This window comes from Taudactylus pleione, unplaced genomic scaffold (genome assembly GCF_031769625.1).
Source record: "Taudactylus pleione unplaced genomic scaffold, aTauple2 ptg000253l, whole genome shotgun sequence".
Lineage (NCBI taxonomy): Eukaryota > Metazoa > Chordata > Amphibia > Anura > Myobatrachidae > Taudactylus > Taudactylus pleione.
The window spans coordinates 5,433,025-5,577,203 of record NW_028284655.1 but is presented as its reverse complement, the minus strand read 5'-3'; the positions used below and the strand labels follow the sequence as shown (position 1 = coordinate 5,577,203).

At 44.6% G+C, this 144,179-nt stretch overlaps 3 protein-coding genes across 6 annotated transcripts in view; 1 reads left to right on the top strand and 2 right to left on the bottom strand.

Moving 5' to 3' along the window:
* ADAM9 (ADAM metallopeptidase domain 9) overlaps positions 1–2,574 on the bottom strand; it is a 145,982-nt gene extending 143,408 nt beyond the window's left edge. For all 4 annotated transcript variants that reach the window (XM_088480392.1, XM_088480393.1, XM_088480395.1 and 1 more), the window contains exon 1: positions 1,994–2,574. In XM_088480392.1, coding sequence (XP_088336518.1) covers positions 1,994–2,066 — 73 coding nt within the window. In that variant the 5' untranslated portion in view covers positions 2,067–2,574. The remainder of the gene's footprint in view (positions 1–1,993) is intronic.
* A 221-nt stretch (positions 2,575–2,795) lies between these two features.
* TM2D2 (TM2 domain containing 2) lies at positions 2,796–21,153 on the top strand. Its single transcript, XM_088480397.1, has 4 exons — positions 2,796–3,149; positions 5,042–5,129; positions 12,342–12,457; positions 20,575–21,153. The coding sequence occupies exons 1-4, from the start codon at positions 2,971–2,973 to the stop codon at positions 20,786–20,788; spliced, it is 597 nt and encodes a 198-aa protein (XP_088336523.1). The 5' UTR covers positions 2,796–2,970; the 3' UTR covers positions 20,789–21,153.
* Positions 21,154–31,225: 10,072 nt separating this feature from the next.
* HTRA4 (HtrA serine peptidase 4) lies at positions 31,226–119,897 on the bottom strand. Its single transcript, XM_088480391.1, has 9 exons — positions 118,837–119,897; positions 90,558–90,657; positions 88,384–88,588; positions 87,616–87,810; positions 86,984–87,016; positions 59,985–60,099; positions 51,888–51,945; positions 42,144–42,239; positions 31,226–34,111 (listed from the first exon to the last, which is right to left on the bottom strand). Exons 1-9 carry the CDS (start codon positions 119,279–119,281, stop codon positions 33,946–33,948), a joined length of 1,413 nt encoding a protein of 470 aa, XP_088336517.1. The 5' UTR covers positions 119,282–119,897; the 3' UTR covers positions 31,226–33,945.
* Positions 119,898–144,179: the final 24,282 nt, after the last annotated feature.

The following is a 144,179-nucleotide window of genomic DNA, read 5'->3' as shown; positions in this document are numbered from 1 at the left end:
TTTGCTTTAAGCGTGACCCGGGTTGCACCTTTCACAATTGAGCAGGTTCGTCAACCGGGGTTGCAAATCCCAGGAAAAACCATGCTAGCGAGCAGGGCCGCGGACCCGGGGCTGCCAACCCGGGTCGAACCATTCAGACATATTCCAGACCCGGGTTGATGCGCGTTCACACGTAAAAAATAAAGGTGCTGCTGGAGGATGCGTGGTGGAGTATCCATAGAGCGAACACAACAGTCTCACAGATGTTCAATTGGGTTCAAGTCCAGGGAATTAGGGGGCCAGCTAAGTACTTGGAAGTCTTGGTCATGCTTGTCCAACCATTGTTGGACATTTCTAGCCGTGTGACATGTCGCATTGTCTTGCTGGAAGATCCCATCCGCCTCAGGAAAGACAATCAGCATGTATGGGTGTATGTGCTCTGCAAGGATGGATCATACCCAAATCAGTTGAGGGTGTCTTCCACATGGATGAGTGGGACCAGAGAATGCCATGAAAACATTCCCCAGACCATAACGCTGCCACCACCAGCTTGTGTTCTTCCAGCAATGGTTGCAGGGTGTTTGTTCTCCGATATTTCTCGCCTGACACGCCAATGTCCATCCATTCGATGAAGCAGAAAATGTGACACATCGGAGAAGGCAACCCTGTGCCAATCAGCGGAGGTCTAATTCCGATACAGGCATGAAAACTTAAGCCTTTTCCTCTGATGCACCTTCGTTAGCATAGGTGCAGTGACCATCCGTTTGCTTCGGAGCCCCATACGCAGCAGGGTTTGCTGAAATGTTGTTTTAGACACACGTCTGGTGGCCCCCAGGTTCATTTTGACAGTGAGCTGCTCCACTGTAGCGTGTCGGTCATCCGTCACGTAACTTCGTAGTCGACGTTCACCTCTCACATCACTGGCACGTGGTGCTCCACAGTTTCCACATGTGTTATTCGCAATGGTGCCATCTGTCCAGTCACGATACACCTTCACCACAGCAGCACACCAACAGTTCACAAACTGCCCTGTTTCAGAAATACTGTCTGAAAGCCAATAACATCCCTTTTTTCAACTCAGATAAATCGCCCCTTTTACCCATGACAGCAACGAGTGATATATGTGCAGCCTATCGCACACCTTATATACCCACCAAACCAGCACACGGCACGTGACGTACTTCATGGGCTACGTGCTGCCGAACGTCAACTGTAGGTTTTTATAATAATGTGACTAGACCGTGTATAACCTGCGGCTCTAGTTGCTGTGGAACTACGTAGCCCAGCATGTCCCACCAGCCAGACATGCTGAGAGTTATAGTAAAACAACACATGCACTGCCTCACTAATTCTGCTCTGAAGGACAATGTTCTACTGAAAAAAAAAAAGTGTCTTTCCTCATACTGTACAAACTGATTATTCATGAAAGAATGAGTACACTAAAATAAAGGGATATATTTTAGTGCATACTATTATTTTTTCAGATATAGTGCAGATGATTTTGTTCTTACTTTTTTGTGACTACAAATTGGCTCCATCAGCCAAGATTAGAATCACCTGATGTAACATTAAACTACATAATCAGAGACATAACCCAGGTGCTGCATATGCTAATTGGTAACATTCATTTTGAAGACCTTTCAGTGAAAGTTCAATGTTTCTCACATGGGATCATAAAATGTGATTAACATCTATCTATCAGACAGTAAATTACATCTGTATCATGCATATGACTCATAAATTCAGAACAAATGAGGAATGTAGAAACAGATTATTATGTTGCCTGTGTGTAATAAATTAATTTAAAACTGTGCAGTAAATTATATATATATATATATATATATATATATTATACACACACATATACATACACACACACACACATATATGTTAACTAAATATGCATTAAACGTCTAAAATGCACATATAATATGTGGTGATAGATAGATAGATAGATAGATAGATAGATAGATAGATAGATAGATAGATAGATAGATAGAGATAGTTTTCTTACCTAGGGCCACTGTGCAGGTGATGATCAGCAGGGTCCCTATGTGGAGGGTGACAAATAGGCAGGTAGCAGCCATGGGATGTAAACTTCTCTGTAGGTGATGTTGGTGTTCACAAGAGCAGCACTATTCCCCAGCACACCCAGGCTGTTCAGTGTGCCCCCCCGTTCTCTGTTCCCTGCACCCCACCTCTATAACAGCCCCCTAACTGAGCCTCATGCTCAGGCAGAGCACGTCACCCCCTTCCCTGGCGGCAGCAGATTTCCCCCAGACACAGGGAGTGGAGGTAAGAGTCTGTGTATAGTGAATGCAGCACTTCCTCCTGGCAGGATGATGATCGCTAGCAGCGGGACGGGAGGAGGGTGATATGATGATCCCTGTGTGTGTGTGTCCCGCTCCTAGCGCTGCACTCTGCTCAGCAGCTGATCACTCCCTGACCTCTCAGCGCCTAGCGCGCAGGCGCGCACCGGCTGCAGCCGACATGATAGAAGCTACCGATTGGCTGGATCTCCGATCTGCAGTAGCGCCATCTCATGGCGAACTGCAATCAATGCAATGTAGTGATACATAAACTAGTTCCAGAGCTCAGACGCCTTCTTAGTACTGGTTCTCTGTACAGATTATTTCACCATTAGAGGGTCTCGTTTTATGCGTTGCTCTGTGAACAGGCTACTATAGGACAAAGACTTGCCTTGCAACGATACATATGGCTCCTATTGGTGACTGATGTCTGATATAAAAATTGCTTTGTTTACTACGGCGCTTCCATTTTCTTGAAGACCAAAATAAATCGCGGGCAATGCACCCAGCTATGCCATAATGGCTCCGGCGCTGCAGACGGCTATCTACTGCTGCTGAGGTTGACGACTGCGTCATCTCGCACAGGGACTTCCCAGCGCGGCTGTGTGATTGGCGGGTCAGGTGCTGGCGGAAGAAGCCGGCAGGTTGCAGGAGCGGGTTGGGACGTGCTGCTGGGAGGAAGATGGGGTGGCCGGTACCGCCAGTGGGCTATCTGTTACTGGGAGGTCAGGGGCTGCTCCTGACATTCTCCCTCATCGCCTCTCAAAACCATACCAGCCCCTCCACCTTCTCGGAGCCAAGCACCACCCCGGCCCCAGAGCTCAGAGATCCCTACGGGCCTCTCATACTATGCGAGTACCTGTGAGTATAAGCCCTGGCCCTCCGTGTACGGCGCCGTAATGCGGTGTGGTATCCCAGGCACAGTGCGGGAGAGCCTGCTTCACCAGGCGGAGTGTGAGTGCAGTGTGACAGCATCAGTGGGAGGGGGAGTGTGAGTGCAGTGTGACAGCACCAGAGGGTGAGGTCGGTGTGACAGCCCCAGTAAGAGGGGGAGTGTGAGTACAGTGTGATAGCACTAGAGTGTGAGTGCGGTGTGTCAGCACCAGTGGGAGGGGGAGTGTGAGTGCACCTGTGAGTATGAGCCCCGGCCCTCAGTGTATGGCGCCGTAATGCGGTGTGGTATACCAAGCACAGTGCTGGAGAGCCTGCTTCACCAGGCGGAGTGTGAGTGCGGTGTGACAGCACCTGAGGGAGGGGGAGTGCGAGTGGAGTGTGACAGCACCAGTGGGAAGGGGAGTGTGAGTGCAGTGTGACAGCATGGGAGGGGGAGTGAGGTCTGACAGCACCAGTGAGACGGAGAATGTGACAGTACCAGTGGGAGGGGGGAGTACAGTGTGGCAGCACCTGAGGGTGAGGGGGCGTGGGAGAGTGGTGTGACAGCACCAGTGGGAGGGGGAGTGTGAATGAGGTGTGACAGCACCAGAGTGGATGTGTGAGTGCAGTGTGACAGCACCAGAGTGGAAGTGCAAGTGCGGTGTGACAGCACCAGAGGGGGGATGTGAGTGCGATGTGACAAGCACCATGATGAGTGGAGGGTGAGTGCAGTGTGACAAGCACCATGATGAGTGGAGGGTGAGTGCAGTGTGACAAGCACCATGATGAGTGGAGGGTGAGTGCAGTGTGACAAGCACCATGATGAGTGGAGGGTGAGTGCAGTGTGACAAGCACCATGATGAGTGGAGGGTGAGTGCAGTGTGACAAGCACCAGAGGGAGAGTCTAATAAGGAATGCCTTGCAGAAGGTTGTGCTTTGCTCCTGAGCCTTCCTTAATCAGAAGTAGAATGCCTCAAGGGACAGTGGGCCTGATTCAGAGCCGGACGCTCTGACAAGAGCGCTCGCTCTGAATCAGGGCCGTCCTACCTATTATGTGACCACCCACAGCTTATGCGAGCGGCCAAAAAGATGGTCGCGATGGTCAAGACCATCGCGACCATTGGGCTTGTGACGAGACCCTGCGGTAGGGTCTTGCTGCCGCAAGCCCAGGAGTGCTTTTGGCTCTATCAGAGCCAAAAGCACTCCCACTGACATCACTAGTGATGTCAGTGGGGCCGGACCCAGACGGTAGGCGTTCCCATGGGAACGCCTCCGTCTGGGCAGTCACGCCCCCGGCACGCTCACCAAAGGGGGCGTGCTGTCAATCACCATCGTCAGCACGCCCCCGTTGGTGCGAGACCCATAGCGACGGCTTGGCCGTCGCTATTCGGGTCTTGCGCATGCGCACGACGGAGCTCCCTCCGTCGTGCGCACTAGGGCACCATCGACCCGCTTGCGAGCGCTCAGCTTTCATGAGCGGGTCTGAATCAGGCCCAGTGTAAGAGCACAATGGTATATTAGAAATCTGTATGGGGTCTATTCTATCCATATTCAGTTGATCGCAAACAACCTAATATTTGTGTATACATATAATATAAAGCAATTACTTTACAACAAAATAAGAAATGCAACTCACCATAGATATGTTGTACATGACCCAAACTCTGTTTCAAGTTCAGCAGGGCTCTCATTGACTTGGCGACACAAGCCCTCAGATTTCTATTTGTCATCCTGTTTTAATGCTATTTATCAATTACATCAGTGTAAAGTATATGCTGCTGATCGTCACACTCTTATCTATGTCCTCCAAATTCATTAAGAAGTTTCAACTAAGTGCTTTTTCTCTTTAACATCTTCATGTCACCATTTATGTCTCTCAGACCAGAAGAGTTTATGGAGTGTGATGATCCAGTTGACCACACAGGAAATGTGTCTGTCCAACAAGAACTTGGCTATGGATGCACCAGGGTAAATACTTAAAGAATATTTATATTTATGTATTCATTCTTACAATATGAGATGTCTTTCCATGGTTACAAACTGTGACTTTCGATCTTTATTATTAAATGCTAAAAGAGTTGCTACTTTACAATGTGCAAGTGACCTCTCTGAGAATTGACTATATTCATATATGTGTCAGAATTAATTTAGCCTTTATTCTTCGGGTTCAATAGGGTCCACAGGATCTACCTTGGGGTATGTAGTTGGATCGCATCCAATGCACCAAACAGCAAAGCTTTTGAGCTCCCAGCATGCACTTGTCGTCCTCCCTATATACCCCGCCCCCAGCCACAGGCATTCAGTTTTTTTGCTTGGTGTGTGGCACGACGCACCTGTTATAACAGCGGGACTGCTAGGCAGTCCTAGGCTTTTTTCTTTTTATGTTTTTTCGAAACTTCAGAGTTTAGCGGGAACCAGGCATCGTGAAAGATGCTTGCATCGCGACTCCTTCTACCTCCGCCGACTCCAAAACACCAGCACCGCTATATGCCCTGAGGTTCTCTGCAGGCATCAGCGTGGCTTAACGGGACTGCAGTCAGGTCACGGAGATGGCAGGTAAGCGATACCTCACGTGGAATCGTGCGCAAAATAGTCCCCCGCCTCCAGTGTTGAGACGCATCGGAGGCGGCTGTGGGTGAAGGCCTCATATAACGTGTCCTCACTAAGGCGGCTGGGGCCATATAGTCTGTCGCTGGGGACGGGTGGTAAGATGCACTAGGGCGCACTAGTCAACGTCTTGCTACTGTGAGGTCAGCGTACCCGGCCGTCAAAATCGCACCCTAGGGCGGGATAGGCACTCCTCCGGCTGCTCCTCCCCCCAGATGCGAACTTCTGGGTACGGATTCCCACGTCTGGTTTGCTATAAATGACCACCTCATGTGTGAGAAGCGCGCAGTTTAGCATTTGTCCATGCACTGCTGGAGCGATTGGTCTCAGAGGTTTGGGCTGTCTCTTTATATACCTCCCTCTTGGGTTTGGAATATAGCGCACTCTATATCCTACCATTACCCCCTCCGGGGCAGGTCAGACGATTGAGAGTCCATATTGCTTTAGCAAATATGTGTATTTATGCATTGTATGTGACTGTATGCTAGCTGCTGTGTGTACACTGCCTATGTTTTCAAAACTGTCGGGTACATCTATCACTGTGTTTCTCCTCATCCCTCTGAAGGTGTGTGGGGTGTTTCATTGATGCAAAGTCACATTGCATTTATATTGTATACCTTATACCATTTATACATTGTCATGTCTGAAGGTAAAGGTGAGCATGAGCCCTCCAGTGCTTATATCCTGTAAGTCCTGTTCTACAGGCCTGTCTGACCAGGATGTTAACCATGATGGATTGTGTAATAACAGCTATCCAATATATCTGGTACACCAGCACCAGAGTCATTTTGGATGTCCATTACGCCTGAGGTTTTGTCCTATTTAATAGGCAAAGCCACGGAGGTACGGGCCCTGTTGGGGTAACTTGGCTGCTCACTCTAGTCACAGTATACTGCCGTCTTCAGCCTCTCCGCAGGTGGATAGAACAGATGTAGTAAAAAAGCAGGGACATAAAAGAGGTTCTCATCATGTGTTGCCTCAGGAGTCTGACTCTACCTCTTCATCAGACTCTGATACTCAGCGTTCTGGGTCTGTCTCTGTGAAAGAGGACCATCAGTCCCTGGTGGATGTTACCTCTCTAGTAAGAGCGGTCAGATCTGTCCTCAGTATGGAGGAAGAGGCGGTGTCTCTGGCATCTAAGGAGGGAGCCAATCTTTAGACGTCAGGCGGTGACTAAGGATTATTTCCCTCAGTCTGGGCAGCTGTCGAATCTCATGTCTGAAGCGTGGGATACTTCTAGTAAGCATTTTCATGCCACAAGGAATATAACCTCTCCGTACCCATTTGCACCAGGAGTGTGTAATAAATGGGAAGTTCCACCAACGATAGATGCTCATGTGACAAGGTTAATCAGGAGCGCTACAGAAAGTGAAAACATTGATTTCAAGTGATTATCCAGTTTTCTATCTGGAGCTATTACTAGGCCAGCTACGGCTGTAGCTTGAGTGGACGAAATCTCTGGAGGATACTAGATCCAACCAGAGAGCAGCAGTCCCTTCTCGGCCAGATGTGGGAAGCAACTATGTATGTGGGAGAGATATCAGCATTCAAGAAAGAACGAGAGTCCTCGTCAAGTTGAGGCAGTTCACAAGAGTCAAGATACTGATGAGTTTCGTGAGCCAATGCTGAGGGATCACTAGAGGATCCTAAATTTTATAGTGCTTTGTAGTAGTCTGAGAAAATATTTTTCATTGTTTTCAGGTCATAAATTGAATGACCAGATGAGTCCTTAATAGAGCAGATGGCTTGAGATGCCCATTTGTTAGCCAAGAGGGTATGAGCTTTATTGATTTTATTGTAAAACAATTGGTTAGCCTAACGAAGTGAGTGTTCAACCTTTTCAGCTAATATAGACTGTAATTCGGCTCTCGCTTTGGAGTGGCGTGTAAGAACCTTATTGGAGTGGGTACGTTTGTGTTCTCTATCCAAATCTGCAATAAGATAGGTCAATGAATTAACACGTTGTTCCTGCTCTCTTTTCTGACGTGACGCATTGAATTATGACTCCCCGAATGACCGCCTTATGGGCCTCCCAAACCGACAACGCACTACATTGATCTTAGGAGTTGAGAGTAAAATAGTCCTGAAGTTTAGATTTAATCAATTCCTGAAATTGAGGAATCTTCAGTAAAGTTTCATTAAGCCTCCAAGATGGCCTACCTCTCGTCACGTCAAAAATTTCAAAAGACGCCATTAGTACTGAGTGGTCTGACCAAGGAACTATCAAGTATAGGCATGCTATTTGTGAGAAGGAAGCGCAACATAAAAATGGGTCTATTCTAGAATATACATCATGTGGATTAGAGTAGATAGTGTAGTCACAGACACTAGGATTAAGAAAACACCAAACATCAAATAGACCTGCTTCAGCCATGCATTTACGCAAAGAAGATGAGTTTGGGAATTCTCCCGGTCGGGAGGGGCCTGATTTGTCTATGCGAGCCAGTACTATATTAAAGTCACCGCCTACTAAAGTTTTACTTTTTCTTTAAGGGCAAAGTTTCTGAAAAAATTGAGATTGGCCCTTGTTAGAAGCATAAAGGTTGGCCAGCGTCCAAATTTGTCCAAATTTGCTTTGTATCATGATACACCTGCCTTCATTGTCACATTTAGAATCTAAAAATTGGAAGAGGAGGAAAACTCTAAGAAGAATGGCTTCATTGTTACACTTAATAACATTATTGGAGTACCATACTGAGGGGAAAAGTTTGGAGGAGAGAGATGGATGTGAATCCCCTTTCAGGTGGGTTTCCTGCAAAAAGATTACATCACCATGCAATTCTTTGAGGGACCTATGGAGATGCGAGCACTTCTGTGGGGAGTTGAGACCCTTAGTTTTGATAGACAAACAAGTAAGTGGCATAGTGAAAAGTTATATAATTGTTTGACAGACAAGAAAAAAAAAAAGAGGACCCTAGACTCTGCTGTAAAAATATTTAACTAATTAAAATATAACAGAAAAACCGGTCTCTAGAGTTGAGCTCTACAAAATAAGGAGCTCAAGTGCGGGACACAAATCAAATATAAATGGATGGTTATAAACCCTATTGAATTTTACACATCATTCCCTAAAATTCGGGGGTAAGATGGCTGAGATACCAACTCTACCCATCCAAAGAACAAAGCTATAAAATTTAACTAGTTTGTATGGACCTATAGCAACAATATAGAATATGTACCTACTGTAACTAAATGAAAATAATGTCTAACCTAATAAACAAGGACAAAAAAGTTAGGTAAAAACCTGAGATAAGCTTTCACGTACCCTGAGACATAATTGTAAAATAAAACATGGATACGGGCTTTATAAACCTAGATACATATAGTAGTGGAACTTGTTGAGTTTGAAGTCTACCATAGCAACTATGAATATAATGTAAAGAATTGTATAGTCATAAAATGAAAGGAAAATAAGCAATCATTAGTACAGTAAATTTAAATGAAAACGAACCCATGCAAGGAACAAATCAAGTTGGAGAAGAAGCACCAGATCTAGCAGGAACAGGACCAGAAGTAGGGGTCGAGGGAAGTTTGCAAAGCAGTTGAGTCCCTTCTTCTATAGATCGAATGGAGTGAAAACGGCCTTCAACATCCACCAGTAGACTGAATGGAAATCCCTATTTATAAACATTGTCCGGAAGCGCTGCAGTGATTGAATGGAGTTTGCATTTCTTAGCAATAGTTGCCGGGGCCAGATCTTGAAATATTTGTATCCGGGAGCCCACAAAGAAGATTGAGGTGGAATTCCTACTAGCTATCATGATACTGTTCTTGATTTTAAACGAGTGCAGTCTGAGAATAACATCTCAAGGGGCGTCATAGTCCTTGGGTTTAGGCCTCAGGGCGTGGTGAGCTCTTTGTATTTGAATTGCCGACTTAGACAACGATGGGACCAAGGAAATAAGCAGTCGCTTGAGTTGTGGTTCCAAATCTGAGGCAGTAATTGATTTTGGAATATTATGAAGACGTAGGTTGTTCCTCCTCTCGCAGTTTTCCAGATCCTCTGCTTTATCTCTGAGGAATTCTAGTTCGTTGTGTAAATAGGTCATATCACTCCCTATTTTATTCTGAAAGTCCCGGTGCTTATCCGCACGTGATTACAAAGCAGATGTGCGTGTATCCAGGGCCGCTATGTCATATTTAAGTTCCCCTATAGCTAACTGGAGAGCAGTAGTAAAGAAGGTTTTGAGTTCTAATATCTTTTGAAGAGATTGTATATCCTCTCTGGTGGAGGGAGCAGATTTAGGATCCATCGTAGCTTGAGATGAAGAAGACGGTGGTGGTGAATCCGAAACTGGTTTCTTACACCGTGAGAAATGTTGAGAAATATCCTGCGAGGCTCCTTTATGGGCTCTAGTGCCTGCTCTGCTCATAATATTATGCTGGAATAATGTGTCACGATATAGATAGGATGTCAGTAGGTCTTGTTCATAGCTCTGGGTAGGGGGGACAGCAGCAGAGAGCTTACATCACCAAAAGGTCACAGACGGTCATCAAAGTAGATACAGGTAGTATTTCAAGAGGTACTAGTTTCACAGACAGTAATCACAGTAGCAGCAGTGTCACAGATAGTTTTTCACAGGTAGTATTTCAGGGTATAAATACAGTAGTTATAACTTGGGAGTTTATCTGGACATCTGAAAACCAGAAGTTAGTGCTGTATGAAGAATTTTACAGGATACAGTTGAAGCATAATAGGGAACATGCACAGTCCAGAAAATAGATTTGAATTAACAGTAATCGGTCAGATATAAAATCCTTTTAGGCTGGAAATATACACTGTGTGTGTAAAGCTGAAGTCTCAGAAACATGAGCAAATTTAATTGAAGTGAGAGATGCAGGGAGACGGAGATCTACTTTGAAAAAAAGTAACCACTACCTGTAAATCATATGATGAGTCCCCTTGGCTTAATTAAGTTGTCAGGCATCAGTGTGATGTGGGTAGGTATACAGTAATACAGGCTTGAGATGGGGACATCAATACAACCCTCATCCTCCACAACATAGAACTGTAACAGGAGGGGAGCTGCTATCCAGGGTGTCAGCTCCGCCATTAGTCTGCGGAAACATAGGGGGAGGAAAGCAGATCACTACCTGTATGTTAAATGCTGAGGCACTGTGGGTGGAGCAGGACCTCAGTGTGGGATGGGTGACCCGCGCGTCAGTTGCGGTGGTGTGCGGAGTGGCCGGGTGAAATTACCAGAAGACCCGGGTTGTATGCACAAATCGAGGCCACGGTTAGATCCCGGTCGGGGGTTGAAAAGTAACGCTGCGTGCCGCTTCTGGAGCAGCCCCTGGTAGGTGGAAAGGAGTTATGTACCTAAATCCAGGGAATGGGGGCAGCGGGTAAGGCAAAAAGCAGTTGTAGCCGGAGTTTTAAGTAGGGGCTCAGTATCGGTGCTGCCGATCAGCAAGCCAGCCAGGCCACGCCCCCAGGGTAAATAACTTATATAATTGGTTAATGTTTTGATTTTGTTTTGTTTATCAATTCAATTAAGAACAATCTTTAAACTTGTGTTTTTTTTCTTGGTATTTTGACATTACAGAGCTATCAGTTGTAAGAATTACCAAACAGTCACTAAAGCTGGGTACACACTAGACATGGGGTGGGCAATAAGTGGCCCCCCAGATGTTGTAAAACTACACATCCCAGCATGACCTGCCAGTTTTGCTATTTAGCCATGCTAAAATTGTTGCAATGCATGCTGGGATTTGTAGTTCAACAGCTGGAGGGCCACTTATTGCCCACCCCTGCAGTAGACGGTGTGTGTACCCAGCGACAGCAGATGTGACTGACGTTATATCGGGCGGTCTGTACACACTGCACAATCTGGTGTATGATCGCCTGTTATGCGGTTCCGCATCCAGAACCATGGTGTCAGCCGTCAGATCTTCAGATTGGCTTGCACTTCAGGCAGATCTGAAGATACAATAAACGATGCACAGGAGCGCTCAACAGTGCGAATACAAATGATGATGTGGACGATTTGTCGTTTCGATCCGTCCTAAAATTATAAACCGTTCAATATATCGTCTAGTGTGTACCCAGCTTTATTTTCATGTTGTAAGAACATATATAATGTCAAATGTGGCAAATACTCTTTTATAACCGCTGTAGTTGTCATCAATCTAGACAGTGGGGCTCATTCAGAGTTGGGCACAAAGCAAAAAACTAGGCAAAATTCCTTTTTTTTTTTTTTTTTGCATGCAGGATAAATACCGGCTGCTCCTGCTGCATGTAGCCCACAAATGCTGTACAGCTTTATTTGTATACTGCAATTTAGATTTGAGTTTGGACACACATTTTAACCTATGTGCACATTTTATATTTGCACCATCGGCAGATTTTGCCCAGGTGTGAAGTTTTTGAGGTTTTTTGTGGCTCCCATCTCTGAATCAGCCCCAGTATCTCCTTCTGTCAATCATGTGTACTTACCAATTGAGCAGACTAATTATGGTTCATACCACCATTTATTTAGTGATTGTTCCAGTCCTCTTACACGTATCTCTCTTCCTCCTTTATTTGTTAGAATATTATTAATTGTGAATAACATGGTAATTCTTTGTGCGCAGTTTGGGGGCCAGGCATACAAGGATGTGGAGCACACAAAAGTGTGGTGTCGGGCTCTGGTCGGGATTGAGTGTGCTGGACCTCGCTCCTTTCAACGTGGGAATAAGCCATGCATCAAGTACGTGAATTTTCAGATGGTGCTTTTCTAAAGGGCACATTTCACCTGCGGTATAAGTAGTTATGTTGTAGCCTGAATCAGTGTCTATAGGAATGCAGCCTATTTTGTTTCTCTAGTGCTGCAGTTATGTACCTGGGGTCTGATAATAGGCTATATTGGGTCACCTTACAGAGATGTAGACAAGAGGTGCACTTTAAAGGGAATTAAATGACGTGTTAAACTAGGTATATGAGTGGATGGGTTGTGAGAATGATTCATAAGGCGTTGGATGGGAAGTCAGGGAGGTATAGGGTGAAAATGTTAGAACCTAAGTAAAGGATTTAAGATAGCTCAGTAGCAGTGAGAAAATGAATGTGTTAGGGCAGAAGGAACCCAGCCTTATGTAATGTTTCATTATCAATGTATACTTTTGTAGCTGCATTTGCTGAACAAAAAAATAAGATAGTTCATGGCAACAGGCGACAAGCACTAGCAGAGTGGGAGTTAGATAGAATGGAGGTTTGTGTGAACCCTGTATCCCATTCTAAAGACTGCCCCTGGGAGAGTCACCAAACTACATAGTCCCTGGGCCTCTCTCCATACCAGACACACATCTGAGGGGGCCGCTGGCAAAAGAAAAGGTAAGCTTTATACATTGTATGTAAAAGACCTAGTTGCCGTATTTACTTCCTCCCGGCACGCCGCTTTTAGGCAGACTGCTGGGCATGTTATTACTCACGTGGCTGCAGCTGTAGGGCTGGCGTGTCTCAAAGATCCTGACTGTTCCTTCTCTAGGACTGCCTCCTGGGATTACTGAGCAGAAACATGCTGCCGGCTTTGTGGGAGAGAGAGAGGCTTGTTGAACGCCTCCAGGACACGGCGCCGTGGCACCTGCAGGCGCGCCGTCTGTGACATCATCTGTATGTGCCGCGGTATCATTAGAGGTCTCCGGATAGAAACGCCAGAGGCTAGGATGACGTCAGGCATCCTGAATAAAGCAGGACGCCAACAGCGTGCCCGGCAACCCTCCCCCCGGTACTTCAGTATCAGCCGCTATCTTTGTTGGTTAGACTTGTCTTTCTCTCTCAGTATGGACAAGCCAGACAAGGGTTCCAAAAGACAAGGATCAGTCACTTTTTATACTTGTACAAAATGTGAGAAAAAATTGCCAAAAGGTACGGAACCAGGGTCGTTCTGTGCTGGTTGTTCACAGGGGGATTCATTACCGAGAGGTTTGGCTGAACAGTCGGTGATGCCTGATTGGGCCAGGTCTATGGTTGAAGCCATAGGTGAATTACATCACTCTCAGGCAAATTATATGATACCCTGTGCTCAAACTCCTACTTTGTCTGATCCCTCTGTAGAGCCCAGATGGGCCTAGGATATTGGACGATTTCTTCCTCAGATGGCAACGTCAGCAGGGGCCACAACCGCTAAGAGACGTTCAGGCCATTCCTCAGTGGATTTTCCTGGAGAAGAGGCTTCAGCTACCTCTTCCCAGGAAGAATGGAAATTGGATTATGACAGGGAAGACACCTCAAACTGGGAGGGTGACTCCCATTCTGATTCAGGAGTTTCTATGTTGATAGATGCGGTCAGGGAGACTTTGCATCTACAGGAAACAGCTATTCCAGTAACTAGTTCAGTTTCTTTCTTTAAACGTAAGAAGAAACATGTATCTGTTTTCCTTGAATTTTCACATTTTGAGGAAATATTAAAAGAAGCCTGGTTGAAACCTGATTCTAAATTTCATATTCCGAAAAAATTTAAGTATCTTTTATCCTTTTTCGGAAGAGGATACCAAGCTTTGGGAAATTCCACCCATGGTGGATGCTCCTATTGCTAGGTTGGTCAGGAATACTGTTAGTCTGTAACTCCTAAAGATCCTATGGATAGGAAGAATGAGGCTGTACTTAAATCTATATTCACTTTGTCAGGAGTTTCACTGTCCCAATTCTGGTCAGTGCCTGGGTGATAAAGGCTATCAATCCCTGGATGAACCAGATGATTACTGGATTTCAGTCAGAGGATTTGTCTGAAGCTAGTTCTTTAGCTGATCAGATTTTGGAAACTAACCTATATAGGTGATGCTTTAATAGATAATATTCAGGTACAGTCTCCTATTTCGGTTTTGGCCATTTCCACCTGGCATTCCTTATGGCTTAAAACATGGAAGGCAGACGTAGAATCCAAGCATGCTTTAGAGGCTTTGCCTTTTGAAAGGGGTTTTTGTTTGGTCCAGAATGAACTAAAATTATTTCTCAGGTCACAGGAGGAAAAAGTCCTTACCTTCTTGTAACAACACCAAAGCCAAAATCCCTTAGGTTTCGTTCCTTTTGGACTCAGGGCAGGGGAAGCTTTAAGGCATTCTATGGTGTACCTAGTGGTCCCCAGAGAGTGAACTTCAGGAGTCGTGCTGTCCTCGGCATCCAGCCTGCAAGTCAATACACATGACTGTCACGGGACTGGGACCCTTCCTCTGGTGGGAGGCCGCTTACTCAAATTCTGGGAAACTTGCATTCAATTTCAATCCAATTTGAATTTTTGGGCAAGTCAACCAGTAAACGGGTTACATTTTAGATTTCCAGGGTCCTGTTCAAAAAAGAATCTTTTCCGCTCCTCTCCCTGTGGATGGTTGCCGAAAGGCATCTCTCATACAGGCAATATCTGAGTCCGGAGTAATTGTTTCTGTACTACAGCAAGGCCTGGGCTCAGTGGCGTAACTATAAATTTTGCTCCCCCCTGCCAAAAAAGTTTTTTGGGGTCGTATAACATGTAAACTGCGTGTGTATCAAGTTAGTGCCCCTTATGCAATGCCCCCTGTAGTTGTGCCCATGTGCAGTGCCCCCTGTTTTTGTGCCCATATGCAGGGCCTCCTTTAGTTTTGCCCCTGAAGTTAAGCCCATATGCCGTGCCCCCTGTAGTTAAGCCCATATGCTGTGCCCCCTGTAGTTAAGCCCATATGCCGTGCCCCCTGTAGTTAAGCCCATATGCCGTGCCCCCTGTAGTTAAGCCCATATGCCGTGCCCCCTGTAGTTGTGACCCTTTAAAGTAGTGCTCCCCCCCAGTACTTACCTGACCCCAGTACTTACCTGTCCATCCTGGGCATCGCTGACTCCACGCGGCCGCTGTCCATGCTGCCGCACTGACTGGATCTAACTTGATTCAGGAGGTGCGGCCGCGCAGGCTCCTCACATGACGTCACCTGCGCATTGCATCACTGGGAGCGCTGGCCTCTGAAGCGATCAGAGGCTTCCCTAGCCTCTGATCATGTCTGAGGCCAGCGTTCATAGTTGCAGTGGCGTAGCAACGGCCCTGCCTGGGGTTCTACTCCATTTTCCTTTTGGTAGACAAACCAGACAGGTTGTTCTGTCCCATTCTCAACCTCAGGGGGTTAAATGCTTCTCTCCATTTGGAAAAATTCAAGATGGAGTCCATAAGAGGAAGAGGAATTTATGGCCTTCATAGATATCAAGGATGCCTACCTCCATATTCCTAGTCTTCTGCAATTTGCAGTGGGGCTTCGGCATTTTCAGTTCCAGGCTCTGCCATTTGGTTTGGCCACCACTCCCAGAGTCTTTACAAAGGTTATGGCACACGTGATCTCTCTACTCAGTGGTGGGGGTATCAATGTGTTGTCTTATCTGGACGATTTGTTGCTAAGGGCACCCTCAATAGCCCTATTGCAACAACATCTTCAGATTACCTTAGGAATGCTCCAGAGATTTGGCTGGATCATCAATTTTCCCAAATCAAATTTAATTCCATCTCAGAAGATAGTATTTTTGGATCTTCTCTTCGACACCCAGTGTAACAGAGTGTTTCTTCTGCAGGCAAAGATTCAGGATCATTAATCCAAGATATGGACCATTTTACAGATGTCTCGTCTCTCAGTCCTCAGGGCTCTGCAGCTACTGGGAAAATGGTTGCTTGATTTGAAGCCGTTTCTTTCGCCAGATTTCATGCCCAACCACTTCATCGATGGGTGAAACCAGACCCTCAATTAAACAGGCAGATATTCAGATTATCTATGCAGATCCGACAGTCACTTCTTTTGTGGCTACAGGATGCAAATCTGAACAGGGGTTGCCAATTGTTAATAATAAATTGGATTATTGTCACCACAGATGCCAGCCTAACAGGCTTGGGGGACAGTTAGACAGACACCTACAGGGTTTTTGGTCCGTCCAGGAAGCTTCTCTTTCCATAAATATACTGGAATTAAGGGCGATTTGGTATACATTGATTCAGGCTCAATTCCATCTAAGAAGCCTACCAGTGCGAATCCAAACAGACAATGCCACTGCAGTTGCTTATATAAATAAGCAGGGTGGCACACACAGCTAGTAAGCAATAAGGCAGGGGTCTTCAACCTTTGGCCCTCCAGCTGCTATGGAACTACAAATCCCAGCATGCCCTGCCACGGTTTTGATATAACAGCATGCTAAAACTGTGGCAGGGTATCCTGTGATCTGTAGTTCCACAGCAGCTGAAGGGCCAAAGGTTGAAGACCCATGCAATAAGGGAAGTTTCTCACATCCTTCATTAGGCAGAAATTTGTTCCAGCTATTTCGGCAATTTACATTCCAGGATGGACAACTGGGAGGCGGACTTCATAAGTCGCCACAGTGTGCATCCTGGGGAATGGGAATTAGACCAGGAGGTGTTTGCGGAAATAGTTTCCAGATGGGGATCTCCAGACATAGATCTACTGGCTTCTCGTCTCAACAAGAAACTTTCAAGGTACGGATCTCGGTCCCAGGATCCTCAGGCATCTCTGAGGGATTTCATGACAGCACCTTGGGTGTTCCAGCTGGGATACATTTTTCCTCCTCTGGTAATGTTACCAAAGGTAATTCAGAGGATTCGTTCAGTGGCACGGCCGGTCATTCTGGTGGCTCCAGACTGGCCGCGTCGTCATTGGCACACAGTTCTTCTGAACATGTTGGCAGATGTTTCGTTTCGTCTGCCCCTGCATCCAGATCTGTTACTTCAGGGTCCATGTCATCGCCCTCGATTTGCCTCGCCTGGTTCTTGAATCCAGTATCTTGAGGGTCAAAGGGTTTTCAGAATCTGTTGTGAAAACCATGATACAGGCTCGCAAACCAGTCACTTCCCAGATTTATCATCGGATATGGAACATATATATTTCTTGGTGTGAACGACACAAGTTGAAACCTGAAAGGTTCCGAGTGTCTCGTCTCTTGTCTTTTCTGCAAGAGAGGTTGGTTAAGGGTCTTAGGGCCTGATTCAGAGCCGAACGCTCTGACCAGAGCGCTTGCTCTGAATCAGTGCCCTCCTCCATGAAAATGGAGGGTCCTCCTGGCCGCTCGCATAACTGTGGGTGACCACCCACAGCATATGCGAGCGTCCATGATGATGGTCGCGATGGTCTTGACCATCGCGACCATCGGGCTTGCGACGGAGACCCTGCGGTAGGGTCTCGTTGCCGCAAGCCCTGGAGTGATTTTGGCTCTATCAGAGCCAAAATCACTCCCACTGACATCACTACTGATGTCAGTGGGGCCGGCTTCAGACGGTAGGCATTCCCAAGGGAACGCCTTCGTCTGGCAGGCACGCCCCCAGCATGCCCACCAAAGGGGGCGTGCTGTCAATCAACATCGACAGCACGCCCCCTTTGGTGCGAGACCCGGAGCGATGGAAAGACCGTCGCTCCCCAGGTCTCGCGCATGCGCACGACGGAGCTCCCTCCGACGTGCGCATGTGCAGTGGGGGAACATCGACCCGCTTGCGAGCATCCTGCGCTCGCGAGCGGGTCTGAATGACCCCCTTAGATTGTCCTCTCTTAAGGGACAAATTTTGGCCCTATCGATCCTGTTTCAGAGGAAATTGGCCTACATTCCTGAAGTTCCACCTTGGCACCGTTTGAGCCTTTCGAATCTGTCGAGTGGCAATATCTCACTTTGAAGGTTGTTTTCCTTTTGGCCATTGTCTCGGCCAGAAGGTTATCTGAGTTAGCGACTCTTTCTTGTAAATCTCCACTTTTCATGAGTATAGGGTAGTGTTATGCACTAAGCCTTCTTTCTTACGAGGTTGGTATCGGCTTTCCACATTAACCAGGATATTGTCCTTCCAGCTTTTCACCAGGATTCAGTGACTAGTGAAGCTTCTTCTTTAGCACTGTTGGATGTGGTACATGCGTTACGCATTTACTTGGAGCTTACTGTGGGCCTGATTCAGACCCGCTCGTGAGCGCTCACAAGTGGGTCGATGTTGGCCCAGTGCGCATGCGCACGACAGACCCGGCTCCGTTGTGCGCATGCGCGAGACCCGGAGAGCGACGGCCAAGCCGTCGCTATGGGTCTCGTACCAAAGGGGGCCTGCTGACGATGGTGAGTGACAGCACGCCCCCTTTGGTGGGAGTGCCGGGGGCGTGGCTGCCCGGCCCCACTGACATCACAAGTGATGTCAGTGGGAGTGCCTTCGGCTCTGATAGAGCCGAAAGCACTGCAAGGCTTGCGGCAACGAGACCCTACCACAAGGGTCTTGTCGCAAGCCCGATGGTCGCGATGGTCTTGACCATTGCGACCATCTTTTTGGCTGCTCGCTATAGCTGTGGGTGGTCACCCACAGCTATGCGAGCGGCCAGGAGGCCGCTCTAAAAAAAAAAGACAAGGACGGCCCTGATTCAGAGCGAGCGCTCTGTCAGAGCGTCCGGCTCTGAATCAGGGCCTGTGTCTTTGAGGCGTACGGATTCTCTGTTGATGTTGATTGATGCACCAAAAAGAGGCTGGCCAGCCTAGAAAGGGTCCATCACTTCTGCAATTCGGCAGGCATATTTGTCCTCAAATATGACGGTTCCAGCCTTAATTTGGGCCAACTCTTGCTGTTGGGGCTTCTTGGGCTGTACAGTATGGTGCCTCGGTTGAGCAGTTAGTCATTCGTGTACACAAAATTTTACCGCTTCCATTTGGAGCGAGAGACGCCACTGTTGGCCAAAAAATTCTTAGAGCGGTCGGTTCCAACGCTCCCCCCCCCCCCACTTAATTGCTTGCTTTGGTTTATCCCAGAAGTAATGGCATCCACCAGATGGATGAAAGAGGAAATTTTTACTCATCGTAAAATCTCTTCCTTGGAGTCCATCTGGGGGATGTCGGGATCCCTCCCTTGTTTGGTTTCATACTAGTTACCTGTTGGGTTCTAAGTTCTTCTGTGGGTCTTTCTCTGGCTTTGTTAAACATAGACTGAGGTTCTGGTGGAAGGGGATGGGTTATATAGGGGGTGGGAGTCAGTTTTATTCAGTTAGTGTCCAAATCCACAGCTCACTAAGCATAACCCGGAAGTAATGGCATCCCCCAGATGGGCTCCCAAGGAAGAGCTTTTACGGTGAGTAAAAATCTAATTATTTCCAACTCCCCACAGTGTTTATATTATTTTTGAGGTGCTTAGGGGTCAGCATTGTAATTGTAGTTTTGTTTTTCTTTTTTCTTCCTAAATTTCCATAGCTCTACAATAAAGGCCAACAGATGAACTCTGCCCACCACCTCCTATTAGATCTATGTTGGGCCAAAGTTAGTTTAATAAGAGTTTTCCAGAAGTGGGACATCCCTTTAATGGAGCGTACACACGGTCAGATTTGTCAGACTTGTCAGATGAACGATTGAACGATCTGAACGATTTTACCAAAGTTTTGAACGATTGAACGATTTTTGACTACATTAAAATGAATGGAATCGTCCAAGTCTGACTGCAAACCCATCAGATGTCAGATATCGTTATCTGACAAACGGGAACGCGCATCGTTGATCGTCCATCGTTCAGGCATGTCAGATATGAACGATTTTCCATCAGATATGAACGACTGAACGATTTTTTAATCGTTATCGTTCATATCTGAAGGAAAAATCTGATCGTGTGTATGCACCATAAGTTGTGTACTGTTCTCTGTGGTCATTTAGCTGCTGGGGGGTTTGGAGGGTTTGGATGATATTTCATTTTATCTCTGATAATTTCGCATTAAGCCTAAATACACTTTTGTGTGCAGAAATGAAGTCCTTAGGCCACACTTATTTATTCCCTTATGCTCTGCATAATATTTATAATAATTAAATCTGAAATGAGACCTTTTTGTGACCAGTTCATTGTTACTTGTGTGATATCTCCTTGTCTTCTCCCAGGTACACTGGTCACTACTTCATCACCACTTTGCTGTACTCCTTCTTCTTGGGCTGCTTCGGGGTAGATCGCTTCTGCCTGGGACATACAGGTGCTGCTGTGGGAAAACTCCTCACTCTGGGAGGCCTGGGCATCTGGTGGTTTGTAGACCTTATACTACTCATCACCGGAGGGCTAATGCCGAGTGACAACAGCAACTGGTGCACCATCTACTGACAATTGCATTGGGGGACTGTCAGCTCTTCTCCGGATTATTACAGCACTACAGCTGTGGACTTATACAGAAGGACTGTAATCTGCTGAGACCCCTGCCACAGATTCTCCTGTTCATCCAAATTTCATAGGGTACATCATCACCACAGATGGTTTTGGCAAAAAATTTTTTTTTTAAGTAATTTATTTCACATCTAGTGTAATAAAGGAAGAAATGAACCCTTTGACTATCAGTTACTTCTGATATTAAACAAATGTAGAACACAGAGCCATTGTTATAACTGGTCTCATTTGTAATATAAAATACTGTAAATACATTATATATGCCAATATCCTGGTTTAAAGTTTAATAAAAGTGACAGACATTATACTCCTGTAACCTCTGGCATTTTGTGTACAGGGAAGTGTGAAATTACTGTAGAAGCTACAAGCATTCCCTCGTTCAACCATCATCAGAAATCCTTTGCTTGACCCAGACTATCTCTGGAACTACCGCCCTATCTCTCCTCTGCTTTTCCTTCAAGATCCTTGAGCGGTTTGCTCATCACTGCCACTTCATTTCCGTTTTCACTCCACATAAACTGACCTTTCCAAGGTCAATTCTTATTGCCAGATCCAAGAGTTGATTTTGTCTACTTATCCTCCTGGACCAACGGTATCTGTAGCTTTTGATACTGTAGACGACCACCTCCTCTAAACTCTAAATGACTCTTAATGACTCATTCCTTTCTTGGTTGACCACCTTATCTTTTTAACCTCTCCTTCTATGTCTTCTACTGACACCAGCTCTCCCTTACTGCATGTCTGTATCCCCCATGGGTCTGTTCTTGGCTTCCTGCACTACCATTACACCTCCTCTGTTGGAGCTCTACTAGACTATGTATATGCTGATATACATCCAAATCTACCTGTTCTCTAATGATCTCCATCTCTCTGTCCTTCGTGCTATTTTTTGCCGTATCCTCCTAGATGTCCCTAGATGACCCATCCATAAACAGTATTGTGGCAGCACTCCAAGGGGATTTTTCACAACAAGCCAAACAGCATCAAATACGTTACTCCAAAATTGCGGACTATTACATCTTTATATATATATATATATATATATATATATATATATATATATAAAATAAACAGAAAACTAGCGCACAAATTTTGAAATCCTCATGTGGATAAAGTCAAACAATATAAAATATTGATGATACATCATGAAGAACACTTCCTGGAAGTACCAGGTGGCTGCAATTTCTCAAAAATCTGTGTGGCAATAGGGGAACAAAGTGCTGAAAAATAATAATGTGAGGTGCGCCTAATAGTGTAGTATTTTAAATAATTGAACTTGTGCTCAAAGTAAGTAATGTGCGTACCAAATATAAAACAATTTAAAGGCTTATCTGATGTCCAGGTGGTACTTGTAATCAGATTAACCCAAACCGACAACACATCCAAGGTTTTCCAGGGGGGCTCTTTCTGTAGTAACCTTAAAGTTTGGGCTTTAGAATTTTTTGCCCATAGAGGCTTAATATGGTGTAGTAATTTCAAGCAAAGAATTAGCAACAGTGGACATACAAATATCTGCGTACCAGATGGTGGACGTTCATCTGCTATACTACGATCAAGATAAGCGTTTTTTATTGTATTAAGTGTTTACTCTGTGTATGTGTGTTTCGTATTTGGTCTAATTAAAGTAATTATTTACGGAGATTTTCTCCATTTCTGGCCTGAGGTCTACCACTTGATGAGGTATGAAGCCGGATTGTTTATGACCTATAACACAGAGGAGTGACACCTTGCAGGCACTAATTTATGCTCCATCTGGTACGCAGATATTTGTATGTCCACCATCAGTGACACCAAATCTCCCAGCAATGCACTTATCATTTTCCAGCTAGGACAACAAAATCTGTTCAAATTGAGCTGTGCACTAAAAACATATTTATCTTTTTTTATTTAAAAGCTACATGAGGTTCCTTTTTATAGCAAGCAAAATATTAAAGACAAAAAAAATAATAGAAGTGTTATAAGAAAATTAAAGTGGTTAAAATATGCTGTGTTATTGTTGTAAATAATAATTATCAGCACGTTATTCCATCAGAGTACTAATTATTTAACCATTATTGTAGCGCAGTGTTTACAGTTGATGTCTGCATCTTGCAGACATTAAGGCTCTGTATGTGGAGTGTGCTCCCTCTGGTGGTTTTTGGAGTCAATTACTGATGTTGTATGACCAGACAAATAGTACGCAATTACATTTACTGAGTGACTAATTCATGGGGTAATTTCACCAGGTACTTTAGGTTAGATTAATGGTCTTTGTTAGCTATAAACACTATTTCTCCTTTTTTAAAAGTTCTAATAGAACACTGTTCTATTATCCCAGTAATTACATAGTAATCTTTGAGCTGAATCTCTCCCTTTTACACACAGACATTGATATACATTATTGCACTGTCCCCAAGCAGTCATGGTATCATATATGTGATTGTTATATTGCTGTGTAGCTTAGTGCCTATTTCATTGCACTGAAATAGGAGGGTACAAGTGCTATTTAGCCACAAGATTTACAGCAGCAATAAATTAAAAGGTGAAACTATCTGGATTTGCCTTTTAAATTATTGGTGCTTTGAATCTAGTGGCTAAATAGCCACAATCTCGCAGGCTGTTACATTTATCCCATTGTCTTTAGTATCACTCTGCCCATTTTGGTGCTAGAGGTGCCGCAAAGTTGCTGTAATACACTGATCTGTTCCACATGAAATCTAAATGATTTCTATATATTTTGTTTACATCAGTTATTATTGCACTGATATATTGTTACATTGTATACCCCCTTGGTGATTATAGTATCGCTACTGCTAGTATATATTTTGGTAGGATTAACCAGTTGTCTTTAAGGCAAATCTTACCCCCTGTCAGACTTCACAGGTAAATGTATCTATGATTGACACAATTATTACGTTTCTAATAGAGAATGGTATTCACGCCATTCTTATGTTGGCACTTGACTAGTAGATAGGCTACATAGCACGCCCCTTCTCTTATTATCAAACCAATAAGTCATTAGAGTAGTGACACCTCAGCATAGCAACCGCTGACATCTGTTGTTACCAACTGCCCAGTGATGTTCGGTGATGGCTGGGGAGGCACTGGCTAGTATCAGAGCCAGATTTAAGGATACATAGATGAACCCGAGGGTTCATCTGGGTATTATACAAAGGTAGTGTTCATTCTAGTACCCTGCACCTGTCACAACCCGTGCAGGCACTCTTTCCTGCCTGGGGTGTAGCTCTCTGGTGCTTCTAGTCTGGTCTGTATCTCAGCAGTTTGTTGCATTAGCTGAGTGTGCTAGAAGCATCAGAGTAGAGAGGGACACCCCAGGCAGGAAAGAGGTACTGCACGGATTGTGACAGGTGCAGGGTGCTAGAATGAACAGTACAAAGGTGCAGCAGTATATAGTGCTGGAAATTTGGTGTTGTTTGATCAGGGATGTGTGGAAAAGGTAGACAGGGGAGGCAGTGCCTCACCTGCCATACACTTTTCACTCCAGAGTTTTGACTATAAAAATTACTAGAATAATACAAAAGAGATTTTATAATATTTTCTTTAATTTTTCTTATTTTATAGTAAAAACTCGGGAGTATACCTAAGTATGACAGGAAAGGCTCTGCCTCACCTGACCGCACATCACTGCAACTGGCAGTAAACAGCACACTGCTCATTTCACATTTACTGTCATTCTGTCCTTCCTGTATATAAAATTGATTTACATTTAAAAGGTTTTAATATATTGCAATTGTGTGTTTTCATTATTGATTGCTTTTTCAAGACAAGAAACCTCTTTGGAACTAAATAAGAGTAAGCTTAAATCACTCCCACCTCATCTCCCACTGGTCTACGTCAGCCTTCCCCCTCAGCAGACTGCTTCACTGGCTCCCCACCAAACACAGATCACACTTTAATCTCTTCACCCTGACCTATAAAACCTTCAAACTAAGTTCTGTCCTACATCCAGGGCCAGCGCTTCCATTAGGCAGGTTTAGGCATCTGCGGCCCGCTGAGGATGCCTTGGAGAGGGGACATGGTCTTGCCTCTCTCCTGGAAACCACTCCTGCTGGCTGATAGACCTGGGAAATCCTGCGGGTGCCTCTCTACCCTCACTTACACGTCTGGTCACCTCCTTTCATACCCTCAAATTTGAAGATTTCTTTCATACTGTCCCTCTACTCTGCAACTCATTTCCTCGCTCTGTCAGAGTTCCTGCCAGTTGCCATGCCTTCAAATGAGCCCTTAAGAGTCTCCTCTTCGCACAAACTTACCAGCCCTCCCAATAACTCACTACTCTGCTCCTCTGACCACTTACCCTCATGGGAAGGTCCCACTTCCATCATTCTCTCCACCAGCACTATCCCTGGCACCAGTGCAGTGCTTGATCCTGTCTGTTTCTCCATGTACAGGCTGATTATTGCTGTTTTGCTCTCTACTACCACCCCACCCCCATCCATTGACCCATCATTGCTGCCTCTACAAGCCATAGTGAGTCGTCCTACCCTTCTACTTCCACTTCACTCTGCCTTTGGTTGTATCAGTGTGTCTATAGTTAGCATTTCTATAGGCACTTGTGATAACTGATAAAAGATATAGTAATAATAATAAATGGATATGGGAAAAGCAGGATCTGTTGTTCTCTTATGTCCATCTCACTGTTTCTAGTAAGGTCTAGACTCCTGGTACACTGTGCATGGAAACACAAGGGGGTCAGCCGCAAAGTCACGAAGTCCCTCTACTTCTACTTTAATGAAAGAAAATATGTTTTTGCATATTTATTTGTTTTGTTGAGGTCTCCTTATATTAATGCTATTTGTTTTACTATAGAATATTTTCTGCGTATTGCTCAGTTTTCCTCGCACCTCCCACTTGCAGAGTCTGTAGAGTATTTGCAATGAAGGGATTTTCCACATTAAATAACACCTTTACTAATTCGCTGCCCTTCCCAATAGTATTTAGCTAGGACTCAGCATTTGCTCTGCTAGCTGGGACCTGTGCCATTACCTACAGAGCTGCTGTAGTCTCTCTATGGCAGGGCAGATCTGACCCAGGATTAGAGCTACAGCTATGATCACCTGCTAGAGAGAGGCACGCCGTACCAAAGGTGATCAGTCCTGGCTTTATGTGAGTGCTGGGATCCTGCTAGATAGAACAAATGATGAGAGCTCTACATTATGATCCCACTATCAAATTACTATTAATGGAAAGAGAGGGGATGTAGTAGAGGTATTGCTTAAAGTAAAAAATAAATAAATCCTTTTTAAAGTGCACTTGTTGCCTGCAGTGCAGGAGATAACACCATGACATCACTGGACCATATGTAATTGATGCCTCAATTTTGTTTATAAGACTGGGGTCGGTGCCATGTGTGGTATATATATATATATATATATATATATATATATATATATATATATATATATATTAGGGATGTGCAGGCTCGGATAGGTTCGAGTTTGCACGTGGAGTTCGGATTTTTCCCTCCAAAAAAACGGAACTCAGAAAGAGGCAAAACGTCATCTTACATGGACGAACATCATCATTCCTGGAAGTCCAGGAATGATGATGTTCGTCCATGTAAGATGACGTTTTGCCTCTTTCTGAGTTCCGTTTTTTTTGAGGGAAAAATCCGAACTCCACGTGCAAACTCGAACCTATCCGAGCCTGCACATCCCTAATATATATATATGTATATGTATGCGTGTGTGTATATACAGTCAGGTGCATATTATTGGGACATTGACAGAATTTTCATATTTTGGCCTCTATTCACCACCACAATGGCTTTGAAATGAAACAAACAAGATGTGCTTTAACTGCAGACTTTCAGATTTAATTTGAGGGTAATTACATCCAAATCAGGTGAACGGTGTAGGAATTACAACGGTTTCTATAGGTGCCTCCCACTTTTTAAGGGTCCAAAAGTAATGGGACAAACTAAACAATCCTAAATCTAACTTTCACTGTTTAATACTTTGTTGCAAATCCTTTGCAGGCAATTACAGCCTGAAGTCTGGAACGCATAGACATCACCAGACTCTGGGTTTCATCCCTGGTGATGCTCTGCAAATGTCTTCAGTTCCTGCTTGTTCTTGAGGCATTTTCCCTTCAGTTTTGTCTTCAGCAAGTGAAATGCATGCTCAATCGGATTCAGGTCAGGGGATTGACTTGGGCATTGCATAACATTCCACTTTTTAGCCTTAAAAAACTCTTTGCTTGCTTTTGCAGTATGCTTCGGGTCATTGTCCATGTGCACTGTGAAGCGCCGTCCAATGAGTTCTGAAGCATTTGACTGAATATGAGCATATAATATTGCCCGAAACACTTCAGAATTAATTCTGCTGCTTTTGTCAGCAGTCACATCATCAAGAAATACAAGGGAACCGGTTCCATTGGCAGCCATACATGCCCATGCCATGACACTACAACCACCATGCTTCACTGATGAGGTGGTTTGTTTTGGATCATGAGCAGTTCCTTTCCTTCTCCATACTCTTCTCTTCCCATCACTCTGGTACAAGTTGATCTTTGTCTCATCTGTCCATAGGATGTTGTTCCAGAACTGTAATGGCTTTTTTAGATGTTGTTTGGCAAACTCTAATCTGGTCTTCCTATTTTTGTGGCTCACCAATGGTTTACATCTTGTGGTGAACCCTCTATATTCACTCTTGTGAAGTCTTCTCTTGATTGTTGACTTTGACACATACACCTACCTCCTGGAGAGTGTTCTTGATTTGGCCAACTGTTGTGAAGGGGTTTTTCTTCACCAGGGAAATAATTCTTTTGTCATCCATCACAGTTATTTTCCGTGGTCTTCCGGGTCTTTTGGAGTTGCTGAGCTCTCCGGTGCGTTCTTTCTTTTTAAGAATGTTCCAAACAGTTGATTTGGCCACACCTAATGTTTTTGCTATCTCTCTGATGGGTTTGTTTTGATTTTTCAGCCTAATGATGGCTTGCTTCACTGATAGTGACAGCTCTTTGGATCTCATATTGAGAGTCAACAGCAACCGATTCCAAATGCAAATGTCACACCTAGAATCAACTCCAGACCTTTTACCTGCTTAATTGATAATGAAATAATGAGGGAATAGCCTACACCTGTCCATGAAATAGTTTTTGAGTTGATAGTCCCATTACTTTTGGCCCCTTAAAAAGTGGGAGGCACATATAGAAACCGGTGTAATTCCTACACCGTTCACCTGATTTGGATGTAATTACCCTCAAATTAAATCTGAAAGTCTACAGTTAAAGCACATCTTGTTTGTTTCATTTCAAAGCCATTGTGCTGGTGAATAGAGGCCAAAATATGAAAATTCTGTCAATGTCCCAATATTTATGCACCTGACTATATATATGTGTGTGTGTGTGTGTGTGTATGTATGTATATGTGTGTATATATATATATATATATATATATATATATATATATATATATATATTAGTGTGTGTGTGTACTACCACTGAATATAAACACGTAAGAGTCTCTTTACAGAATGCTACTTCTCTGCATGTAATATACCATGCGCTCAGAGCAGCATAGTACTTACTGCAGCTTAGTTGTGATCGTAGATCCAGGTTCAAGTTTTATAGCAGAAGAATACAAAAATAAAACCATTCTGTATTGGTATTCACTATCTCCTTCTTTTTCAGCATCATCCCTATACATTTACCTGCAAAGTGATTGGGTGAATTATCAACGTAAGATGCACATAATGCATGCTAACTCCTGACAGGTAGGGGGAAACCAGCAAATTAGTGGTTTTTATGTAAACAAGGGTAAGGTAAGTGTGTGGTTTATTGTACAGTGGCTGCATAATGCACTGTTCCCTGGCTAGCAGTGAAGTATACAAGTGCTTGTACAATGGGAAGGCCACAGCATGTATAACATTAGAGAGTTGTATAGCTGTGCTATGTCATTCAAACAGTAAATGTCCCCATTATGGACCTACCTCTACAGAAAGGCACTTGGAAGGAAATATGAAGAGCTTTGCTTCCTCTTAATACAGCTAAAACAACCTTTCAAAGCTAGGTCTTATTAAAAATAGTTTGTTGCGCTCAATACTGCTGTCCAGTCATGGACAGCCTTTCAAAAGACCAACACGTACATTAATCACATTGATAATGTACAGCAATAAAGAATAGATCACATTAATAAAGTACAGCAATAAAGCATAGGTACTATGTTCTCTCCCGAGCACCTCTTTAAGTAGGAATCACACAGCCCTTTCCTTTAGAGGAAAGTGGGCAGGCATGCACTTAGGAGGGTTTTCCATTGCCCGAAAACCTCCACAAACTGTAATCATGATATAAAAAGGAGCCTCTCGGTTAGTTCCTAAATTATAGACACTTTGGGACTGATGCAGATCTGCATGCATGCTCTGGAAACAAGTGTACGTAAGTAGGGGTGACGCAGAGTCCAATCAGATCTACACTTGCAATAGAAGAGGCTTAAGAGGGGTGAGCTCACATAGGCTAATTCTAGTGAGGGCATGCTAATTGAACCGCACGCTATGTTGAGTTGGACACAGGTGAAGATGCACTTATTTCCAGGTATGTCTTGTGCACCTAGTGTAGTGTAGGTACAAGTGCACACTGATGAGGTGCACGACTCTGCGTATTGCTGAATATACACATTTGTCTTCTGCAATTCTTTTTTTTTTTCCTGATTCATTTTAATTGAAATGTCCCTATGTTTTAATAAATCGCAAAGTTTCTGCCTATCTTTCTGTGTATGTTGCTATGAAGAAGTTGTCACTTTCGCAGTAGTATGTTTATTATAGTGTTTAACAAACTGTTAATATCTCTTTTCTTGGTAGTCACCGCTGTTTATAATATTGTGTTTTGTATATTTTATGCCTTGTCAATCATACATTTTTGCAGGCATTTTTTGGATTTATTTAATATTGTATCAGCATTTGCTGAAATAGGAAGCGTGATGTCTGGCAATAGGTGTTTTATATCATCCTTCCTTACGGGAGACTCTTCAATAATAATGAGATTTCATTTTATATTGAGGCTGTAGATAATCAGGATGTACTTTATGTATTCATATGAGTGATAGTATGGGGATTTCTCATCCACAGTTTGTTCGTATATTTCTGTAGCCATAGCTTTTACTGTAGGTAGTCTTTTAGGATTAATATTCTATTAATTCTCTAATTAGAGTTCTCAATTCCAGATAATCACATACTTAGAAAAAGAAAAACTTAAGCTGGGTACACACTAAGCGATATACTGGACGATATATTGTTCTGACGCGTATCGGAGCGATATATCGGCCATGCCGCTCAGTGTGTACGGGTGATTGCACGCTCCCATACGCGTTCGTCACATCATTTGATCTGCTGTGCATGCATGGCAGATCAGAAGATCCGGCGGCCAACACCATGCTTCTGGATGTGGCGGGGGAACGACAAATTGGGCGATCATACACCAGATCGTGCAGTGTGTACGGACTGCCCAATATGTCGTGCCATCGCATCTGCTGTCGCTGGGTACACACATCGTCTAGTGTGTACCCAACCTAACAATCACTTTCACTTGTCAATAATATCAATAATGTTTTAAATTTGCTTCTATACAGTATATAAGATCCTAGAACTCATGTTACTTTTTATTGACACTTATGGTTCCACCAAGAAAGATCACTCTTTTTCTCCTTTTTGTCTTGTTGTTTTTTTTGCATTCAAGGGCAGCACACACAGATAAAATTATATTGACAAAAGATTATCTTGAAGACCAGGCCAGGGACTTTCTGCCATGCTGGCTACAGCATAGTCTAATCAGTAGTGCAGGAAACCCATAGGACTATTGTAATTTTATTATTATTTAGGCAATTGTTTTTTGATTTTTTTTTTTTCTAACATCAGGCACTTGGAATTTCTAGAATCCCAGTGTTTGTCCTTAGAGATAGGCCACGTGAGGCAGACAGTGCACCCCTCCTCTTCTCGTCTTAGATTTGCTTTTGGCATTGGGTGACCACACTGACTTGTACATATTGGGTCATGTGATGCTGCGCTAGGGGGAAGTATAAAATCAAGTTTGCTTTTATTCTCTGCTTAATGCTTGGTATGCTTTATCTACTTAGCTTATAATACCAGCTGTGTCTATGGGTGAAGCTCGGTGTGACATAAAGCAGTACATGAGAGCTGGGGCCAATGTGACCTAACCAGAGTAACCGATTGATGAGTCAGAAAGCAGTAACAGGCAGGGGGCAGTATGTGAGCGCTTGGCAGGATGGACGCATGAGGCCCACGTGGTGCCTGTTGCCCATCACAGTTATAGATGTTTAACAATCCATTTGTGTCACAACAATGCCAAGTTAGTTATCGATCCTGTGTGCAACACAAAAATAGCTAAATAAAAGATGGACATGTATATAACAAATAACGGTTGTATTAGTAAAATGTAATTACATCATAATACAGAAGAGTTAAAACATATATAATGTAATTGCGTAAGAAAATAGTCAAAAGTCACAATATTTGAATAGATAAATGCTATATGTAAACTTTTAACTCAAATGCCACAGTTTATGTTTGTATTTAACATGTCATATTTGAAAAACTGAAAACTGACAAAATGGCTTTGAAGACCAATGTTTTTCACCCTGGAAGATGACCATAGACCAGTCCAGAGCAAAACTCTTCTACGTGACTGTAGACCTCTGAGACACAAATCTGTGCTCAGGGTGATGCTCATTACGTGGTAGTAGAATGACCTTGGGTGTACGGTTATGGTGGAGAATGCTTATTATAGGGATTTAAGGAATCTGATATCAGTATGTACCTAGACTTCTAACTAAGGGATGCAAGTGTGCATAGATACTCAGTATCATTATAAAGTGCACGCATGTTCCTTAGTAAGAGAATGTACAATGGCAATGCGTGTGGACATCTGGCAGGCTCTTATATGATCTGGTTTACCCAGCATGGGCCCCTTTTTTCCCCACCCAAAATATGAAACTGATTTTGCTTGTACTCCCCATCTCAGATCTGCCCAAAGTGATGGGATACCTGAAAATAGTTTCCTAGAACTTTTTTTTTTTTTTTTTAATCTTATTTTATTCAAAAATAAGTGTAGGGTAAACTTTATAAACCGAGCATATTGCAGGTCATGGAAGGACTATAACCTATATTGGCTATATGTAAAGGATGGCTAATAGTGACACACTCTGATATCTGTAAGTTATCCGGCATACAAGACCTGTTGTAAATGCATATTCTAACAGGCTGTGTACAGTAGGTCATTCAGTAATATCTCGGCTCTCAAAAGGTTTCTGTAGAAAGCTGAGATCCAATAAAAAATACTGTAGGCAAAATTTACTAAGCGGCGGGTTCTAAACCCTGACAGTTTGGTGGTGGTTTTGCTATCCACAGATTTACGAAGGCCAAAACCACTGTTAAAACAATAGAATAGAACAGGGCTAGGGCTAAAATTACTAGTCCGTTTTGGTGTCATTTAGAACCCACCATCAACCTGCCACCGAACTGCCGGGGTTTAGAACCCACCGCATAGTAAATTTAGCCTTGTGTTTGGATGAGCCGACTGAAACACAGACCTTTGTATAGCTGTCATAACAAACATTGATGGAATCCAAAGACTAATGACAAAACCACCTAAATACAATTATATCTTATCCAGATTGGAAACCTCATGAACAATACCACAAGGTTTTCAAAGACAAAGGGGCTTATATTCGTACTTGCATTTATCCCAGTACTGCTGCAGTTCCTAATAATGATCCATACTGTATATCTATTACACATGGATTTCTGTATATTGTATATAAGCCAATGGCTATCAGCCCCATATGATCACAGAACTCTTTGGTGTTTTCTATATAATTTACAATAGGATTACTTTATTCCACACACATTATTTAGCACTAGAAATGTACGTAGCACGCCCTGGCCTGTCTCATATTATTTCACCCTTGATTGGGGCTGATGTTTAAATGTCAGTAGCTGGTTACTAAATTTTATACACTTTTAGACATACAATATATAATATACACTATAGATAAAACAATACCTTACATGCAAACAAAGTCTTTATAAGTAAATACAGTATTATCTTCCTACTGTCCATCTTCTCCAACCAATTGTCTCTTCCCTTTTCTTCCAAAATGTTCAATTGTTGGGGTTTTATGTGCAGATTGTAAGTATTGTTTGCGTATTGGCGATAAATTGTTTAATAACATCCGCTGTATTTGAAGTGCTTGTGTCTGTAGTTTCATATAATAAGCTTTATTATTATAACTTCTTTTTGTGATTTAAAATGTTGGGACAGATATAAATCTCATCTTCCCACAGCCAGATCCAGTCCCAGTTTACCAGCCTATAGTTTGCAGTCTACCTGTAGCCTGGTCAGTGTGTTGCTGTTCTATCCCTTACATGTGGGGATGTTATATTGTGTGGTGGTGTTTCTGTAATAATTTTTATCTTTGGCTAAATAATGAAGGCATGGCAGTTAAATATACTAGTAAGGCACAACCCTGTTTTTTATAGCTCATAGTGTCTGCTATGTGTTTAGCTTAGTAGCCTGTCCATTCCCAGAATCCTATTCTGCTATATATTGTCAAGAATAATATAAGATTATGTCTCTATACTAACAGGTAATGTGTCACAGCAATTTTACACAGCAATATACTTATACGATACATTGCTACTAAACATTTTGTAGTAGGTGACTGCATTACTGTCATAATAGTGTTTCTTGTCTCCCAGCTTTACAAGTTCTTTTATATATAATATCTGTGATATGGTCACCATTTTGTTTTCTTTATGAGAATGTGTAATATACTTCATATGTGTGGTCCCCTCATGGGTTCTGTTAATGCAATTCCCATAGTCACTGAATATTAAGTTTGACAAAGGAATAATTTGAATATCCATTGGAGATCTGTTCTCTATGTAATCATGTATATTTGTGTTAGTGGGAAACTCCTCCTCCTCCTCCAAAACCTGTGAGTGACTAGATTATTCTGTGAAGGAATTAGTTCCCATCCAATGGGAGTTCAGAATCTGAGCCAAGGGGGGAGTTCCAACGTCTGTGCACAAGACACAGTGAGGAGAACAGAGATCCTAATGAAGGATTGGAAGAGCTGGTTGGTTCTAGCCCATCTCCTCAGGCTCAACATTAAGGATGATATCTTCATTGCCTCGCCGCACCACAATGGATAGCGTTTCACTGATCTTCACTGCTTCGCTCACCTCCTCAGTGTTGGTCACCATCTTTCCATTAATGCTGATAATAACATCATGATCCTTCATACCCGCACTACACAGGACAATAAGACAAAGCATTGGAAGTTAGGGAAATCGTGCTTTAAATTATGCAAAGGTCAGTAATAACTGAATTATGCCTCATCTCTCTCCAACATCATGTTCTACAGTCTTTCACTTCTCACACCTTCCTTTTTCTCACTGCTGCCTCTGTACCACTGTCCCACCATTACCATTCTTTGCTGCCTTATTATGCTTATAGGTACAGAAACAGACAAATCTCAGGTGCACAACTCCCAATTACTGATAATAATATATAAATGCAATAAAATTTTGCAATCAATAGAGGTGTTTAGCATAATCATGGCCAAGGTTATGGGCCTACCCACCATATCCAGGTAACCTCTTTAGGGTAGGTCCCTAACATACTAGGGTTCAAATCCAGAGTGCAGGACACCCCTAAATAAGCGCAGTCTAGCCACCCCAGTCTCATCAGGTAGCACCTCCCATTATATATACAGGTTGTGCAGTCCAGGAATCTTTCCCATACACTCCATTTAATGTGCTTTATTGCACACTTGAGGGAATGGAGACGCCCACATTCTGGATTAGCACCCTTCCTTATTGGTTTAAAAGCATGGAGTCTGGTATAGTATATGCACACTGTTATTAGGCACAATTCTAAGTAAGTCCTACAACTTATATACTGTAGTGCAACTTTGGTTCATTTTTGGGGCGTTGGTCCGCCTGGATTGCTTTGGTTGATCTGTTTCAGGGCACCGCATTATAACACATTTTTCTTTTATAACACATTTTAACCCTTCACTGTTTGTATATTATACATGTATTTCACTTTTTTATTTTCGTTCGTTATATGCAGCTGTGGCTGCTCTTAACTATCTCTTTTACACTGCACTTTTCTTACTATGGCGGTGCCCTGGGGCAGCTTAGCTGGGCCAGTTTGGGGGAGTCCTGTGCTCTGGATTTGAACCCTAGTATGTTAGGGACCTACCCTAAAGAGGTTACCTGGATATGGTGGGTAGGCCCATAACCTTGGCCATGATTATGCTAAAAACCTCTATTGATTGCAAAATTTTATTGCATTTATATATTATCAATAATTTGGAGTTGTACACATGAGATTTGTCTGTTTCTGTGCCTGCAATTAGTCTCATCAGGTGGCACCTCCTTTTATATATATATATATTCAGGTTCTGCAGTCCAGGAATCTTTCCCATATACTTTATTATGCTTAAAGCCATGTCTTTGTCATTGAGGGGTCTATTTATTAAGCCTTGAATGGAGATAAAGTGAACAGAGCAGAGTGTACCAGCCAATGAGCTCCTAACGGTCATGTCACAGGCTGTGTTTGAAAAATGACAGGACCTGGTTGGTTGGTACTTTCTCTGTTCCATTTATCTTCATCCAAGGCTTAGTAAATAGACCCCCTGAGTCTGGCTGAACCCTACATTGCCTTGCTCCTTTCCTGTACCACTGTTACTGCTTATTGCTTAACTCTGCAGTCGTTCTTCACCATTTTCCTGGACATCTGGCTCTAACACTTTCCTTTACCTTCTTTGTTACTGTCCTCCTTGATAACTGCTGATCTTCTTTTCTTTGTCAAGTCAACAGCACCATCTGTTTCACTATTACCTTCTTACGCTATGAGGGGGTTCTGCAACATGGGTAGGAGACTCGGCCAAGTTTGATGGAGAAATAAAACTTTTATTTAGTACAACGGGCATCCACCACTGACTGGCTACGATTAACCTGACATAAATGTCTTACTCATTACATAAAGGAAAAATCCAAACTAACAGGGTGCATTGGCTTTGTACCCATCCTGGAAAATGAAGCAATGAAAGTCCAGTCATTGTGACACTGACCCTCAAAATATGCTACGTTATAGATCCCTTGTGAAAAGCTGGGTGTCTGATTGGAGTGTCAGACCACTTAGCTGTACTGGCTTTGGTCTTTCCAGATCCACTCTCCTTGACTTTTGTTGCGAAGTACTGAAATTACTTTTGCTGGGTTAATCCTCCTGTTGTGGCCATCATAACTAATGAGATGCTCCCATTAGATTATCCAGTCTGTGAGCTGCAATGTGTGCACTCATGGCAGCAAACATGACTTGCAATGTGTGTATTAATTTGATGCCGGAGCATCAGTTTTTTTTGGTCGCGTCTATTCTCTCAGAATTTATAGGACTAAGCATAGTTTCAACAAGCACCCTACATCTCTTGCTGGGGCACTTATATGCTTATGTGTTAAGAAAGACCGGTCACTGTTGCCCTTGTGTCAGTTACTGAGGTCTAAATAAGATCACCATCCCTAACTGAGATCCTTTTATCCTTCATGCTGTACAATAGCTACTGAAACAGTTGTGATCAGCTAAATTTATTATTTTCCAAGCTAGATCTCATGTGGTTTAAGTCTTTGGCCAAGTAAAATTTTGGTCACTGTCACAGATTGACAAGGTTCCCAGAATGTCTAAGCAAATTGTTTATCTTGTCTGTTTGAAATTTAGGCGACCCATTGTCCAAAGCCAGAGCTGATTTTCGTCACAAGGCCAGATCATAACAACAAATAGTCACTGTAGTTTCTGTTATAGAGTGTGGCTGGAGCAGTCAAATTGTTTCATTAAACCTTGGAAACAATACCTGGGCCTAACCATCCAAATTGATGAAAGTCTCTTGTATTACTCTTGTCTATGTATTCCAACCTGTTCCAAATTACAACAAGCCATCCTTCACAGTCCTCACATCCTTGCCTGTGTCATTCACAATTACAGGTGACCTAATATTACCATCAGTAATCAGCATTATGGGCCTTAATCAGAGTTGGACGCTAATGCCACCGCAACTGTAACTTTTTATGCAGGGCGACTGCGTCGTTATTCTAATGCCACAGCCGATGGAATACATACAGAGATGCTCACCGGCAGCGGCACTAATCACCCGCTTTAACGTAAAAAGTCACATATCGGCCGCACCATCGAACATTGCACCAGATCTATAAAAGCGCAGAATACCCATCTGAGCATGGCCCTCTGTTACCACCCAGAAACACCTAATGCAATTCCATCTTTCCATCCAGTTTCGCTCTGCATTCCCCGGCGGCGACCATCAGGAAGCATGAGCAATGTGACTCGGATGCATGCGCAGACTGAAGAGATTGCCCGCTTGTCTTTTGACATCGATACTGCATCCACCTGTATATCAGGACCTATGTCTTGGCCTGCGCATTCTATGCCCAAATAAAGCTGTCTCCTTAAACCGCTGCGGGTAAAGGCCAGCTCAGGGAAAGCAGTGTCCACAGACTTTATGGTTGATTACCCGCAAGCAGTAGGGCATGACACTGGGGGTCATTCAGACCCAGTCGTTAGCGCCGATGCGCTCGGACCGGGTCGATGGCCCCCCACAGACTGCGCCGTCGTGCGCATGCGTGAGACCCGCTATGACCAATCGATGTTGATTGACAGCTCGCCCCATTTGGAAGGCGGGCCGGGGGGTTGGCAACCCAAACGGGGGCATTCCCATGGGAACGCCTACCATTTGGGGCCGGCCCCACTGACATTACTAGTGATGTCAGTGGAGAGCTTCCGGCTCAGACAGAGCCAGAAGCTCTCCGGGGCTTACGACAAGGGAGACCCTACCCTAGGGTCACGTCGTAAGCCCCGATGGTCGCGATGGTCTTGACCATCGTGACCATCACCTTAGGCGGTCGTAAGGCTGTGGGGGTTCAAGACGTCCTCCCCTCATTCAGACCGACCGCACGCTCTGTGCGACCGGCTCTGAATGAGGTCCGCTATCTTTAAGCTGATTGTGGGCCTGATCCGGAGATGGTTGCAATGCCTATATTTACACAGTTTAGTGATTATCGGTGGTCTGCGCATGCATCTCAGTCTAGTTTCATATCCGTTGTCACCCTCTGTGAGAATTTTTTAACAAAGTGTTTGACAGGCAGGAACTGTTTGTGGGCGGCAATGTGGGAGTGGCGACTCAAATGCAGGCGTGTTGCGATCGTTTTTGGGACAGGCCTTAGCCTGCAACTGTTATCCCATATGCAGTAAAAATGTCTCTGATCCTGCGGCCAATCTGCGCGGTCATAGGGTTAATCAGAAGGCCGATTATTGATTGATCTGCGACCGATGCTGCATCTTTGTACGCAGTTGTTTGGATTTGTGAAGTCACCGGTGGTTGTCTCAAAACAAATCCAGGTGGCTGTGACATATGCAGATCTTTTCGCTCAGCAGCTGCATATGTAATGGCAGCCGCAATGGCTTTTGCGTCCATCTCTGAATCATGCCCTGTTTCCTTGAAATGGGGCACTCTAAAATTCTTAAGGGATTGCAAGTGTTTCCCAAAGAAAATATAAGGAGATGTTTTTATTACATGGGTCTCCTAAAGAAATAATTTCTCATGATGGTTCCCCATTTGCCTCCATATTTTGGAAGACATTCTATAATATGCATCATAACAAACTGTGTAATGAGTAGACCAAGTGGGTTAATCAGTCTCACACAGTATACAGGATACACGCCTTTACCAATTTCAAGAAGAGAAATTGGATCCATCTAACACCTTAGTATCAGTTTCCACATACCAATGCCACTAATCAATCCCCTTAGTTAAGCTTGTTTTCACCCTTGTTCTGCCATTTCAAGGAGTCAGCTTCCTGCCAATTCCAACATCCATTAATCCTTCCAAACCACCTAGGCCACATTTCCTTATTAAGTTGCAAGATGTTTATAAGTGGCACTAAGTCAAGTAACTGCCAAAACCACACGTACCAAGAAAACACAGCTTGAAAATACCTTATTAAAGCTGCCGGTGTATTTTATTGGGTCTTTTTGAATTCTTGCACAAACCTCACCACTCACTTATCAGCTCCAGTTGTCTTGGACCACTCCAACTTTCATGTTTCTGTGTTGAAAACGACCTTACCTCGATCTTGCAGCTTTTGTGTGCATCCGCCTTTACAAATTTGAGGGCACCTAGAATATACCACCCACTCCTATTTGTTCTCCACTGTCTATGCTTGCAAAATGCTGTATAGTGATTCTCCCGCTATTAACATCTTCGTATTCTCACAAAATTATCTCCTCCCCAGTATCCAGTTAAGTGAAGAGCTACAGTCCTCATAGTATCACATGGTTAGTTGGCATGACTAAAAGTGTGATTAAAAATGGATGTCACAATTTGCTATTGACCCATAAAATGGCTCCTGTATTCAGGAGTTCCACAGGCCTTGGTGTGGGTTGATTTTCCAAACTTCTGTCTTGGTTTGATTGCCTCATTCTCATGGTTTTCAAAGTGATATTAAAATTATGTAGACCCTGAACGTCTAGAGGGTCTGTGGGGAACCCATCTGGATCAATCTCCTAACTAACATACATCATGTTTCCTCCTAATGGGTTCCCTTTGTTGGGTAAAGGATTTAAGCCCTAACCCTCGATCCTGTCATCTATCTGCATCTTTAGGTATGGGGGGTGGTAGATTCAGCAGTAAAGAGGGTCTGTCTTGGATGGGTGGCACCAAGATCTGATTATTATGCTTGTGAGCCTGGTTTGCTGAATAGGGTTATATAGCAGGTTCCTGTCCAAGGCCTTCTTTTGAATCGGATGAGACAAGAGACTTGTGTCCTCCTTGTCTGCCCCCTTATTTTGGCCAATCATTTCTCTTCTGCAGTGGGAGTTGCTAGTCCAGGGTATTGGCATCCACATCCCAAAATATCCTACATGAGCTTGAACTGATTTTCCTTGGGGTAGCAGTACTAATTTGTACTCCATCAAGCCGGTATCATGGTGAGCAGGTGGCAGAGATAGCTTCAGAGACTCTTCTTGGATTCTTACCATAATTTATGATCCTCTGGATAATCCATGCTGGTAACTAGTCATTCAACCACCTCTCCCACTAACTCAATAGGTTGTGGGAAATTTAGGGTACAATTTAACTATAATTATGCTTGATGTAACTTTAAGAACACAGTGGCTCAGCACTTCTTTTGCCCGCTTATGTCCATGGGTAGGAGCTGCAGCCCAAACAGTTAGATAAATAAAACCTGCAAATTTACTACAATGAGAACTCACAACTGACACAGAAACTACAGAGAATAACAGGCAACATGGCACTGACCACCTATGCGACATATCCAAAAGAACTGAAATATCAACAAGTCATTGATATACCAAATTGACAAACAGACTCTAGGGTGTTAAGCCCGCCTGAAGCTCCCATATAAAAAAAGCATCAGTCTTTAAGCTCTGACCATGTGATTTATTACAAAATACTCCAGCCCAAAGGGATCATGGTCCTAGTTGGCTATCACTGGAGACCTTTCAACATTTTGGATTTAGCACACCTCCCCTGACAGTGATTAGACAAGTAATCGTGGGAAGGGAAACTACTGTGGATCAGATGTTCTGGGATGAACTGGCATTATAATTTTTGCCTCCCACTGAGAGGATTTCAACCAGTCTGGGGAAGATGATAAGCAAAGAGACCAAATTAAACATGGGATAATAGCCTGCAGGCATAGCAACACAAAGCTAATCTAATCTTGTACCACTGAGATAATTTTGGGAGAGGCACATTTAGAGAATATAGTTGTTAAAAAGAATACCAATGGAGCATGATATGCTAAAGTTCCCTTGAGACAAAGTGGGTGCCATGTGGTCTTAACCTCTATTAACACTGGCCAGTTACTGCATTGTGTCATAGTGTGCTTTGCCTCTGACCTACTGTCCTTGTACTGTCTTCTACTGTCATTCAAGTTCTCCCATCTACCATGTCCTTTTGTCTGCCCCTCTCATCTACTGTCCTACCTTTAGGCCACTTACCTTTTTTAATTCTGTCTTTATCCTACCTGCCTTAATCTCCAAAAAAAAAAAAATTTCTATTCTTCGCCTCACTGTCCCACTATTTTCTTCTACTTATTGTAGTGCTACACAACGCTGCCCAAGTGTTGCTTACAACATAAAAATTACAACTATAGATGCATAACAGAAACACCTGGTAGGAACAGGCATATATGATGATGCATATAAGCTACATATAGATTGCACCCTGGTCAGAATTTTTCCCCAGATGCTTAGCTCTGTGAGCAGAGATACTAACCATTGTGGTGCCCATCTGCCCATCTTCTTGACGCTTCCCTTTGAGCCATATTCTCTCATTTTTTTTCTTTGCGGCCATCCTGTTCCATACTCCTTATTGTCTCCTGCTCACTACGTCCTTCACTCACTATGCAACAAACAGAAGCTGACTGACTGGCATGAGAAGTGTTCAGAGCCGGCCCTAGACATAGGCACTTTAAGCAAATGCCTAGGGGCATTCCACGGCTCTGCACCTTCGCCACTGCCGTGATCAGCCAGTCAGGTGACTGTGACCGTTACAGCCTACAAGAGGAGACAAGGAAGATGGCCATGGGAGGGCATGCTATGCATCCCCAGCCGCGGCCACTCCTCCCATGGGCTTTTACAACTCACAGCTCTGCCTTCATATTAGCTGCCGCCCAGCACCCATCGGATCAAGCAGCTGCATCAAGAAAGAAGGCAGGCACCAGTCCATTGGCACTGTAGCCAGCACAGCCCAGGACAGACTGTCCCGATGACTCCCACTCCAGCCTGCACAGTGAGTCTCTCTTTCTCTAGGTAAGTTAGCTCTTGCTAGGAAACAGGAGAGGATCGGTGGGCACTCACTGGGCAGAGTGAGGAGATGGCCATGCTGCTGCCTGCTGAAGCTGACTCTGAGAAAAAAAAAATATATATATATATATATATATATATATATATATTACTGTATATATTTCCTTGTAGCTGGTCTTAAACACAAATAAATATATCCTATATATAGAGTGGGCACTAACCAAAATCTTGCCTAGGAGGTCAAATTGGCTAGGGTCGTCTCTGGAAGTGTTACTAGAAGTGGTTGAGCCACTGCAGCTTATATATACAGGATCTGGCACTGTAATGTATTCACAGCATTACATAACCAACTCACAATATTTTATCACTGGGCCATAAGGTGTGAAGAGAATTGTGAGGCTTCTTCCCTTGTACAGTTAGTGATTAATCAGAGTCTCACCTTGCAGCCGCAGTTCCGGGGATGACTTCAAACACATACACTCCAGAGTTAACATCAGGGAAATCTTTATCACGCATTTTAAGCTCACGGATAAGACTGGAAAATAAAGACATACATACTGCAAAACTTCCAATATAACCAATTAAATATTAGTGTTAATCATAATAAGTGTATTCTTATATTTTTTTCTGTAAAAACAAATGTATGATAACTTACAACATATCTGTGACATCAGCCTCCTTCTTCTATTGATCTCTATATATGGCTCTGTGTGTGCCTCAGTTTCCATCACTACATCATAACATTGCGCCTGATCCATAGGTGGACGCAAATCCTGTAGTGGCTGCGATCCCAGCGGTTGTGCGAAAATATGCAAATGTCGCAGCCACCGGGATTTGCATTGAGACGCCCACTAGCGGCGTCTCATGTTCGCCGCTTGCAGACACAGATGCACCATGGGTTGCAGCATCGATGTTCTGAGCAACCCTATGATCACTCAATGTCCGTCGGAAGTGATCCGCCGGACCCTTAACCACGATGTCTGAATTTGCAGTCGCATGCACAGACACCCCCAAAACGGTTGCAGCATTTGAGTCACCCCCCTTTCCCCCCACAAATGCTACCTGACTACCAATCACTCTGCATCCAAGGTCTCACATTGCAGCCGTCCTCCTCTGCATCAGGCCCTTTGTCTCTGTCACATGCATCCCCTGACCTCACTTCTACAATCTCGTGATTAGACAGATCACTGCCTCCTGCAAGACCAGCGCTGGGGGCTGTAAACGTTCCAATCATATGTTTGGCTACATGTAGTTCTACCTTTACCTACTTCAAACTTGGAACAAATGGAAGTGCAGAAGATTAAGAGTAAATATAATTAGGTTCTCAGAATATATGAATATTCACTTTGAAATAGTAAGTACATGTGGTCAGCATGATGCACCAGTGTTTTTTGTAAAAAGTACAAATGGATGTTCAAATAAAAAAAAAATTACACTAATTCTATACACATAACTCATTTACTCTAAGGATGCAGGTTGTGTTCTCACTCCTGTAACCCTTGAATTTATATTCCTATTTGGTGTGTGGTGAAATGGTTAGGACTATCCGCATATATCAGGTAGGCCTACCTTGATTCCAACAGGATATTAGAAAATGTCCAGTGGTCATTTTTGTCTGATGTTCTCCAACTGTCTCCATGTGCTTGGACAGGGGGTATTGAGCAAGTTCAATATATTTGAGGCCAACAGGACCCACTCTCTATAGGGGAGCCAGATACTTAATGTCCATAACATGTAAATGTATTGTTCTTTAAGTTTTAGACTCTTTAGAGTGACCCACCCTGCAAAGATTACACTAACTACCCGCTCAGTTACCCAACATTGCAGGGCCATGTGGCAGTGCATGTGATTCCGAAACTGGAATATTGGGGTTAATTCAGGAAGGGTGCTACAGCTACTCCTGTGAATAATCCACTTTATTTAAAACTATTGTGTGTGCCTCTTATCTTTTCATGGAGCCATAACCAGCAGGTGGCACAGGAGGAAGAGATGCAAAGAGCCAAGGATCTTCGTTTATTGAGACACATTGTGCAAGCCTGTTACCTCCAGCTATGTAGAACCAGTGCTAGCATGGTGTCTAGGAGTGAGCTAGACAACTGTTAGTTCCTTTCCAGCTCTGAGAGATAAAGGTCATCAATCATGTTAGACATCTTTGCCCATAAGATGCTGAAAGATCATGCAGAAAGCTGAATCTCGGTTATAGCTCCCACCTGACTGTCAAGAATTGTATGAGAGGAAGGATGGCAAGTACCAGATTTTAAAATCTGAGTTTTGGAATGGTGTTTCTGACAAAAGCAGGGTGCCACTTCAGTTGGACAGTAGGCATAAGCGAAGTCGCGATCGACTGCACTGTGCCCGTGAAGGATACCCCATCCATGGTCAGGCTTAATAAGTTCTTTATGTATGTTGCTTTCCCATTTTATGTGATGTTACAATATTACAATGCAATTGCTTTAGCTCTATATGAAGAAATCGTTTTAAAATAATTATTTTCCTGATTTTGAAATGTGTACTTGCATTTGCAGTACCAGGTATAGAAATGGCTGCAGAATAAGTCCATTGATGCTGATATGGTGCAGGACAGGGGAACGTAATTGAAGTACATTCTGAGTTTCTGAAAATATTGGAGTTCACCAGCCACAGCTCCTCTGATGTTTGTTGTGAGAGTGTCTCAAGAAGCCAAATATTGATCTGAGTGCAGTAAATCACAGAGGTATTGGCTGGGCAAGTGTTCATGCACTCTACAAACTATATATAGATTTTGGCAATGAAAATAGATCTCGGAGAGGTAGCCCCAGCGGTAGGCAAGGGTTTATGCTCAGAAAGTAATACGGAATAGTGGGATTTAGTTCAAGAGGAAGAACCATAGCAAGATGGCCCAAGTAACTGGAGCAGGCAGACAGCCTGCTGTGAGTAGTGCTGTGGGCCAGAGTGCCCAGGCAGCTACATAAAAGTAGCAGGTATCACTCACTCAGAGATTAACAGGTTCCAGTTCAACAGAATTGTATTAAAACCCAAGAGACTTCTCGGTTTGCAGAAAATTATTCACATGTAGAGTGTCTCAGCTACAATCAGGAGACCTTTTATTATAATTATAGCAACAACCCAGACTTTAATCCCATGCCCCAGCCATACTATACGAATGCCTACAGGAAAGATGGCTATCTCAAGGAGGTTCATCTGTACCACATTGCATATTGTAAGCTATCTACTGGCTGCTGCAAATGGTGATCAGAACAGGCAACTAGACCTCATTGAGGTTTTCTTGGATGTGGCTGTGGTGAAAGTCTGCTTTCTGGTATTGTTGAGAAATACACATTGGCAGAACATGTATTAAAGATGCTGCATCCCTGACATATCTGTGTCTCTTCTGAAAGCAGGGGAGGAGAGCATTCCTGAGCTTCCATAGCTCAGGGATGGGAATAGAAGGTAGGACCCCAAGGATCCCCAGCCAGCAGAACTGCCCAATCTGCGGTTACTGAACCATGAAGCATCACCCACTTACATGGGAGAGCTAGGAAGATGACCAGCACCTCTGGGAGATGACTTTTGACCTCGCTCACCCATTCAATATGATGAGCTTTTAGCAGTGGAAGGTACCTCTTGCAGGTGGCCTGCTAAATTCAACCTCAAAGATGAATATGCTGGAAGCAGCTGCTGAAGATACCCAAACAGAGATACCATGATTCCAGGTAGATCTGAGATAGTGCTGCAAAGTGAGATGGTGCACAGCTTATTGTGGCTATACTGTATAGAAGAGCTAACAGTCTAAAGGTATCATTAATGCTCATGCAGAAAACTTGTGAAGTCATTGTATATTAAAAGGTAAGCCCCAAAATATTACAGTATGATGAATTGCCCAATTAATTAATGTTAATGTGGTGCAGCCATCTAACTCCAAAAAGGAGGTTGATCTGGAGGAGTACTGCAATCAAGTGCCTGTAGCTTGATAATCAGTGGTCCTACTACTACTACTAACTTCCCCCCTGTACAGTTAGCCTACATGGGGTAAGTGAACATTAGGACTACTGTAACAACCCCCAACCATCCTTTCTCTGCTGAAGGCATCCATACCAGCTTTGGTACCTATACATGATCTGTCACTGCCTTCAGCTCAAGGGTAACAGAACTGGTGTAGGTAGAAGAATCTGAGTCATTGTTTATATGTAAGATGCTATAAAACTACAGTGTCAGACAGTCAGAATGACAAATCACGCACAGAGAGTTCTATAAGTAAGAATAAACCTCTCAGGACTACCATCTAGAAAGTGTTAGTGAGAGATGGTAGTTGGAGAGGAACGAAGACACAGGCCAGGAGCACATCTAGGATGACAAGAGGGAGTAAATCTTCTGACAAAGATGCACAAAGGGGCATATATTAGTTCACTGAATGTACAAATCTAAATATCAGAAGGCCAAAAATAGAGCCCTGAGTAACCGAAATAGAGGAATGTAAGAAGGGAGGTTCTGTCAGAAGTAAAGAACTGAAGGGGTGTTTAGTTAAGTAGGAGGTAAAGCAGTAGGGAACCATGTTGTATAAAACAAGGGAGCTAAGAATGTTCTGTAAAAATAATTGACTGTATCAAAGCAGTAGCGTCAAGGAAGATGAGTATGGAAAAGTGACCCTTTGAATTAACTGGAAGTACATCATTATTCACTTCAATGAGGGAAATCTCAATGTAGTGTACAGGGTGGACAAGGGAATTTGTGAAGAGAAAGTCGGTCGGGAACTTTTATGAGAGCTACTTAAGCAGTTTGGAAGCAATGGTGCGGAGTGAAAGGGAGAAGTAGTTGCAGAGAGGTACAGTGGAGAGGTGGTGTCTTGAGAATAGAAGAGATAAGCGCATGTTTGGAGACAGAAGGGTAGTGCCAGTGGAAAGAGACAGGTTGAAGAGGTGAGCATGGTGCAGGGAAGCATTGAATGGTAGGGAGCCAGAGGAGTTACAGCTATGTGAGACACTAGGAAGTGTGGTGTACTACCTTGCTAGTCAGGTCAAGGAGCTTGGGTGAAGGAGAAACACCCACAGGAGAGAGCAGCTGAGTATGGTGAAGAGAGGAGGAGCCAGGTTTCAGTAATGGCAAGTAGGCAAAAGGAATTAAATAACAGAACATGGATGTGAGTTTGTTGCAAGTGTGCAAGAAAAGTGGAGGTATGAAAGTCAGTGATGAGGTTAGAAGGGTTTGTGGTGGGTGGAAAATGTTGTGCTGCAATAAGGAATATGAGCAAATAGAGGGAATTTTGTAGGGAATGGTGTTAGTAAGATGTCAACTGTAGGTATGAGGAGAATGTGGTGGGTAAGAAATAGGTCCAGGTTGGGAGCTTTGTGTGTAAGAAGGCAGTTCCAGTTCGTCTCCAGCTGAAGAAACTGATGTTCCAGGTGCTACTTTTTCCACAGTTGCCAACTATGGTAAGGCAGACTCCCAGCCTTCAAGGAATTCAGTATCTAGTGATGTATTCGTATATGTATTGTCACCTTGTAGCCAAGCCCTTGGAATCGGTATGATTTACCGCCGCATCCCGACAGTGGCTGACCGACATGGGTGAAAATCCTGATCGTCCCTAAGGTAGGTACTAACTAACCTACTCCCTAACCCTCCCTTAGGGGTGCCTAACCTTCCCCCCCAATGCCTAACCCTAATCCCCCCTCTAAGTGCCTAAACCTAACCCCCCCTTTCCCCGCCGCCTACACCTAAGTCTCCCGGGGGGATGCCTAACCCTAAGTCCCCCCCAGAGGTGCCTAATCTTAACCCTCCCTCCCCCTAGTCTAACTCTAACCTCCCGGGGGAATGCCCAACCCTAAGTCCCCCCGGGAAACCTAACCCTCCCTCTCCCCCCCCGCGGCTGTCCGCGCCCGGCATCCCTTCGATCAGGATGCCGGGCGCCGGTCTCCCGGCGTCGGTAAAATGATAGGCGTCTAGATTTAGGCGGCTGTCATTCAACCCTCGCCGGGATTAAGCAGTCGGGAAGCCGGCTGTCGGGATTAGGTGTGTGAGGTGAGCAGCATGACTATAAACTGTGATGTTTGATAGGTTAATACCCCCATTAAATTTATGCTATTGAAGTTTCAACAGCCCTATTCTTGGCCTCTTACTACTCCAAATAAAGGGGAGTATCATATTTTCTATTTCAGAACATCTGCTTACGCGAGCATACCCAAGCACTTAATGGCTTCCAGAGCTTGCTGTCAGCAAAAGTGCAACAGGAAAAAAAATGCTACTTTTCTACTCTTTAACCATTAATTAGCTCTACGCCCATCAGAATAAGTGTTAGCATGTGCCTTATATTTATAGTGTCATAAGTCTAGCCTGTCATAGTAAAGTGCTGGTAGCGGACTGTGCAGGGGGCCCCACGCTAATCACCACTCTGAGGGGATTTGGGTGGGCACTCATTATAAAATATCAATATTTACTTATTTTAAACAAATCAAGCACATTGCTGATTATTATTAGCACTCAGTTTTTATGATGGCAACGTTTTTCATTTTTATTATTAGTTCTAAAAATTTTAAGAAATCAGTGAAATCATTTCACAAATTATTAAATATCTGAGTTCTAAAAATTTAAAGAAATCAGTGAAATAATTTCACAAATTATTAAACATCTGAGGAAATGTATAAACGTGTTATTTTAGGATAGTACTGGCACCATTTTTCATAGAAAAAAGCGCTGTCAGTACTTATTCTGTAGCAGCAGCTGAGCACTACCATCAGATGCACCTCCAATGTATTGGCTGCCCACCTCCTTCCTCTTCCATTTTGTCTCTCTCTAAGCTCAAGGAGTCACAAATGGAAGATGTGGGTGAATGTATTTACACTATGTAGACAAAAGTGATTGGACACTGACAGCAAATAGATCAACGAGATTTTATTGACGTCAGTACTTTGTATATCCACCACGTGCAGTGATTACTGCAGACACGCTTCTTGGCAAACTGTCCACAAGTTCCTGGATAACAGCAGGCGTTATGTTTTGCAATTCCGCATTAAGTACAGTAACCAACTGTGACACTGAAGAAAGTCGAGTCGGCCTAGACTGCACCTGTCCCTTCGTCCCAGATGTTCTCAGTGGAGTTAAGATCTGGACTCTGAGCTGGCCAGTCCATCCGGGTTACCAAATTTTCTGTATACCAGTCCAGCATCACCATGGAAACATGACAGGTGGCATTTTGTCGTCCTGATAAAAACATTTGTTGTTTCCATAGAACTGCAAGTGTATGGGCCTCCCTATGAAGTGTACTTGTCGAAACCGCCACATTAGTGGCCATTTGGAACTCGTGTGCAATGGTTTGAATTTCGCTCGCACGAATGCGCGAGGGTGTCCAATCACTTTTGTCTACATAGTGTATATAGAAATGTGTATTGTCGAAGCCGGATGATTGGCTGAGACCTAAATTGTAAAAATCAATATCTGTACAACGCCATTTTGCGTTGTCCGCATGACTCCATTTTGCGTTGTCTACACGATACCTCGTGTACAGCGCTGTTATGATTATTAGAGTCGTGCGTCTGCCACTGCCCCAGATTAAAAGTCCTCATTATACAAATACGTACATTTATTGCTACATATAATATGAACAACCCAGCAAAGCATGAACCACGGTGTACACAAACACATAGACGCACAATGCATACTAGCGTCTTTACTTAATGTCCCCACACTGGTTCCCTAGCATTAAGGTTACACAAAAGGTTCCCTAGCATTAAGGTTAATATTAAAGGTTTTATTCATTATCAACCCTATTGTGAAATACATATGTTTGGTATTTAATGTTTAATACATGATAAGCAGACCGTGTTTGGTGCTATTCTAAACCACTGTTTATTTGCAGATCTCCGGTTCCATCAGTAAGGAGATCGCAACATGTGTCTGCAAGTTATGGATTATAGAGAGAGAGGCATTGACATGTACTCTGTAATGTAATGTTTATTAGCCAATTTAGACTTGTTTTTCAGCGGGAAAGTACACACAAAGAGCCGTTGGAGGGCTGAACTACTACAGTACAAACTGACCTATGAACTGTATCGTAACAGAAGAACCAGGAGGAAGAACCAATGGGATTATGCCAACCCGTTCTATTGTATTGCCTATCTCTGTAAGGGTATATATGCAAGCTGTCAGGACTGCGACTATTTCAGTACATAAAGATAGATTACTTTTTCCAAAGTTCCATTGTGGTCGTTGGAGGCGCTATCCTCTTACTGGCGTTCTTCACATACAGGGGATAGAGAGTTAAAGTGATCATCTGTTTCCAAGGTGTTGTCAGGTTGTGGGATTCCTAGATTGCTCATTTTTTCAAACCTGATTCCATTTGGGTCACATGTTCTGAACTTCCTATGGATCACAGACCTCTAGTATAAAGCCTGTTACTAATTGTGTCTCAGTGTCTGTGCAACGTTACTTTCAGGTCTTTCTTGGACTCCTGTCATATCCCTGCTGTGCCTGTGGGTTGCTGTGGACTTTGCTATATCTCCGCTCATGTTCCAGCTAAACTTCAGATGCCAGTTACCAGCCGCACTACAGAGCTCAGCATAGCCATTTCTTTCTGCTGCTGTGGTTTCACCTTTTGCTGCACTATTTACTTTGCCTGTTGTCTCTTACTCCTGTGGACATTGAACCCATCTTTGTTACAGTTGTCAACTGCACCGTTACAGTTATCATCACCGCATCGCAGGGCTCAACCCTGTTCTGGATTCTAGTCACACCGCAGGGCTCAACCCTGTTCCGGAACCACACCGCTTCACAGGGCTCAACCCTGTTTCAACCTTCATTGCATCGCGGGGCTAAACCCCTCTCCGGATTCTAGTTACACCGCAGGGCTCAACCCTGTTCCGGAACCTCACCGCATCACAGGGCTCAACCCTGCTTCAACCTCATCGCATCACAGGGCTCAACCCTGCTCCGACCTCACCACATCTCAGGGCTCAACCCTGCTCCGACCTCACCGCATCACAGGGCTCAACCCTGCTCCGACCTCATCGCATCACAGGGCTCAACCCTGCTCCGACCTCATCGCATCACAGGGCTCAACCCTGCTCTGATCTTATCGCATCACAGGGCTCAACCCTGCTCTGATCTCATCGCATCACAGGGCTCAACCCTGCTCTGACCTCATCGCATCACAGGGCTCAACCCTGCTCCGACCTCATCGCATCACAGGGCTCAACCCTGCTTCCATCTCACAGCATCACAGGGTTCAACCCTGCTCCGTATTTCACCGCATCACAGGGCTCACTCTGCTCTGGATCTCCATCACTACAGGGTTTCCACCCTGGAGAAGCTCCTCTATACCATCCTGAGGTGTTAGCCTCATACTGGACTCGGGGTTCCCTACCATATTAGCTCTTCTGTGTTAAAGGCTTGATATGGGGGGTTTTCTCCTATACTCATTATTGCTTATGTGAACCTCTGTGTTGTTGAGACTTTTTATGTGAGACGTTGCTATTCTATTTCTCCTGTGAATAAATTCTATTTACTTTTATTCCATGCTACCGAGACTTCATAAAAAAGTAATTCCTAAAGCCACCCCAGTTTATTGTGCCTAGTAGGCCTGCCTCCTCCCAGGAGTCTCAAGTGTCGGCAGCCGTGACACAAGCGCTCTATATCTGGTAGTTAGTCATCACTTTCTTTCTGTTGGCGGAGGTTTCACATTTGATGCCAGGAAATCTGGATCCAGAGCGCATGTGTATGTATCGACTGTACCTTGTATATGTATAATCTTTTGCGCTAAATTGTATTTAGATCAAGGCGTGTAACTGAATGCTTTTTATATAATAATAAGTTTTTGTGCTTTGGAACCACACTCAAAGTCTATAAAGATTCTGGCTGTCGGGATGCCGCTGCCGGTATTCTGTCCAGTGGCATCCCGACAGCCGGGATTTCAACCCCTTTATCTGTAGAGTATGTACTTTCATTCTTCAGTATAAAAACATCAGGGCTAATTTCTTGCACTTAGTAGCATAACTTCGATTGAACAACAGCAGCCAATTAGCAAATAGCTTTTACCTATTTAGTGCAAGTTAGAGAATACAAGCAGCTGTCTGGTTGCTATGGCTTAATTACAGTTTGTACCCTGATACAGTACAGTGACAGAATAAAGTATGTCATTGCTGCTTTTATTACATGGCTTTGCATAATACCAAAGATTCCAGAGCTGTGCACATATGGAAGGAAAAGCCTACTGTACCTTGATGACAGCTGCAGCATTCTCACTCCCATGTATTTCTTCTTTGGTAGGGACTTTCCTGTAGAAGACATATACAGCTGATGAGTAATGATCAAATTCCCTCTCTTGGGAATCATTAACCATCTCAACAACATTTAGGGTTGAAGCTATGGGCCTGATCCAGAGGTGCACGCTAAGCCGACATTTGCGCAGTTGAGCAACTGCGCTATTTGCGAAAAGTCCTGAAGACTTCAAAGGTGCCTGCGTTCTCCTGAGTGTACACGGAGTCCACTATTTTGTAGGGGGCATTGGTATTAGAACTACAGTAGTGAATCAAAACCATGTACGTTTCTGGGTGGTGACTGGCAGGTAGCCTGAAGTAATGCTGGTGCAAGTGCCAGTAGTGTACTCGATGGAGTGGCGATGGTGGTGTATTTGGAACCAACAGCAGATTTGCATTGTCCATGGACATGGACAGTGGGCGTCTCAGGCTTGCACTGTTCGGCACCCGCTAATACACAAGAGGAAGGCTGAAACTAGTATTTGGGTCAGTCTATATCAGATCACCCCCAAAAAATGAAATGTCCACCACCCATCTCAGATTTAAAAAAAAAAAATTATAAGAGAGGATGTAAAAAATCTATTTCTGCCAAATATCTCGACTGTCTGACTGTTAGTTTCCGAAATATTGATTTTTCAATTTATTAAATTAATCGCGGCTTATTTATTGTTTGTTTAATGTAATGAGGAGGAACAAGATGTGCTGGTATACTTCATCAAACAAAACCAATCAGCAAATGTGTTGTCCTGGCCTTCAAGAGATAAGTGTTTTGTTTCTTTTATTCACTTCCTCTGTGTAACAGAAGTGCCTACCTACTATGCAAGGAAGTACTGGAAGGCAGTATACACTGCTGACACTTTAATGAAAATTACAGACCGTTACAACATGTCCCAAATAAGGGAAAAATAATGTGATTGTTGACTCAACTTCATTTATGTTTAAGTTTTTAAATTTCATGGTTTCTGGTGTAAATTATGTATGCGGTAACAGTAATCGAACGTCAACTTCATTATTTTTTTTTCTCCACCATAAAACAGAGTAACATGCTGATTTTACCTAGCGGTTTTAATTCTGTTCCAAAAGCCTGCATATTTGCCGTAACTCAAAACATAAGGCAGATAAAGTAATTTGGTTTGGATTTTTGGATTCAGGAGGAAAAGGTACCTTAAGGGTCCAAATTTTGTGGTGATTCCCGTTACTGCTTCTCCACTACCCTCCCTGATTTCTTCACATACTAAACTCCTTGTTTCCTCTGTAAACGCCCGTGGCCTGAATGTTCCTGAAAAACCGTCCAGGCTTGTACGTTCCCTATGGGCGGACCGGATAGACATAGCACTGGTCCAAGAAACTCACTTTAAATTAAGTGTACGGACCCCATCTCTCTGCAATAAACATTATCCCACTGCTTTCTACAGTAATAATCCCGATAGAAAATCTAAAGGTGTCGCTATTCTTTTCTCACGGAGGACTCGACTATTTCTGATTATATTGCCCATAATGTTATCCCAGAGATGTCGCAAATTGCTATATGGGAGGCTCATAAATGCGTAATATGAGGCAAGCTCATCCAATTATGTTCATATCTTTAGAACCCAAAAATCTGCACAAACCTCAGCCTTACTACAACAAATTCAATCACTTGAGGCATCTCACAAGTTGACCATGTCCAGGGATAATTACCATAAGATATTGGAAACACGCAATGCCCTTAGTAAACTACTTTCAGATAATATTAAATTATCCTTAAAGTGTAGAAGTCGCTTTTACCAATGGGGAAACAAACCATGGGAAACTATTGGCCCGGGCATTGAGAGCTCAGTGAGCATGTGGATTTATACACACACTTAAAGACAGCTCAGGCAAATCCCACTTTGAGACTTCCAAACTGGCCTCCTGCTTTCAGAAATACTACTCTCCCCTCTACAACTTAACTGATCTTTCTTCTGACTCCATTTCCTTCCCCACTATTTCTCCTTCGGATAGGCTCGCTCTAGAACGGCCTTTCTCCCTGCAAGAGTTAGAGATAGCTATATCTTCCTCTCCTAATGGCAAATGCCTAGGCCCTGATGGATTTACAATAGCTTATTATAAGACCTTTAAGGACAAATTAGCCCCCATGCTGTTAAACGCTTTTAACAATATTTCTGCGGAATCCCATTTCTCGAAACAGTTTCTGGAAGCGCACATCTCTGTCATCCTAAAGCAGGTAAGGACCCCTCCCTGTGCCCGAGCTACAGACCAATCTCTCTGTTAAATGTGGACCTTAAATTATATGCCAAACTAATAGCCAACCGATTACATTCCCTTCTTCCCGAGCTGATTCATAATGACCAGGTGGGATTTGTCAGAGGTCGTGAGGCACGTGACAACACCATGAAGGTCCTCAACCTGGTTCATTTTGCCACCTCTCAGAAGAAGACTCCAATTATCTTACTTTCTACTGACGCAGAAAAAGCTTTTGATAGAATCAGTTGGTCTTTTATGAGGTCTGTGCTTGTTCACGTGGTACTGGGTCCTCTTGCTCTCCATAGAATTTTATCCCTATATTCCTGTCCCTCAGCGAGGGTAAGGGTCAATGTCGTCCTATCTGAAACCTTTTCCATAACCAAATGGCACACGACAGGGTTGCCCGTTATCGCCGCTGATCTTTATCCTCTGCATGGAGGCATTAGCACGATCCATATGGGTCAACCCCCACATCTCTGGTATCCTAGTGGATGGTGCAGAACACAAATTGGCACTGTTCGCAGACGATCTGCTAGCCACCATATTACACCCGGTGACATCCTTGCCTCATTTAATGAATGAATTTGACTGGTTTGGGAAAATTTACTAACTTTAAGATTAATTTCTCAAACTCTTGGGCTCTAAATTTGTCCACTCCTCCATCCATGGTTACAGGTCTACAAACCACGTTTCCATTCTCCTGGCATCCCTCCCACATCACCTATCTAGGAGTTAAAATACCCAGAAACTTGTCACACCTTTTTGCTATTAATTTTACCTCTCTTCTCTCCACCATTCGATTAGATTATTCACACTGGCTTTTGAAGCAGCTTTCTTGGCTTGGGAAAATCAATGTAGTAAAAATGAATATGCTCCCCAAATTGCTCTGAATACGCTCCCCAAATTGCTCTGAATACGCTCCATCTCTTTCAAACTCTACCTATCCAGATACTTGATTCTTGGTTTCGTTCTCTGAACCTATTGATTCAGCAATTTGTCTGGTCCCGGAAAAAGTCTCGGAGTAAATGTGATCTTTTATCGCGGCCAAAACAATTAGGTGGTCTTCAACTTCTGGATATCAAATCAATCTATCATGCTGTGCACCTTAATAGAATCCTTGAGTGGACTAGATATAAAGAGGTTAAGCAATGGGTTGCACTTGAAGGCTGCTTCATGCTACTTCCCCCTGAAATTACGCCCTGGCTACCTTCCTTCCCTAAACTAAATATGCCTCATACAACGATATCCCCTTCTCTCGCTATCTGGATGTCCCTACAAGATTTGTCACATATTTCCTCACGCTTTGGCCCTCTCACTTCCTTTCTGGCTAACCTTGATTTTCCCCCTGGCATCACTCCTTCACATTTCCCTAATTGGGCTCTTGAGGGTCTCTTTAGAGTTGGCCAGCTGACGAATAAGTCGGGCATCAAGCAATTTTCTGAACTCCAAGAAAAATGGACAATTCCACATTCGGATTTTTGGAAGTTCCTCCAGGTTCGCCATTTCCTGTCTTCTGCAGACAGATTAAGACTTTCTAGGAGAGACCTCACCTCATTTGTAAGCCTCTGTGTTTTGCCAACCCCTCCTTCACACACAATTTCAGCAATATACCAGCTTCTCTTAACCAATCCAACCTCTTCTATCCCTCCATGGGCTAAAAATGGGCATTAGACCTGGGTGTTTCTTTCACAGAACAAGAATGGCAGACTATATTCTCAAAACCCACTGCAGCTCTGTTTGCGCAACTGTTAAGGAAACTCAGTATAAGATTTTAATTTGGTGGTATAGACACCCTTCTCTACTCCATGCCATGTTCCCAACAATATCTGGCTCTTGTTGGAGATGCCTTTCAGCCCCAGGATCTTTACAACATATATGGTGGGATTGTCCTCGATTATCTAAATTCTGGTCTGAGGTTATTTCGCAAAAAATCCTAGGCCACCCCGTTCCTACTGATCCCGCATTTTGGCTGCTTAATCACTCACATACCCAATTAGGGCCCTATAAAAAATCCTTGCTACGCCATCTTAGTAATGCTGCCAGGGCAGTTATTCTAGTACTTTGGAACTCTCAAATCCCCCCTTCCTGTAAAGATTGGTTTCAAAGGATTGATTACTATATGTCCATGAAAGACCTCTCAAGCTCTGCTACCGACAAACCGTCTCATAAGTCCACCACTGAGTATAAAAATTGTGTCTTCAATCCACCATCCCAGGTAATGTTTTGGTTTCCTTCTAACCTGACTCCATCAGCTTGATCCTACATATGGTGACCTCACCCTCTCCACCTCCCCCCCTCCCTGCCCCACTATCCCCCCAGTTATTTTTTGTCTATATACATTTGATGGTTTATCTATACAAATTTAATTGTATTTGATTTCAATTGATGTATACCTACATTATCTGTCTGGATACAGATACGTATGTACTATTATGCTTTTGTATACTTGTTTCTTTGGAATCCTTAATAAAAACAGAATACACAAATTTTGTGGTGATTCCTTAATAAACACCCGTGATACAGTACTTCAAATAAACTGTATAAATAAGCTGCGATTAATAAATAGTTTCTGAAATATAGATTTTTCAATTTAATAAACTAACGGTCAGACAGTCGAGATATTTGGCAGAAATAGTTTTTTTGACATCCTCTCTTAACTAAAAGAAAATTTGTGAAAATCTGAGACAAGTGGTGGACACACCTGGTTGAACTGACATGGAATGACCCAGTTACATATTACCACCTCTGTGCATTGCCGTCCACCTCTGAATCAGGAATGGGTATGAAATACCGCCGGCCGCATGGTTCGATTCCCGTCAGCCGCAGGCCGACATCAGCAGAGTTCCGAGCAGCGGAAGGCCGACAGCGCTGGAAATCCCGATCGTGGATAGGTGAGTATCTACTAACCTAACCCCCCTAACCCTAACCCTCCTTAGGGGTTCCTAACCCTATCTTCCCCCCCAAGTGCCTAACCCTAATCCCCCCTCTAAGTGTCTAACCCTAACCACCCCCTTCCCCGCTGCCTAAACCTAAGTCCCCCGGGGGGGTGCCTAAACCTAAGTCCCCCCCGGGAGCCCTAAACCTAACCCTTCCCCCCTGCGGGTGTCCGCTCGTGGCGCCCGGCATCACTACGATCGGGATGCCGGGTGCCGGTCTCCCGGCGTCGGGGAAATGCGGGCGTCCACATCTAGACGCCCAGCATTTCACCCTTGCCGGGATATGACAGTCGGGAAGCCGGCTGCCGGTATTTAGGCAGTCGGCTTCCCGATTGCTTCCCCTGAATCAGGCCCTAAATCTGAATCTTGTGGACCCACAGTATTATGCCAACACTATAGACTACTGTGGCAGTTTGTATTATAGAAGGATGATTATGAGTGCCAGGGGCGGGAAAGGTTCCTACAGCAATGAGAACATACATTTTTGGAATTATTAGTAATCACAGTTATTAATTTATTATCAGTTTCTTATTTAGCACAACATATTTTGTTGGGCTTTACAATTGGAAACATTAATAGAACAAAACTGGGTAATAACAGACATAGATAGAGGTAAGAAGACCCTGCTTGCTTGCAAGCTTACAATCTATAAGGAAATAGGCATTGATACACAAGGATAGGTGCTACATATTGCATATTGGTCCAGCCAAATTGCAGGGGATCTTGGTGGGCTGTATGATCCAGTCACACAGGAATGTTGACCAAAGGTCGGGAGATTGTGAAAGTGAAGAAAGAAAATGTGTGCGGTTATGTGTGGACTGTGAGAGGGGGTGTAATTAGATATGGACGCTATGAAGGTTATGTGGGCGGTTCTGGAATCTGATAAGCTTGACTGAAGAGATGAGTTTCAGGGAACGCTTGAATATTTGGAGACTAGAGGAAAGTCTTATTGTGCGTGGGAGGGCATTCCACAGAATGGGTGCAGCCTGAAAAAAAGTCCTGTAACCATGAATGGGAGCAAGTAATACAACTAATGGAAAAGTGTACTTTTATTACTTTTGTCAGGTATGGGATATGATGTCGAAAAGTTCTGACATGTACAAAATATTTATATGTCAGATGTTGACATTCACAATATTAACACTGACATAAGGTCGATATTGTGGGGTCAATCCTATTAGCCGCGATTATCTCGGCGACGCAAGTCATCGTGGTAATGGCTGCACTTTACAGTATCCCGGATTCGCTGAATTATGTTCGCAGCCCAATAGGGCAACGAGCAAAATTCAGCGAATTTGAGCGCGGAGCAGGGTGCAAGGTGCCGGTCCGTTGCCAATGTTTTAATGACGTTGCAACAGCAACTCGCACCCTTCGCACATAATAAGATTGACCCCTGTTAATGTTGACAGGCCAGTTATTTAGTATAGCAGATATTTGAGATATTATTGTTCTTGCAAATTAGGCTGCTATATTAAATAACTGGTGATTTGATTTTTTATATATGCATATGTTTATTAAACTTATAAATTGGTAAACTCATAAACAAGCCTCCTGTTTCTGCATAGAGAGCAAACATTGTCATATCTATTAAGATTATATGGAACGCAAATTATATATCACCATGCGCAGTAAGTATTGTTTTCAGATTTTGTACTCTTAGAGAAGCCTCCTTCCACCATTTCCACGCCCTCTGCAAATGTGGGGATAAGCAGCAGTAAAAGTAAAGATGGTGACTTAGAAATTGAGGATGTCACTGTTGAAATGGAAGTGGGGTTATTTGTGCATCTCACACTAATGAGGATGTTGTTTGTGTAAAAGTAAGTCAGCCACCAGTGGCAGCAGTTCTTTCCCGTGATAAGAAGTCCATTGTCATGCTTGGGCATAAGACCAAAAAAGCCACCTATTTCGTGTGGAAATATTTTTACCCAAACCTGACAACATCTGTCAAGCCAGCTCTACTGTTTGTGAAGCTAAAGTTAACTATTTAGGAACCTCCTCCCTGTTACATTATTTGCAGCGAGTTCATGCTAATTATTGGGAAAATCTCCAAAATCCTGTTAAAAAAAATAACAAGTAGTCCAGCATCAGCTGCCAGCAGCATGGATAGATCCCAGCATATGCAATCTCCACTTCCAACATCTTCATCATTGATCTCATTACTGATCGGAGTTAGTCCTCGTGCATCCATTTTGCGAAAGCTAACCGACTCCTCCCTTATCCAGGATTCCCCAGAATAATTCTCGCGTGCTAGGACTGCTGCTGCTGGGGGAGAATCTTTCATCCCAGAAGGGGACCAAGCAGACTAGTTTCAGCAATTGGCTGTGAAAAAATCATTTGCAGAGAAAGCAAGTACAGTATGAGAGCTGCAATCCAGGTGCACAGCGGATCACTGAAGCCATGACGGCTATGCTAGCATTAGATCTGCATCCAATATCCGCCCTCAATGCATGTGGTTTTAGACAGTTAATTCAAGTCCTGTGTCCCCACTACCAAATTCCATCTCAATTCCATCTAACCAAAACAGCAATTCCTCGCCTGTCCCGGAACGTTAAAAAAAACCCTACTTCTTGGCCTATAAAATGCCATTGTACCCACTAGGGTACACTTAACCACAGATATGTGGACGTGGTACTGGTCAAACTAAAGATTACATGACTGTGGCATGGTGCTTCATGGTCAGTGTCTGTAAGTATGTAGTGTGCAGGGGTTGGGTACAGGATGCCGGCTCTCGGGATGCTGACAGCTGGGATTCTGACTATTCCTGCGCCGGCATACCGACAGCCGGGATTTAAACTATATCCTGTGTGCATAATTATTAATTAATACTGTACTTATTTGTGGTGGCCCAAGGCTGTAAATATCTCCCAGTTGGCCCCACTGCTGTAAGCTTTATACCTTTAAGTTGACGGTCATGTGATTCAGCCAGGAACTGCCGGATCCGATCAGATGGGATAGCAAATGATATCCCTGCCGTCACTTTTAGTGTGTTTATTCCTATGACTTCACCATCCTATAAGAAAGCAGAGAAAAAATGATATCAGTGTTCTGCACACTGCACGTATTACACATGTCTACATTGACATAATAGAAAGTGATTTGTATTGACCGATCATGGTATTACAAATAAGTAATGTCATCCAAGTTGGTGCGGCCTGTGGTCCTGATTCAGCAAGGATCGCAGTTGCTTATACGCACACAATCGACCGATTGTTGTATACTGCGCATGCATTGAAATGCACGTGCACACACCGGGCACTGCGAACGGGACTGCGATCGCAGTGACCACGCAGACCCATCGCAGAGTGATTGACAGGAAGTGCCGTTTGTGGTTGGTGACGGGGGAGATGGTCGAGTGAATGCAGGCGTGCCAGTGCGTTGTGACGGCGCTGCAGGGGCCTGCATAAATTAGCCACTGTGATACCATACGCAGCCTGAGGCCTCATAGCGTGCGCTGAAGTAAGCAATTCCTGAGTAAAGTCTGACCTGCCTTAACTGCGTATGAGTCCAATGTTACAAATTGTTTCGCTATGTTGCCCAAGTATATGAATGTGAGTAAGGGGAAGTGGGCATCCTTATGTTAGGCTGCGATCGCAATGCGAATGCAAACATTTGCATATCACCGCTGATATTAGCAACTGCGCTGCTTGCGTATAAGCAGAATAGCGATCCTTGCTAAATCAGGTCCTGAGTTTGGTATACTGGGGTAGGCAGCTTAATAGGTTATCCAAGTGTAGATAGCTTGTGAAAATGGCATACAGCTAAAATCTAGGATTATTTACAGTGGTCTGTGTATCGAGGCAAAATGTAACAACCAGTGTAATTTTACGATGCACTACTGATTGCACTATTGATTACCATGAAACATTAGTCTTAATTTTACACGATATGTGATCAATATTGACGTACAGTATTGGGGTATATTTACTAAAGGTCGATTTTGGTTGATTTTGGCTTTTTGGTGTATTTATAGGTTATTTTCTAAGTGATTTGCTAATTGGGGATTTACTAAAGGCAAAAATTTTAACTCAACTATAAATCCAAATCCCGATCAAAATCGACCAATCATTGATACTGTACTTACAAATAGACCACTTCATTCTCATTGACTAACAGTGTGATTGAAAAATAGACTTAAAATCGACAGAAAAATCTCCAAATAAACTATTTAAAATCAGGTGATTTTAGCTTCTACACACCATTCTAATGGTAGGAACTTAATTATGATGCCTATAAAAGGAGACACAAGCATGTGGTACACTGTGGAATGCACGTTAACTCCTGACACCAATACCTGCAACATAATTCCCTTGACCCTTTCCTCATACTCATCATAATCTACCTCCACAGGTGACCCTCCAGCAGTGCTGCATGTAGAGTGTCTTCCCAGGGCAACCTTGAATTTGACACAGCATCGGATGTATGAAAAATGCTTTACATGCCCAATAGTATTAACCGTATCAACTGCTGCCTGCCACATGGCCCACTTTCTTCTTGCAGATGTGCGTTGGGCCCGGCGTCCAAAAAACTCCTCAAAGTTAGACAACAAGGAGTTTACCAACGCACAGTTCTCCTTAAAGTTAAACCTAACAATGCGCCCAGATTTAGTATTTCCAGGTTGGGGCCTCTCCCCCGAATCAGAGTCCTGGCCCTCTGTCTCTTCCATCTTACTATCCTCACCAATTAGATCCCTCTTCTCCACCTCCCTATCCTCTCTTGCCTTAATTCTGGCAGCCTCCATAACAAACAGAAAAATAAATACAGAAACTACACTTAAAAACTAACACAAAACTTAAGCACACACAGAGAAACAATGAGACAGGCAAAATAAAAAAAATTAGACAAGTCAAAAAAATAAGACAATCTACAAAATGAAAATAACAATACAGAAATTAACAGGACAAAACTCTAAGAAATTACTTTTTAAGTACCTATATGAAATCACCACTTTCCTGCTAAACACTACTCCCTCCTCTCTCTCCACAAAACAGCCTTTCAATTTGTTTGGGTGTGTGCCAGCCTTTTTATAATGAGTTTCTGTGGCTTACAGTGCATGTGGTATGTTTTGGCCAATAAGAGTACATAAGGAGGTGTTTGTCGATCTTGTAGGTGATTTTTTTTTTTTTTAGGTGATTTTGAAGTGCACACTCCAAATCGACCATTTTTACACTTGAAAATCGACCCATATCTCATTCAATTTTAAAACAATTTCAAAATCAAATGTTAATAAATGAGAGATTTTGCCAGTGATTTATGATTTTCAGTCGACTAAAATCAACATAAAAATCGACCTTTAGTAAATATACCCCATAAACTTTACTTTACTAGGGAACCATTATTTTAATTGGGTTTTTTTTATGATGACCAGTAGTTTATTTACTTACTGGTCAGTCTGTAACTACATCCTGATCACATAATACACATACAGTACTGTCTGCATACCTCCCAACATTTTAGAAAGCTCAATTGGGACAAAATGAGCCTTTCCAATGTATCGTAGTCCTCCTCCCCCCCATAATATGTCCCAATCTATTATAGTCATCCTACTTATTTAGCTCTTCATAGACTTTCCAGACATTTTACTAAATGTGGAGAACTGAGTGTGGACTGTCTGTACACCAGGGGACTGTATTATAGCACTGTATTAGTTCTGTGTTTGCTAAGCTTTGATGGGTTTCTCTGCTACGCTACCTGTTTTGTTTGGTTTGTTTCCCCCCCCCCCAATTGCACACATACAGCAGCAGAGATATACCAGTGCACAAACATATGTGGGCAGGGATAGTCCTTAATGTTAGTATGATTTCAGTATCAACTTTACACCTGAAAATTACTGGCTCAGTTTTCATAGTAATAAAAACTAATATTTTCTAGTTAAAATCCTTTGCAAAGCTCAAATATATATACCCGCCTGGTCATCCCATCATCTCGGCCAGAAGGTCTGTTTTACAGCCCTTGGCTATGTTTGTGGATAGTTTTTTACAGTCGCACGTCACCATGATGGATATTTTTGTCCAGGACGTGGTTGACTTCTTGGACATTAGTGGATTGACTAATGACGTGTGGCTTGCCACTTTGGACGTCTCATAATATATCGTGATACCCCATGATGCTGGTTTGGAAGCTATTAGGAAGTCTATGTGTAGTGGCCCCAATATAGGACCACCCATAGAATTCTTTATAATAATAATAATAATAATTTTATTTATATAGCGCTTTTCTCCTAAAGGACTCAAAGTGCTTTACATTTACAGTACAAAATACAAAACAAGCTTAAACAAGGGACATTAGTGAAATGCTTGGGTGAATAGGTGAGTCTTGAGTCTATTTTTGAAGGATTCTAGAGTGGCGGCCTCTCGAACTGTGCGGGGAAGTGAGTTCCATAAGGTTGGAGCCACAAAACTGAAAGCTCGACCCCCAGACGAATTCCGTGAGATTCTAGGTACTGTTAATAGTCCTTCGTCAACGGATCGCAGTAATCGAGTGGGACAGTAGGGAATCAGAAGCTGCTTCAGGTACCCTGGGCCATGGTCATGAAGGGCTTTGTAAGTTATTAATCCAATCTTGAAAGCAATTCGCCATCTGACAGGCAGCCAGTGAAGGGAGTAGAGAATTCTTTCTTGAGTTGGCACAATTAGTGCTCAGTAGAAATCATTTCACATATGGTTCTGATCTCTACATTCAAACAGCAGGCACCGCAATGGGGTCTAATTTAGCACCGGCACATGCCAATCTTTATATGCATTACTACGAGCATACATATATTTTGAACCAATATAGTAATAAGATCATTACATATAAACGGTATATTGATGATCACTTTGTAATCTGGAATTACGCAATGGTTAATTCCCTTAATGCATTAGACAGCCCTATACGCTTTACGGCACAGGTGGAGAAGGAGTCCATCAATTTTTTGGATGTCACTATCTCACGAGTTGGTGACCGATTAAGTTCTACTCGCTTTCGCAAAGAGACTGACGAAACACTCTTTTGCATTCAACAAGTCACCATCCTATTAGCCTGAAAGAATGCCTCTCTAGCTCTCAGTTTCTCAGAGTTTTGCTAAATAATACCTCTACAGACGCTACAGCGACACAACTGACAGAGATGGGTGAACGTTTCTTGCAATGTGGTTACTCTCATATGATTGTTAAGAGGTGTCTTCAGAAAGCCAGGCAAAGGTTTTCACATGCCACCACTAAAAATCCTATAGACCCCCAAAGGTTAATCTTTACGACCACCTATGATCTGACCTTGAATTATATACAGAAATCATTAAAAAAACATTGGCCAATTATCTCCTCAGATCCAACTCTGAAATGGATAAGCAAGAGTTCCCCCATGTGTGTCTTCCATAGAGGTCCTAACCTCAAGCAGTTATTACTGCGGCCGACCAGTCGACCAAAGACAAACAGGCACAGTGGTTACCAATACCGAAAAAGAGTTGTTTTCGGTGTACTGACTGCATGACGTGCAGGTCAATGCTTGTTGGATCAACCTTTTCATATCAACACAATGGAAATAAAATTGCCATTCACCATAAACTTCATTGTCTAATGTATTTTCATAATCTATATACTTATTTGTCCATGTGGACTTTATTATGTGGAATTGACTACGCGTCCCTTTAGAGACAGAATGGCAAATCATTGATAGTCGATACGTCTGGCTTTACAGATTAAGACCTCAGATAAACCTGTCACTAAACATTTTGTTTTGATGGGACATTCTGTATCAAGGTTGAAATGCATGTTGATCAACCATGTCCCCAAACTTATATGAGGAGGTGGCAGAGAGCTCCTTCTAAAAAAATGTGAGGCAAAGTGGATTTATGATTTGGGTACCATCCACCCCCAAGGTTTAAATGAGAATAATGCCTATAACATTTTTTTGCGTTAAGGGCTTTAGCACCGGCAATCAATATAGTATTAAGTGTATGTACCCAGAGTATTATTTCGATATGTCATTTATTCATGATTTGTCTTTCTTTTTTTTTTCTTTTTTAGTTTTTGAAGTGGTTAAGGGGATTTATAGGTTTAAATTTGTAGTTATCTATGTATGTAAGCTTCAGTATTGCAGTTTATTGCAACATCTAGACATGTTTGAAAACGTTTCTCTCCACGCTGTCTCGAACTGTGAGTTTGTCTACAATATAGTGGAGGTAGACTAGACTGCATTGATATTCATTTGGAAAACACAGTACAGCGTTCCCGCTGGTTGCACATCGCATCGTCAGATCTGCCGTGCTGTAGGGCAGATCTGACAATCTAGAACGTGATGCACTGTAAACAGTCTGGATGCAGGAGAGATTGTATGAAGATTGGACACCAAATCATGTGCAGATCGTGTGCAGAGCTGCCGGGGAGAGTTTCAAGGGAAATCGTACACATCGGCTGATCGTGAGCACATCACTATCTGTGTAGGCACCTTAAGACGTTTACTGTAGCTGCTAGTAGCGCGTCACTTCCGGTCCTCGTGCGTTCCACAAGCTGGAACGCATGTGATTTCCGAGTAAGACATGATGGGATTACAATGGAGGATTCTGGCTGAACAGGTGAGTAGAGTATATCGTGGTTAGCCGTGGTTGGCTACCGCTCATCTACTTTTATGGTAGAGTAATTGAGGGGTTGTTTCAGATGCAGTATAAGTCTTTTAAGCTAATTCCGGCTTCTGGAGTGGAGTTCTCCGCAGCTGGGGGTAATGATGACGTTAATAGCTAGCACGGTATAGGCTTGTTCATCACAGTCTGGTACAGTGTGGATCAATGAGGTGGTAATTTTCTGCTGATGGAGAAAGAGTCTTGAAAAAGGTATTAAGAGACTGAAACATTGACATGACATACAACAGTGTGGCTCTTGTGTGAAATAAACCTTGCTGGCTATATTCTTTGAAGATTTGGAGAGTGCTCCTTTTGGAATTTTTGTACAATGGACTTGTGTGTGTGTATATATATATATATATATATATTATATATATATATATATATCTAGTGTTCCCTCTAACTCCGGTGGGAGGCAGGGCGCTGGAACTAGAGAGGGCATGTCCGTGCGCGCGCCCGAGAAGGGGGCGTGGTTATCGAAAAGGGGGCATGTCTATAAGACGCGTCCCCTTTTCGTCACTCTTGGGGGAGTGCCCGGCACTTACGGACACGCCGGGCAGCCCCCAAGCCCTGCAGATAGGGAGAATAGATGCCGGGCGCATGCGCCCGGCGTCTATTCTCCGGCGGTGACCGGGTCACCGCACATTTCTTCACCGGCGGGACACTGCGACCCGCGGGTGAAGACGGTTCCCGCAGGCTGTTAGGGCAGGGCGCTTTTTGCCCTCCTTCTGGAGAGCAGGGCGCTTTTAGCCTTCTAGAAGGCTAAAACAGCCTAGCGGGAACGCTATATATATATATATATATAATTCTGAGTCGGGCGCAGTCGTTTCTGTCTCTTCTGGTGATCACCTGTCTGCGACTTTATGCAGATGCCTTCCCTGGTGTACATCCGTGTATCCAAATTTGCAAAGACTGAGACACAAACTGTCAGCGTCCATAGACGCTGAAATACCGATTGGTGCGTCTTTTGATGACTTACAACAGCCCTATGGCAGATACAGTTTATCCATCCAAGTATGGCCTCCTATGTGAGCAGTTGAGCGTCTCTGTATGCAGCCGCTTTCACAGACAATCCAATAACATGCCCATAAGATGGACCAGCTCTGTGCATCTGCTAAACCACTTCCTACCTATCACTGCCCAATACATTTTCAAAACATTTCTGAAACCATGCGTCTACCATGCACCTCAATCGCAGCCCTGTGTGCCCACGCTATCTGGATAAAAGAAATTGCTCCACTGAGTCCAAGATCGGCAGTACTTCCGTCTCAGACTCAATATGTCCTACAGCATTTTCAGCAGGTACTGTGGATTATGCTACCCTCTGGGACTACAATAGGGAAAATGTTAGCAGGGACCCATGGTACCCTATACATAATATTTTATTTAGTAGCAACTACGGGCCTGATTCAGACCCGGTCGCTATCTGTGTACGCTCACTGGATGCGTATGCAAATTTGTCAAAGTGACGCCACGGGAAGCGATCGCTCGCCAAGGCATAAGCACGCCAGCCATGTCTTAGCGAGCGGCCACTTTGTGTATGCGTACGCCCAATCGCACAGGCAGAGCCGCCCACCAGCAACATGTCATCTCCAGGAAGTGTATTAAAACATTGGTACATCGAGCACCATCGGATGTGAACGCAATGCTTGAGGTAGCTTTACCCTACCGCAAGCATTGTGAGGAAATCAGTGTAAAATATAGGCAAGTGACATGTACTATGACGCTGCCTGTTAATTATGCACGCCTCTTAAATGGCGTTGAAGCACACAGGCACGCCTGCGTTCGCATCTCCAACCCCCCGTTATTACTTGTCCTGCACGTGTTACCACCCACAAACGGCCTCTCCTGTCACTCATTACCCTGGGCTGCCTATGCTGGGCGAGCGAGAGAGTTGCGATCGCAGTGTGTAGTTCATGCACGCGCAGAACGAACTGCGTGCATGCATGTACACAGAACATCGGGCCACTTGCGAACGCACAGCGCAAGCGAGCGGCTCTGAATCAGGCCCAATATTCACCACCTTTAAATGAAAGGAATTAAAACATATTGGCTTTACCGGTTCCCTAGATACTGTTGGCTATGATCCACACCAGTTGATGCTCTGAGTTTCTCTAGTCTATTGCCAGGTAAGACAGAGGTCTAGTCGGTCTAGACAAGTTCTGCCCTGTTTTCACCTGGCACACATCTGTGCAAAAACCAGCAGACTGGCACCACTTGTGACTGCAAGAAGAGATTTAATTGGGGGAATTAGCTGTAGGTTATGGGACCCCAATTCTTTTCTTTTGTCCCTTTGAGACTAGCTCCGCTGAGTCAGGCACTCAGTCCAAAACACAATACCGGATAATAAACGTGTAACAATGGTATGAAGGCACCTAGGAGTGGGAAGAGCTGTGATTCCTCAGAATTTATTCCTTGGAAGAAGACTAGAGGCTTCATTCATCATTTCGGCTCACATAATCTGAAGATGAGCATGGTCCCTAGTTGAGACCTGCAGAAAACTAACAGATGCAGAGAACTGTAAAGAAAATGGAGTTTGAAGTGAGAAAAGGTGATCCAGATTGTTCCAAGCCTGTATATCAGTGTCTGTTTACCAGAGCAACCACACAAAACAATTTTACACCACCGGTTGGCAGCCATTGCTGAGTCTGTTTAATTAAGCCTCAGTGGTACCACATTATATAGGAAAATATATATACTGTATCTGGACATATTTTAATGGAAGCTATTTGTTTATGTAACGTCTGCTCACAAAGGTTTTTTTCCCTAACTGGACATCTGACAGAGTTACAATGATATATCTTTTTAACTTAGGCATGATTTTTCTTCCTGGTGGTGCCTCCACCCCAAACTGTCTTTACTGATCCACAGGCAAGGGGGGTTTACCTGGTGTTGGCTCATGGTTTCCCATATTTACATAGGAAGTTGGAGTAATTAACCGTTTTTCTCTTGCCTTCCACAATGCTAAAATAAACATATACTAGAGATTCCAAAATTTGGTCCTCAAGGCACCCTAATGGTCCAGGTTTTAAGAATTGCCATGCTTGGGCACAGGTGACTTAATTAGTACCTCAGTGTTTTAATTTAATCATCTGTGCTCGACCATGGATATCCTTAAAACCTGGACCATTAGAGTGCCTTGAGGACCGAGTTTGGGAACCTCTGACATATACACTAATTAGAAAAATATATATCCCAATATGGATAGGGGAATTTTTATTAAAAATAATAAAGTTAACTAGGGAATAAATATCAGAGTTTCAAATAAATTACAATGAATTCCCTAAACTCTGTACTTCAATACCTTTATACTGAAGTCCTTATAAATTAAATCACACTACACTCCTCTAAACAAATTTACTACTGTACCTCTCATTTTCACCAACCCTAAGGGAATATCTATGCCTAGAATTAACCATTCTCTACTGCTCATGATCAGGTCAACCAATATCCCCATACAGTCTCACCTGAGTACATCCTACCTACCCTTCTACCTATTATAAACTCTAGCATGCCTTGAATATTGAACATATTTCCTCTTTCCCCACACTACCCTTCCACTCAATCATTCACATTCAACAAACAACAATAAACTGTTTATTCATGCACAATTGGTTGATATAGTGAATAAATAGTCCCAAACAAGAAAGGAGCCTTTTGTTGGAGCACTTTTTAGAATTTGTTGGACCTGGGATTTTAAGGGCGAAATTCAATTGTTTGTAGCCACCTACGCGCCCGATGGAGCTATTCAATTGTTGCTCCTGTCGGGAGCGATCATCTGCCGACGCCCGGCATTTCAGCTAGCACCCCTAGGGGGTGCTATCTGAAATGTGCGAAAAGTGACCTAAACGGCACTTTTCATGATCGTGCCCAGCACTTTGGTTGGGTGTAGCCATTTTGCGCGGCTAAACCCAACCTCATTGGGCGCGATCGGCGCAATATTCGAATCAATTGAATCTCGCCCCACAATCTCCTGCCACTTTAGACGTGAGATCGGGCGCGAGAAAACAATTAAATTCACACCCTAAGAACCTTAGTCATGCAATCTGTCCTGTAGTCTTTTTGCTAAACTCCTCTGAGACAGAAGAACTCTTGCTTTCTTTATACTCACCTATAAACATTAACCATATGGAAACTGTTCATTAACACCACACTTTTAGATTATTTAGCATTCCAGCTGAACCAAACTATGGGCCCGATTCAGACCCGTATGCTAAGCCGCGGATGCACTCTATGGGTGATTGTTGCCAGTCTGCGCATGCGTATGCTTCACAGTACGCATGCACGAACCAGTCATTGCAATCGGGAATCGCGTGCTCTTAACACAAAGACTGAGCGCTAGTTGAGTGACAGTGCCGTTTGTGGGTGGTAACGGGAAGATGCTTGTGTATGGGGGAGTGGTGCTGCAAACGCAGGCGTGTCTAGGTGTCAAAACTGAGTTTTATGGGTGTGCATAATTAGCATAGAAGCGTCATTGTACACGTCACTTGGTTGTATTTCAGCCTGCTGTGATCGCAGTGCTTGCGGCGGGGTAGGGTCTACCTCAAGCGCTGCATGCAGCTCCGATGGTTCTGATTAATCATACATTTCCTGGAGATGATGTGTGCTATGAAAGAAAAGTGGGCGTCTTTATACCGGCGTGCGCTCACTCTGCCGTCACTCTCTAATACATAGAGGGTGTCTTTACACCAGACACTGCGATCGCGGAATTTGCATACTCGGCCCCTTTTGGCAGCGAGAGAGCGCAGCTTAGCGTCCGAGTCTGAATCGACCACTATGTATGGCTGACAATGTCTCTAGGCATCTACTGTGTAGCTAACTATTGTTTTGGAGGAGTGGCTGCTATATATTTCAGTTTTATCTCTGCCTCTCAACCACACTGTGGGCCTGATTCGGAGCTGAACGCTCTTTCAGAGCCCTCCCTCTCTTTTTTTAGAGCAGCCTCCTGGCCGCTCGCATAGCTGTGGGTGACCACCCACAGCTATAGCGAGCGGCCAAAAAGATGGTCGCGATGGTGAAGACCATCGCGACCATCGCGCTTGCGACGAGACCCTTGTGGTAGGGTCTCGTTGCCTCAAGCCCTGGAGTGCTTTTGGCTCTACCAGAGCCAAAAGCACTCCCACTGACATCATTTGTGATGTCAGTGGGGCCGGCCCCAGATGGTAGGCGTTCCCATGGGAACGCCTCCGTCTGGGCAGCAACGCCCCCGACACGCCCACCAAAGGGGGCGTGCTGTCACTCAACATCGACAGCATGCCCCCTTTGTAGCGAGACCCATAGCGACGGCTTGCCCGTCGCTATGCGGGTCTAGCGCACGACGGACCCGGCTCCCTCGTGCGCATGCGCACTTGGCCAACATCGACCCGCTTGCGAGCGCGTCTGAATCAGGCCCTGTGTTTACAGCTGGCTGTCTCAGGGCTTCTACTGTGTGGCTAACTACTGTGCTAGAGTAGTGGCTGCTATATTTCACTTTTAAGCTGGGTACACACGTAAAGATTTTCTGTCAAACCATCCAACTAGTTGATTGGTTGGAATGAAAATCTGGTAACATATGGGAGTAAATGATGATCAGCAATTTGCCAGAAAACAGATGAAAATGGACGTTCAGACAAGTTTGTTAAATGTTTGATCTAAACAATTTGTTCAAACAACAGTTTTTGTCCATTTTCCGGCGTTTGGGAGCAAATTGCTGATTGTCATTTGCTTTCATACCTTACCAGATTTTCATTCCAACCAATCAACTAGTTGGATGTTTGGACAGAAAATCTTTACGTGTGTACCCTGCCTTTGATTTGCCTCTGGGCTGTTTTGGCCAACTTTTGGGTGGGGTGTTTGTATAGAGCATATCTACCTTACTTCTAGCCATTAGTAGGTATCTTCAGTCTCAAACCAATTAGTTGCTTGTTCCACAGAAAGATGCTGTTGGCTCCTGGAACTCCCTTATTTGGCTTGCTTTGTTTATACCCTGAACATGGACAGGCTGCAATTTCCCTTTTAGGCAACAGGTATTACTGGCCCTTTCTTTAGCATCGATTCGTCTCAGCCACTCACAGCAATTGCTTTCTGGTACTGCCCCCAAGCTGCGGCAAGACGGTGGTGGGATTACTTACAGTATTGTGCAAACTATACAGCCTTTCTCTCCACAGCACTAAGCTTAACTGACTCCAACTCTGAGGTAACATCTTTCGACATGTGATCCTCCTTGAAGTCCTTTCCCCTTATGTGGCTTCAAGCAGGGATGGGCATTGACAATCGATGGGTAGGAAACCGTAGCCGTTGGCTCGATGGTTTTATTTTCACACTTGTACTGCAGCGCAGAGCTACTAGGCTGTCAGCCAGTATCCTGCCCTGTGGCTCTGCCACTGCCTCGAGTGTGGCAGCTTACAATTCAACAACACACGAACACACTCAGTCAGTGTGTGTGATGTGTGTCGGGATAGTCTGACACGTCTCGCTGACTTGACACTGGATGTGCTTAGCTGTCAGTCAGCAGTCCAGCCCGCCCAACAACCCCCGGCTCCGACTCACTCACAGACTCCTGACTGATGTGGCAGTGCAATCCACCGCAAATGCGCAGAGGATATGTGCCTGGGCCAAGTCTCTTTGATGGTATGCCAGTGCATAGTATCATACCATTGATGGTGCATTCCATTTTTACCATCGATGGTGGACACAACGATGACTGTCCCTGGCTCCAAGGTTTTGATATCTGCATATGTTAAGTGTGCACAACCACTCCCCTGCACTGTCACTTGTAAACATAGAATTCACTATCTACTGCCTGCGGGGTAGGGGTTACATTTAAAAATGGACGTGTACGTTAGGAAAAAATAAAAACATATTTAATGAAACCGCATCTTTAAATATTAAGAAAATCACATGACCTCTAGATATAAGAATCATGTTCCATGCATCCGTTATATTATTATTATACTATTGACTACACAGGATGACAGTAGTATCCAGAAAGTCACAGTTTACATGTATACCTTTAGACATAGCAGACCCATCCTAGGACGGTTTGAAAGGGAATAGGAACAGTATGTAGGTACTGAGCAGCTGAGGATATCTGCTATCTAGAAATAACTACAGGAAAAAATGTTACACATGCTGGACATCTGATATATCAGCGAAAGAGTTTGTGCCTGTACTTGTGTCGTAATATGACGTCTGGTGCTGTAAAGCCAGTTTTACAAGTTTATTTAGCTTAATATCAATATCTGACATAGAGCAAACACCTGGGATGGAATGTGCAAGAAGGAACATGTGGTCTAGAAGTAATTTATCATTTTAATGGTTTGACAGCATAAGCACAGTTACTATAGAAAACAGTGACTATTAACATAGAGGAGCTTTTTATATGTACCTCCATGTAGGAGGGCCATTACCAAGCCCCAGGACCTGTATTTTCATTACACATTTAAACCTTATAAGGCACTTTGCAAAGTGATGTAAAAGGAAAAGATGTATAATCTGTTATCCGCAACCACATAATTGCAGCCACAAAGTTCTGCCCAACGATCTACATTAATCAACATGTTTCCTCTCTCATCACAAGTCACTACAGTATGTACTCAATAACATCCTTCCCGGTCTTCTTTTAGCGCTCTCTCTCCTCTCCCTCTTACCCACTCTGTCTCCACATATCACCTCTCCCTCTTACCCACTCTGTCTCTACCTCTTAACATATCACCTCTCCCTCCTACCCACTCTGTCTCTACCTCTCCACATATCACCTCTCCCTCCTATCCACTCTGGGCCTGATTCAGACCCGCTCGCGAGCGCTGAGTGCTCGCAAGCGGGTCAATGTTGCCCAAGTGCGCATGCGCACGACGGAGGCGACTCCGTCGTGCGCATGCGCGAGACCCGAATAACGACGGTCAATTCGTCGTTATGGGTCTCGCACCAAAGGGAGCGTGCTGTCGATGGTGATTGACAGCACGCTCCCTTTAGTGGGCGTGCCAGGGGCGTGGCTGCCCAGAAGGACGCGTTCCCATGGGACCGCCTACCGTCTGGGGCTGATAGAGCCAAAAGCACTCCAGGGCTTGCGGCAGCAAGACCCTACCGCTAGCGTCTCGTTGCAAGCCCGATGGTCGCGATGGTCACTCTTGACCATCGCGACCATCATTTTGGCCACTCGCTATAGCTGTGGGTGGTCACCCACAGCTATGCGAGCGGCCATGAGGCCGCTCCAAAAAGTAGGAGGGACGGCCCTGATTCAGAGCGAGCGCTCTGTCAGAGCGTCCGGCTCTGAATCAGCGCCTCTGTCTCTACCTCTCCACATATCACCTCTCTCTCCAATCCACTCTCTTTAAGGGGGGAGATTTAATAAAGCTTGGAGAGAGATACATTTGTGAGAGATAAAGCATACATACATACATACATACATACTATATTTAGTGTGCTCCTATGCACACCTGTAGGCATGAGACTCCTTCAGCCTAGGCTACCACCCCTTCCCACCTGTCCCCTATTGGTTTTAAGTAGGGATTTGGCATTTTGACTGCACTTTAGTAAGAGGCACAATCTAGGTAAGTCCTACAAATTTTCGTACTGTAGTGCAACTATGGGTTGATTTTTGGGGCGTGGGTCCCCTGGATTGCTTTGGTTGAGCTGCTTCAGGGAATCGCATTATAAACAGATTTTTCCTTTCTTGCACTTTTAGCACCTCTATTGTTTGTTTAATATATATATGTATTATTTTCACATATTTATTTTTCACCTTACAGCAGCAGTAGCTGCTCTTATCTAACACCTTTTTACACTTCACCTTTCTTCATTAGAGTGATGCCCTGGGGTGGCTCACCTGGGCTTGTTTGGGGATGTCCTACGCTCTGGACTTCAACCCCAGTATGTTAGGGACCTACCCTCAGAGGTTACCTGGGCGCGGTGGGTAGGCCCATAACCATGTCCATGAATATGTCAAAACCTCTATTTATTTATTTATTGCAAATTTCTATTGCAAAATTTACTATTATATATAATTAGTAATGTTGGAGTTGTGCATCTGTAATTCTTTTTTTCAGTTCTCATTTTAGGAAACACAGACATTCTATTTTCCTAATTATCCTGATTTGGTTATAGCTGTGATAAGATTATCTTATTATTTTACTACTTAGGTTACAATGATGGCACCTACCCTGCCCAATATTATGCTTAAAGGAATCTCCTCCCAGCAACAGGGTCTATAGGACAATTCATTTAGTGACTTGGCCATGAAGTGCACATCGTAGCCAGCAGCATTGTTCATTTTTCTTTGCATCCCATTGAGTTGCACAGGGAAACTTGCAATGTTGATTCTACCATAAATGGCAAATATGTGCGCAGCTGAGCATCATGGGAGGCACATTGCCTCTAATGTGAATCAATTCTGGATTACTGTTTTGGAGTTTGCAGGCTTCAGCAGGGATTATAAGGCAGCTCTTAATTATTCTAATACAAGCCGTTTTTCTCAGTCAGTCGGACTTCACCCACACGGATGTTGTCTGTTTTATGCTCGGCTCAGTTACCCACGGTGGTGTGAACTGGTTGTGTAGAGGGTATTAGATTTCCATCCTTATCCCAGTCTCTACCTTATTTTCTTAGCTGGACTCTGGGAAGGCTCTAGTCTCACATCCCCTAGGACCCCTTGTTCTGCCTCACTCCCTACAGTCTTCTGGTAAGAGTCCAACATAATGGGCATGACACTGGCATACAAAAGGACATAACCACCTGGGTGAGGGGGTTACTATGGTTCACCTCCTAGTTTAACCTTTGATAAGAGTTTTTATTATTAGCTTTAATTTATAAAGCATTAACATACCCAATAGATGGGGGAAACACTTGATAGATAAGGTAGTGGAATAAATTGTAGCTGTCTGTGGGGATTCAGTTGGTGAATGCATGTATAGTGCCAGTTCCTGGCCATGGCCAGTTGATGAATACGTGTTAGGCAAGAAACTGGCACAGTACACATATCAACTGCTCAGAGCCAGGCACTGTGAGTAGTTAGTCAATATGTTTTAGTTCCTGGCTCTGGGCAGTTAGTGAATACGTGTTAGTTCCTGGCTCTGGGCAGTTCGTAAATACGTGTTAGTTCCTGGCTCTGGACAGTCAATGAATACGTGTTAGTTCCTGGCTCTGTGCAATTGGTGAATATGTTATCGAAGCTGAATAATTGGCTGAGACAAGTTCAGTTTAAAATTTAATCGCGACGACGCCATTTTGCGACTGGCCGCAAGACGCCATCTTGTGAATGGCAGCAAGACTCCATTTTAGAAAAGAAAGCTTACACAAGCGCCATTTTGTCAAAAATACATAGTACACAATCCACAGTGCAAAATTGCTAAAAGTAGCAATTTTGCTACTCACAACGCAAAGTTGCTAAAAAGTAGCACGAACAGCTTTTTAACAATCTTCCCCAAACACCTACCGACGGTGTTTAGCAGACATAAAATAACTTTCCAACACATTAAAATCACCATAGACTTATATTTGAAAAGTAGCAAAGTTGCTAAAAAGTAGCACGAACAGCTTTTGCACAATCTTCCCCAAACACCTACTGACGGTGTTTAGCAGATATAAAATAACTTTGCAACACATTAAAATCACCACAAACATATTTGAGCAGTAGCAAAGTAGTGGTGTTTTCCCCTGCATTCACATTAACACATATGCGATGTAGCAAAAAGTAGCAAATTAGTGGTGTTTTCCCTGCACTTCATGTTAAACATAGAACAACGCAAAATAGCTATTTAGACGCACAGCCAGCTTTTTAGTGATCTTTCCCAAACCCATACTGGCATGCTCACACACATACACAGAAGCCTTTCCAACTTAGTGCTGGTCGCTAAGTGCCCCACAGACCCTCAAACGCACAACACAATTTAATGTCATTTCTCCCCGCATACACATTTAAAAGCAATGGTCCCGCAGCACGAAAGGAATGATTATTATTTGGTTTAATCGCAATGTCAGCATGTAAAGAAATGAATGTCTTCTGTAACTATGGTTTAGTAAATGGCAATTGGACCGTGATTGGTGCCGTACTGATCTACTCTGTTCCCACAGCGTTCCGGTGGCATCGGTGAGGAGATCAGAACATGCGGCTATGAAATATGAATGTTAGAAAGAATAACTTCTTGAAATGTTGTATGCCATAGTTAGATTAGATTTATTATGCAGCGGGAAGGTTAACACAATCAGGCTGTTAGAGGCTGGGTTGAGTCTTTGCACTGACCTATGAATTGTACCGTAACGGAAGAAGCAAGAAGAGGAACCAATGAGAACCTGCCAACGTATTCTATTGTATTGCTTATCCCAGTACGGGTATATATGTGAGTGCTCTGAAACGAGATGCCAGGCTGCGGTGTTCCTGTTATGCTGTTCCGACGAAGGTCTCATTATTGATGCCGGTATCTGGTCCCAGAGCGCACGCGTATGTATTGACTGTACCTTATGACCTAATGTTTGTACAATTTAGTTCGCGCTCATTGTTAGATCATAGCGTGGTAACATCTGTACTTTCACCTGAATAATAATCTTGAGCGCGTTGGACCGCTATTCCACTGTCTTAGAGTTTTATTAATGGTATAATTAAACACAGCGCTAATTAGCGACACCGTATGGTTTAGGAGGTATAGGCAGGTTTTGTCTTAGAGGTTCTAGGCAGGTGAATCTTAGAGGTTTATAGGCAGGAATGTACTAAAGGTTCATTGCATGAATCAACAGTGTGTATGTGTACTTTGTCATTTCCTCCCTGTAAGCAGTTGGTCAATATGTTTTAGTTTCTGGCTCTGGGCAGTTGGTGAATATGTGTACTGTGCCAGTTGTTAGGTTCTGGCTCTGGGCAGCAAGTGAATACATGTAGTTCCTGGCTTCGGGCACTTGGTGAATACGTGTTAGTTCCTGGCACTGGACAGTTAATGAATACTAGAGATGAGCAGGTCTGATTCTCCGAGAACCGGACCCACCCGAACATAGGGGATCCGAGTAGGATCCGAGTCTGGCTTGGGTTTTCCCACCTAACTGGGAATCCAAAATGAGGCAAATCGTCATCATCCCGCTGTGGGATTCTCATGGGTTTTGGATTCTATAAAGGTCCCGGTGATCAACGCCATTTTCACTCCAGCTGTGGAGAGTGTACAGAACACACGTGCTCTGTACATCTCTGTTGTTCAAGGGTGCAGTGTTGTCAGGCTGGGGCTGCTACATAAAGTGAGGGGTGCTGCTGTGTCATGTTGTCCTGTCAATCAAGGGGCTCTGGGCCTGATTCAGAGCCGGACGCTCTGACCAGAGCGCTCGCTCTGAATCAGGGCCTTCCTACCTAAACTTGGAGCGGCCTCTTGGACGCTCGCATAGCTGTGGGTTACCACCCACAGCTTATGCGAGCATCCATGATGATGGCCGCGATGGTAAAGACCATCGCGACCATCGGGCTTGCGACGAGACCCTGCGGTAGGGTCTCGCTGCCGCAAGCCCAGGAGTGATTTTGGCTCTGATAGAGTTCCCATGGGAACGCCTCCGTCTGGCAGCCACACCCCCGGCACGCCCACCAAAGGGGGCGTGCTGTCACTCACCATCGACAGCATGCCCCCTTTGGTGCGAGACCCGGAGCGATAGCTTGGCTGTCGATATCCGGGTCTTGCGCATGCGCACGACGGAGCTCCCTCCTTCGTGCGCATGCGCATTTGGGTACCATCGACCCGCTTGCGAGCGTCCTGCGCTCGCGAGCGGGTCTGAATGAGACCCTCTGTTCTTCTGTTTTTTTTCCATTGTTTTTTTTTGTGTGTGCTAGCTACGCTATTAATGTTCGGTGACACTGCCAGCCAGACCGCAGTTTATTATCCATGTATTTGTGACTCTGCAGGTGGTCCATCCACACTCCACAGGGGTGCTTTGTTGTCCATAAAAGGGTGCTGTGTAGTTCATCAAGGGGCTGCTGCCTCGTCCAGGGGTGCTCTTCCCCAGTGTAAAAAAAATTATTGTTTGGTGACACTGCCGGCCAGACCGCAGTTTATCATCCACGTATTGTGACACTATAAGTCGTAGCGCAGTGTGTTATTCTTCTTAAAAAAAAATATTGTGACACCGTAAGTGGTAGCGCAGTGTTTTACTCAAAAAATATTGTGACGCTGTAAGTGGTAGCGCAGTGTGTTATTCTTTACTTATTCATAAAAAATATTGTGACACTGTAGGTCATTGATAACGCAGTGTAATATTTAAAATTGGTACAAATTGACGTGTGTGCTGTACCCCACTTCATTCATGTTTGTTGATATGGAGAATGATCAGTTGAGAGGAAAGCAGGAACCACACACTAGTGCTGGAGCTGCTGCCAGTACCACCAGTCATGACTATACTAGTCCGTCTACATCATCTACTAAAGCCGATGCCTAAGGGCATACAGGGCTTAAAAAAGGGCATCTAAAATCAAAGAAACAATCTTTTACAGTGGTAAAGAAAAAAACATCAAAAGGGAAAGTTAGCTGCAGAAAGACATAAAATTGACAATATGCCTTTCACCACACGAAGAGGCAAGGAAAGACTAAGTCCTTGGCCTTTATTTATGACTGATGGTTCTGCCTCTTATGATGGTGTAATCTCTTCTCCCTGTAGACGTTTTAAAAAAAATTCAAATCATTAAGGCACGGTAACAACTGTGCGCTCAGAAATGTCACAAATCCCTGAAGAGAGTCTAAGTGTGTCGGCGGGTGCCATGTGTCAGCCTGACCTTTACAAAACTGTACTCGAAGAGGAGCCTCCTTCCACCACTTGTGCGTCCTCTGCAAATGTGGGGATGAGCAGCACAAGTCAACATGCTGACATAGAAATCGAGGATGCTTCTGTGGAAGTGCACCTGATTGAGAAGGATATTTGTGTAGCTGACACTAATAAGGATGTTGATTATGTTGTTGATGAGGATGTTGTTTGTGTAAACCAGGCCCCAGTGGAAACAGTTGTTGCCCATGATAAGGAAAAGCCCATTGTCATGCCTGGGCATAAAACAAAAAACTCCACTTCTTGTGTGTGGAATAATTTCTACCCAATTCCAGACAACAATTGTCAAGGCATCTGTACCCGTTGTCATGCCAGAGAAAGTAGAGGTAGGGGCCCTATCCATCTAGGAACTTCCTCCCTGTTACATCATCTACAGTGCATCCATCAAAAGTGTTTGCAAAATTCAGAAACTTTGGCTAAAAAAGTTACAACAAGCAGTCCAGCGTCAGCTAGCTCCCTTCTCTTTGCTAGATCCAAGCACCTGGCATCTTCACCACCAACATCTTCATCAACAATATCCTCAATCATGATCGGAAGTAGTCCTGCATCCAATTTGATAAGTCTAACTCAGTCCTCCCCTATCCTGGATTCCTCAGAAGAATCCTTCAGCACTACGCCTGCTGCTGCTGGGAGTGGATCTTCATCCCAGAAGTGGACCAGGAAGACTAATAGTAGTAATTCCAAAAAACAATTGACTGTTATACAATCCTTTGCAAGGGAGAGCAAGTATGACAGCAGTCACCCAGTTGCACAGCGAATCACTGACACCATAACATTTATGCTGGTATTAGATGTGCGTCCCAATATCCGCCATTAGTGCAGTGGGTTTAGACAGTTAATTGAGGTCCTCTGTCCCAGCTACCAAATTACATCTAGGTTCCACTTCCCTAGAGAAGCAATTCCCAGCCTGTACAGGGACGTTAAAAAAAACTTAATTATTGTCCTCCAAAATGCCGTTGTACCCACGGTCCATTTAACCACAGATATGTGGACAAGTGGAACAGGGCAAATGCAAGATTACATGACTGTAACAGCCCACTGGGTGCATCTAAGAAAAAGCAGCTTATTCAGAGGCAGACTACTCTGTGTATAACTGGTTTCAAAAAGAGGCATACTGCTGACAACCTCTTAGAAAAACTCAGGGAAGTAATTGCAAAATGGCTTACCCCGCTTGGACTCTCGTCGGGATTTGTGATTTCTGACACAACCACCAATATTGTGAGAACATTACAGCTGGGTGAATTCCAACATGTCCCATGTTTTACTCACACTATTAACTTGGTGGTGCAAACATTTTTCAAAAATGACAGGGCCGTGCAGGAGATGCTCTCTGTGGCCTGCAAAATTTCTGGGCATTTTCGCCATTCAGCAGGTGCATGTAGAAGATTGCAGCACCTGCAAGAAATGTTGAATTTGCCCTGCCACCAGCTGAAGCAAGAGGTAGTTACGAGGTGCCTCTAAGCAGTTGGTGAATATGTTTTAGTTCCTGGCTCTGGGCAGTTGTTGAATAGGTGTACTGTGCTGGTTCCTGCCTCTGAGCAGTTTGTCAATATGTTTTAGTTCCTGGCTCTCAGCAGTTGGTGAATACATGTTAGTTCCTGGCTCTTGGTAATTGGTGAATATGTGTACTGTGCCAGTTCCTGCCTCTGAGCAGTTGGTGAATGTTTTAGTTCCTGGCTCTGGGCAGTTTGTGAATACATGTACTGTGTCAGTTCCTGCCTATGAGCATTTGGTGAATACGTTTTAGTTCCTGGCACTGGGCAGCTGGTGAACACTTGTTAGTTCCCGGCCCCGGGCAGTTGGTGAATACGTGTTAGTTCCCGGCTCTGGCCAATTGGTGAATACGTGTAATGTGCCAGTTCCTGCCTCTGAGCAGTTGGTAAATACGTTTTAGTTCCTGGCTCTTGGCAATTGGTGAATACGTGTACTGTGTCAGTTCCTGCCTATGAGCATTTGGTGAATATGTTTTAGTTCCTGGCACTGGGCAGCTGGTGAACACTTGTTAATTCCCGGCCCCGGGCAGTTGGTGAATATGTGTTAGTTCCCGGCTCTGGCCAATTGGTGAATACGTGTAATGTGCCAGTTCCTGCCTCTGAGCAGTTGGTAAATACATTTTAGTTCCTGGCTCTGGGCAGTTGGTGAATATGTGTTAGTTCCCGGCTCTGGCCAATTGGTGAATACATGTAATGTGCCAGTCCCTGCCTCTGAGCAATTGGTGAATACGTTTTAGTTCCTGGCTCCAGGTTGGTGAACATGTTAGTTCTGGATTCAGGGCTGTTGAAAATTGTGGTGAGAGAAAGTTGCCAGGATGTAGGTACAGTATGTTACACTGTTCTTAAATATTTAAAGGTGGATGCCTTATGCACCATTAGGTTTAGAACCATATCCCCAAAGTAGCTAGTATCACTTGTGGTAACCACATTACATTGCCGACTGGAGGCATCTTAAGATGGGCAAAGACTTTGGGGTATTACCCCTGTCAGCGGTCAGTCATATTGTTCCAGAAGAGCCATTTAGTCCAGAGGAGAAAGATCACATATAAAGGGTTGAACTGGGGCAAGGATTTCTGTGATTATGTTCCTTTGTCTGTTCAGTGAGTGCCCATATTGTACTTCAGACTTGGCTAGATAATCTGGTGCTGCTCGCCATAGGGTTCCTGCTACCATGGAGGATCTGAGGAGGCAACGTAACAGCACTTAAGATAAGCAGATACCAATAGAATTTGTTCTGCTGAAGCCTCATCACTGTGGAAAGCAGTTCGAGAATAAAAGAGGGATGCAGCCCACCAACAGGGTTTTTTGTACTTGGATAGTACTGACAAGGGTAATGGCCCTTGATTGACTGATTTGGGTCATTCACAATGTGGATTGCACATTCCTCTGCGAGTCTTGTTATGCTCTGAGCCTGCACAAAGTGGCGAGACAGTGAAGTTGACCCCTACCAAGCTGTTAGAGGTGCAGAAGATAGTGGCTCATCTCAGCAGCCAGTACAGAACTATGTGAAATTGGTAACTATAGCTCCTTTGCAGGGTTGTAGAACAGCTGATAGTCATGGTAAATCACGGCAATTTTTCCATTTTACTGAGTGTGCATTTTGCAAAAATAGACTTTTGTGCTTGTAACCAATTGTTTACCCCAGTGATTCTGAACCTCCTAGGATTATCAGATTGTCAGCAGTCATCTGTAAGGAAGAAGAAGCTAAAAATTCACTCAGCAATCTCAAGCACTGTGCAAGTTAAAGTTGCATGCACACGGTACGATCTGTTCAGTGAACGATATCGCTGAACGATTTCCCTTGAACTCTCTGTAGTACAGGACAAACGATATTGGGTGTACACACTGATGGATATCTTTGAAAGTCATCCTGCCACATCTCTGAACAGACAATTCTTGATGAAATCATCCAAGATGGCCTGCATGTACAGACGACCATAGATATTGCATAAAATTGAATGATATGAACTATTTATCACTGAACGATATCATTATCGTTCATATCGTTCATAGATATTGCGCCGCGTGTACGCACCATAACAGCCTCAGGCAGTTGCTAACCACAGGTGTAGCACTAGCCCCTGGCTCTGGTGATCACAGGCACTGTGCTGATTCCAGGCTCTTAGCAGTTTATAGCTGCAGGAACACCACTAGTTCCAGTCTCTGGGATGTTAGTGATTACAGGCACTGTGTAAATTCCTGGCTCTTAGCAGTTTGTGTCAGCAAGTACACCACTAGTTACAATCTCTGGGCAGTTTGTGATTAGAGGCACTACACTCATTTCTGGCTCTGGCAGTTGACTGATTAAAGGTACTGGGCTAGTTTTTGGCTGCTTGCAGTTATGTACTGGAAAAGTAGTCCCTGTTCCTGTTTTAAGGCAAAAGCAAGCTCCAATTAAACCAATACTACCAGTGGTAGTTAGCCAACCATAAAGCACACATGCCTGCTAAATGGAGGGTATGCAATCGGGAAGCCGGCGGACGTAAGCCCGACAGCCCGCTTCCCGACTGCTTTATCACGGCGAGGGTTAAATGACAGGCGTCTAATTCTAGACGCCTGTCATTTTACTGACGCCGGGAGACCGGCGCCCGGCATCCCAGTCGAAGTGATGCTATTTGCAAGAAATATGTACAGTAGTAGTACAATATTGTAAAATACCTAATGCAAATTTCAGTGATAAAGAAGACACTGAGGGGCCTATTCATCATCAGGGGCCGTATACTTAAGTATCCAACTCGCAGCGGGGGAAACTTTACACCGGAGCAATACATCATTGTGCCGGTGGGAGGACAGCTGCTCCGAAAAGCAGCTGTCCCCTCGGCTAGTGTCGCAGCTACTACAGTAACTGCGTTACTTACTTCTACCCCGTCAGCCTGGCTACGCATGCATGTCCCGAGGTCACGCATGCGCACAGCCACCGGAAGTAGCGAGGAGGCAGGGGTGGGATCCGCTCGGATCCCTCTTCGCATCCCCGGAACTTCTTCCCATAAGAAGGAGCGGGGCTACGAGAACAAGCACCATCTGAAGATGGCGCTTGTTCTCGCAAGCAATCACCGAAAACTTTCAATTTGACATGATGAATGGCCCGGTAACTAAAATATGCAGAAACTAGCATTTCTGCATGGTTACCGGGCCATTTAGTGTTGATGAAAAGGCCCCATGAGTCTTCAGGTCTTTTCTGTGGGATCGGTATGAATGACCATCGGACGTGAGCCCGGCGGTTGACAATCCCGACGCCGGCAGCCCGAACAGCACAGATCCCGACAGGGCAGGTAAGTACGCTATCCCTACCCCTCTCTCCCCCCTAACCCTCCCATAGGGGTGCCTAACAATAACCTCCCCCCCTAGTGCCTTACCATAACTCATACCAGGGGTGCCTAAACCTAACCCCCCACCCCGCCCCCTAAACCTAACCCTCCCCGGGGTGTGCCTAACCCTAACCTCCCCCCAGGGGTGCCTAAACCTAACCCCCCACCCCGCACCCTAACCCTCCCGGGGGGTGCCTAACCCTAACCTCCCCTTCCCCTAGCCTAACCCTCCAGGGGGAGGTGCCTAACCTCCCCCCGGGAGCCCCTAAACCTACGCGGCTGTCCACTCGCGACGCCCAGCTTACCTTCGTCCGGTTTGCCAGGCATCGGGATTTCGGCGGGTGGATAATGATAGGCGTCGGGATTTTGACACCTATCATTACTCCCATGCCAGGATTTCACGGTCGGGAAGCCGGCGGTCGGCATTTCTTGACTACATACCCTTTTCTGTACCTTCAAAAAATACTGTGTTTTTGGGCAACAGCTGTAAGTAATTATTGGAGCTTGCTGCAACCCTCAGAGGAGGGTACCCTTCTCATATCCATTGTTTATGGCTGCTCATGTGCTGGAGGGAGGTGGTACAGAAGATGTATAGGGCTATATTCACTAAGTAGCGGGTTTTCAAAGCCAATCATTTTCTACGATTTTGCCTGCTGGATTTAAAATGGCGATAATACTGACTGCAAAATCATTGCATTTAATATTATTACCAGTTTATATCCTGCAGCCAAGACTGCCACTTATTAAATATAGCCCAATTTTCTTATTTTGTATATTTTCAAGCACCATAAATATTTAGGTAAATCAATAAAAATATATCTCACAATGTCCCACATTTGGTGGGATTGCCCCAACCTCCTGGGTTTCTGGCCTGGGGTTCACAACTTAAGAACATGCATAATGGCTGTCTCTCCCTCGTACACATTGCCATATGCTTCCCAACACTGCTCAGCTCATTGGCTGCTGACAAGTCATACAGTATACAGCGCTAAATGAAAGAATAAAGGCCTCTCCCTTCCCCATCCTTAACAGTCCTAATACACAAAGGTCCTAAGTCAGAGGTGGACGCAAACTGAACGTAATACCGATGTTGGCGGAGTTGAGCGATTATTTGCTACTGTGCATGTGCAAGCAATATTAAAAACTACTACGGCACATGCGCTGCACTGAGTGTACACCGTTACATACACAACAGCGTGCACCTCTCTATCAGGCCCAAAGTGTGGCAGATTCATTGTTATGACTCTATTACTAGTATCATACACGGGCACCGGAACAACTGGAAGAGCACCTGCTGAGTTCACCACTTTACTACTGTCCTGTAAGAGCACCACAATCAGAACTTTCTGTACTAGACTGTTGTTACACTGACTCCTCCTTCCCCTCCATCCTTTCCCATACTAACAACCCCTTTTCCTCCACCTAGTTTACGTCATTGACGCCTACAGTATGCCTTCCCGCCCCCCCCTTTTCTTCTGTATCCTTTCCTCCCTTAATAATTGTATTTGAAACATTGCATAAAAATATCTATTCACAATAAATACATCTCATTTATGTGACAGCTCTTTAAGAATGTAAATACATTTTATTCATAGATACACAGCATAAAGGTAGCAGTACACACGACTTACTGCATTGTAAATTTACTGTATGATATTACATCCTCCATCCCAGTAAAGTGAGCAAGAACAATGCTTCTAACCCTCCTAATGCTCCATTTCCACTGACAAATGAATAAACACATGATGGGGACATAGGGCCTGATTCAGAGCCGGACGCTCTGACCAGAGCGCTCGCTCTGAATCAGGGCCCTCCTACATGAAAATGGAGCGGCCTCTTGGACGCTCGCATAGATGTGGGTGATCACCCACAGCTATAGCGAGCGTCCATGATAATGGTCGCGATGGTCAAGACCATCGCGACCATCGGGCTTGCGACGGAGACCCTGCGGTAGGGTCTCGCTGCCGCAAGCCCTGAAGTGATTTTGGCTCTATCAGAGCCAAAATCACTCCCACTGATATCACTACTGATGTCAGTGGGGCCGGCTTCAGACGGTAGGCGTTCCCATGGGAACGCCTCCGTCTGGCAGCTACGCCCCCGGCACGCCCACCAAAGGGGGCGTGCTGTCCATCAACATCAACAGCACGCTTCCTTTGGTGCGAGACCCGGAGCGACGGCTATCCCGTCGCTAGCCGGGTCTCGCTCATGCGCACGAAGGAGCTCCCTCCGTCGTGCGCATGCGCAGTAGGGCACCATCGACCTGCTTGCGAGCGTCCTGCATCAGGCCCATATATCAAAACTTCTAAAGAGGACTAGCAGCCAAAGTAACCAATCAGATTCTGGCTATCCGTTATCTAGCACTTTCTCAAAAATGCAAAAAAATATGGTAGTTGCTCAAATCAGCTTAATTGCATAACACAGGTGCTTGTAAAAGGCGGGGTTTACACTGAACACAGAAAAAAAAGATTTGCCCCCCAGCACACTGCAGCAAAACAATACTGAAATCCTACATTATAATAGAGATTCAGAGGTATTAGTTACATACATTTGCAAATATATGAATAAGCGCCTGGCCACTTTCTCTAAAATGACAGATAGACTCTGATTGGTTGATATGCGCAACTTCTTTACATGTCCTCTATGGGAGAGGTGTGATGAATCCCCCCCCTATGGATATACTAATAAAAAGGGGATTAGGGTATAGCGTATAGAACAATGACATGCATAATGGTTACTTACTAGATTTACTAATGGTCCCCCAGAGTTTCCATACTGTGAAAAACAAGAGAAAAATGTAAATCTCCATAAATAAAAAATCTAAAACTATCGGCCTGATTCATTAGGGATCTCTGTTGTTATTACGCAGGCAGACAGCCGATTGTTGCGTAGTGCGCATGCATCGCAGTGCACATGCGCAAAGGCTCCACTGCGATTGCAGTGACCACGCAGACCCATCGCAGAGTGATTGACAGGAAGTGACCATTAGGGGTTGTTGACGGGGGGATGGTCGGGGAAACGCATGCATGTCAGTATGTTTGAATGCCGTGATAGGGGCGTGCATAAATTAGCCACTGCGACGTCATACGCAGCTTGTGCTTTCACTGCGTGCGATGAGGTTAGCAAATTCTGAGTAAGGTCAGACCTGTTGTAATTGTGCGTGAGGCTCCGATGGTACTCGATGTTACAGATAGTTTTGCAGACTTGCAAGGTATTACGGATGTGAGTAAGGGGAAGTGGGCGTCCTTATGTTAGGTTGCGATGGCATTGCGACTGCAAACATTAGCATATTTTCCGCAATGAATCAAGCCCTAGATACAAATACAAGTAGAGTATATAGTATGAGTGTCCATATATTTCATAATTGTACTTACATTAATAATGGCGTCTGTCTGGATGTAATCCATGTCCGAGTCTTTTAGACCCAGCTCCTTCCCACCTCGCTGGGTGGTGCTGATGATCCCAGTAGTTACAGTGTTCTGTAGAGAGAACGGGCTACCTAGAGCAACCACAAATTCTCCAGGTCTGAGGTCAGACGATCTGCCCAGCATAAGCACCGGGAGCGGAGCCTGTAATATGAGATTTTACAGTGCAGGGTTTAACATACAAAGTCTATAGTAACAGACAACAATTATGTAAGGGCTTGTGTTTATTGCACATCAAGAAATGAAAGATGGAACGTGAGTATATAGTATTAGTACCTACATCAGTTGTGCAAATGTTTACAGTGCAGGTCCATTCCCAAGCTGCCTGCTATATAGAAGTCAGTTACAAAACCAACCAACAACCTAAACAAAGAGAGAACTTAACTAATATTCATGACAATGCAGCTAGTTAATAAGGAACCAGCACAGCCATGGGTGGACAATAAGCGGCCCTCCAGCTGTTGTTGAACTACACATCCCTGCATGCCTTGCAAGATTTAGCATGGTCAAATAGCAAAACTGTGGCAGGGCATGCTGGGATGTGTAATTCTACAACAGCTGGGGGGCCGCTTATTGCCCACCCCAGGCCATAAAGTGCCTCAGTGATGTCACAGACTCTTAATAAAATGATAGGCTGCATTGTTATGAATATTTGCTCAGCCCACAAAATGGTGGCCTCTGCTGCTAGTTGGTCACATGTTATTCTCTGACACTCACATCTGGGTCAATCTTGATCAGTGCTATATCCAACTTTTGATCAATGTCCTTCACTTTAGCATCATAATGAGCACCGTCTTTCACTTCTACTTTTATCCTCTGCTTGTTTGTGAGGACATGCGCATTTGTCACTATGAGTCCGTCTTCAGACACGATAAACCCTGAGCCACTGGACACAGCCATCTCCTGACCAGTGAATGGGGACCTGTGACAGAAAAACAATTGCCCGTTTTACAATGTTCCCGAAACATCCCACAGACCACTTATTATTCAGGAAATATGAGCAGTGAGATCCCCACAATCATATCATTCTAAGCATAAATATGTTTATGCTGATATTTAGGTCAAATATTAGGGATCTTTGAACCACAGGGGATTAGAGTCTCCTGTCAGACGTTTGAACTGTCAAGTACATTTTATTATTTTACTTATCACTTCATTTTTTTGTGTTGTTAAATTGACTTTATTTGGTAGAACGCTAAATATAACATTTTAATTGACAAATGTTCAACATTTTCCGTATAATTACTGTCATGCAGTATTGCATCTAGCGTTCACTGACAATTATATATACAACTAGGAGGTATGAGCCAAATGTAAAAATATCCACCTCACATTTGCTGCACAGTGTCTCATGTTTTACAGGTGGACTATGGGCCTGATTCAGCAAGGAACGCAGCTGCTAAAACGCACGCAACCGGCCGACTGATATGTGACTGATATGTGACTGATATGCATCGCAGTGCGCAAACTAGCCATTGCAATTGGGTTGCGATCGCAGTGACTACAGAGACCCATCACAGAGTGAATGACAGGAAGTGCCGTTTGTGGGTGGTGACAGGGGTGTGCAATGGCACTGCCCTGGACATATATGTACATATTGGGCTCTATAGCAGCACATCCCTAACAGTGAATGTTTTCCAGATCTCCTAGTTGATGCACAGGTTATTTATTACTGACTGATACATGTTAAAAGATCCACAGGTGGTACTTATTATTTCATTTGTGATACTGAGAAGAACATTCAGCACTAGTAAAATTCTATTACATTACTATTTCTATTGTGGGCTAGGGAGGGGGGTTTCCAGACAGACAGAAACCCCACCCCCTGCGTTTGCCTATGGTGTGGTCGGGGCAAAACGCAGGCGTGCCAGTGCATTTGAACGCCGTTGCAGGGGCGTGCATAAATTATCCACTGTGATGCCGTTCGCAGCCTGAGCACTCATAGCGTGCGCTGAAGTTAGCAATTTCTGAGTAAGGTCAGAGCTTGTGCAAGTGTGCGTGAGGCTGCGATGGTACTAGATTGTACCGATGGTTTCGCAGTCTTGCTAAACATTACGGATGTGTGTAAGGTAAAGTGGGCGTCCTTGTGTAGTGCTGCGGTGGCATTGCGATCACAATAAATTAGCATACTATTGCAGTTGAACTGCGTGCATAAGCACTATTGCAATCGCAGTTGCATTCCGTAATGAATCAGGCCCTATGAACTTACGCCCTGTAGAGTCCTACACAAGCCGCACTACTCAGCAGAATGAATGAACCGACCAACTTCACCCCCCTCTGTTCATAGACTATAACATCAGCATATTGTCACATGTCTTGATGAGCACATGACTTCCTGATCTAAGCCACGGAAGTGCCACGTTTGACAACTGGGACAGGAGTCTGATGTCAAACAACTGGATGGGAAGTAGGTGTTCTGGGAGGAGAACTCCACCAAAGTGCTTAATGGAGGAGAAAGTAAAAATTGACAACCCCACTTTCCACAGCTACTTTACATACAAATACGTGTCATTAGTGTCTATGGATTATGCCTCACAGTAATGATGGGTATTAGCTTCATTACTTCCAGTATTCCAGCGAGCTTGCCTTTGTAGCAGTACACAGGTCACTACTTGTATGATAACCATAACTATAGAGCTCTGCAGTGCCACACATGAGATAAAACATTTATTTAACATCTGCAAATCAATATTCCCATGTTTCACATTAGTCTATAGGTGACTTATTCAGCCGACATAAGGTAGGTAGTCTTGGACTGTTGATCTACTTTCATGGTCTCACCCAGCCTAACAAGATGGAGAAAATAGAATTATTTGGTTCTCATGAGCATAAATCACACACATTACTAATTCTATCATATCACCACATAAATGACTATCAGAGACTATTACCTTCTAAACAGTTCCAGATGTACAACAGCCGGGGCAATCTTCTGCACCACGTCAGCTATGAAATTAAACTTGTATCTCAGGCTGTCAGGATAACTTGAACCTTAAAAAAATATATTTAAAGCTGTTAAGTTAATTGCCAGATATATAATGATAGATCATTTTCATAGGAATATACATTATATTGTGTAAAGTCTAATTCGTCTGATGCAGAATCACAAGTAAATTGGACACATGTTGTTCCTACACTGGTGTATATTTGGCTGTACGGAGAGTTACATGGACGTTGTAGCATGTGCACCCCGTGGTGTATGTCTTATTTGCTTCTAGTTATCATCAGTGCACATTTGCACCCACCCTACACCATGTGCAAAATATACACTTGTAAATAGGAGTATTAACGCTCACGTCCAACTGCATGGTCCGTAGTTCTATTGCCACGCCCTCTTCGCACTTTGCCGACGTGACTACCATTTCAGTAATACTGTAATCATCATGTCTACCAATATACACAGATGGGGTCCTCGTCTCCCCAACTTTTTACTATTCCAGGTTTGTTTACAAATACAGATTTTTTTTTTTTTTTTAAAGTTGCGTATTGAAGACCACATCTCCAGCATTAATGCTCTTTTTTTGTCCGACACAGTTATTACATAATGCAAAGTCACCAGGTCTTACTGTGCAGGGCCGGTTCTAGATATTGTGGAGCTCAGGGCGAAAGTTCCCAGTTATGTCCCCCTCCCCCCCTCAAAAAAGGAATACAATTTTATATACGGTGCTCCCCGCGTGCTTCAGGGAAAGGGTGCGTGGCCGACCGAGGTGGGGGCGTGTCCTTGCGGAACACCCCCAAATCATCATACTTTGGGGTGTGCCCAGCACTTACGAAGGTGCTGGGCTTCCCCCAAGCTCTCCCCTCATGGTGAATAATTGCCAGGCGCAGTAATGCGCCTTACACAGTATGTCTCACACACTAATGTCCTTTATAACACATTATGCCACACGCAGTAATGCCCTTTATAACACATGCCACATGCAGTAATGCCCTGTATAACGCATTATGCCATGTGCAGTAATGCCCTGTATAACACATTATGCCATGTGCAGTAATGCCCTGTATAACACATTATGCCGCACACAGTAATGCCCTGTATAAGACATCATGCCACACGCAGTAATGCCCTGTATAATACATTATGCCATGTGCAGTAATGCCCTGTATAACACATTATGCCACACACAGTAATGCCCTGTATAAGACATCATGCCACACCCAGTAATGCCCTGTATAATACATTATGCCACACGCAGTAATGCCCTGTATAATACATTATCTCACACGCAGTAATGTCCTGTATAATACATTATGCCACATGCAGTAATGCCCTTTATAACACATTATGCCACACGCTGTAATGCCCTGTATAATACATTATGCCACACGCAGTAATGCCCTGTATAATACATTATGCCACACGCAGTAATGCCCTGTATAATACATTATGCCACACGCAGTAATGCCCTGTATAGCACATTATGCCACACGCAGTAATGCAGTTTATAATACATTATGCCACATGCATTAATGCCCTGTATAATACATTGTGCCACACACAGTAATGTCCTTTATAATACATTATCCCCAGTTCAAATTACGCAACACAGTAGTCCCATATTCAGGTTATGACACACAGTAGTGCCCCAATGCCCAAATTAGTGCCCCTTATACACAATGCCCACAGTAGTAGTGCCCCTTCTGCAATGCCCACAGTAGTAGTGTCCCTTACACAAAGCCCACAGCAGTGGTGCCCCCTATGCAGTGCCCCCAGTGGTTGTGCCCCCAGTAGTAATGCCTCCTATAGTAGTGCCCTCAGTAGTAATGTCCCCATTGGTAATGCCCCCTATAGTAGTATCCCCAGTAGTGGTGCCCCCAGTAGTAATGTCCCCACTAGTAGTGCCCCCAGTGGTAATGCCCCCTTTAGTAGTAATGCCCCCAGTGGTAATGCCTCCTATAGTAGTGCCCCCAGTAGTAATGCCCCCTATAGTTGTGTCCCCAGTAGTAATGGCCCATTAGTAGTTCCCCCAGTAGTAATGTCCCCTATAGTAGTGCCCCCAGTAGTAATGCCACCTGTAGTACAATACTTAATTTAAGCCCCGCTCCTGCGTCCGTTGCTGTCTGGTCCGACCGCGGCTCCATGGATCTATGGGAGAGACACATCATGAGTGTTCTCTGCGGAAGCCGGAGCTCAGGAGTGAGCTCCAGCTTTCGGCTATCGCTGCAGGGACCATGCCTGGTTCCCGCTGGTAACAAATCTCAGCGGGCGCCCTGCAAATGGAGCCTCCCTGCGGCGGCGGGGGAGGGGGGAGGTGCGGGGACTGGCCCAGCTTTTTTTCCTTTCTCTGGGGTCTTTTTTTTTTTTTTTAATGGGACCTTTTTTTCTGAGGACTCGGCAGCGCCCTCTAGGGGCCAGCGCTCCGGGCGACGGCCCTGTTAGCCCGCCCCTAGAACCGTCCCTGTTACTATGAACATATTAGGAAAATGTATTGTATGAGGGATATCAGTTTGGTCACAAGACTCTACGGTGACTTTAGCTACAATTATATTCTACAGTAGAAGGTAAGTTCATTCTTATACACATTTCTGAAAAGCGTACAAATACATTTCGTTGGAGGTTTTGTATACTGTATGTTTATTCATGGGCAGATTAGTAGAGGAGGGGGCCCATGTGCAGTCTCTGTGCAGTGATTTCTCTACTGTGCATGTGCAGATTTGTGGGAAAATGGCATCCACGCAATTCTCCCGGTACTTACAGAGGAGAGGTAAGTACATAGACTATGGGTGCAGCCAGCAGCAATTAGATACACCCATGTGTTTGTTACATGTGTAATATATCTCATGTTTATAATCCAAATTATAAGCAATACATGAAGATACATATTTAAGAAAGATGCCCAATGCTTGTCATTATATCATGTTGCAGCACTAGTCACAGTGTTGCAGCACTGTGCGCCGAAACATTTTTGCTGGATTTGGATTTGGTTCTAATTCGTCGTCCGGCTTTGGATTTCGATTTCGATTTGCCAGACTGCGGTGACTGGATTTGGATTTTTTTACAAAAATTGACAAAAAAAGCTAAAATCACATAAATTGGTCTTTTTTTTCTTCCTAGAGTATTATTAACCTCAATAACATTAATTTCCAGTCATTTCCAGTCAATTTAGACCACCTCACAGCTTATAATATTGTTTTCAACATTATTGGCCAAAGGTTGCAGTGTGCTGACTGGTTACTAAGCGACAAAGCAGCGGCGCAGCGACACAGACACCACAGTATAAAGCACATCTATGACACATTGCCACACAGCAGTGGAATAAATGAAAAGTAGTGCACCCACCCAGTGGGGTACGGCCAGCAGAATCACAGTACTTGTGTACAAAGTGGGCTACGGCCCTAGGAGTCACAGTGCACAATCTTATTCACATTACACCGCACATAGTGTCCCTGATTCACATTACACCATAAAGTAGTGTCTCTTATTTATGTTACGACAGACAGTAGTGCCCCTTTTACACAATGCCCACAGTAGTGACCCCTTTTACACAATGCCCACAGTAGTGCCCCTTTTACACAATGCTCACAGTAGTGACCCTTATACACAAAGCCCACAGTAGTAATGCCCGTTATACAATGCCCACAGTAGTAGTGCCACTTATACAATGCCCACAGCAGTAGTGTCCCTTACACAATACCCCCAGTAGTTGTGCCCCCTATGCAGTCCCCTTAGTAGTAGGGCCCCCTATGCAGTGCCCCCAGTAGTAGTATGCCCCCCAGTAGTATGCCCTCCCCAGTAGTATGCCCCCCATTAGCTGGCCCCCAGTAGTATGCCCTCCCCAGTAGTATGCCCCCCCATTAGCAGGCCCCCAGTAGTATGCCCCCATAAGCAGGCCCCCAGTAGTATGCCCCCCAGTAGCAGACCCCCTGTAGTTTGCTCCCCCAGTAGCAGGCCCCCTGTAGTATGCTCCCCCAGTAGCAGGCCCCCATTAGCTGGTCCCCAGTAGTATGCCCCCCATTAGCTGGCCCCCAGTAGTATGCCCCCCCAGTAGCAGGCCCCCAGTAGTATGCCCCCACAGTAGCAGGCCCCCAGTAGTATGCCCCCCAGTAGCAGGCCCCCAGTAGTATGCCCCCATAAGCAGGCCCCCAGTAGTATGCCCCCCCAGTAGCAGGCCCCCTATAGTATGCCCCCCAGTAGCAGGCCCCCTGTAGTTTGCTCCCCCAGTAGCAGGCCCCCTGTAGTATGCTCCCCCAGTAGCAGGCCCCCCCAGGAGCAGGCCCCCATTAGCTGGTCCCCAGTAGTATGCCCCCCATTAGCTGGCCCCCAGTAGTATGCCCCCACAGTAGCAGGCCCCCAGTAGTATGCCCCCCCAGTAGCAGGCCCCCTGTAGTATGCCCCCCCCAGTAGCAGGCCCCCTGTAGTATGCCCCCCCAGTAGTATGCTCCCCCAGTAGCAGGCCCCCTGTAGTATGCCCCCCCAGTAGCAGGTCCCCTGTAGTATGCCCCCCCAGTAGTAGGCCCCTTGTAGTATGCCCCCCAGTAACAGGCCCCCCCTGTAGTATGCTCCCCCAGTAGTAGGCCCCCCAGTAGCAGGCCCCCTGTAGTATGCCCACCCAGTAGTAGGCCCCCCCAGTAGCAGGCCCCCTGTAGTATGCCCCCCCAGTAGTAGGCCCCCTGTAGTATGCACCCCCCAGTAGTAGGCCCCTCCGTTAGCAGGCCCCCATACACATATCAAAAAAAAAACTTACCTGTATCCCCGCTCCAGCCGCCGTCCGCTCTACTGCCACGCGACGAGGAGGGGAAGCAATCGGGAAGCCGACTGCCTAAATACCGGCAGCCAGCTTCCCGACCGTCATATCCCGGCAAGGGTGAAATGCCGGGCGTCTAGATGTAGACGCCCGCATTTCCCCGACGCCGGGAGACCGGCGCCCGGCATCCCGATCATAGTGATACCGGGCGCCGCGAGCAGACAGCCGCGGTGGGGAGGGTTAGGTTTAGGGCTCCCGGGGGGGACTTAGGGTTAGGCACCCCCCCGGGAGGGTTAGGGTTAGGCTAGGGGGAGGGAGGGTTAGGGTTAGGCACCCCCGGGGGGGACTTAGGGTTAGGCACCCCCCCGGGGGACTTAGGTTTAGGCAGCGGGGAAGGGGGTGGTTAGGGTTAGGCACTTAGAGGGGGGATTAGGGTTACGCACTTGGGGGGGAAGTTAGGGTTAGGCACCCCTTAGGAGGGTTAGGTTAGGTTAGTAGATACTCACCTATCCACGATCGGGATTTCCAGCGCTGCCGGCCTTCCGCTGCTCGGAACTCTGCTGATGTCGGCCTGCCGCTGTCGGGAATAGAACCGCCGGCGGTATTTCATACCCATTCCACGAGGAGGGAGCCGGAAGACGGAGCTCATGAGTGAGCTCCAGCCGGCTCCCTCCATGCAGCAGCCAATGAGAGTCTGTGTGACTCTCATTGGCTGCTGTAACAAACACACAGCTGCCGCTGGCGGCTGTGTGTTTGATCTGTGTAGGGCAGAGCGCTGTCACAGCCCTACACTCGAGGAGCCCTGATGTCGGATTCTCTAGTGAGAATCTGACATCAGGCGGCCGCCGTTCGGCCCCCAAACGGGGATCCGAGTCAGGCGGGGAACACCCGAACAGGGTTCGAGTGGACTCGGATCCCCTATGTTCGGAGCGGTTCGGATTCCACAGAATCCGAACCGCTCATCTCTACTAAAAACATAAATTAATGTAATTGTCTAAATATTAAAATTCAATGCCAGAGGAAAACAAATGATTCATATCTACACCCAGCTGCTACCCTCGGCGAGAAACTGAAGCGAGAAACCGGTTAGTATTCTTATCAATATAATTATCTATACTGGATATTTCAGGGGATCATGAAAAAAAGAATAATATGCAATATGAAAAAGAATATAAGAGAGCTGGGTACTGGCGCTTGATGTAATGTCTTGATCTGGACGTATTTCCTGAATACTTGTATGGATGTATAGATTGTAAGCTTGCAAGCAGAACCATCTTGCCTCTTCCTGTCTGTCATTCCCCAGAGTCATTTCATTACTGTTTTGCTCACAAATGTAGAGCGCAACAGAATATGTTGGCTCTATATAAATAAAGGTTAATAAATATATTACTTGACAACCATTGATGCGGCAGGCTGCGCCTCTGACAGCAGATTACCATGGTTTCGGATGGAAGATACATGTATATTATTTAGAGATGAGCGTTTCGGTTCTACTCGTTTCCGTTCGGATCTGAAAAATCGCTCTCACGTGGATAGCCAGTGATGGATCCAAACTTGCGCTAACTTGGCGAAAAGAACCGAGTACAACCGAACTGCGCATCTCTGATGTTGTTTATTTATTTGATACAATCCTCAAACTGATATTACATTCACAATCAGAGGTCTTACTCTCTAAAGAGCTGAGCATATAACAGTATTCTATCAACAAACTCCTATCTCACCAATATCAGCTTTTAAATATTGAAACACACAGGGCAGGATGTAATAGGGTACAAGTTCTTGTGCGGGAACAAAGTCACACCTTCTCGCACATTTTCAAGGTGCGAGTTTGTCCCTAAACTCTCAAATGTAATAGGGTGCAAGTCATACATGCCTACTCTCCCGGAAGTCGCAGGAGGCTCCTGAGTTTTCGGTAGAGTAGGCATTTCTCCCGCATTCCTGCCCACTTCCTAGTGAAGTGGGCAGAATGGGGAGAATTTCCGCGGCGATCATGGGTCTCCGTGTAGGGGGCTGGGCATCATGAATCGCGTAATTTTGCCCTGCCCCCTATTTAAATTTGAGCCAATCACAGAAATTTACCACAAGGGGTGGGGCTTAATGATGCAAACTGTCAGCCCCGCCCCCCAATCGCCACCCTCCTGCTTCTCCTTCCCAGGTTTCTCCCGGGGAGAGAAAAACAAAGGTAGGCAAGTATGGTACAAGTTTGAGGGATCCCAGGCCTGGGCTAACTAGCATGGGGTGATGAATAATTTGTCCGGGGGACTCCGTGAAGCGGCGCCCATGGCTGCAGCATTGCACCCCTGCTAGAAAGAGTCTAGGGCTGGTTGTGGCTATTACCCCTACTCATTTTGTCCTCCATATTTCCACAACCAGGACCGGCTTGCTGAGCCTGGTGCTGGTTGTTAAAAATACTAGGCATCCCAACGTCTTTTTCCCCCCGTATTTTCACAACCAGGACCGGCTCAAAAAATTCCAGTGCTGACTATGCTTTTAGGGGGAAGTTTTAACACTTTACTAGCTTTTTCACACAGAAGCCTTCACGGATCTTACTGATCTGTGAAGACTTCTGTCTAACTCGCATCTGCTCAGGCTATACTTGCTAGCCCGAATCAGGTCTATTATTTTGAAAGTTTTATTATAAGTAATTTTGTGCGAGTTAAAAACTCATATCTGAATGCGAGTTTGGCCATTGCGAGTTGCGGGAATGCGAGAAACATGAAAGATTGTATGTTCTAGCACCCTAATTCATGTGTGAGTTGTAAAAAAATGTGAGTTTAATACTATACTTTTTTTTAGTTTTTTTTACAACTCACACCCTATTACATTTGACCCACAATATCCAACAAATGTTACACCAGTGTAGCAGCAATTTTAAACCACTAACCAAAAATTAACCATTATTCAAGAAATATTCTTATTAGTATCATCAAAATATAGTGATTCAAAGATTTCCCCATACACACACACGAACCTGTTAAACAGATAAAAGCTCAATAAATACATCTCAGAAAAAGGTTTATTATAATAAGCCAGGTTCTGTGTAACTTAAAAAGGGGATGCAGTCAGGATGCCGACGGTCGAAATGCCGACCGCCGGCTCACAACTGTTTAAGCCCTGCAGGGGTCTAATGTCAGGCGTCAAAATCCCAATGCCTGTCATTTTACCTACGCCGGGAGCCCGACGCCTGGCATACCGAATGAAGGTAAGCCGGGCGGCGGGCGCGGACAGCCGCGGGGGGAGGGTTAGGTTAGGGGCTCCTGGGGGGGGACTTAGGGTTAGGCATCCCCCCGGGAGGTTTATGCTAGGGAAAGGGTTAGGCACCCCCGGGGGGAGGTTAGGGTTAGGCACCCCCCTGGGAGACTTAGGTTTAGGCTACGGGAATAGGGGGGTTAGGTTTAGGCACTTAGAGGGGGGTTAGGTACTAGGGGCGGTAGATTAGGGTTAGGCACCCCTAAGGGAGGGTTAGGGGGGGGAGAAGATTAGGGTTAGATAGTCTACTTACCGATCGGGATTTGGATGCCTGCCGGTCTTCTGCTGTCGGGATTTGAACTGCCGGGCATACGTCCGGCGGTCATTCATACCGATCCCCTTAAAAAGATCATCATAAAATTCTTTTACCCAAAAAAACAGATATGGGAATTTGAAAAGGTTACTGCTATTTACCAACATCCCTGGCTACGATAGGGTTCACAAGGACAGTGACAGCTGCCTTCCTATCACTATCTCAGGAAAAAATACTTTATTGTTAAAATAAACCTTTTTTGGGGGGGAACTAGAAGCAAAAGTCAGGGCTTTCAGTCCACTGTGCATGTGTGAACCGTTAAAAGTAGGTCCCGTTTGCACAAAATCTTCTATGTCTGACTGTTGAAACAACTTTGTAAAAACACTTGGAAGATTCTGATGACATCTGGCAAAAGCTTTTATGGTCAGATGAGACCAAGATAGAAATTTTTGGACTGAAGTCCAAGAGCTATTTCTGATGAAAACTGAACACAGTGCACCACCCAAAACACACCATAATTAATAAGAAGCATGGTGGTGGAAGCATTATGTTGTTGGGGTGTTTCTCAGCAGAGACTGGGCAAATGGTCAGGATTGAAGAGTAGATGAATGCTGCCAAGTTAACCCAGATTCTTGAGGAAAACCTGCGGCCCTCTGCTAGACAACTGAAGATGGGCAGGAGGTTCACCATCAAGCACGATAACGAACCTAACCATACCGCCAACAAAACAACGTAGTGGCTTATGGATAGGAAGGAGAATATCCTTGAGTGGCCCTGACCAGAATCCGATCTCAAAAACAGCAGTCCAACGCCCCTCACCACAAAATGTGAATGAATGTGAACAGTTCTGCTGGGCAGAAAGGGCAATTACTCCCCAGTCTCTACCTGCTCACAAGCTGGTAGAGATATATGCAATCAGACTTATCGCTGTAATTGCAACAAATATGGCTCTACAAAGTATTATATAACCACCCTTTAACTCTATAAAGGGACTCATGGTTACTAATTCTCTTGACGTCTAATGTACCCATCTATCACCTCCCACTAAGGGGTGTACATCCTTTTATTAAATCAGTGCCTCCACCCAAGTATTGGTATGTAATAATGGGCCTACTTGGGAAAACCCAAATTTAAGTAGAAATTATTCAGAGGTAATGGGATGACCATATATCTAATTTATATTATACCTTTCGAAAATACCTTTTTCCTAATACCTTACAAATATATATAATTTGTTTTTTTTTATACAGGCAAGTAAACGCACATCAGAGGTATGGATGATAACGTATTGTATGTATTTATACTATAAGCATAACCGAATTGTTACATAGCGATAACACTTAGAGGGGTATTCAATATGAAACGTTATCTTCACTGTCGAAGTTAACGTTTCATATTGGAGTTTTTACCTGCATTAAAGTATGGGGCGCGCTCCCGATTATACCCGTATTCAATATAAAATTAACGAAAACGGGAAACTCCAAAGTTGGATTTGCGTAAAGTTATGAATTTTTCCTTAAAAAAATTGTAAGACCCCCCTCAAGTAGTAAAAACATGGGGGATCACTATGGGTACCCCCGTTTTAGCCTTTAATTGAAAGTCGGGATTTAAATAGCCGCAGCAGGTGTTTTTTTTTCCGACATTCAAGAAGTGATGCAGAAGAGCACTTAGGTTATTTTTTTGGTTTTTTTTAAGTGGTCCCATCAAATTTGGGGTACATGAAAATGGGTACTAGCATATTTTTATGTCCCTAAAGTAAGTTTTTAAAAATTCTGCATTTGTGCACCTGCCGCTATAATTCTATTCTAGAAAACACCTGCCGCATACTTGCAGGATAGCCCTGAACCTATTTCCCTATTGTTTAACAATTTTTTTCCATTTTTTTTTTTTCACCCCAATTTTTAAATACATTTTTTGGGGTGTCCCTAATATTTTTTTAAACTTTTTCTGACACAGTTCTTTTTTAAATGGGTGCAGGCTATTTTTTTTAAGCCTGCACCCCTAAACCCCAATTCTGCACTTTTTTTCGAGACCTATTCAATGGTGAAAACTTATCCCCGTTTTTTATCAAAGACTTTTCAAAACTGCGATAAGTCTTTGAAATTGAATACGGTGTAAAACTAAAACCTGCGATAATGACATCATACCTCCGATATTAACGCAAAAACGATGTTATCGCACCCATATTGAATACCCCTGTTAGACTTATCTCTCTCTGACCCTGCCCTGCTTTCCCTGATAGGATATTGAATTATGTAAACATATCTCATTGTACATTTTCACATATATGTAAAATATTTATAGCAGTTCCTACACATTTGCCATATTAAAATACATTTATTAGTACATTACTTATTTTAACCCTTAACCAGGGTTACAATTTTATCATGAGACTGATCATTTCTCCAACCCTAGTATTCTAGTTTTCCGTTGTTTATTATTTTCACAACTGCTGCATTTTTATTAGTTGAATGATGTAATGTAAAATATGCAAATATGCCTGAAAAAAGTTTAATTGTATCTTTCATATTCCAGGGTATAAAATGACAAAATATAAAGGTATAGGCACTGTACTTCTGTTTCAAAGCAGGGAGAGTGTTATCTATTATATCACATGGAAATGTTTAAAGAGATATCTACCTAAAGCTGGGTACACACTGACAGATATATTGGCCGATCAATTGATCGGCTAATATATCTGGTGCCCGGCCGTCGGCCAGTGTGTACCCGCGATATGTCTGTGAACGACATTGTTCACAGACATATTGCATTGGCTGTGCTGCGCATTCAATGGCAGATAGATCTGTCCATCGGGCAGTGTGTCGTACACATGCAGCAGAGGCCGCGGGGAGGGGAACGGGACCCCCGGCCAGAAGCAGATGATGGTTGTTCAGTGTGTATGAACGACCATCATCTGCAGATATATCGGTGCAGTGTGTAGCCACCTTTAGACATATGTCATTTAAGCAATAAGGTCATTGCAATTAGCAGCGATGACAAAAGGTTCCTGAGTTTCCCCAGTACCATGCAGACACTAATATCACAGATTTGTCCTCTTTCCCGTAGAGGTGTGCCATATTGCGGTACAGTAATAAGCGCTGATGTGCGCAGCCACACTTGGCAACCACAAAAATATGGTCCTCAGAATTAAGTATTATTAAACTGTATAATTATAGCAACTTCCACACTTGCCTACATGCACCCTTGCAGGGGACAATGGTCTTGATCCAGAGATGTACGCTAATGTAATTACAGCTGCAATCCTGTACACAGCGGATGTGCAAAAATATGCAAATGTTGCAGACGTCGGGATATGTATTGAGATGCCCACTGGTGTCATCGCATATCCAAGCAACTGCGTGCAAATACGCAGCCGCCATCACAGATCATTTGATAATCGATCATCTGGATAGCTGTATGATTTTGCTGAATGGTCTGGACCATTTTACATGCGTAGGGGATTGCAGACGCAGGCTACTACATGCTCTGAAAACGGTCAGGACACACCTACATTTTTTGCCACCGCTCCCCGTTACCTACCCCAAACAGCCCCTAACTGTCCATCACTGCGAATGAAAAGTCTCTGTGAGCGACTACAGTAATGTACCTTGATGCATGCACAGTGCCACTCATGCACAGATGGTGTAATGGTTAGCATTACTGCCTCACAGCACTGAGGTCGTGGGTTCGATACCCACTACTGCCATAACTGTGCAGAGTTTGTATATTCTCCCTGTGCTTGCGTGGGTTTCCTCCAGGTACTCCGGTTTCCTCCCACACTCCAAAAATATACTGGTAGGTTAATTGGCTCCCAACAAAAATTAACCCTAGTGTGTATGTGTGTGCGCATGTGGTAGGGAACATAGATTGTAAGCTCCATTGGGGCAGGGACTGATGTGAATGGCCAAATATTTCTGTAAAGCGCTGCGCAATATGTGTGCGCTATATAAATAACTGGTAATAATGCACAGACAGCTGATAATCGCTCATTTGCCTGAACTTCGGAATAGCAGGCCCAATGTTGAGAAAGCAGAATTGCTCCAAAGGCTGCGTTGGATTAATTTACAACGGTTAATATTATTATTACCGGTTATTTATATAGCGCACAAATATTCCGCAGCACTTTACAGAGAATATTTGGCCATTCACATCAGTCCCTGCTCCAGTTGAGTTTATAATCTATGGGCCTGATTCAGAGCCGCTCGTAAGCGGCCGCTCGTTTGTTCCGAGCGATGTTCGCACAACTGCGCATACGTACGGCTCGTAATACGCATGCGCGAACCAGTCAGTGCAGTCGAAATTCATGTGCTCGCAAAAGAGCGAATGCCTGCTAATTTGAGTGACAGGATGAGGCGTTTGTGGGTGGTAACAGGGGAAGGTGCTTGAAAACGAGGAGTGGAGATCCGAATGCAGGCATGCCAAACGGTCAAAACGGGCGTTTTAAGGGTGTGCATAATTAACAAAGCAGCGTCATCGACCACGTCACTTGGTTGTCTTTTAGCCTGAACTGCTCGCATGATTGCGGTAGGAAAATCCTACCACAAGCACTGCGAGCAGTTCAGACGCCTTTCGATGTACTCGATTAATCTAATAAATAGCGGACATGACGTAGGATGCGAGCGACCAGGGGGCGTTTTTATCAAAATAGCGGCCGCATGTTTTGTTCGCTCGTTCAGACTTAGAGGCGTCAACAGACCGCAAAGAGCGAGCACTTAATTTAACTAGCCGGCCCCGTTTTATGAACGACCGTTCGCAAATAGCGTCCGGCTCTGAATCAGGCCCTATGTTCCCTATCACATGCACACACACACTAGGGTTAATTTGTGTTGGGAGCTAATTAACCTACCAGTATATTTTTGGAGAGTGGGAGGAAACCAGAGTATCAGGAGGAAATCCACGCAAGTACATGGAGAATATACAAACTCCACACAGTTAGGGCCGTGGTGGGATTTGAACCCACAACCGACATGCTGTGAGGCAGTAATGCTAACCATTACACCGTCTTTGCTGCTATCCCATTTAATCAAGTATTCCACCATTTAATCACAATAGAACACCTTGGACGTTCTTCTACTGGAGTCCATGGAAATACAACATTTTATCTCAGCTGAGCCACAAATAAGGCAGCTTAAATTAATATACAAAAATATAAAAAAGGCAATTTTGAGCACTTGAATAGGGGTGAGGTGAAATAAATCATATTTATAACTAGAAAACATTGTCCTTAAAAACACATATACCCAGATATGTAATTGGGTCAATGTTGCTGCAAGGCTGCTTTCCTTATATCCCTCATGTATGTTCAGCCAGCATGTTCTCGCATGACACTGACTCACAAACACACACTCGCAGGTATTTACCCTGCAGAAAGCTGCCTGTCACCTCCAGCAACAACACATAAAATCAGCACAGAAATCTTCTCCGGCATGTTAATCTACAAAAAGGATTACTGTATGTATATTTCAAAGGAAAGACAATCTCAGTGCACATGGAAACCAAATGCAACAACATAATATGGGGGAGATGTATCAAACCTTAGAAAAATAAGTGGAGACATTACCCAATAACAACCAATCAGTTTGTAGCTATCATTCATCTAGCACAGTTTATAAAATGACAGTTAGAAATTGACTGGTTGCTATGGGCAACGTCTCCACTTTATTTCTCTCCAAGACTTGATACATTTCCCCCTTGAGAGATATGTCAAGTCTTGAGATGTAAAAGACGACTAACTAATAACTGTATCAGATCAAATATTTGCAACTACATCCATGTTACCATATTGCCCAAAGACCTAACTGGCTTATTCTAGTTGTATTATATAATTGACATACGATATATAATTATACCCCTATAAAATGAATCCTCATATTAAGTGCGTCTATATCAGATTGTATTTTTCTGATAAGAGAATCATGGTTACATCTTTCTGTATTAATAACTTGTTATTTCGGTAATCGGGTATGAGTCTAATGGTGCAAACATACGGTCAGATAAAAAGGACGATAGAAACGATAACAATATCGTTTGATCGTTCATGTCGTCCTTTTTTTTTAACCCCCTCCAACGACCAAACGATGGTCAATGCGGGGGTACGGATGGTTGATATCGACCATCGCCCGTGCATGTAGGCCAACCTGGTTGATATCGACCAGGTTAGCCTGTTTACTATAGGGACCCGCGATCACGTAACGTCATTTGGGGGTTGGTGCATGTGCTGGATGTTCGATATCGAACATCCAGCCCATGCAGGACGGTCAGACAACGATATCTGATCGTTGTCTGATTGTCCCGTGTGTACGGGCCATAAGTGGGCCAGCATTTGGGACAAATTCCAGTAGAGGCATTGGTTGTCCATGGCAATCCACCATCCGACCGTTTTAGCGTATTTTGCGGTAGTTGCGACGGTCACTATATCTTAATGCTGGTATCAGCTCTTCCCCTTGTGTACAAGTGTGCTGCTGACTGTGCTAGGACTGGAGCGCTCACTTTGAGTGTCTATACCGCTTGCTTTGCCATCGGTCGAGTATGTGAGCTATTAAGCGCCTGTATACACTACCACTATCGGCAATGCGCCCACTACACACCCATAAGACGGACCAACTCCACCCGTTTCAGTAGCCAACTCCCAGTCACCGCCCAGGAACACACAGCACATTTCCTGTACATTTCTGATACCGTGCGTCTAAGTCGCAATCGCGCCTCTGTGCGCACACACCGTGTAACGCATGTGCCATACAAGTTTTTAGGGATATATGCGTAGTAGCAAAAAATCACTCAATTCCATGAACTTTGGCATTGCGTGCGGCTCAGAATCAGATCCAATATGCTTCAATTATTCTGCCAAGCAGCAACGTACCCTTGAAAGGGGATTCTGGCAGTCAGAATGACAGCACCAGAATCCCGACACCTGTCAGAATCCCGGCGCCGACATCCTGACCGCTGGAATCCCAAAGGTAAGTAGCGGGGTTATGGAGTGGGTTAGGCACGAGGGTTAGGGTGTCAGTATCAGGATTCTGACTGCCAGGAGCGCCAGCATCCCGTACCCATCTCCCTTGAAAGATATATTAAAAAAAGGTAAAGGACACTTTTAGAAACGTGCTTTATCCTGTATGATCAATAAGCCGATTCAGAGCACTAAGGCACCTGCAGAACATCAGGGTGTGAGCCTACAGCATAATGTATGTGCAGAACATATATAAGTAATCAGGGTCGAACTGGCTCACAAGGGAAATCCCCGGTGGGCCCCACTGTCTGAGAGCCCCACCCCCTCCTCTAGGGGTCAGTAACATAGTGGAGCAGGATCATGGATGAACTTGGTGCTTGTTTTGTGTATATGGAAATGACACCAAGATTAGCCCTACTGCTAATCAATGTGGTTGTCCTGACACACCCCTGTCCCCTTCTTTTAAAGAGCCCCAGTTCTTTGTATGTATTCTCAAATGGTTGGCCAAGTCTCTCTGTGGACACCAGTTGACTGCTCCCAATTATTTATTCACTGCTTTGCTATCGAGCAGAGATTAGGACTGAATGGGATCGTGTGATCTCTTCTGTACAACGAAGGGAAGTCACGCAGCTTCCCAGAGGAGGAGGAAGTGCAGTGTGGGCTGCCTAATTCTTCTACGGGTAAAATCTTCTAGAAAAACTAGCTGCTGTAAGATGGCAAGGCTGGGACTTCTGATAAGCTTGTGTTTGAGGTCTGTGGACCTGATTCAGAGCCGCTCGCTGTTTGCGAGTGTTCGTTCTGAATCAGGGCGGGGATTTATTTTATTTTTTTTCTCCTGCCCGCTCGCTAAGCTGTGGGTGCCCACCCACAGCTTGTGCGAGTGGGCTGGAGATGGTCGCGATTATCGCGACCATCGGGCTTGCAAGGAGACCTTGAGGTAGGGTATCAGCTCTCGCAAGCCCGAGTGGACTCCCTGCTCTAATAGAGCAGGAAGTCCACTACTGACATCACGAGTGATGTCAGTAGGGCCGCCCACAAACGCCAGGCGTTCCTAAGGGAACAGAAACAGACAAATCTCAGGCGCACAACTCCAAATTATTGATAATGTATAAATGCAATAAAATTTTGCTATCAATAGAGGTTTTTAGCATAATCATGGCCAAGGTTATGGCCTACCCACCATTATCCAGGTAACCTCTTTTGTGGTAGGTCCCTAACATTCTAGGGTTCAAATCCAGAGTGCAGGACTTCCCATATGTTCCTTAGGGAACACCTGCGTTTGCCTAACCACCCCTTCCCCGCCTACAAAACAGGGCGAGCTGTCAATCAACATCGACAGCCGCCCCGTCTTGTAGCGAGCCCCGGAGCGACTGAACTTCAGTCGCTCGCTGGGGCTCGCGCATGCGCACACCGGAGGTGGCACAAGCACAGGGGGCAAACATCGACCAGCTTGCGAGCGCTGTGCGCTTGCGAGTGGGTCTGAATCAGCCCTTGTAGCACATGTGGGGATGATGTGATGGGCATGTAACTGGAAAGTAGGGAGGTACAGTATGATGGACATGTAGAGAAGATCTGATTGCCACCTAAGCAGGCCCGGCGACAGGGGGGGACTAAGGGGACACCCGTACTAGGCCCTAAGGTCCAGAGGGGCCCAGAGGTCCAGGTGGGCACCATAGCCACCGCCGCCCAGCCCCAACTCCCCTGTAGCCTGACCCGGGCAGCTCTGGGCTCTTCCAGGTGGCCCGGGCTGGGCATGACCTTTACTGCACGTCACCGCACGGCTTCCCTGCCCGGGCAGAAGTGGATGGATCCCCAGCCAGCCATCAGGTAGTAAGTAATTGAGGCTGCTGTATGGGCTGGGGTGGAAGAGGGTGCAGGGGGCAGAGGAAGGTGACGGCTGGGGGCGGAAGGTGACAGGTTAGACGCAGAGGAAGGTGATGGTGCCTGGTGACCGAGGATGGTGAAGGAGGCTGAGAGCAGAGGAAGGTAATGGGGGCTGGGGCAGAAGATTACGGGCTGGATGCAGAGAAAGATGAAAGAGGCTGGGGCAGAGGAAGATGATGGGGGCTGGGGGCAGAAGGTGACCGGCTGGAAGCAGAGGAAGGTGAAGGGGGCAGAGAAAGATGAAAGAGGTGATGGGGAGAGGAAGCTGATGGGGCTGGGGGCAGAAGGTGACAGGGGTTGGAAGTAGAGGAATGTAATGGTGCCTGGGGACAGAGGAAGGTGAAGGGGGTAGAGGAAGATGAAGGGGGTTGGGGGCAGAGGAAGGTGATGTGGGCTGGGGGCAGAAGGTGACAGGCTGGACACAGACGAAGGTGTTGGTGCCTGGGGACTTAGGAAGATGAGGGTGCCTGGGGACGGAGGAAGGTGAAGGGGGCTGGGGACGGAGGAAGGTGATAGGGGCTGGGGGTGGGGCCCCCAGAGACATCAGTGTACCAGGCCCGAGATTTCTGTTGCCGGCCCTGCATCTAAGGGGCAGGTGGGGTAATTTAAGATTGATAAATAAAGTATTAATATAAAAAAGAGGATAGGTGTAATTCAGCCTATACAGACAATAATTCTTATATAAAAACTGTAAGATTATTCCCAATGACATGTAGAGCGATCCAAAAATAAATAAAAATAGATAAAGAGTCCTCCATATATTAATTAGTATCAATATTCCAAATGTGTTGCAGGGAAAGAGAAAATTCCATTGATACAAAGACACTTTAAATGTAAAACAATGTCTCCATCAGGGTGCAATATGCAGTAATTGACAGTGTTCCATATGAGTAGCCACAGATAGATGGTATAATCAAGCTATTTGATCACTGCAGTGTATAATATGAAGACGTGGAAACTGTAAAAAAGTCAAATGCTTCTTGTCCGTACTGTGGACTATGATGAAAAAGTCACAAGTATTAATTATAGTGGATAGCTTACCACTTTTAGATGGTGTTGATTAGACAATCAGGCTATGCTGAAGTGTTCAGCGTAAGAACTCCGGTCCGTCCTGTATGCTGAGGCTCCGTCCACAGAGCTCAATGAGACCGACGTCTCTACCCAGCTCGAGGCGGTGCACAACAGCCGCACAAGTCAGCCGAATGGTCTGTGACTCCTGCAGTGGTCTCAAAGAGCTGAACTGTATGCAAATGGATAACACGCTGACTTTTCATTATAGTCCACAGTACGGACAAGAAGCATTTGACTTTTTTACAGTTTCCACGTCTTTATATTATACACTGCAGTGATCAAATAGTTTGATTATACCATCTATCTGTGGCTACTCATATGGAACACTGGGCCTGATTCAGAGCCGGACGCTCTGACCAGAGCGCTCGCTCTGAATCAGTGCCCTCCTACCTATAAATGGAGCGGCCTCCTGGCCGCACGCATAGCTGTGGGTGTTCACCCACAGCATATGCGAGCGGCCAAAAAGATGGTCGCGATGGTCAAGACCATTGCGACCATCGGGCTTGCGACGAGACCCTGCGGTAGGGTCTCGGTGACCGCAAGCCCTGGAGTGATTTTGGCTCTATCAGAGCCAAAATCACTCCCACTGACATCACTAGTGATGTCAGTGGGGCAGGACCCAGACGGTAGGCGTTCCATCTGGCAGCCACGCCCACCAAAGGGGGCGTGCTGTCAGTCACCATCGACAGCACGCCCCCTTTGGTGCGAGACCCGGAGCGACAGCTTGGCTGTCGCTGTCCAGGTCTCGGCATGCGCACGACGGAGCTCCCTCCGTCATGCGCATTGGGGTAACATCGACCCGCTTGCGAGCGTCCTGCGCTCGCGAGCGGGTCTGAATGACCCCCTCTGTCAATTACTGCATATTGCACCCTGATGGAGACATTGTTTTACATTTAAAGTGTCTTTGTATCAATGGAATTTTCTCTTTCCCTGCAACACATTTGGAATATTGATACTAATTAATATATGGAGGACTCTTTATCTATTTTTATTTTTTTTATTTATTTTTGGATCGCTCTACATGTCATTGGGAATAGTCTTACAGTTTTTATATAAGAATTATTGTCTGTATAGGCTGAATTACACCTATCCTGTTATTTTTTTTATACAGATACAGTTTGAATAAATATTTCTATATTTACATAATTTCTACATTATTGTTGTGATTGATAAAGCGCAGTTCTTGGTTCATATATTTTTTTGTTGCTTATTTCTATTGAGGGACTATAGAGTTCCTCAGGAACAGCTGCTTAATCAACCTCAATATTCTCACTCTTCAGTTCCCTCTGAACTAACTAGCGCTGACTGGTTTCTAACTGCTCTGTGTTCATTGTGTCATTTAAAATTAGGCTTGTCATATCATTCCTTTAATTTTGGACGCATGAATTATGCTGGGTACACACTTAACTATGTCTACCCAGTACGATCTCGATAACGATGGGATCCAGCAGGGGTCCTGGCATTGGCAAGTGCATACACACTTGCCAATGCCGCGAGCGACGACGGAGGCCATGCTACATTCGGTGTTGCCGACAACGCATGATGTGGACGATATGTCGTCCATTCTGCCGTATCGTGCGACATATCATCTAGTGTGTTCCCGACTTCCCGACTACAGAATCTGTGTAATTCGCATGTCTCTGAATTAAAGGGCTGATATGGCAAGCCTATTTAAGATAGGTTGAGGCCTAGGAGGCTTATGGGTAGGTCTTAGGTGCATGTTTGGGCATGTGAATATGTCTGAGTGGCGTATCAGGAGCATGTAGGGAGGTCTGAGTGAAATGTGGAGGAGTTTTGCAGTACACCTGGATCTGAGGCCTTGCTGGGATCTGGGTGCATGTGAGGGCATTTTGTGGCAAGGAGATTCTAAGTGCATGTTAGGCCATATTGAATGAAATGGGAGACCTAAGTGACATGTGGAACATTGCAGCAAATGAGGCACACGTGGGTGTATTTAGGGTGATGTGGGAGTGTTAGAATGTTTTATTTTGAATCCTGACATTAAGGGTATAGGGCCTGATTCAGACCCGCTCGCAAGCGCACAGCGCTCGCAAGCGGGTCGATGGTCTCCCACTGCACATGCGCCACCTCCGGCGTGCACATGCGCAAGACCCGTCCAGCGACGGCTGCTCCGTCGCTACGGGTCTTGCTACAAGACGGGGCGGCTGTTGATGTTGATTGACAGCTCGCCCATTTTGTAGGCGGGGAGGGGGGGGTGGCTGCACAAACGCATGCGTTCCCTTAGGAACGCCTGGCGTTTGTGGGTGGCCCTACTGACATCACTCGTGATGTCAGTAGTGGACTTCCTTCTCTATTAGAGCAGGGAGTCCACTCGGGCTTGCGAGAGCTGAGACCCTACCACAGGGTCTACTCGCAAGCCCGATGGTCGCGATAATCGCGACGGGCTCCAGGCCGCTCGCAAAAGCTGTGGTTGGTCACCCACAACTTAGCGAGCGGCCTGAAGAAAAAAAAACGCCCTGATTCAGAGCGAGCGCTCGCCAGGCCAGCAGCGAGCGGCTCTCAATCAAGTCCATTGTGCGACCATTTCACAGTGTGTCAGGTTGCCCATATCTAAGCTGGACCCTGAACAATGACAGCCGGTGTCTGATTAGCTACTCTGCACCTTTGCACAATGTGTATAAGGGGAGGTTGTTCTTAAATCTTTTCCATGTGCATATACAGTAAACAAATCTACATGACACCACATGAAGTACACATCCCATACACATATCACAGTTGAGTTGGGAGCATCATTAATTTCGGACACACAAATACTCTAGGAAAGAGTCCCCTGAACCAAAGTAATCTATATTACATTCCATAGCTTTATAATCTAATTAAGTAGGTTGATGGATACAGTTGCTAAGCATTTAAATGGTCAGATAACAGTAAAGGTAAGGGAAGTGCAGCAACGATTTTATTTATTATTAGTTTCTGTAACAAATATTTTTTTCAAACTTAAAACTGGATTTAAAATTAGTGCAAATTATTGTAACACCTTTGTGCATCAGGAAGCAATGCGATGATCATCGTTATAATATGTGCAATTCCTATACGTTTGTCTTTCTGTGCACTTGTATAAAGGCAGTTTAAGTGCTAAATCATTTTTAGGCCTCATTTACTGGCATTTAGGAGCAACATTTTAGCTAAATCATATTAACCAATTAGACACTTGGGAGTAAATTTACTAAAAGTTGATATTGGGTCTAGTTTAAAGTCGACCAAAATGGAACCAACACCCCAGTGATTCTAATCAAAATAGATTATTTACTAATAGTCGATTTTTGGTTCCATTCTGATTGCAATGATGCATTGATTTCTATATGAAGTTCTAAACCTGTTCCATTCATACCCAAATAAAACCAAATATTGACTCAAAATGGACTTTATTATACAAATGCATGACTATTGGACAAAACAGGTCAAATGCACTGTATTACCCACCTGGGATCGGTATGAATGATCCCGACGCCGGAAGACCGGCACTACTGAAAATCCAGATCAATAAGTACACTAACTATACCTAACCCTCTCCCCATAGTGCCTAACCCTAACCTCCCCCCTAGTGCCTAACCCCCGCCCCAAGTGCCTAAACCTAACCCCCCTGTCCCCGCAGCCTAACCCTGCCGGTGGGGTGCCTAGCCCTCCCCCCCCCCTAGCCCCTAACCTAACCCTCTCCCCCACCCCCCGGCGGCTGTCCGCAGCCGCTGCCCGGCTTACCTTCATTCGGTATGCCGGGTGTCCAGGCTCCCGGCATAGCGATAATGATAGGCGGCAAGATTTCGACGCCTATCATTTGACCCTTGTCGGGATTGCATAGTCGGGAAGCCGGCGGTCGGCATTTCGACCGTCGGCTTCCTGACTGCATACCGTATTACCCACTTAAAAGCATTGCTGTGTCTTTACATACCATGATTAGTACACCCAGAATGCCCCACATGCTTGTCTCCCCTGTTATAGACATCAGAATGAGATTTCAGCCAATTGCACATGTTTTAGAAGTTAAATAAACCTGTTTCAGATGTGTCTATTAATTTTAGTGATTTTGAGTCCAGTTTGAGTCGGTTTACAAAAAGACTTAGTAAATAAGAGATTTGTATAGAACTTTTTAAAGTACCGATGTTTTGGTTCATGTTCTATTTCAGTTCAAAGTCTATTTTCTGACGATTTTCAGTCCATTTTGCATTTAGTAAATAACTGACTTTCAAAATAGACTGAAAATCACCTGAAAATCAAAACTGACTGCAATACCGCATATCCACTACATGACTAATGAACGATTGAAAGACATTATCGTTCAATCGTTCATTATATTGTGCAGTTCACATTGAGACCACACTGAACGATATATTGTTCAGTGTGGGCACCCTCCCTCATCCCCGAACCTGCACAACCTGACGATATCGTCAGGTTGGACAGCAGGGTCGGGCGATGAGCGACGGCGTCAATGACCAGCGGGAGCGCTCATCGCTGGTCGTTGATGGCATATCCACTGCATTATTAATGAACGATTGAACGATATTGTTATCGTTCAATCGTTCATTTATATCGTGTAATGGATATGTGGTTTAAGTAAATGTACCCCTAGCTTTCATTGAGTAGTCTACACTAGACAGATGAAAAGCTAGTTATTAATCGGCTGCCAATTATCCAAAAACTTCTGAATTTAGAAAACGGTAACTATTTTCTGAGGTTGTCCATACAGACATGATCACCAGGTGTCTCCTTCTGAAATCATTGCTACTAAACAATTCAATTGGAGTATGCCATAGAAACTATGTGGTGCCTTGAAAATAAAAGATAATAGCAATAATAATAATACTGTAATACTAATAGTGAAAGGTTCTGTCCTTATATTCCTTTATATTTTACAAAATTTGTATTACTATGTATTTTAAATCATTATTATTTTATATATTATCACCACTATCATTCTGTAATATATGGGGCAGAGGACCTCATTCAGACCCGCTCGTTCCCAACGTATGCAAATTTGGCTAAGTGACGGCAAGGCAGGCGATCGCACGGCAAGGCATAAGCACGCCCACTATGTCTTGGCATGCGATTGCTTAGTGTATGCAGACGCCCATCAGCCTGTCTTAAGATGCCCACTTGCCACGTAATTTCCAGGAAGTGTATGCAACCATCGGTAGATCGGGTACCATTGGATACATTCGCAGCACTTGAGGTTGACTATACCCTACCGCAAGCACTGCGAGCACTTCAGTGTATAATTCAACCAGGTGACGTGTACTATGACGCTGCCTGTTAATTATGCACGCCTCTGATACGGCGTTGAACCACTCAGGCACGCCTGCATTTGCACCTCCACTCCCCTGTTTTTAATGGCCAGCCCCTATCACCACCCACAAACAGGATTCTCCTGTCACTGACTCTGCTGGGCTGTCTATGCGCAGCGTCCGAACGCTTCCCGATCTCTCGCACTGGTTCGCGCACGTGCACTGCGATGCATACTCATGCACACACTGTGAAACATCGCGAGTTAAGAGCGAATGCTTCCTACCGAGCGGTTCTGAATCAGGTCCAGAGTTCTAAGCGATGTCTGCAAATGCCACCGCAACAGCTGGATGAAAACACTTTGCGGCCAGTAACAGTCATTTTACTTCGTCCTCCTTAGAGGTGCGCAGGAAAATTAGCAATGTTACTGGGCCGTATCCTATGGTGATGTGTGTAGCCGAACATGGCATGGCATATTGTGGAGCATTGAATCTCCCCCTATATGTCTTAGTAACCATATGACACTTTCATTTGATAGTAGCTTAGAAAAAAATATTTCTAGTGATAAGTATATTATTTTTACAGGAAAAAAAATTTAAATATTCAAAGGGCCTGATTCAGAGTTGTCAGCCACAGCCCCTGCAGCTGCGATCACATACACATTTGCTTTGCGAAAATATGCAATAACCAAATACCGCAGCCACCGGGATATGTATTGAGACACAGTGCCAGGTAACTCTGTGGTCGCACAGAATAGTCGCGGGATCTGAGACGCCAGAGCCATGTTTACTGCCTACAGGATCGCAAACGCAGAATGTGACATGACCCCAAAACGGTCGCAACACACCTGTGGTTTTAGCCGACACTCCCCGTTACCACCCCCTAACACTCCATGACTGTCAATCACAAGGCAAATAAATATTTGCTGCGAGCAACTACGGTAATGTACCTTGATGCATGTGCAGTGCGACTCACACACATGCGCAGACGGCCGATAATCGCTCAGATGCGAATACATCAGCATAACGTACAACTTTGAATCAGCCCTGTGACCGGGTGACCTCTCTACCACCAAGCAACCACAGATTGTTTTTGATCCCACTGGACCTTGTGGTATTAGGGATTTCCTCTTACCATCAGTAACCACATGTTACTGACTCCACCCACTGCGCCGTGGATGAGTAACACACTGTCATCACCAAGCTCCTTCATCTGCACTTGGAACCCCTTATTTGCACCCAGGCTCCTACACTGGCACCTGGAACCACTTCTCCCAGGCTCCTATGCCGGCACCTGGAACCGCCTCTGCTGCGTATGCATATACAAGCTGTGGCCACACCTCCGGATTGGTGTCAGCTGATACCTCCTGGTCTCTCGCAATGGACCAAGCCCTGCTCGGTAGCTGGTAGAGGGCTTGAGCTTGGAGACACTGGGCTCCATCCAAAACAACAGAGAACGGAATAGCGTTTGGCGCAATTCTGTTTTCACAGGATACAGATGCAGTTCTCTTGAAAGATGTTTATTTCTCAAATAATCTTCAAAAAGACTCTTCCCCTTGGCTTAGAGGGTACAGCATACAGATGCAGTACAACTCTTCCTTATGTCCAAAAAGATACACTTATATACAGTACAGGGTTCACATGCCCTCTTTATATTCCATTCTTATACACAATATCACAGGGGGTAAATCCGCCCTGTGGGCCTGATTCAGACCCGCTCGCGAGCGCTGAGCGCATGCAAGCGGGTTGATGTTGGCCCAGTGTGCATGCGCACGAGGGAGCCGGCTCCGTCGTGCGCATGCGCGAGACCCGGATAGCGATGGCCAACCCGTCGCTACAAAGGGGGCGTGCTGCCGATGGTGAGTGACAGCACGCCCCCTTTGGTGGGTGTGCCGGGGGCGTGGCTGGCCAGACGGAGGCGTTCCCATTGGAATGACTGATAGAGCCAAAAGCACTCCAGGGCTTGCGGCAGATGAGACCCTACCACAAGGGTCTCGTCGCAAGCCCTATGGTCGTGATGGTCTTGACCATCGCGAACATCATTTTGGCCGCTCGCTATAGCTGTGGGTGGTGACCCACAGCTATGTGAGCGGCCAGGAGGCCGCTCCAAAAAAACAGAGGGACGGCCCTGATTCAGAGTAAGCGCTCTGTCAGAGCGTCCGGCTCTGAATCAGGGCCTGTGTTCCTTTTAACCAATCATGCTCTCTTACAAAATATAAACACATCTTACATTTCAAAGGAACTAACAAAATTTCTCATTACCACCAAAAACCAGTGGCTTTTCTAAAGCACAAACTGAATTAGCATATACTGTCTCACAAAAGGTAAATATAACTGAAATTTCAATCGCATTCGTTCTTTCATATAAGAGTATCTATGCATCAAACCAGTTTGGCTTTCCCAGTCTTAACACCTTCAGTTTTTAGGAAGCTCCACGGAATCAATATGTATTACCGCTGGACCTAAGCCTGGCGGATGAAATCCCGACGCCGGAAGGCCAGCAGATGAAGATCCCAACTAAGGTAAGTTAGTACCCTAACCGTCTCCTCTCCCCCTCTAACCCTAACCCTCCCTTAGGGGTGCTTAACCCTAACCTCCCCCCCTAGTGCCTAATCCTAACTTCCCCCCAGGGGTGCCTAAACCTAACCCCCCTCCCCACACCCTAAACCTCCCAGGGGGTGCCTGACCCTAACCTCCCTCTGGTGGTGCCTAACCCTAAGTCCCCCCGGGAGTCCCTAAACCTAACCCCAGTTTCGGCGTGGGGCTAATGATAGGTGTCGGTATTTAGACGCCTATCATTAGTACAATGCCGGGCTTTTACTATCGGGTATTTCGACCGCCGGCTTCCTGACTACATCCCAGTTCCACAATAAGGAAATTCTTATAAACAAACAAATTGTTTTTCCCTAAAGGTGCTGGACAGTTACATAGAGACACACAGGAGCTTCCCGAGCGCGCATTTCAAAGAAAAGTCTTGTTCAGTCAACACCAACCCTCCACGGCTAGGCTAGGCAATTAACATATCAATCCCTATGTGAGGATGTCTAAAGAGCAGTTTGTCTCCAAATGTCAATACCATTTTAAAACAAAATACCTTATACATTCCTATAAATGCATAGTCTATACATGGACGCGTTTCCCCAATTTCACATATGCGTGCAGCACAATAAATATAACATGGTAAAACACATTATTACCGCACATTTACACCTAAAGGTCCTTTTATAAATGGCGCCGCAGCACAAGGGTTAACCCTCGGCCATTTTACACATGTGTGGCTGGGCTCCAACCACAAACCCCCAGGACTAAAAGGTAAAATTAACTCATTAACATAAATTAAACTCTGTGGTTCAAAGAAATGTCATGGACATGTTTAAACATGAAGGATAAAATAATAGAGATTCAATATGGTGCAAAACCCATAACAAGTAAATTTTTATGTACTGAAATTTGGTATGTCCCTTTGCATGGTATCATACATTGGCAAATAGAAGAATTATATCATGATGTAAATATTGCAGAGATGACAGGGTAGAGTATGAAATGAAAGGGGGTGGAACAGTAAGATACTGTACAAAGTGCCTTGAGTTTGGGTGAAATAAGGAGATGCAATAAAATACAGGAGTGACTATGAAATGACGGAGGTACAATGTCAATGATAAGGGAAAGAGGAGAAGGAAAGACTGTCATACTGTACTGTCCCCAAAAATAAAATATAAAAAGTTGTCCTTTAACCTCCTCACGCAGCAAAGTCAACCTGAGGCACACATAATGAATTCTGACAGATATGTGAAGAATTGTCTCAACTATCAAGAACTACAATGTAAATGTACAGTGTCCTGCCACTCATTGCATGAGAAATACAGTGTAAAGGCAGGGGCTAAAGGGTTAAAGCTGACAGGAAAAGGCAATTGCCAACAGGCCCGTGTAATAATTTGTTGCTGCACTACGTAATGCAAGTAAATGCAGACTAAATGACAAATAGTACAGAAAGTCCAAATGACAAAAACATAAATAAGATTAAAAAGAAAACCCTAAATTGAATAAGCATAAAAACATTTCTGTGCTAGTCCCTGCACAGTGCTTCCCTAGGTGTGTTATTGGTTATCCTATATGCTAATTATTATTGTAAAATTGTAAGACACTGCATTGCACCACAGCGTCTGACAGTAGGGAAGGGCAGGCCATACATAAAGCAGACATTTAAAAGCAGATATGAAAATAAAGGATACATATTAATTACAACTCTACCTGAGAATACATTAAGACAGTGGTTCCCAAACTGTGCGCTGTGGCACCCTGGGTGCCTCGGGACACTAGCAGGGGTGCCTCAGGTTGTTGATCCAGCACCAAATTAAATTATTTATGGTTAGTGTAATGTAAATATGTGTACAAACAGAAGCACAAACCTGTCACCCACCACATAACTGACTCTAAGCACAATTTACTTCACTTTACTAAAAAACAATTCTAAATCTCTCAATAACAAACAAACTTAGTGGTACCATGAAAACAATTCTGATACTCTAGGGCTCCGAGATTCAAAATAGTTTGGGAACCACAGCATTAAGAAATAAGTACAGTAGAATAATCACTGGTCCATATTCACACAGTTGCTGAAATTGGTCAAAAATAGACAGAACCACATAAGTATCCTGAAGACTGAAGTAAAATGTACACAGAAGAATGATTTGAATTGATATCAGTGGAATATGTACATTGATTGTCTAGGCACAGACAGCTGAGGAAGACAGAGGGGAGTATTGGGGCAATATCTTACCTTACTTCCCAAACTGTATACCTGGTGACCCTCCCACTGCAGTGCCCCCAACAGAGCTTCCTTACCCGTGTCACAGGGCCCCTTCTGGATATGAATGGCAGGCGGGGAATTCTGCAGCCTTGCCCGTCTGTTCTCGGCTTTGAGGTGGCACAGGTTCCTGTAGGTCTTCCCATCACTGCCACACACTGGTTCGCTGGTACTGCAGACACACACTCCTACTCTTCTCCTTGTCGTTGTGCTTACAACACCTGGCAGGACACACTCCAGGCCCTCTCCACACGGGGATCCCCCACGCTGTCCACAGGACTCTCCCTCACCTGCTCCGCACACGGGACAGCACCCACAGGAGTCTCTCACCTCCCCTGCCTGGCAGGGGGACTGGGTACGGGGGCAGCGGGAAAGCTCACAGAGTCTGGGGCAGTTAGATGTCTGGCGACGTGAGATACGAGGGAGGGCAGAGGTTGAGAGAAATAGGAGAAATATGGGGAGCAGAGTCCATACAGGAAACATGTTTACTGATATAAAGGAGCCTAGACCTAACCTTCAAAGCTCACCTTCTATGTAGTATAGACATCTGCCAATCACTCTGATTGTAGAACCTATGTATATACTTCTGGATCATGAATTTGTCCTATATTGAAAATAGATTTTTTAAACTCAATACTATAATTATAATGGAAAAAAATTGGGGGGTGAAATAAATATTATCGCTTTTTATTGTTTAGTGATAATGGCTGTTTTCTTTCCTCAGGCTGTAGAAAGTTATGCCAGCAACTTACCTACTGACTATTAATGGGGTGTTCCTATCAATTCCTTCACTGCATTCAGATGTCTTTAAGTCCTGGCCTGTTACAGTATGCGCAGAGAAGACTAGTATAGCCCAGAGCAATAATTCCTTAAAACCTTGCAAGCTTTGAATACAAATAGCCAAATGTGTTTCACTGTCTCCTCATTTCACTATAAAAGTTCCCCAGACCCATTCTCTACTCCTCTGCCCCCTTTTTCCTCCCTGCTACAAAGCAAGCTGCAGAACCCAGTCATTCGTGATAAAATCCCCCTCTGTTCTTGCCCCAGGACATGAAATCAGGCAGCAGATCCAGCTCTCTGTCTTGTCTCCTCTCTAATAGCTGCCTCTGTGAGTTTAGCTGAAATCATTTGCTCAGCCCCCTGATTAGTTGGTGAATTTCCATGAAGTCCCACCTTAGTGCGAATCCAGCCCCTAAATTCCTCCCTGCATCGTCCTATCTCTAGCATCACCCTGTAAGTGTCAGAAGTATTTCTCTGAGGGAACACGGCAGATGAAAAGGAAAAGTGAGAGAAGGGAAAAGAGGCAAAAAGAAAAACTGGCTGATTTAAAAATATATAAAAAATCATAATGAATGAAGCAAAAAAAAAAGAAAGTTATAATACACATCAAGGTGTATACTAACCCAAATAACTGACATGGTGTATAGTAACCCAAATAACTGACATGGTGTATACTAACCCAAATAACTAACATGGTGTGTATAGTAACCCAAATAACTGACATGGTGTATACTAACCCATATAACTGACATGGTGTATAGTAACCCAAATAACTGACATGGTGTATACTAACCCAAATAACTGACATGTGCAATAGTATTTGGCCATTACGCATAACCCACAAGAATATTCTTGTATTACCATCTAACAATTCTGTATATTAATACGGTTTCCCGAACCTGTTGAGACACAGAAGGTCAATAACATTATATTAAATCTGATCTTGTTTTAAGTATGTAGGAAGAGAAGTTCTGACTTAAAGATATGTGATAGCAGCGGCAGCACAAACAAGTAAAGAATATAAACTTTGAGGCACGTTTCAGGCCGTTATGAATGAAGCCGAATTCAGACAGTACATGTGCCACTTTAATGCCCTGATACACATATATGCCGTTTGGATTCCATTCAAATGCACTTGTCTCGGCTTGTTCAAATGTGGGGCTGCATGGACATCACTGGCCTGAAAATTATTATTATATGTCCTAGCACCCTAGCGCCTCTTTGTTTGCAGCTCAGTAGTATTGTGCAGTGTCATCACTAGAGGGGTGTGGACCGCACTGGGTGACATCATCCAAGGAGGTGACACCAAACTAGCAGAGCACCATCCCAGGGGCTGGGGAGGCTGGAGCCTGCCCAGCAACTCCCAGTGTGCTGGCCAACCCCCCAACGTGACGAGAACGGGGGCATGACACATGGTCATGCCCTCAAAATGTCATGCAGCAGGGGATGTGGCCTTGTGGGTATGAGGTGGCACAGGTTCCTTTCTCATAGCCCCCTTTCGCACGGAAAAACATCGCTAAATGCCTAACTGGGTGTTACCAATCATAGTGATGTCATTGGTATTGTGAAGCCTTGGGAAATAGGAATAGCTGTGATATTCCAAGAGGTGGCAGCCACAGAATATCCTGAAGTGTTTAATACAGTAGGCACAAATGCTGAAGGTGCAGCTGAGTACACAATGTGTAGAAGTTTGGTAGTGTGCCTCAAGGTACATGAATGCGTTGGAACTGTTTGCACATCGTGTAGTATGCAATAAGGTATAAGGAGGTGTTGCCACTGTTTAGAAAGCACATAGCGTGTAACGAGATACACGTATGTACTGGCACTGTGAGACCAGCATGTAGCATGCAATGAGAGGCACGGATGTGTTGGCACTGTGAGAACAGCGCGTAGCGTGCAATGAGAGGCACGGATGTGTTGGCACTGTGGGAACAGCACATAGGACCTCATTCAGAGTCGGTCGTTGCGGCCGCACGGTCGTAGCCACCGATGTTCGCTAAACTGCGCATGCATAAAATTTGCAATGCGCGTGCGCAAACTAGCTATTACGATCAGAAATTGCTCTCCTTCAACTTGGCCAGGTCGTTAGTTTGAGCGACAGGATGAGGCATTTGTGGGTGGTAACATGGGAAGGTGCTTGTGAAAGGGGGAGTGGAGATCCGAACGCAGGCGTGCCTGACTATGCAAACAGCGTTTTATGGGAGTGCATAATTAACTAAGTAGTGTCATGGCACATGTGACATGGGAGGTTTTTACACTGACTTGATCGTAGTGCTTAAGAGAGAGTATGGTCAACCTTAAGCTCTACGACCAGCTCCGATGGTCTCGATTAATCCTTATATGCCCGGAGATGACGTGTAATGGGAACAAGAAGGGGGCGTATTTTTAGTCTTACGGCCGCATCCTCCCCTCGCTCGTCCAGCTAACGATCCCATCTTAACGACGCAACTTGCGAGCGCTTCATTTGTATATCTGGCCCCTTTTACCTTACGACCGTGCGGCTGCAACGACCGACTCTGAATGAGGTCCATAGTGTGCAATGAGAGGCACTGATGTGTTGGAACTGTGGGAACAGTGCGTAGCATGCAATGAGAGGCACAGATGTGTTGGCACTGTGAGAACAGTGCGTAGCATGCAATGAGAGGCACAGATGTGTTGGCACTGTAAGAACAGCGTGTAGCATGCAGTGAGAAGCATGGATGTGTTGGCACTGTAAGAACAGCGTGTAGCATGCAGTGAGAGGCACGGATGTGTTGGCACTGTGGGAATAGCGCATAGTGTGCAATGAGAGGCACGGATGTGTTGGCACTGTGAGAACAGCGCGTAGCATGCAATGAGAGGCACGGATGTGTTGGCACTGTGGGAACAGCACATAGTGTGCAATGAGAGGCACGGATGTGTTGGCACTGTGAGAACAGCGCGTAGCATGCAATGAGAGGCACAGATGTGTTAGTACTGTGAGAACAGCACATAGCGTGCAATGAGAGGCATGGATGTGTTGGCACTGTGAGAAAAACGCATAGAGGGCCTGATTCAGACCCGGTCGCTAAGTTGCGCTCGCTCGCTTTGAGCGATGGTTGCCCGTCTGCGCATGCGTATGCATTGTAGTGCGTATGCGCGAACCAGTCACTGTGTTGGGGAAGCGATTGCTCATAGCCCGCAGACGGGCCGCTACTCTGAGTGACAGAATGTGCTGTTTGTGGATGGTAACAGGGGAAGGTGCTTGTGAACGGAGAAGTGGCACTGCGAACATAGGCGTGTCTGACCGTCAAAACGGAGTTTAATGGGAGTGCATAATTAGCAAAGTAGCGTCATTGTACACGTGACTTGGGTGTATTTCAGGCTGAACTGATCGCACTGTTGCGATGGGGTAAGGTCGCTGCGTGCAGCAATAAAGCCATTCGATGTACTCGATTAATCACTCACTTCCTGGAGATGACGTGCTAAGAGTGAGAGGTGGGCGGCTTTATCCTACAGTGTGTGTTCGCTCTGCCGTCGCACTGTAAGACAGAGAGCGTCCTTCAGCCAGACAGTGCGATCGCATATTTGCATACCCGGCCTCTTATTTGCTGCAAGAAAGCGCATCATAGCGGCCGGGTCTGAATCAGGCCCAGAGTGCAATGAGAGGCACGGATGTGTCGGCACTGTGGGAACAGCACAGTGTGCAATGAGAGGCACGGATGTGTTGGCACTGTGGGAACAGCACAGTGTGCAATGAGAAGCACTGATGTGTTGGCACTGTGGGAACAGCACGTAGCATGTAATTAGAGGTGTGGAGTATATTGCAATAACCCCGGAGCTCAAATCAGGTACACACACACAGCAGCTAAATGCAAACAAGTGGAATTGACACAATCAAATACCGTGGCGCGGACTTCACCAGGAGTCCCAGCAAGAGGATATGGACTTCACTCAGTGAGGGCCCAGTTCACAGCCCAGTGTAGTTGGTTCCCATCGTGAAAGCAACAGAGTATTTAGCTGGTATGCTGATAGAAATGTGGGTATGGATGTGCTGCTGATGAGGAAACCAAACACCAGAGTTTAAAAAACATTGGAGGAACACTATACTAGAGAGTATAGTTCTGGAGCGGGAGCACCTACGTAGAAAGAAATAGGCACTGGAGGAGTGCACTGAGCAGGTTCTTATAAGGCTGATAGGTGAGTCATTAGTGCTGGAGGTTAGTGGTAACACCTGAGAGAGGTGTTATGTCATCTCTAGCCTGAGGCCAGCTGGTTTCTGTTAATGTTTCTAATTGGGAAGGCTAGCAATCAGTGGCCAGCTCACTGTTCGATTGTTGGTACTGACAAGTATATAATCCCTGTCTTCTGTACTTTTTTATGAGTTTGGTGAGTATTTTTTAAAATAAAAGATGGGACAAATGGAGGGAGTTAAGGAGATGAATAGTCTGTGGAAGGGGAGTAGGCCAGCCTACTTGTGTTTAACTATTGCTACTGTGCACTCCATCATCCATTTGCAATGTGCATAACAAGCCTTTGGTGTGTGCGACTCTCCCTTTTCTAAATAGAACATCTATTCCTGATCACATGAGATGTCGAGTTCATGGTATCTAGATATATCTTATCAAAGCTATAAGGGCTTTTAAATTTGGAGCAATCATGAGTCACAAAGGTGGCAAGAACTTGAAACACATTGGCCCATGACAACAGCTAGAAACCAGGGACGCATTTTAAGCAAGTCAGTCCCGATTTGCAGACATTGAAAAGAATGAGGTCTATGTGTAAGTGTGTGGGGGGGGTTGGTAGGTGCCATGTGGATTGAAGAGAACCCCCACAACTTAGTTGTCCTGGAGCCACCACATCCTTAATCCAGCCCTGCGACTATTTCATTTGCCAAGTTATCCACTCTTCACTGTTTCATACATCATGGTTACTACTTTATTGGCACCCACAATAATACTGGATCTGGTAGTAATGTGGAGGCTAGTGATAGACAACGCATCATTCAGAGTGTTTACCAGTCTATATAATATTAAATACTGTATTTTTCTCTTTCTCCCTCTGCTTCCACCTCTCTCTCAGCTTATTTTCTCCTCTCTCAGCTCTTATTCTTTACTCTTCCCCTCTCTCTGCCAGCCTCAATTATACCCTCCCAAATCTCTGTTCAACTGAATGGAGCTCCAAAGCAGGGATCTTATTTTTAAATGAACCATGACATGAAATCTGGGAATGCACCTGGGACTTGTCCCTACTGGGGAGAAAAATCTGTCAACCACTTACACATCTGTGTTGCCCAAAGGGTAAATATACTATCTGATTCACCACCGGTCTGAGTAAGTAAGGAGTGGAATACATCTGTAAGCCGGGGAGAGTGATATATAGCAGCCTTGTCTGTCTCATGAGATACAGTAGCTGCAGCAGGATCATTTCCCTGATTGATGGCTTTGGCCAAGATTATAGATTCCATAATATAATGGATATGTCTGCAGTGACAGCACAGGAACAGTTACCGGATCATCACTACCTGAGTCAAATGTAGAAGATTATTCCCAGAATTGAACTACAATGATTCCAGCATCCAAAAGCACCAAAGGGGCTTATTTTGCAGCCTTCTTCTTATTCACAATACTGCTAGATTAGGTACAAGACAAGGCAGGCAGACATCTTATTCTTAAAGTATGGTTTATTACAAAGAATCACCAAATGGCTATGGCACATTTAAGATGTCTTATATTGTTACATATAACTTTCAACGGACGAATATACAGTACAACACAATGATCAACCTGGGTATACAAACTCCAACTATTTCTGATAGTCCCATTCTCAAAAGTCACCTCACTTTCAGCTGGAACAAACAAGGATAACGGAGGTTCTTCAGTCTGTTAGAGATTGTCCCATTCCTGAGTGGTTGTTCAGCAATGATGCTACTTCACATTCCATCAGGAGTCATTACCCACAGCCAGTCAGGAATGGGGACCCTTATCCTCTGAGGGGGTTTTATCCTCTGAGAGTCTTTACATCTTGGACTTTGAGACTGATGATAATATGTCCCTAAAAACTGCAGATAAGGGGATCAGACCACAGGTACTGACCCTCTACAATAAAGAAGCATAGGACCTGATTCCGAGATTCAAGCTAATGCAATCGCAACTGCATGCTCTCACGGATCGCAATTGCTAAAATATGCTAATGCCTTTCAAAGAAAAGCTGAGCATAGGGACGCCCGCTGCTGCCTTCTCGTATCTGTCCGGCGACGTGCAACAACGTAAATATCGGTACCATCGACGCACATTGGGCAATCACACGCAGTATGTAAGTCAAGTCTGGCTAGCAGCAAACACTGCAGCTCTCCTGACACGCAGAGAGCTCTTATTTCCCACGAAACGGCATTTATACGGTCAGACATGGCTGCGTTTTTCTAACACAATGTTGACCTTTTGACTGTGTTGACCATTTAACTCTGTCGACTTATTTCTACAGAATGATGGTCGACCTAATGGCCATGTTGACATTTTTACTATCGACATTCAGAATGTGTCGACTTTCTGGTAGCATGCTTCTGTGTGTCAACCTTTTTATTATCAAGCAATCGACCATGAATATATGGAAGAAGATTCATATACACAGCAGTGAACAAGTAAAGGTGGTTAAATAAGTAAGGTAACAAGACCTCTCGTGTGTGTAATATTCTCTACTGTATGTCATTCTTATTTCCCACCAGGCCAGAGCAGTTAGACCACTGCTTCCCCTCGCAGCTATTAGACTGCGCCTTATATCAGTCATACTGTCCCAACATCAGCGGTAAGATAACACGGCTGGCGGAAACATGGTCAAACATTGAGGTGCGTAGTGTGATCATATTTATGCACCAGAAGGGCACATCAGCAGCTGAAATTCATTGCCAACTTAGAGATATATGGTTAAAATGTCAGGCCACAGAAACAGGTTTGGGTTGAGTGCAATGCCTTTGATAACGGCCGGAGAGACGTGAGATGAGCAGCGATCCGACCGGCAAAGGTGCTAGATAAATGATATGTAGAATTGGTTGTTATGGGCAACATCTCCACTTGTATAAACCTGCACTCTACTACTTTAGTAAATATACCCCTAGATCAGAGGTCCCAAATGAGGCCCTCAAGGCTCCCCAACAGTTCAGGTTTTCAAGATATCCATGGTTGAGCACAGGTGGTTAAATCAAATTGACTGAGGTACAAATTAAGTCACCTGTGGTCAACCATGGCCATCTCTAAAAGTAAAACCTGAACTGTTGGGGAGCCTTGAGGACCGTGTTTGCGAACCTCTGCCCTAGATTTACTGATTCCAATAGAGTCACATTATCACAAATAGACATAGATGTTTGCTTTTTAACAGCTAACATTCAGTACTTTTCTACAATGTAATATCCATACTAAAGAAATAATCTACAACAATTTAACATAAACTAGAAAATATTATAAGGTAAAATGTCATAAACTTGGTGGACAGGACCATCTGACACCAGATTAACGCTGCTTGTAGAGTGGAGGTGAAGGAGACAGGAACTGTGGCCATAGCCTTAGAATTGCAGTGAGGAGAAAAGACAGGGATAGAGAAGTAAGGTATACAGTGAAAGAGTATTAGAAATATGTGACAAAGTTAAGGGAAGATGATTTAAATCAGCAATAAATAAAAAGGCAAAATCAGGTTGGCTTTTGCCTTTTAAATTATTGTCGTTTTAAATCTACAGACTTAATTGGCATCATTGCGCTGGTTCACGGAAATCGTAAATTACATCTACCCCTAAGAATGACAGAGAGAAGAGTGTAAAGGAAACAGGAAAACATTAAGGGGAGCAAGAAGCAAATAAATGGGGAACGTGAGGAGATGAATAGATAAGGAAGGGGCCCAGCAAAGAGACAAAAGTACAATGAGAAAACAAGTAAGAGATACACGGGGACAAGGATTATGTATTTGTCACCATGAAGCGCTGTGGGGCTGAGTCTCACGCTGCTGTGTTGCGTCTACAACTATGGGGCATATTCAATTAGGTGCGAAAAGTCAGTTTCTGCGGAAAAGTATAGCCGGTGACATCATTTCGCCAGGCGAAAACTTAACCCCTTATTCAATTCCAAAGACTTTTCACCGGTGCGGAAAGTCAATGCATTGGAATAGGCGAAAAAGATTCGCCTATGAAAGCTGTCGAAAAAAAGTGCAGAATTGGGGTTTTGGAGTACAAACTTGCGGGGACCACTCTGCACCCTTGGGACAGCCCCCAAAGGTAAACTGTCTATAAAAGTTGAAAAAATACTTAAGAACACCCAAAAAAATTACTTTGAAAAAGGGTGAAAAAGTACAAACTTGGGGGACAAACTTAAAAACTAGCGAAATAGACTACAGGGGGGTCCCCAAAGTATGCCCCAGGTGTTTTTAAGATTGCAGGTGGTCGTGGCAGGTGGATTTTTTAAGATTTTTAAAACTTCATTTTAGCAACTTTAAAATACACTAAATTTGAAGCGAAAAATCAGAATCCGCGAAAAAGTATTGCCGATGATGTCGTTTTCGCCAGTCGGAAAAGTATCGCCGTATTCAATTTCAAAAGACTTTTCGCCTAGGCGGAAAGTCAATGCAATGTAATAGGCGAAAAAGTTTTGCCTATGAATTACAGGTGGAAAAAAGTGCAGAATTGGGGTTTTGGGGTGCAACATTGTGGGAACCCCCGTGCAGGCTTAAGACAGTCCCCCAAAAGTAAACTGTGTCAAAAAAAATTCAAAGAACACTTTACAACACCCCAAAAAAGTGCTTTCATTTTGGGTGTGAAAAAGTTCAAAGTTGGGGGACAAACTTAATAACTAGTGAAATAGACTCAGGGGGGTCCCCCAAGTATGCCCCAGGTGTTTTTTTCTTTGCTGGTGCTTGCGGCAGGTGGATTTTACACGTTTTTTAAACTTTACATTAGCATCTTTAAAATATGCTACCCCCCACTTTCAGGTACCTAAAATTTGCTGGGACTAGTTATTTTCAACAGAAAAAAGTTCTAAACGCTTTTCTTCACCCCTTATGCAAATACGCAAAGCAGCACCTATTGAGACCATTTCAAAAACCCAAATACCTTCAGCAGGCAAATTTGGGGGTATCTATAGTGATCCCCCATGTCAGTGCACCTTTTGGGGCGTTTCAGGCTGATTACCCTGTTTTGGAGAGGACTTTTCGCCTGTTCAAGTTTCGCCGGGTGCCATTTTCACGTACTTTCAAATTGAATATGGGGAATCACGGGGACCCACGCAAAAAGTTTTCGCACCCAAAACACGCGATATAGGAAAAAAATCCGGGAGGCGAAAAAGTATCATGGGTGCGAATCTAATTGAATACGGGCCTAAGCGTCTGTCTACACAAATGTGAGTGAGTGCCCGGCTTGGGGACGGAGTTGGGGGTCACTCCTCTATCCCTTCCGTCGGTAGGTCCAGTGGGGGATGCATTCTTCCTCCCCAGAAGGGCCACGGAGCGTCAGTGCAGTGCTAACTGAATCTGCAATAGGCAATGGGGTTGCAGCAATTTAAAAGTTGGCGCCGGACCAATCAGAGTAGGCCATGGTGAGTTAATCAGGACTTTGTGTGTCACAGCTCCACCCATTCGCGGCGACTCATATAAGATGCCGCAGAGCGGCTAAATCCGGCAGCAATGATCGACCTGTCAAGAGTGGTGGAGAAGAACTCCAGTGGGTTGACGCCAGCATGCTGCCCCGATGGGTGTGTCTTGAGGACAGCAGCGGTGTTGGTGATGGTATAAAGGTATGTACTGTGTTTAATGTTTGTTTATGCCCTGATGACGGTGCATTAAAACTAGCATTGAAACATTGAAGCTGATACCTGTGACTACATGTATTTTGTAACCTGAGTGCCGCCATAACTGGAGTTGTATATATATATATATATATATATATATATATAATATATGATATATATCATATATAGATAGCTATATCTATCTAATCATGTATGAAATATATATATATATATATTTAAATATTTGCCGGTATGAATATATATATCCATGTGTCTCTATATATATATAGATAGATAGATAGATAGATAGATAGATAGATAGATAGACACATACTGTACATACATAGTTATGCAAGGTCCGGCATTCGCTGGTTTCAATAAAGCTGCTGCTAATTGGGTGCCCTCATGGTAGAGCTTATTTCCCCTTCATGCTAGGGACTTGGAAATGACGTGAGTGAAGGCGGAGGTGCAGTTCCATGCACATTAAGGCCACCTAAAGAAAGTTGTCTCCACCTAAAGAAGAAAATTGCCCCCTCGCGGGCTCGCTGCGCTCGCCATGCTTTAGGCTCGGTGGCTCGCTACGCTCGCCACATGGTTATATTCCCCCTCTGTGCCCACTTGGATGGTAGGGAATGACGCTGGACACTGGCTGATGATATCAGGGTCCTCTCCGTGAAGGGGATTTAGACACTACCATGCCCTGATGCTGATTATATAGACACGCCCCCAAAGAGGTGCCCCTAACATGCAATGGCCACACACCCTCAAGGGGGGTCCCGGGAAGTGGCTGTACCGGGGCCCAGGATTTCTCTTGCCAACCCTGTATGTTTCTGATACGGTATGTCTCAATCGCAGCTGCGCCTCAGTGCATACACAACATAATGCATCATGTGCTGTAAGAGTTTTAAGGATTTTTTGCCCACGTACAGTAGCAGAAAATCAAACATCTGCATTGCGTGCGACTCAGGCCCTTTGTGTGGTGTTTTTATGTCTTGTCAATACATTCTTCAGCTTTATTATCCCAGTATTATCCCAGTATTAGGTATGTCCTATTGAGCGTAGTAGGGTAGAGTTGTGTGTGCACACTAAGAACACAATGTCCTCCAGCTAGTCATACTAGAGAAATTCTATGTCATGTCCTATAGAAAGGAGAGGTGCAGATTGTGGCTTCTCCAGTAGCTAATGTAAATAGAGATAGGAGAGGTATGGAAGAGCTTCGATTTATGTCTTTACACAGTGCTGTTAGTGAAATCTCCAGCTCAGAAGTAGATAAGTTAGACATTTCTTGTCACTGAGAATTGGGATGTAGTTGCCGCCGGTCCCGTAAGGGATTTAACATAGGCGTCGAAATACCGATGCCTATGTTAATCCCGATGCCGGAACACTGACGACGCCGGACCGATCGTCCTCTCTGCCGGGTAAGTATACACTTAGCCCGGGGATGGGGGGGGTAGGTTTAGGGATCCCCGGGGGGACTTAGGGTTAGGCACCCCCCTGGGGAAGGTTAGGGTTAGGCTAGGGGAAGGGGGGTTAGGGTTAGGCACTAGAACGGGGGAAGTTAGGGTTAGGTTTAGGGTTCAGGGAGGGGGAGATAAGTTTAGGCACTAGGGGGGAGGTTAGGGCTAGGCACCCCTAAGGGAGGGTTGGGGGGGGAGAGGGGAGGGTTAGCATACTTACCACCGGGCGTTGAGATCTTCATTTGTCGGACTGTCACTGTCGGGATTTGAACTGGCGGCTCAGTCCCATTCCTTGAGAACCATTTGTAAAGCATGAAATTATCAATTTCATATTAATATAAGATATTAATTTTAACCGTGTATATTTCTACTAAGAGCGCATCCACACAGACACTGGGCCTGATTCAGAGCCGCTCGCTAGATGCGATCGCTAGCACGATTGTATGCAAATTGCGTAGGCAGTGCTATCACACAGCAATGCATTAGCACACCCAGTATTTCTTAGAGAGCGATCACATAGTATGCAGACACCCACCAGCCTGTTTTAATACGCCCACTTGTGTACGTCATGTCCAGGAAGTGTATGCAGCCCTCGGTACATCGGATGCTATCGCAGTGCTTGAGTTTGACCATAGCCTGCCGCAAGCACTGCAAGCACATCAGTGTAAAAACAAGCCAGGTGGCATGTACTATGATGCTGTCTTATAATTATACACACCTCTAAAACGCCATTGAGATGCTCAGGCACGCCTGCGTTTGCACCTCCACTCCCCAGTTTTTAATGGCCAGCCCCTGTTACCACCTACAAACAGCTTCCCCTGTCACTCACTCTGCTGGGCTGTCTATGCGCAGCGAGCGAATGCATTGTGAACCTTCGCTAAGGTATGCACATGCGCACAGAAATACATGCATACCATTGGCAGCAGCGACAGTATGCATCTTAGCGAGCGGGATTGACTGAGCTCCACTGTTCTTGGTGTTGAAGCATGAAAAACAATGCAGGTATAAATTTTGAGACTGCAATGCAGCCTTACACTGAGTAAAATACCTGGAGCAACACCCATTAATGCATAACCTATGCCTATAGCCTGCTACTGATATTATGTATTTCCAGTGCTTAATTTCTATGAAAAAATATATTATCACTCAGAAAATAGGCACCAGTACTTGCCTAATGTTAGAAATTGATACAAGTTTTATAGTTGCTTCCATGCTTTGGACAGCCTTCCAGACTGGGTGCCATGACAACACAGTGTAAAATACGGCACTTACAGTAGTACCACAGGTTAATGGTCCAGTCTCAAATAAAATGACTTTGGCTATCATCTTTGGAGGTAGGGCCTCCTCTCCGCCCGGTGGCCAGCAGCGCACTGAGCTGTGCGCGGCCAGTGCCGGAGTTATAGACTCTGGGCACTAGAGTGTGCCCAGAGTCTATAGTGGATGCACAGGTCACCGGGAAAATGGCCGCCGCGTCGTCTTACAGTGCCGGACGCACGCGCCGACGTGGGACTCTGGGGAGGTAAGTAACATTATGGGTGCAGGGTGTGGGGCCCCCGGAACCCAGGGGCCCTTGTTCCCCGCACACCCTGCACCCATTATAGATACACCCCTGAATTGCGTCTGCTCCCCTATCCACACCCAACACCATTCCCAGTCCATTCCTCCCCCCATATTTGTCCCATCCTTTGTGTCTCTGCTCTCCATCTATGGGCCGGATTCAATTAGAGGTGAAAAGTGCCGTTTGGAGATAAGTTTCCGTGGATTCGGACTTTCCGCCTGTTTTCAAAGTATCTCCATATTCAATTCCAGGACAATTACGCCTAAGCGGAAACTCAATGCATTGTAATAGGCGGAAAAGTATCTCCTATGAATAGCAGGTGAAAAAAAAATAACAAAATCATTATTTTGGGGTGCAAACGTAGGGAAACGGCTCAGAACACTTGTGACAGTCCCCCAAAGGACAAATCAACAACAAAATAAAATACCTCTGAAAACCACAAAAAGTAAAAAGTGAGGGGACAACTATAAAAACTAGCGAAATAGACTTCTTGGGATGCTATAAGGAGGGGCCAAGTGTTTTTGGGATTGCAGGTGCATGTATGAGGGTAGTTTTTCACGTTTTTTAAAATTTCACTTTAGAGAAACAAAAATATGCTAGCACCCATTTTCAAGTACCCCAAATTTGACAGGACTATTTATTTTCACCAAAAAATACATTTTTCTACCATTTTTCAGCACTTTTACAAATAAACAGATATAAATCTTTTAACACAAATCAGTGACACAAAATACCTTTATTAGGGCTAATAGTACACATCTGTACTGACTTCCCGTGTCAGTGCATCTTATTTTGGGGTACAGACTGATTCCCCCAATCGATTCAGTACTTACTGTTCTACATTCGCTGCTTTCCGTTTTCGCCTGTTTTGGACTTGAATTAGGCGAAAAGTGGAGACGCGCACGGAAACATTCCGCCTCTGAGACAGGTGAAAGAGGCGGAAAGTCGGACAGGCAAAACTTTTCTGGCTTTTCGCCTCTAATTGAATACGGGCCTATGTGTTTGTCACCATCTTTGTATTAGTCTCTTTGACTCTAAGCGGTCGGTGTTTCCAACATTAAATGTGCGCTATTTGTGCATGATTACTGAGCGATTGCACGAATACGATGTCTTAATCGTGCAATCGCTCAGTAATGTCGCATAGTGGATACGTGGCATAACTGTGTACCACTGGGAATCATCAGAAGATAAGCACTGCGTATTACTAGTAAGAATGACACTGAGATATATGCTGATATTTGCTTTCTCCATCTCGTGGGTCATATTTCTACGATCAATGGTTGACATATATAATATATTGTATTTAAAAAATATTGATACTTTTACTACATGTTGTTTACACAAACTTATTTGTAAGAATTGTGAACATATTATAAGTTCTGTGTCATTTTGTGATCACTAAGTCTTCTGTAAATTTATTGCTTACAGCATAAATTCATTTAATTGGTTTCCTGCGGCTAGAAAAAAATCCAGATTAAAGATTTAAATAGTTTAGTACATTCCTTGCCGAATACCTACATTTATCCAAAAATTTCGTTTTTAGAGCAGGTGATATGAAATACATGCCTTAGGCAGAGCTCAAACTATGTGAGTGTGTGTGTGTTATTGTGTGTGTGTGTGTTATTGTGTGTGTGTGTGTGTGTGTGTGTGTGTGTGTGTGTGTGTGTGTGTGTGTGTGTGTGTGTGTGTGTGTGTGTGTTATTGTGTGTGTGTGTGTGTTAGTGTGTGTGTGTGTTAGTGTGTGTGTGTTATTGTGCGTGTGTTATTGTGTGTGTGTTAGTGTGTGTGTGTGTGTTATTTTGTGTGTGTGTGTGTGTGTGTTATTGTGTGTGTGTGTGTGTGTGGGTGTGGGGGTGTTATTTATTCTTTTATCCCAGCGCCATTTCATTATTGTTAATTCAAATGAAAAGGAAACTCTGCCGTGGCACAGTTCATTGTGGTGCCAATTACAATGATTTTTAAATTAGAACAGTGCAGGAATCCACCATGAGTTAATGCAAATGATAAGTAGCATGCACTGATTCTGATACACAGACTTCCCAAATGCTTCCTTTTTGTATATATCATTTTTTGTTTTAAAATGTTTCCCTTTTGGGTCTTGTCTATAACCTTGCATGGACATGTTAGTGTGCCTCCTCACAACTACTGTATTTCACACAGGAGCAGTATACAGTATCCTTCTATGTTACACAACCCATACAAATGCAGAAGGAGTATTAATAAGGGAGTCAGTGATGGGCGTGGGCCTGATTCAGAGGGGGACAGATTGCCGATGTTTGCGGTGTTGAGCGACAATATTTGTACTGCGCATGCGTCGCACTGCGCATTAGCCAAGTTTCATTACCGACAGTGATCATAGTGAGGACTTGGACGCAGAGTGATTGACAGTCAGGATGAGTTTGTGGGAGGTAACTGGGGGTGATGAAGTAAATGCGGGTGTATTGTGACCATTTGCCTGTCTGTGCACTTACTTACGTACGTAGTGGTTAAGGCCCCGACGGCTTACCTCCGATGGACATTCTGAGTGACCATAGGGTTTCTCAGAGCATCGATGCTGCAACCGATGGTGTGTCCGTGTATGCAAGCGGCAGACATGAGATGCTTCTAGTGGACGCATGAATACAAATCCCAGCAGCTGTGACTTTTGTATATATTCGCACAAGCGCTGTGTACGGGAACACAGACGCAAGAGGAAGTATGTCGACCTCTGAATCAGGCCCAATGGTGTGTGTGTACTTTCTTATTTTTAAAATTTCTTTTTAGAGGAGGACTACAGGTGCCAGCAGGCTCTTAATGCTGTGCTTGCTGGTACTTGCGGTTCTCCAAGTACCGGCAATCAGGGCAGGCTTGCTTGTTCCTGTAGTCCCCCTGTAAAAGACAATATTTTTTTATACAAATTTTAACCACTAATTAACCCCACCTACCGCCACCAGGGATGTGGGTAATAGCCCCGAGCTATCAGCCTAGGCCTGGGGAATCCCCTGGAGGGGGGGCCCCTACGTCATTTCCCCCCCATATTTTTACAACCAGGACCAGCTTAGGGGCCCGGTGCTGGTTGTGTAAAATATGGGGGACCCCTATGTTACATAGTTACATCACTGGGTACACACATCTGATAGTGTGTATCCAGCTTGACCCTATTCTATCACTAACTCTAAAGGCAACCTACCCACAAATGAAGCCTAACCCTATCCCTAAGGTCACATGTCGACACTTACAATGTCAACATTCTGACAATATCGATATTACAGTATGTCAGTGTCAACATTGTTAATGTCGAAATTTTGAACATGTCGACATCCTTAATGTCGCCATTATGGTTTTGACATTTTGAATGTCGACACAATGGTAACATACCCCATAATGTCAGCTATATTCACAGTCAATATCTTATAGGCCAGCATATTAGCTATATCAGTAACAGTCTGGCACATTAGTCTTAATTATATTTACTGTCATTTTATCCTCATTATTTTCTAAATCAAATACCTGGCTGAATAAATTCACAATGTCATATTAGGTTTGTGCTGAAAGAAAATGATTTTCCTCTAGGGCTGGACCTCTGTATTGCCGGGCACCATAGGTTCCTATGACTGTAGTTTGCTTTTGGATGTAATACTATGTCCTGCTCCAGCATGCATAAGGGCAGGATTCAGAGATGGGCACTAATGCAATAGCAGCTGCGATTTCCCATGGACCACAGCTGCAAAAATATGCTAATGGTTCCAAAGCCTACCCGAGCATAGGGACTCCTACTGCTGCCTTCTCATCAGCGTCTTACGTCGCGCACCAGCGTAATTATCGGTAACATCGACGCACATCGACCAGCTATGTAGCCCTTGCGGCAGTCTCAAATACATTGGCTCTCCTGACACACAGAGAGGTCTCAGAGCGCAGTAGCTAATTTATGCACGCTCATGTAACGGCGTTTATACGGTAAGTCACACCTGTATTTTTCTAACCACCCCCCCTTACTTCCCCCAAATGCCAACTACCTGTCACTCACTTTGGGAATGGGTTCTCTGTACGTGTGGAAACAAAAGGCAATCGCTGCACGTGAGCAGTGCGACTTTGACATGTATAATAGCAAACATACGCTTGTTCTGTGTAATAAATCGCTATCGCAACCATCTCTGAATCAGGCCCTATTGCGCTCAGTGGCACTGCAGTATGTACTGCTGCCACCATACAAGTTCCTATTGGTCATTAGATTGCCCCTGGCAGGGACGTATTAAGAGAGGTAGGGGCCATTTTCGAGGCGTTTTATGCAGGACTGCGACAGCCAACGCTGGACTTTGAAGATGTGAGTATTAGAAAATATAGGTGCAGGGTGTGTGGTGTAGGCCCCCCTGGACCCATTATAGATATGCCCCTGGGCATTCCACCTAGAAAACTGTGCAAGTGATCATTTTCCCACCTCTTCCTGGGTAGAATAAGACTGAGGACGATGTAAAGACAAGGCACTTACTTGTTAATGCATGTAAACACCTCATATTTGTTTTATTAATTAAGCTGTTAATTAAAAAAAATTGTGAAAAAAATTGTTTTAAAAAAAGATAAAACTCATCTGCACATCATTTATAGAAAATATGTATTATGATATTTAATGGCAAAATGAATCTAATGAAGTAAATGTTAGAAGTCCTACAATAGCAAACGTACAATAGACCACATAGCATACATTTTAATAGATAAGTTGTGCAAAAAAGATCAAACCCATACAATAGTTTTGTGATTTTTTTTCCAATATTCGCAGATTTTCTTCCTGTAATATCTAATCTTAATTTAAAAAAATATATTTATTCAAATATTCTGAAGTTTAATGTATTCATAAAAAATATGTAAAATTACTTAGATAAAAGTTATTTCTTTTGGTGAAAATATAGCGCCCCAAAGGCTATTCATTCACATCTATCGGCAGCGAGTGTGAGGACACTCCCACTTTCTATCCTCTTATCTCTCTCCTTTAGGGGGAAATTTATCAAAGCTTGGAGAGAGATATATTGGAAAGAGATAAAGTACTAACCAATCAGCTCCTAACTATAGCTTTATAAGCTGTGTTCGAAAAATGTCAGGAGCTGATTAGTTGGTACTTTATCTCTCTCCACCTTATCTCTCTCCAAGCTTTGATAACTTATTCTTTACCAGAACAACATATGGCCAAAGCTATTTCATTTGAGATAACTGATGATTTTGGTTCTCCAGGACAAGATTTCACCCACTGACACAGATTGTGTTCATCTTAATTTATGCAACCCAGATCTGTCTCTTTCCGTCATAGTATCTTCCAGCAGTAGCCTCAGCTGCTTACATGTGAGCTCTTACATGTCTGGGCATGGCTACAGTGTCAATTCCGTTCCTCAAAAGAAAAAAACACTTTACTTTAGTGTCAGTTTTCCCTTGTAGTTTCTATTTGCTACTTAATTTGGTTCAGTAGTGGAAAATGGTCTCTAATCACCCAGCTACGGTTACATTTGCTGTTATATAAGCAGCAGAAGATATCGGTGGTGTATTATATTCATACTCTCCAGGCACATCTAGGAGACTCCTGAAATTTGGGGACTGCCCAGGGACTCCTGGAATAGTAGGTCATTCTCGCACTTTCTAGTGGGATGGACGGGGGTGTCGCGATAACGCCATTCTCAGGAAAAAGCATCATAATGGCCTGGATGTGGAATGATGTCTCGAATTATCATGTCGATAGTCACTGGTCCACCATGAGAATGTCAACATGGTCGAACTGTCGACATGCAGAATGTCGATAGTTACCATGTCAACATTCAACATGGCTACACAGAAATTATAAAGCTGTCTACAAACCGTCCCTGGTGGTCTAGTGGTGTCTAGGGATGGCCATCGACCATCGATGATTCCAGGTCAGACCTCCTATGCTCAAGCGTTCAGGTGAGTATTAAATCCCTTATCCCTAACCCTCTCCCTGTAGCCTAACCCTCCCCCCACAGCCTAACCCTAACCCTCCTTGCGGAGCCTAACCCTAGACATCTAAACATCGGTATCCTCAGACTGTCGACATTTCACATAGTAACAATTCAGATATCGACATTGTGAACCTGTTGACATTCTGAGGATGTTGACATGATGCATGTCAATATTTTAATGTTAACATTGTTGTGTCGACATCATGAATGCCGACATGGTTACTGTTGGCCATCTGACTTAATACTGATGGCCCTACCTCCTCTGCATGATCCCACTGAGCAGGGCCTAATGATGCAAATGACCCCCCTGTGGCCACGGGCATATCCCCTCTGGAAACTCTCCCGGGATGGTGAAAATAATAGTAGCTTGATTTGTTATCATCAGAGAGCAGAGGGCCTTATTCAGAGCCGGACGCTCTTTCAGAGCGCTCGCTCTGAATCAGTGCCCGCCTATTGTATTTTTAGAGTGGCCTCCTGGCCGCTCGTATAGCTGTGGGTGACCACCCACAGCTATAGCGAGCGGCCAGGAAGATGGTCGGGCTTTGCGATGAGACCCTTGTGGTAGGGTCTCGTTGCCACAAGCCCTGGAGTGCTTTTGGCTGTATCAGAGCCGAAAGCACTCCAACTGACATCACTTGTGATGTCAGTGGGGCCGGCCCCAGACGGTAGGCGTTCCGATGGGAACGCCTCCGTCTGGCCAGCCACGCCCCCGGCACGCCCACCAAAGGGGGCATGCTGTCACTCAACATCGACAGCACGCCCACTTTGTAGCGAGACCCGGAGTGACGGTTTGCCCGTCGCTATCCGGGCCTCGCGCATGCGCACGATGGAGCCGCCTCCATCGTGCACATGCGCACTGGGTCAACATCGACCCGCTTGCGAGCGGGTCTGCATCAGGCCCAGAGTTCTGGATTTTTGCAGCAGTAGTATAAACGAAGCAACCAAATCCTCAAAAACAATAGTAAGAAACAAGTTTAAAGGGAATAATAGTCGCCTACTCTCCTGGAATGTCTCAGAGACAGAGAGAGGCATTAGGGGGAGACCAAAAGGAGGAGGCAATTCTCTCACAGTCGCTTGTCTGCCTGCAAGGTGAGCAGGGACATGTTGTGATGATGCACATCGTGCCATAAAGCGCTGCCTACTTCTTCAAAACGCAATAGGAAGCAATCAGTGTTATCATATACGTAAGGATACAAACGCCATCATAAAAGTGATGCCTACCTCTTCTTTGTATAACACCTTTCCGCACCTCTTGGAGAGAAGGTATGAAAAGTAGATCATTCTGAAATCATTGCTGATGTACAATAATAATGTCTTATACAAAGACATGATCACTGAGGGCCGCCTTCTACAGTCACTCACAGAAGAAGAGAGTGCCAGGCACAGTGTGGGGAAAGCATGGGTAATTTTTAATAGTATATTTAGTAAATGCATAAATGAAGTGTATTTTTATTATAGTTCACTAACGCATAGGAATGACCCTTTTCCAGAAAGTCAAAAGCCTTTTTAGAGAATATATCCCATACATGTATACAATTCTTCTCTATATGTATGATATATAATTGTGGTGCCCCAAATACATTTATTGCTTTACAATTTTGTGGCATATGAATTATCACAGGCCCTTATGTTACCTTCCCATGGTGCATCTGGAAAACTGACTTCTCTTCAGCAGTCCTCTCATTACTTCTCTAGGTCACACCACAGCAGAGAGGCTAGGATTATTCCCACAGACAAAGACAGCAATAGACCAACATTTTAGCAATATAAATGAGTATATATTACTAATGACTCCACCATAAAGGCTAAGGTGGGTCACATTGCTTAAAGAATTACTCTGAATAAAGTTTTGTGGATTTGGCATATAATACAAATAAAACATAATTTTCTCACAATCACAATAATTGCTAATAATGTGTTAGAGGCTACTTAAGACTATGATTCTTTAAACAACTGTACAACTAAACCAGGATCAGGTATACTAATACTAGAACTAGCTCTTTAAACTACAAAATATTGTCTAGGAGTTTCTATTCACTTATCTAAATTAAACTTTTATAGGTCTAATGACACGTTACACATCTATCAGCAACTTACAACAGTCTTGTCACACTACACTCAATGCTGTTTATGTAACTCACTTAACTGACTACCACTCAGATTAACTTACTATCGAAAATGTCCAGAACACTATAAAAAAAAGCAGTTTCTCCTGGAGTGCCTGAACATTATCATACACGGGTTGGACTTGGGTCTTTGGCCCTGATTCAGAGCCGGACACTCTGAAAGAGTGCTCACTCTGAATCAGGGCGTTTTGGGTTTTTTTTGGAGCGGCCTCCCGGCCGCTCGCATAGCTGTGGGTGTCCACCCACAGCTATTGCGAGCGGCCAGGATGATGGTTGCGATGGTCAAGACCATCGCGCTTGCGACGAGACCCTTGTGGTAGGGTCTCGTGGCCGCAAGCCCAGAGAGCTTCTGGCTCTAATAGAGCCGGAAGCTCTCCCACTGACTTCACTGGTGATGTCAGTGCGGCCGCCCACAAACGGCAGGCGTTCTCATGGCAATGCCTCCGTTTGTGAAGCCACCCCCACACCACGCCTCCAAAACGGTGCGAGCTGTCGATCAAAATCGACAGCCGTCGCTAGCCGTGTCTCGCGCATGTGCAAGTCGGAGCATAGCGATTGCGAGTGGGTCTGAATCAGGCCCTTTGTGTGCAGAAATTGGTGCCCTTATAAAATGATAGAAGCTGATTGGTTGGTACTTTATCTTTCTCCACTTTATCTCTCTCCAAGGCTTGATATATCTCCCCCTCAGTCAGGGTTAGAGGTCACGCTGACATCAGTGCACTTCTGTCTCTGAGGAACGGAGTCCAAGTCCTGTCAGTAACAGAGGGAGAGGCAGCGAAGAGCGCACTCTCCTCTCAACAAGTTTGAGAAGGGTTGAATATGTAAAGCTATGGGTGGGGCTCTAGATGGTATTTTCCACCTACTGACAGTGTACAGCTCATTGCAGTGTTGTTTTAAATTAGTACTGTCACTTAAATGGTACAACTGAGCTGTTCCTTCCAAGTAGCAGAGGCCCGGGCACTTCACGGTGCGTTAGTTTTAGTTTTCCCTGTGCTCCTCCATTTCTGTGGAAACATCTTCAGCTAGTTAAAGCTTAAACCAGCTGAAAATGTCTGCCAGACAGGGGTGTTACCCTAAGGACCAATTGGAAGCTGCAAGCATGGCCACGCCCCCATAAACTGCAACTCCAGCTATAGCCTCTGCTGAGCTACACCAGTGCTGGAGTCTAGGGGAACCTTTCATTGTGTGGCTCCAAGGGTTACCATAAGGAGAGGGGCTGCGCAGTCACATATTCACATTCAGCTGGTAGTGATCCATTAAAAAATGTACATAAATTGGGCGCACACACATATATATATCATACATGCCTACCCTCCCGCTTTTAGCGGGAGCCTCCCGATTTCTAACTCGGGCTTCCGCTGCCCCGCAAACCATAGTGATACTCCTGGTTTTCCACTGACCCCCGTTAAAATAGGGATTGCGCATGCGCCAGTCTGGAGGTGCCGGGGGGCGGGGCCTGCATGGGAGACGTCACGACACTCCGAGATGCAAGGTATCACACCAGCGCTGTGGTCCCCAGGCAGGCTCTCCTCAATGATGACAGATCTTCCTCCCAGTGGTCCTTTTAGGGTACTCGCGGTCCTCTTCAGGGGCTGGCCCTTCTGCCTGCGGCTGTCAGGCTGGCCATCCGGTCTCCTCGGCGGGGTTATCCTCTTTATGAGCGTCCCTCTGGTCAGCAGTAGCGTGAAGTCCTTTGCTTTGCGATGGTGGCTCCTGCCTTCCAGTCCTGTCAGCAGGCTTCTTAGTGGAAGTCTTCTCGTCCGCGGGCACTCCTCTGGGCAGTTTGTAACCAATGGGGTCTTCCTCCGGGTCCTTCCGCTCTCCCAGCAGTTCCCGGCGATAGCAGACCAGCTCCAGCAGCAGAGCTCTTCCTCCAGTCTCCAGCAGGTTGGCAGATGAAAATCCGCGGAGAAGGTGCCAGTGTCCCAGCTCCTGATGACAGAGGAGGGGAAGTCCAGCTGCAACACGCTGTGTCTTCTGGCGGGGTACATCTCCCCGCGGTCCGTAGTGGGGCAGGTCAGTGTCCCTCCGGCGTTTAGCTCATCTCTCTACTATGGGGTGGCAAGTTCAGCATTCACCCCCCAGCTCCGTCCAGCGATCAATTATCCGCTGGCCCCCCTGGAGTGCAGCTTCTAATACTGCAGTTCCCTCTTGGGCCCGTCTACAAGGTCTGGTCCGGCTCTCCTGAGAGGACCAGGGGCTCTGGTGACAGACCGCCCTAGGAGTATTCTGCCTGACCACAAGGGCTACCAATGGGTGAAGGCAGCCTTTCCCGGGCTAGATGGGTTGCTGGCCAAGGACAAACCAGGGAACTGCTGCCCACCACCAGTGCACTGCCTTCCCATGGCTTTCAGTTTCTGGGAGAGACCAAGCTCTACAGCATTCCTAGTCTAAGGAGAGGTGAGTGACTTCCTCCATACTGTAAATTCATTTTTTTTTTTTTTAAATTACCCGATGTTTCTCCTAAGTTAACTATAATATGGTTATTTAAAATTATTTTGTAACTTATTAGCATATATGGTATGTTCCCACATATACACTAATTTTCTGTGTTTTTTATTTTAATGAATCAGTATATTATATATTTTTTAGTACCTTTCTCAGAATACCTTTGTTCACCAATAATGGGGTGGTGTGTGTGTATATGTATATGTACGAGTGTGTGTGGTATTGTAAAAAAAACCCTGAGAGGCAATAGATATGTTCATGGGGGATGCTAGACACGCCCTTTGGGTGGAGCATGGCACATCCCCTTGTGCGGCGCATACTACTGCTGACTATAATCTCCCTGAAACTCGTTTTCAAAAGTAGGCAAGTATGATATATATATATATATATATATATATATATATATATATATAAATATATTAGGGGTGTGCACCGGCCACTTTTCGTGTTTTGTGTTTTGGTTTTGGATCTGGATCTTTCTTCGTGTTTTGGATCTGGATTGGTTTTGCCAAAACCACCCTTCGGTGTTTTGGGTTCTGGGTTTTGTGTTTTGGATCTGTATTTTTTTTTAAAAAAGCATAAAAACTGCTAAAATCACAGAATTTGTGGGTTTTTCTGCTCCTATGCTATTATCAACCTCAATAACCTTAATTTCCACTCATTTCCAGTCTATTCTGAACACCTCACACCTCACAATAGTGTTTTTATGTCCAAAAGGTTGCACCGAGGTAGATGGATGACTATGCTAAGCGACACGAGTGGGCGGCACAAACACGTGGCCCATCTAGGAGTGACACTGCAGTGGCAGACAGGATGGCAGTTTGAAAAACTAGGCCCCAAACAGTACATAATGCAAAGAAAAAAAAGAGGTGCAAGATGGAATTGTCCTTGGGCCCTCCCACCCACCCTCATGTTGTATAAACAGGACATGCACACTTTAACAAAAAAATCATTTCAGGGCCAGGGTCTGCCACACGACTGTGGCTGAAATGATTGGTTCGTTTGGACCCCCACAAAACAAGCTGGCAATTAATCTGGCCCTGCATAAACTGGCTCTACGGAGGCAAGATGTCGTCCTCATCCTCCTCATTCACCGATTCCTCACCCTCTTCAGTGTTGTGTACATCCTCATCCTCACAGAGTATTAATTCGTCCCCGCTAGAATCCACCACCACAGGTCCCTCTGTACGGTCTGGAGGCTGGTCTCCCTGGAAAAGTTGATAATTCATTTTTATGAACATCATCTTCTCCACATTTTGTGGAAGCAACCTCCTACGCCTTTTGCTGACAAGGTTCCCGGCTGCACTAAACACTCTTTCGGAGTGCACACTGGAGGGGGGGCAACTCAGGT

Coding starts and splice junctions, on each gene's coding strand:
- TM2D2 (XM_088480397.1), top strand. CDS start 2,971: ATGGGGTGGCCGGTACCGCCAGTGGGCTATCTGTTACTGGGAGGTCAG. Junction 3,150..5,041: donor CTCATACTATGCGAGTACCT/GTGAGTATAAGC, acceptor TATGTCTCTCAG/ACCAGAAGAGTTTATGGAGT. Junction 5,130..12,341: donor TTGGCTATGGATGCACCAGG/GTAAATACTTAA, acceptor CTTTGTGCGCAG/TTTGGGGGCCAGGCATACAA.
- HTRA4 (XM_088480391.1), bottom strand. CDS start 119,281: ATGTTTCCTGTATGGACTCTGCTCCCCATATTTCTCCTATTTCTCTCA. Junction 51,946..59,984: donor ACATGACCGTCAACTTAAAG/GTATAAAGCTTA, acceptor TGTCTTCTACAG/GAAAGTCCCTACCAAAGAAG. Junction 34,112..42,143: donor CCCGGAACTGCGGCTGCAAG/GTGAGACTCTGA, acceptor TGTCCTGTGTAG/TGCGGGTATGAAGGATCATG.